The sequence below is a fragment of the Struthio camelus genome, chromosome W (genome assembly GCF_040807025.1).
Source record: "Struthio camelus isolate bStrCam1 chromosome W, bStrCam1.hap1, whole genome shotgun sequence".
NCBI classification, from domain to species: domain Eukaryota; kingdom Metazoa; phylum Chordata; class Aves; order Struthioniformes; family Struthionidae; genus Struthio; species Struthio camelus.
The window spans coordinates 30,018,898-30,163,076 of NC_090981.1; the positions used below are offsets into that span (position 1 = coordinate 30,018,898).

Here is a 144,179-nt window from a genome sequence, read left to right on the forward strand (position 1 = left end):
TTTTTTTTTACACATGGGTAAAAAATTAGAAGAGAAGTAATCTTTTTCTTATTACTAGTAATGTTTACTGGGAAAACTTTAGGTGAAGTGAAAACAGAGGGAAAACCTCAGCTTCCGGAAGAGAGGCCTGGAGAAAATATACACAAAAAGAGTTTATATTTTAGTATGCCAGAAGATTGGTTAGGGTGTTTAGAAACTGATGCTTGTCAGGTATGCAGTACAGAAGACAATTTACAGCTAGTTCCATGCCACATACATTATTGACTGAATGTTTGATGTATATTTATTTTTGATTGTGCAACAATTGTATTTTTTATTTCTTCCAGTTTTATGCACTCCTAAGGCTGAAATTTTGTGAATGGGAGTCTATATTTTGCAGTGTATTTACTATTATTTTTGTAAATTTTTGTCTCACGCATTTGCACTCACACAGCCATATGTATGTAATTTAGTTTGGAAAATGTTCATGTGCTCCTCTCTATATTGTTCTCATACTTGCTTAGCTTAGTAAAATAGGTCACATTTAGATCTTTGCCAAGAAGTAGTCAGTTCTGAAAATAAGCTGCAGAGATGCTGTACAGATGACAGCAGCGATGGGATTGATATTTCCGTCTTTTTTTTTTTTTTTCCATTTAATCTCAAAGTCTTCATTTACATAGCAGCATAGTACTTCCTTTTGGAATCTGCAATATTTCAGTTGCAAAAGAGTTTGTGATCGAAGTACCATGCACCTTATGAAGAGCCCGGGCATACGCTTGGGCTAGTGTCTTTCTTTACTCTTCATGGGTTCTGCAAAAAAAACCCAAACCGTAACTATTGAGGAGAATACCAGTACTTTCCCCAACCTTTCTGGAGGTCTATCAGTGTCTATAGCAAGGCTAGGAGATTGGGAAGACCAAGGGTCATCAGTAAGTCACTGTTAGACCGCTGACTGCATGGTGAATGCAGTGATAATGTACTGTGGGACTTCTGGAGTCTGGAACCCCACTGTCAAGGAAACACATGTTTCCAGTTTTATGTAGTTGCCTTGCCAAACTAAATAAGTAAAATATGGAATTCAAATCAAATCTATTAATAGCAAGTAATTAATTACCAGCTTGACTGAGCTGTATGAACAATTCCTTAAAAGCTTTGCCACCTAATGGTTTTGAAAGGAAATGTTTGGTTAGCTTTGTGGTCCCAAAGTAACAGGATATTATTAATCTCAAAACAAACTGATGCATTAAAATTCCAGCTGAATGGTTAATACAAGAGTATCAAGTCATTCCCAGTCTGAAGCTAATGCCGAGACTACATCTGCAATGCTAATGAAGGCTGTCTTTCTAAATGATTGGTGGCAAGGGCAGACATTTTTTCCCTCTGCAGAACTTTGCAGGAAACATTCCAGTATGATTCATGCCAATGACTTCAAGATAAAAAAGCTGATAATTGTGACCAGAAGCCAGCTTGATTCACACAGCTGCGTAAATAGGAGCTAATTAACGCACAATGCAAAATTTCCTGAAGCTTGAGAGTTAAGAGACTTCAAACTGTCTGTTCCCTTGGGGGGCAATAAGTTGAATATTGACTGTGTGCTGTGGGACAGAAAGCACGCTATCAACAAAGCAGTGAGGTCCGGGAGTACTGTTGCCGAAGCACAGCTATGAAGAGCGTTTCTCCTGAAAATGGCAGAGGAATTGTTATCCTGGATCAGATTAGTGGTCTGTCAAGGTCAGTAGTCTCCGTAAGAGACTGCATAATTCTGCAAGAGGTCGAGTATCCACTCTGTAAGAGAAAATCATTAGTAAGTGATTATGAATTTATTTATACCAGGGGAGAATATTTCCACTTGAGAAAATAGCTTATGCCTCAAGCTGAGTGTTTATGTCTCTTCCTTAATCCTGATTTATTCTTAATCTATAGTGTTGTAATTAAAGGATATTGAGGCTGTGGATCTGGTTCTAGGATGAGGATAATCATATTTGCACAGTTTCACTGCAAGCCCTAATTGTTAAGTTAGTTTCACTAGTAGCTGGATATTTTAAAACAAATTGAATTCGTATCTTTTAAAACTTTTAAACTGGAAAAATAATGTGTGGTCTAGGTATTTTTTATGATAGATTACTTTGAATAATGGTATTTAATCCAGATTGAATCAAAAGAAAAGCTCTACCCATGTAAAGAAAATGAAGTCAGGTAGTAATCACTTTGCATTACGATACGCAAAATAACGTTTTAAATGCAATACTTCTATTCCTAATTTGTAGTCAGAGTCTTAGGAAAGTGCCTTGAAAACACTTTGGGACTGATGTCAAATGATATTACTTGTGAAAGTTATTTTGAAATGAATGTGCATATGAAAGTTCAAATCACTTGAGCATTTCTTTCTGACACATAGAGGACTTTCTTAAGCATTTGTCTGTCTTTGAGCTACCTATTTATGAAAGGACTGAACCCACTGAATTTTACTGAAACATTTTACTTTTCTATAGGAGGCTTTAGATCAGATTGTATCTCTTCAGAATAAAATCTGCAAATTCTAAAAAAAGCACATGATATAATTGTATGGATTTTGTATTTTTTCTTTTTAGTTGATAAAAGAATTATGAATGAAAATCCCAAAGGTGGAATTCTTCAGCAAAAATTTGGCTGTTCATATTTACACTAGGAACAATCTTCCAAAAACAGGTAATGAAACAAATAAAAGCTTGAAGTCTTGCAAAATAATACATATTTCATATCACACTGGTAACTGCTACTTTCTATTAGTGACTTTACCGTAGGATCAGTGACTTTTCTGTCCTCTATTGAGTTTCTAATGCCATGAGAAAGGTACTAATGTGATAAAAGTCATATAGTGTTAGTGACTTTCTATCATGTCGGTGAAGTGAATTTTTATTGTATTAACAAAAAAAGAATTCCAAATTACCATAGCAACTGACCAAAATGATAAAAAGCACTTATAAAATCAATTGAGAACTCTATATGGTTAGTCAGTTCTGTGTGTGTGACTCTGCTCTCCTCTGCCTACATTTTTTTCTGAAGCACACATTCCTACCTTGTGTTGCAGAAGTAGGGCTGTCAGTGCCCTCTGGAATAATATCTGTGTGATTTTTTTTTTGTCAGTAGAATATATATCTTAAAGGAGTATTAGTCACGGACAAGTACGTTAATGAAGAACCCAAAAATGTGGTAAAAGTCACTGCTAGTTTAAAAAAAACCCAGCAAAAATATAAAGTAGAGTGAGTGACTCAGCTATAAAAGATTATCAGTTGTCTTTCTAGATACTTTCTCTGTTTCTGTTCTTGCATGGATGGAAAGTTTTTAGTTGTGGAAAGCACAGCTGCCAGATATTACATGAAGTTTTGTTTAGTGTGTAAACAGCATATTGGTTATTTATGTGAGAAATAAGAAAAAATTTGCTTTGTAACAATTTTGAAGGTAATACACCAAATGTCATCTGTGTTCTTTGTAGAATAATTAATCAGCATCTATTGATGCATAACATTGCCAGTCGTATTGGGATCCCACTATCCAAAAAATGCAGCTGTCCAACAGAGGAAAGTTTGGTCCAAGATTTCTTCCTGCTCCAGCAACTCTTAGTGTGCAGTAAGAGTGTGATGGAAATGTTCCGAATTGCCCACCCGTTCTGTTGTTCTGTATATCGAACTCCATTTTGAAATGAAGAATAACTGGTGATGGTGGGTATGCTCAGTGTTGGTTAACCTATCCAACAGCATTCTTTCTATTTTTATTACACAATCTCACCTTTGTTTGCCTAGCTTAAGTCAATATAGAGTGCGTGCGTGTGTCTGTATGGACCTTTGTATGTATATAGATATACAGGCAAACATATGGGTAATACATGCTGTACTAATATACATTCCTCCAAACTTTGGCTTCTAACTATTCTTCCTGTTCTGGCTGAGAACCGATTTCTATGAACTACCAGCTGGAACCCTTCTGTTGTGAAGAAAATTCCAAATTCCTGCTTCTATTCCCATGAAACAGTTTGGAAGTGTTAGGAAAAAACACCTCCTGGGTTTTCAGAAATGAATTTCCACTTGAGTAGTAAGAACCTTGCAAAGTTTGAGAGTGAGCAGTGAAATGGTGTTTTCTGATACATTCTGATATCACAGCATTTTTCTGAAAAACTGAAGTTTGCTGTGTTGAAAAAGAAATATGTTCCAGCTCATTGGATAACATTTATGAATGGGATTTTATGAATGAAAAGGAGAAGCTTGTCAAAATAATGAGCTCAGACGTCTTAATTCTCTTGGTTCTAAAGGGCTCTCCCAAGGTCGGCTCTGGAGCTCTCTGCTGGGACGCTCGCTGCTCCCTTCCAAGGACATGCTGATCCCACTTTCAGAAGTCATTCCTTTGATTGCCAGCTCCTCGTTTGTTCCGAGGCTGAAGCTTTCCCCCCAAGTGCTCTTTTTCCAGTTTATTAACAGTCTGTCTCTCACATGCGTGTTCGCACATACGTATTCCCCTCTCCGCCAGTCTCCTTTACTAACTTCTTGCTTTGCATCCCACTTCTTGAACTTTCAATCCTTTATACATTTTGTCAGATACTTCCAGTCTCTCCAGACTCTTACAGCTTTTGCTAGCCTAACAGCGTTTATAGGTTGCCTTGCATTCTCCAGCCATGCTGGCATGGCCCGTTTCTTTAGCTGGTTGCATGGTGGGTGTTGGATTTCTGAGTGAATGAGCTGTGACTACAGTTTCTTTAAGCTGTGTTCCTTTGCACTCACACTCATACACCAAGTAGTTCCGTGAGAAGTTAGAAATGTATTGCTGTAATGCATGCAAGGTATATTAAATTCTAAAATACAATTTTTCGGTGTCTTGAGACAGCCTGAATAGAATCTCATCCTATATACGACAGGTATTATGTGGTAAGTTATATTTACTAGGATGAAAGGAATAATGCCACCCAAAGCAATGGCGATGTAGTTTACAGAGATATTCAGAGGTACAGAATAGAAACAGAAATTAATACAATTCAGAATACTTTCACAGCCCAAATATATTTTCAATATATTGAAAATTACTAGTAAAGACCAATATGAGAATTTCTTTCCACACTGCATTTTAGCAACATCTCCAGCAGGTAACTGCCTTACACACAGTTAAAAAGCTAAAATGCTCAGAAGATAAAAAATGATTTTGAAGCTGAATACGGAAACTGTTTATTTAAACATGTAGTGATGTGATGGTTGACAGGCCAAAGGTATATAGCCTATGTCAGAAAGCAAGCAAGCCTAAGACATGGAGGAGTCCTTTATTATATTAGAACATTATAGTTATATTTAAGAACCAAAAGTGAGTTTTAATGGGTTCAGAAATCTTGATATTTTCTGAGGCCAGAAACTTGAAGACAGGTATTACTTGGATCTTCAGTGTGCTGCTTACTTGCTGATAGCAAAGTGTTGATTTGTTATTTTAATGACAATGTGTACTGCAAGAGAAATGCGTAGAAGGGCGATACAGGATTTTGGAGTGAATTATGAAGGTAATCTTTATTGTGTACAAGGTGCAACGTATTTTCTCACTGTGCCTCAGTAATGATGGTGCCATGAATTTGTAAACAAGTCCGTGATATAAACTCTTTAAAGAAGCTGATTAAGAGATAAAGGCATTTATGCAGCAATTTACCTCTTGATCTGCAAAAATCCGTTACTACTTTCAACAGAATGGAAAATGCAGAAGAAAGGTTTCTGAACAAAGAGAAGGTGGTGAACAAGACATAAAATACTTCTTTCCTGAATTTTTGAGAGCAGTTGCTCAGCAACAGAACACAATTTGATCTGTTTGTGATACATTCTCTTGTAATGTGTATGTGCCTTATAATGTCTTATTTCTTACAGTTTTTGTAAAAATAGATATTGAACCCTGTCTTAAATGCATAGAGGAGACAGATCTCTGAAGGAAAAGAAGAGCGTGCTGCAATTGCTGTATCAATCTGGAAAGCAATATATTGCTATCTCATGGGAAGGCACCCAGGTGGGGGTAAAACCTTCCATGTCTTGGACCAGATGAAGCATTTCACAAGCATGAATTTTTTGGTCACAAAGCAAGTCATCAGTACTTTCCCATTACTGATATCTTGTGGTCCTGTCCTGAAAATGTACTGATACTGGGCAGGAACTGCCAGCATTGGCTTTGTAATTTTTTACTGGCTCCCTGAAGTCAGAGTCAATTCTGGGTTTTTTTGCTTTTGCCCACAAACTTTGCCTTTTCCTTTTGCCTGAGTGTGAGGGTAGGATTTGCTATGTATGTAGGAGTTTTGATGTTTTTAAACTGATAACCCACATATACTTTCTGGAACAGGTATCTTGTGAGTAGTTGCATAATTTTGTTGAGAAAAAGTGAAGAAAAATTTTAAAACACGTCATACCAAAAGTCCATTGACTTCCCAAATCTTCCCATATATTTTCTGACACATTTTTCCTTATATAAAGGGTCTGACTTGATCCAGTAATGGGTTAGGTTTAATTTGTGGCAATACTTTCATCTCTGTGGCGATATCCCAGCTATTTTCAGTTGTCAACCAAGTCAAAAAGGCATTGAGTCATTTTTTTCGTTGGGGGATTGGCTGCCTCACTGGGGAGCAGAGTGTTAGTATGGGCAGTACAAAAGGTCATTTGCCCTGGAGGTCTTCACGAGAAGGGTGACAAATGAGAGGCAAAAGCAGAAAGTTGTGTATCTGTGCGGAGCAGCACTGTGCAGGCTCCTCTGCAAAGATGGTGCTGGAGATGCCTGAAAGAGGGCTCAGCTCTAGAGATCTCCCACTCCAGTGATGACTGCTACTGGCTGGGACATGAATGAGCTTATTCAGGGAAAGGGAAAACAATACATTTGCAGCAAGTGGCTTAGTGTTACAGGACTACCCCTCTACCCTCTACAGGACTACCCCTCTTTTGTAGGAGGTGGATTTCCCGAATACGTAGAGGACATTCCAAAGTTCAACACCCTACCCGAGCAGATGAACGTCAGACTCCAAACTCTGCAGACAATCCTCTGTGTCTTTCTGAATACTGGAGAAGTTAATACCATGCTCTTGCAAGTCCCTTTCTGGGAAAAAAAGGTGGGGGCGGGGAAGAATTTTTGAAAAACAAATCCAGGTATGAAAATAAAATCCAATACTTAACTACATTTATTTTAGCTTCAAGGCTGTACAGCAGTTTGAGACATTTAAGATGAGTTTGTACAATTTGCAATACTTCCTAAAGTATATAGCTTTCACCTTAAAACATGCCTTTTTATTATATAAATCGGCACTTGGAGGATGTGAATGCAAATGTGCTTACGAGAGGACTGTACTCAAAGGACACTGACAGGGCTACAGTCTGTGTCTACTATATGTAAACTAGGTGTAATAAAGCTGCTACAAATCATACTATGCATCATATGCACCAAAACTGTCATGCTGTGAGCTCCTGTAATGATAGAGAGGCGTAAGCAGAGCAACCGTCATAGTCAAATTGCTCTAACAAGAGAGACTGAGGAATCTATAGCCACTTTGCATTGTCTTCCTGAAGCTATCACTATCCCAAGCAACATAAAATGCACACAGTGACAAAATGCAGAAGACACCATTACTTTTAAAGGATGGTTTATACTCTGATTCATCATTCCCAAGGAGATGCAATTTGCCATTTAACTTAGAAACTAAATGGGAGTATTAAGGTACCTCTCTGTTAGTAGGCTCTCAAATCTCCATGCTTCAAGTGTTTGAATTTGAACTTAAAGAGTTAAGGGCTACATTGGATACAACCTTTTCAAAATACTTGGCTGTCTTGCTTTGGTAGTGAGGGGGGCTGTTTCCGCTCTCTCTTCTGCCATTTTCTCCGCTGATCTTGCCCTACCAGGTCTTCTGATGAGGATAGTGCTAAATTCATGAACTTACTTCTTTCCCAAAGGATTTTAAACTTTGCACAGTAGTTGAACAGTAGCTTTGTTGACATAGGTAACTGAATAATCAAATAAGCCATGAATAAACTGCAATCTCATTTTAAGAACCAAAACTGTAGGGCAAAATGTGTGCATCCGACAGGCTCCCAGAACTACTGAGATGGATTGAAAAGGTGGCCTGTAGCCCCTGCTTCCTGGGCCACCTGCAGTCTCTCAGATTGCCTGATACAGTATAGAGTAACCTGAAGGATGATACAGAATTGTATCAGCTGCCAGTATTTTTAACCTGTCATTATCATGGGCATGTGCAAGGTTCAGGCAAGACTAACTAGTACGTCGTCTTTTCTGACCAGCTTTCCACAGATACACCTCCACAGATACACCTTCTGGTTTGCTTCCACATATTAGGTAGTACATAGAAATAATTTTGACAGAATTATGTCCCTCAAGGCATACTCTACCCTTAGGTAATTTCCTTTTAATAACGTTTTTAAGAATAGGCTGCTTTATGCATGGCATAAAAGCAGCAGTAGCTGCTAACAGTACAAGCTGAGCTTTTTTAAAAATAACATAGTAAATTTGATATTGTTAATGAATAATGAGATTGATTAATGTTAATGAATAAATGTTATTAATTAACAAGCAGATACAGCAGGGTTAGTTGGATGTTTTCATAGAAAAGTCATAGTAGGAAATACTTTTATAGGAGATGATAGAAAATATTTTAATAGAAAATATGAGGATTTGCCATTGAGGTAACCCTGGGGACAGTGCTGTAGCTGAACTCTGCTTCCTGTAATGCATCATACCTGGTTCAGTATAAATGGTTTGTGAATGTGGAAGATGCTACTTGTCTAGGAATCTGATCCATGAAAGAAATGATGGAAGAAACAATTCTTGCCAAGTGCCACAGGACCATTGCTAAGTCAACATCATTATGTTCCAGTTTATATATCTTTTTGTTTTCTTTACTTTTAATAATAGTTTAATATTTTCTGAGGAAAATAATTTTTCTGAAAACTGATAAAATGCATCCTTCACTAAACATCAAATAGGTTCTTCTGGTAATATTTTGCCCACAGTGAAGATGCGTGAAAATGGTAAATTGAGAATGGGACAAAATTCAAAAGAAAAAAATTCTACTTCTCAGAACTAAGTTGAGTTGCTGAACTAATGCAGGAAAGAAATGGGATGAATACATTGGAATCAGTTTAGCAAGCAGAGATTCCTGAATATACACAGGGAATGAAACTGCATACTGACTCAAAAGGTACTATATTCATGGGCCATGAACATGGTGTAAGTCTGTGCTCTTTTCACAGTGGAGCTGCAATTCAATAGCCTAAAGTTAATATTAAACTTAAAGGAAAACTTTGTTACTAAGTTATTACTGAGAGAAAATAAAAATCATCTGGTCTATGGGAACTGTGGCTTTTTTGAGAGAGTTGAAGATAAGCTTTTAATTTGTCGTCATGTTTTTTCCCCAAGAAATTTAAGAATTCAGCCATGATATTGCTGTTAAACGCTTGAAGCCTAGTTATTTGTTCAAGGTGGATACCTACCAACTTCTGTCTGTAAACAGCAAGGAGAAAATGAAAGATGTTCTCTTTAGATTGTATTATACTTAAGCCAGCTGATTTCTTTGCACTAAAGCATGGCCTACCCAAACATTAGTAGTCTTCACCCAGCCTTCTGTCAATGACACATAGTTCAGCGAGGAAGTCAAGTTTAATTGGATTTTGATTTTCATTTATGTTAAAAACATTTAAATCCCCTTGCTGCCAAATCAATAACTGTCAATTGTTGATTTCACTTTCCTTGCAAAAGTCTCAAACTAAAATTCCGTGTGTAATAGACAACACGTTAAGTAAACAGTGTTAACCAGTTCACAGATCCATTATGTTAATATATTGCTCATCCTGCTTTATCAGACAGAATGAAGTGAACTGAGAAGTTTTTCGTATATTAACTGTAAATTACACTTAGCTCAGCTAATAAAATTTTATTGTCACATAACTGTTTTCCACTTCACATGCATTTCGGAGATGGAAATGTAAATTCTTGTAAGCTACCTCGGTCTCGTTATACATGTCTGAGCAAATGAAATTTACATGATTGAAAAATACGACGTAAGTATTCTGTGGGGCTGCCCACAGCTATCACTTTTCCCACCATAATCGTGGAATTTCAAAAGCAGGAAAAGCTAGAGAAAAGCAGCTCTTATTCTGCTGAGGGGGTTGTACAATTCTATTTCTATTCAAGGTTTCTCAGGAATAAAGAGTTTTGTTTCCCTGTTGGTTAGGGAAGCTAACCAACAAGCTGTAGCTTTATTTAATTTATTTTATTTTTATTTTTATTTTCTGTCTCAATATTATGAACTTCTTTAAAGTCATAACAATGTTTGCAGAGCAGCTAAAAGAGAAGTTGATACTACTACTCTGTAAAATGGTTAATGTGTAATGGATACTATTGCATCTGCTTTTTCTCATTTTTAGTCTAGGCATGATGCAGGTAAGGAAATACAAGCCTATATCAATGTGAGTTTTAAAAAGGAGTGGAGATTGTTTTGCAGAACACACTTCAGAAATAGTGCCACACGCTTTACTATATGTGCGGTAACAGTACAGAAATTATGGTAGTGAACATCACTAAGGTCTCTTGACAAATAGAAGTCATTAAGGCTAATGGCAAGGAATGGAAAATATACTTTAAAAACAATAAAAAAAAGGGCCCAGTGTAATGAATGAATCTTTCTTAATTATAAAGATTTTTGTTAGGCTATTCATGGCTGCGAGTTATCTACTGTACCTGGGCTCCCATCTCTGTCAACACTGTTTCTTCCTGTCCTGTATTTTAGAGTACTCTTTTCAAATGCAAAGTGATTAGAGCAATTCTTCCAGGGATACAATTGTAATGAGGATACTGCGCAATGTCAATCTATTTCTTACATGTAACTTGGCTGGCTTTTCTAATAACATCAGGACTCAGCCAATTGGCAACAATTCTTGTAAACATCCTCTTATGATAAAGAAAAATACTTAGGCTTTGCAACTCTGAATGCCACAGCTTCCAGGATTTAGGCACCCCAACCCAGGTTTGGTGCAATCCTGAACCCTGGGACAAGCTCATAGACTATGCAGAGCACTTGGAGAACAAGGCATCTTAAAATAACACCAGAAAGAAGCAATTCATTGAATGAAGACTTATCAGACATTTGTTCAGGATAAAGCTGGCTATAGCAAACCGATAAGGAAATGCTGAAGATGCAAGGATATGTCGAACTCATTTCTAGCATTGGATCAAAATTTGCAAGGCTAGAACCCACCTGTGGAACAGCTCCATGTTTTCTTTCAAAAATAGAGGTGAGCTGGTGGTGCCTACTTCTTAAAAAAAAATGAAATAAAAAACTAGCCTAAGATTTGTAGAAAACAGGCTCTAAATCCTCATCTTCTAGAAGGAAGCATCACTTGCTTTGAATTTGATGTATTTATCCAGCTGGAAAGGAAAAAGCTTAACAGAAGTCTGACTCAGTGAGCTGATGATCCAAACAATCATCCAGCACGGAGCACACCTGAATTTGGTTCTTGCTTACGCATTTTATCCAAAGGAAAATTTATACAACACACAGAAATGCTAAAGTGGAAAGTGATCTTGCAACACTGAGCTATTGGAATAGCTCACAGTCTCAGTGGAAAATAATATCTGTAGGGGAGAGAGGTTTGAACCCTAGAGGCTGAGCTTCCCAAGTCTTTCAGGTAAAACTTGCTCAGGAAATGCAAATAAAAGTACATGATCTGAGTTCTGAGGCCAGCAAAGATTATTGCCTCCCAAATAACGTTTTCTGGGTCATAGTTTTGGATTAACATGTGCCACAGCCAGGTAAGTATCAATTCAGCTGCCTTAGCCTTTTGTTTTGTCTTGTGAGAAAGATGCTGACAATGTCACCATGGGCCGTATAACACGCAGTCATTTTTTATACCAATTAAAATTCTGTCTTAGAAAATACTGTAGGAACATTCCTAGCCTATTCGTTACTGCTATTGAATAAGGGCAAGTGCTATATGATCTTTATGATTGCTCTCAAGTGTCTTTAGTGTTTGAAGTAATTCAAAGATTTCTTTATTACATCATTTTCCATTTGCAGATGACATATGGACAGTTTAAGGCAAGTGTTTGAACTTTGCATTTGTTGGTTAATTCGCCACCTGGCATTCTTCTGTCTCTTGTTTGGCTGAAGGAACCAATCTGCTCAAGGTGAACAGAAAATTGAAAAATATTGTATTTATAATGAAATGTAAAAAATGAAATTTCCCTTCCTGATATATTCACAAATGAGTTACTCCCAACAACCTATGGCTTTGCCAACTGCAAGTTTATTACTGAGGAGTAAGTACCTGAATGCAGAATCATCGGCTATGGTATTTTCAAGGCTGAATGTTAGCTGGATCGTACTGCAAATACAAGTGAGGTGATTTAAGAGTAAGCAGTTCATCTAATTAATAATCTGCTTACTGCATCATTTTTTTTTGTAAAAGGTAACTTGCAACATATACTGAAATATGATTATGGTCTTGCAATTTTCTTGGCAATGACTTTCTCAATATATAGAATGGTTTTTTTGGAATCCCAATGAAACTTTCAGCTTCTAATGACAAAATGTGGAGAAAAAGTTCAAAACTTGGTTTGACTGTATCTTCTGGGTCAGAATATAAATAGAAACAATCTGCTATTTAGTTTTTATATCATAATTGTAAGTAAATCATGGCTCTTCGAGTCCTGTCTGAGGTACTTTAAAAGTTAAGGATGGCATTACTGCATAATATAAAGCATATGACTGTCCTGCAAATTTACAGTCTATCTGAAACAAGAATCACATTGTAAAAAATCTCTTAGTTCGCAGTGGAGAATTAATTGTCTCAGAGAATCAGTGCTCTTCTTTCCTGCTATGAGGGAACAGGGTAAAGAAGCAAGTCAAATTCTGTTCATGTTGAATTCAGGCCCCTTGCTTCATATTTAGATGTAATGTCCAGAGTCACACTAACAACCTGACTGATTGCAGTGTTACAACATGCAATCAGTGATAACATTCAAATACTTGTTCCCATCTCCACATTCCACACTTTTTTTTTCTTCCTATTCTGACTTGCACTTCTTGATAAACAGAAAACTGGTGTGGTATGTTCTGTGTTTTTTAATTCATATTCGGTAGCATATTTCCCTGAATCAGCTGATTTCTTATTTAAAATGTGTTTTAGGACTAAACATAGAGCACTTTTTTCTGTAAATAGAATGTCAGAATGTTCTCTAGACTGTGTAGGAATAGTATGTCTACTTTCTTAAGAAGAAGAATACAATAGTAAGAATTTTATTAAAGGAAATTGAAGCATTATCAATATAGCATAATGCTGTATTGAAGCTATAGCATTAACTGTTCATGAAAAATGGTGCCCAGTGACAGGATAAGAGGCTGTGGGCACAAACTGAAATGCAAGAAATTCCACCTGAATGTAAGAAAAAATTTCTTTACCATGAGGGTGATTGAGCACTGGCACAGTTTGCCCACAGAGGTCGTGCAGTCTCAATCCTTAGAGGTATCAAAACCCGCCCAGACAGAGTCCTGGGCAACCCAATCTAGCTGACCCTGCTTGGGCAAGGGGGTTGGATTAGATGATCTCCAGAGGTCCCTTCCAGCCTCAGCAAATTTGTGATTCTGTGAAAAGTGATCAGCTATTTTGTAAAAGCTTACAGGATTTACTGAGATTTTTTGTATATATATAAGGATTTTGTATATATATAAGAAAGAGAGTTAGTAGAGTCTATAAGAAAGGATATATTCATTAAAATACAAAAAACAAACTTTAAAATGCATGGGAAAGCTTAACAAAATATGATAGTAAAAGTAAGTTCTTCTCTGTCTGAAAGTAAAGATAGAGTAACCTTTGACTCAGGTGCTATGAAAAATCTGTAGTTTTTGTGTATGTAGTTTTTGACCCTTAAGTTTTTGTGTATAGTAACTGTTCACACGGAAAATTATGTATCATTGCAGAGCTCAGAAAACACTTGAAGGTTATGGATTTTGTCATTTTGTTAACTTTGTGACAAAATTCAGCTGAGAATTTTAAAAGTATTTTACTTTCTTCTTCCCTCTTCTATTTTAACATTAACATTCTATGTCAGATAACTCCCTACACTGTGCCACCTTACCACCTCTAAAATCTGCCCAAATTCACTTTATGTTGTAGGAAAAATTTACACACAGTCAATAAATGAAACTACTTCTACTGGGAATTACATTTAGATCCTAGAACTGCTGAAGATACATGTTTTCATCACTCTCTCGGCTCAGCTGCTGTTGGTCTTGTAAGAGGTGGTGATTTTGCCTCTGCACTCATCTAAATTTGCCTTGTCTAGCTAGGTTTATGTTGCCAGCATTCAGAGCGAGACAAGAGCTATCCCTTCAGGGTCATATGAAGGTCCTTCCTGCCAGTGCTGAGATACGGACACAATATATATCTTTACAGAATTATTACCGTCTTTGGATTTTGTGTTAAAACATTAGTAGTTTGTTTCTGCACAGGGCAAGGAGAGATAAGATACAGTTCTGAATGTCTGCACATCAGATTGTGGGAAAGGATCATGTTGCTGGTGTCAGAAAATGTGACTATGCTTGCGTTGAAACACATGGAACCAGAGAAGAAGGAAGTTAAGACAGATCTTTTTTTTTTCCTCTGTGTGAAGTGGGAAACAGCAGAATTGTGCAAGCCCAACTCTGTAGCAGATTTTGTGATATCACTGCATGTATGAGAAGAAAGAGATTTTACTCATGTGATGTCTTTACCTGAACTCTTTGGCAAAGATATATAATCTTTGAGAAAAAAACAAGAAAATCTGCTGCCTTGTCATCATTAGGCTGTTGTCAGAAGACTAAAAAAGCTGATTCAGAGTATAAATTAGAGCTAAGAGGGCCTTTCAAAGTAAGAAAGTGCGCTTTCCACATACTGGCGTGACACAGAGCCCCGTAACAGACCTGGTCCTTTCTAGGGTGGGTTGTTAACAACCACAAAACAAAAAGATGCTCCCTCCCCTCGGATTGAAGATCTTAAAGTCTATTTATGTGGTCAGTGGACAAGGTGTTCTCATTCAGCCTATAGGAGAAACTCCCCAAACACCCTCTTCGTTGTCGTGGGTGCTCTGTCTCGATATAATTTGCTCCTTTAAAAGATCCAAGTGGCCTGTGGTGGGCACAAGGGGGAGTGCCAGTAGCACATAGGCCTTACTGTTGGCTCACTGACCAAACCTCATTTGTTTTTTTAAGATACTGAGATTGTAAGCCTGAATTTCCACCACATTATACTTGGTAAAATCACTTGTCCGTAGCAAAGTGAACTCAACATAGATGCTGAATGCTTTCAGAGCAGACTGGTGACATATTTGCTCCACATTTGCTCCACATGCATTCACTTCACACAGCTTTAAATGGCATAAATATGAGGTCAAAAATAACAAACCATTAGACTTTATGCTTTTGCATTGAGCAACGCTCACATAGAGGTCTGTAGGGTGGGATGAATACTTGTTCTGTGTGAGTTAGAAGGTTGCCAAAGCCTTAAGCCTACACACCATAGGAACCTTTCCAAATACTTTTTGATCCTAGACCTGAATAGGGTTGTGTTGGAGCTGAACAAGGGAAGCCTTCCCCCCCCCGCCCACAACCCCAGTAGACCCTGTGATCATATCACATAAATCAATTATGTAGTCTGAATAAAATATAAATTGGGCATCATTGGCACAAAAACCACTCAACAATTCACTTCAGAAAATGTTTAACTCAACAGCTACTCTAAGCTCTGGCTAAGAGGCAACTTGAACAGATGCAACAATTAGGAAAAAAGGCCTTCTTTTAAGGTAGTTTAAACTTTTAACTTCTGAGAGCTTCTGTAAGATATGGTTGATGAATTGTATCTTTCAGAGTCTGATGAATGCGGACATTGAAAGCGTAGTGGTTTCCCTATCTTATTATTTGCATGAATATGTTTCTGTATGTGGGAATTCTACTTCTGTGATGCTCCACAGCCATTGAAGCCTTTGAACATTCTAAGTGAATGAAGGTTCTTCTTTGTTGCACATTTTAAAGGGCGTTTATTAGATGCACTACAAAAATCATCACTTACTGATATACAGATTTTAGTGCTTATGTTCAAAGCATTTATTCCATTTGATTTTTACTAAATCCTTTTCAAGACAGGTCCTGTACAGTTCACATTAGCAAAGTCTTCTGAACAGTGGATCCGCTCTTGAACAGCCTGTTGAGGAATGGATACTGATGACCCCTGTGACTTTACAGAAACCTCAGGATCAAGGCCATATAACTACATGCAGCTCATAGTTCCAATACTGCATTTTTTTATTCTGAAAATAGAAAAATGTTGCTCAGAATAAAATGATACATGAAAAATACATGATTTCTTTCCTTGATTCTTTTTTTGCTCAGTCTAAGGTAAGTTTTCAACAAGTTATAATCACTTACAAGATTTCTTTGCATGTATCTATAAGGTCTTTATCGCTTTAGAATGAACTGTTTGCCTAAAATAGTTTAATCAACTGTCCACAAAATGCAGCTTTCTTAGCAGGAGGTAGTGTGCAAAAATGCATGAAAAATTTTGTACGTATATAATTTAACTGGAGCTGGGAATGACTCGCTAGCTACCTCTTGATGCCTTTACATACTCTGACACTGAAACTCATTTACAGTTATGGAAAGAAATGCCATAGCTCACAACTTAGGACTTGAATTTGCAGAACTAGCTGCATGTATTTTTGACTTAAAATACTTGAGTAGCATTACCAGTGCAATGCCTTTGCAACACATGTGATGCTTTGGTACAATAGCTTCTTGATAGCTAATTAATCCGTGTTTTACAAGATAGAATGTGTAGTTCCTAAGAGGATAACACAGGCACAAATTTATAATTTATTTTCACCCACTTTGACCTCTTGTTTATACCTTGTCTGCTTCAGGATTTCTCACCTTAATGTTCAGTGTCATGAGAGAGATGTTAATAATGTTAACAGAGCTCAGCTACACGTTTCTTCAATGTGCAACAGCTGTTGCGGAGTCTGCAGTGCGTGGTAGACAACTAATGAAGAACAATTCAGTATCCCTTTGGTCTTTCCTCCTGGAGGCAAGCATCATCACCCAGAGAAGTGAGTAAAGTGCTTGTCTCGTCTAAGTGCTCTGCAATCACATGTGGCTCCAGCAATATGTCACTTAGGACATGAACACAAGGTAAAAGTTATAGCCAGGGGCCGGCAAGACATCTGGGTCTGACTCTTGATAATGTGAAAGTCTGGAGAAGAGGACAATCTCTCTTTTCTCTCCTCTCTTCTTCCTGACCTTTTTGTTTTTCCACTGGAGTTAATACTTACTCTGTGTCAGTAGAGCCCCTTGGGAAGCTTCCTTTGCAGTCACATTAGAAAAACAAACAAACAAACAAAATGCCTTGTCACTCGCACTTTTGGGTTGTCTCCTGATTTATCAAGTGGCATTATTCCTTACAGAGGGCTGTGTCACTACAAGATTTGTCTGTTTCCTGGAAAGCACAGAAGTACACCTTACCCATACATTTCCCAACAGAGCCTCAAGGCGATAGTGGTGATGAGAGGTTTGACTAGGGAAAAGAAACAACCCCACAATTCTCCTGTCCCCTCCTACTGGGAAGTGCCCTGCTGCTGCTGTGACACAGCTGCCTTGGACAGCAGGATGCAGGATATATTTTTTTCCTCCAGGTGCAGAGCATCCTGTCCATCAGACTTGCTAGCACAGGAGTGGTGCATGCGTGATGCAGCGTCCAGTCTTCCTGAGCGCGTGGTCAAGAGTCCTGAGCCCGGCTGAAAGGTGCGTGAAACAGGCACTTGCTATGCGAAGCCCTTGAGTGAGGAACGTGCATCTTTTTAGGAAATGCTTCACCAATTACTGACGGTATTTCAGAAAGCTGTGACATACATAGCTACATGTGATAAGAAATGAAGGTATAGGAAAAATATATCAATGCTATAGAAAGATCCTGGAAGCAAACCCTTCTTGGTTTGGGGTGACTTTTTGTTTCTTAATAAGCTGAGAGAAATATGCTTTTCTGGAATTGTAAGCTTCCTCTGAGAACATTTTATTGAAATCTCGTCAGAAAATCAAGTCCTATAAATCTTTTAATTCAGTTTTGTAAGTGCACTATTTTCTGATAGGTTGGACAACCATTTTAGAATGTTTTTTGGAAATTGACATAACCTAAGGTAAAAGCCTACGTTATTATTCTTCCTTTGATGGCAATGTCCAGAGAAGTGGGACCTGGTTCCTGGCTCCTATGAGTAAACCCATGTCTTGTACGCACAGTGACTCCTTACATAGAGAGCACACCTTGCTTTCCATGGGAGAGAAATCTGGATACAGAAAGGAGCTGTTTTATACAACAGCCAGATGTCTGATACGGAAAATTAAAAAGCAGGGCCGGAGCTGTGCTGGTAATGTAGCATGTGAAGCTGCAGAGCTTCGAGGTAGCCTTTGATAGAAGGTAGGACCAGGACAGGCACCAGTAATTGGAAGTGTTTGGTACCAGGCACAGCGGCCCGGCTGGGTAGCAAGGATAACAGCCCACACCCCTCAGAGAGCGAAACCCTCACCTCACACTTCAGTAGCTGAACTCTATTATACTGGGGAACAGGAATTTTAAAAAGTTCATGTGAGAGAGCTTGGACTGACAGTTCTTTTATCTGTAGCTCTATCCTGTATGTAGCAGAGTAAGGGTTACTACAGAATGAATATTCCTGTTTAACAAGATAAATGCAGTCATTTTAATGAACTCTTCTACAGAGACAAACTAAGATATGAGTGAACTCCTGTTTGTTCATTATGTTAATTAAAAAGGAGCACCTCTGGCCCTGTGAAAACAAAACTGATTAAAGCAAATGCAGTAAGTCAACTTGGAGTTGTAAAGTACAAATCATGCAGAGCACACAATGGACATTAAGTCAAAACTGAACAGTCTTTTTAGCAAATGGTGAATTTGGCTTTGGGCTTGCCTGTGACTTTTCCTGACTCTTTCGTATTAAATACATATGGGATATGGAAATTCAAGAACCGGGAATTCACTGAACAAGCAGAAAAAAAAATCTATGTTTAATTAAAACTAAGCAAAGTAGAAAACCTTGCTGCACAAAAACCTATTTTAACTGGTTTATTCTATTAGCAGGTATTTATACTAGAGAATAAAGTTTAAGTATCATGAATATTACTCCCTTTTGGATAGGAGAAGAGAAAATATTAAGTTTCGCTCAAGCTTTTAGGAATAATTTTATCCTTAGAGTTTTATCCTCTCTTCTTGGGAGTTTTTTCTTTTTCTTTTATTCACTCTTTACATCACTTCTGAAGATGCAGGCTTACTTGTGAAGGAAACTGAAAATTGAGTTTCGGAAAAGAAAAATTAGAACGGATTTTATTGGCCTTCTGATAAGGAAATTCAAATACAGTTAAGAGAGAAGTGATGTATAGTGAACATCAGGGTTAATGGATCAAGTCGTCTACAACAGGAATTGCTTCACCTGCCTCCCAGTTTTACGTTCTACACTGATACATGCTTCTGAAATACTGGCTTTTGATTTGATCACGCGTAATGTACCTGCATAATGTACCTGCAGTAAAACATGTGCACTTGTGTGTGTGTGTGTATTTGTGCAGTTAAGACGAATTAAAGAGCCATTTTTGTCATTTTATGACTTATGAGAAAAACATGGAAAGATATGACCTAACACAGAGTGGCAGACCTAATTGACTCAGGTGGGAGTATAAACCCATGCGTTAGACAATTGAATTGTGGCTATAATTGTGGGGTCAATATTAACCGTCGAATAGCGATTTTGATTACAGCCAAGCAGTGCTGCAGTAAGTCTGTTTACATCCTGATTTAGTTTTGGGGTAGACCTTAGCACAAGAAAATAGTGTTATTCTTTATATCCCCATCTGGCAGTGGATGCGATTAAGGGAACCACGCAGATTTTGTTAGCTTTGCCAGCAGCCTTTGATTCTAGCACCCATAAAGTTTTGTTGATTTTCGTACAGTGCCTTGCAGGGGTTGAGTAAATTCACTTCTTCCTTTCTGAAATCTTTAAGGCTGTCAATTAAGTTCCCAGGAGCATTTCTATGCAACAGTTTGCTGGTAAGTCATTTCAGTGTGTTATTCCTTCTGTTCATGATTCCCTATATATATAGATGCATTACAGGTTATAAAGATCACATACTATCTTCAACCTTTTCATGGACTTAGGTCAAACAACCTAGCCCCGCAGTGAGGCCATCCTTCTCTGTGCCAAGCTATATGTCAGTTAAAAGATGCTACCTTTAATAGCACTACATGCGTACCTCCACTACATATACCTCCACTTTTAGATTGCCAGTTTCAGGAAAAATTTTTGGACATACTAAACAGTCCATTATCACACTTTTCCATTAGTTATTCCCTAACTTTGAAGTTTTATAGGCAGCTTTATCTTTGTTCAGGAAACAAAAACTACAGTTTCATGTAAACAGTGACTCAGTATCTCATTACTCTGCCTTTGCTGGATGATCACATCTGCAACTACGGTGTGGAAAAATGATTAAAAAAAAAAACCTAAATTTGATTCAGCATGTAGAAAACCCCAAGAAAGAGAAGCAGATAAGGGATTGATCTAATAGACTGCTCAGTTAACAGAGAAGTAACAGTAAGTAAACCACATTTCTTAAGCCCTTATTCTTTGTATACTACATAGTCCTTATAATATTTATTTTTATATTTCCTTAAAATCACTTAAAAACAACGAGGAGGATTAACACAGGGGATAGCAAAAGAGATCCCATCAGTTTCCTTTCTCTAAACGTAAGATAGACCAGAAAGAGCTGTTTAAAGGATGATTAGTCTGAGTCAAATGTAATGACTTTGATGACTTCTGGTGAAATCGTCTCCATATTTTGATTTCTCCAGCAGTCCTGATTTGACTTGCAGACATTCATCAGTTATAAGAATTTATAGTGGGTTTCTCCCAATATGCAGAGCTGTTACAAGGTCAAAATGTTCAAGAACACTTCTGACACTGTGTAAAAAGCAGAGGCTCAATATGTTTAGCCCTGCTGGAAAGTGAAGGTTGATTAGATATGTACACAAATCCCAGAAACTGTTTGAGAACAATGTTTTCTTGATTCTTTGACCTTCCTAATGTAAATGACATTTGGAAAGAGCAACAAGTCGATGAAGATGGAAAGAAACCTCCCAGTACAGTTCAAGATAAAGCCATGTCATACACTTTATCAGTGTTTCCTGTATAAGAAAGATGGTGGAAATGCCATATAGGACTATGAGACAGAGTTTTTTTTCCAAACATTGAAAAGTATAAAGTACATTTAAAATACAGTACTTGGAATAAAATCTTAACTTCAGGTCTAGAGAGCAGTCCAGAATTTTCTTTTGAAATATCTGTGTTTTAAATTATTGAGTATTAGTTCTCTTCCAAAAATATGTTTTTTTTGTATTTAATTCCATATTGGAAAGCAGGATAGAAAACAAAGAGGAAGTGTAGGCTTGCATGCATAAAAAAGTGATAGAAAAGAAGGAATTAATGCATAAATTTATATAAATATTTCTGGGACAATCACTGACTGCCTCGTCATGACCCAAGGGGTCTGTAGAGAGGGATATGCTTTATTTGGAGGTATGGAGAGGTTTAATGCCTTTAATTTCCCAAATTGCTGAAACAAAGACAGTGACTCTTTTTAGGGGAAGACATGTCTCTCTTTAGTCAATAAGATACAATACATTTCTTTGCAACTACCACTCCAGTTCTCAGTAATGACCATATTTTAGTGCCTTATATTTTCTTTAGGGCTTTTTCTTGGTAACATAGTAAATGGTGAATGGTATAACGTTTTTTTGTAGAAAAAAATCTTCCTAAGCGCTCATGAAATATGAAGGTCAGTAGCATAGCTCTGAGTAAGACATTTTATACATCCAAACCCTGTAAAAGGTTTGTTGCATTCCAAAATGTCAGTGTACCTCACTTTGATCAAAACAAAAAAAAAGCATTTCTAACGTCTGTTCTGAAAAGCATGTGCTCCACATTGCCAATCTGTCAACAGTATGCAGTTTGTACAGATAATAATTGTTGTTTTTCCATTTTACTGTGGAGTAGATCTGTGAAAAATCTGACAAACAGTAAATTTGATTTAAAAAAAAAGAGTTTCTTGGGAAGTTAAAGCAAGAAAGATTTGCAAATAATTTGGGGAAAATAAACAAAAGACCATTTCAAATATTGCATCATTTAATTTGAACATTTTAAATAAAAATTTCCTTTTTGGAAATGCTGAAATATTTCCTCTTGACATTTAGAAACAAAACTTTCAGTTTTGCACCTCAGTGTTACATTTCATTACATATAAAACTGATGTAAATTAAAGGAAATAGTGTTAAATACTCGGAATGATGTATGGATCAAAAGAAGCACATCAAGATGATCTGAAAAAATATATTTTTATTTTTAATTTAAACTCAGACATGGGGAAGATTCAGTTTCAGTTCATGCTGAACTCATTTCTGCCCTGTTCCTTTTATGTGAAAAGGAAAATCCTTATCTGCTTTGCAGTTCTAATCATGGACAAACTCATGCAATTGTAGAAACAGAACAAAAAACAATGTTTCTGTCCATACACAAGGTAAAAAGGAAAGAGAGGAATGTAAACAAATGTTATTGCTGCTGTTGAATAACTATTGTTAAAGTGGTGAACTTTTAAAATTTCTCACATGTATTGTGAATGCATAACTAGAAATATATTCTATTGGAATATGAATTATGATTAAATTGTTATTTATAAGAAGCTGTCGTCAAAAGGTTTAGCAGAACTTTAAGATCCTACGGGGATCCAGCAACATCTAAAATAGAAGGTGGAGGGAAGCTAAAGCTCTTGGTAACCTGTACTAACCAGAAGTTTCAATTATCGTCAGATAAAAAAAGAATGTAGTATCGCTTCTTTCTTTGTAGTTGTTTAGCAGGAGGGGAAATGAGATTACAATGCAGAAATAGCTGCAGCTGTAGCCCTGATCAAAAAGTGCCTTGATGTGAAAATGTGCAGGTGGCAACGTGACACTGGTCGCAGGAGTTTGTGAGCAATGCATGTGCATTTTGCAGACAGACCAGGGCTAGTTACAGATGCTTAGTGCAGGGGGACAGAGCCAACTCGATCAGAAAACAAAACAAACAAACAAAAAACCTAACTTACTGGAGACAAAGGGCTGAGATTAGAGTTCAGGCATGAAGCCTTGGACTGCGCCAGCAAGTTACTGGCTGCACAGCTATGAAAAGCAGCACAGGAGCCTGACGTCACCAAAAAATAAGCTAGGGAAAGAATACACTGCTAGCACTGAACAGGAATAGCAACTCAGAAAAAGTATACAGTTATTTTTCCTTCTCTCTTTTCAAATTGTGAACGTGTGGCACTTTCTTCATGTGATGTTCATGAAAGCAGTGACAGAGCAGTGCAAAAAAAAAAAAAAGAAGTCAAAAGAAAGAACAAAGAAAGTTTCCATTGATAATGAATATTTTTTATAAAAAGTAAATGTACTGCTTTGAGTTTCTCTGGGTCCAGTTTGAAAAAATATTGACTCACCACATGAAAAATATCCTTCAGTGTGTGGAATTTGCACTCTGCTCACTATTAGTGGTACCGCATCCAGCTGAGAGCCAGAGACTCCTAGCCACAACTATTTGGCTTGCTTTATTCAGGGGCATAGACAAGTATGCACAGATGGAAGATCGGAGATTTTTTTATTTTCCTTTTTTTTTTTTCATTTTGGCTGAAATTTTTGAAGAGGACTAAGGAGGGAGGAGTCCGATCCCACAGAGTTTCTCCTTAAACTTAACTGAAAGTCTTCATACTTCAGGAAGTCATATACAGGGACCTGTCAGGCTACTAAGTTTAAGTTTAACAAGGTTTGCTACTGATGGATCTAGGTCCACAGAGAAGGCTTGGATATATTTTTGTAGTGTTCATTATATATGCAGATTATTCTGAATTTCACCTTTCTTTTTTTGTAAAAACAAGTAGATGTCAAGCCCTCATGGCTGTGAAACAGGCCAAATGTGAACTAAATGTAAACTTAGGCAGGAATTTGCAAATGGACTTATTTGATATGAGATATGAACAGCCTCACTCCCATATGGAGTGTCAATTGTGAAGCTAGATGATGTTTTTGAATGTCCTGTTCCATTTCCTGGAGAAGCTGAAGGGACGAAAACATTAGAGGGCACAGAGCAGCACATACACAAACAATGGAAGAGGGTGGGAGAAACAGGAACATGACCAAGACTAACAGTAGCCCAAAGAGACTTTCCCTTTGAGGAATGCTGCATGTAATGATAATGGATTATTAACGTTAAGAAAATTTTAAGTTGTTATTATTATTATTAAAGTTATTTATTACATAAAGTATTTATTTTCTCTCTTATATATGTAGCTAGCATCCAGTGAGGTCAGTGTGAACTCTGCTCAAGACTAAGCTATGCAGTCTTGAACATATACCCAAGCTAATAGTCTGTAATTGCAGGTGGGATTCAGCCCTCTCCACAAATTGTGTCTGATGCCTCTGGGACATAACCACATTACTGGAACCTCAGAAAACTCCAGGAGGCTCCTTCAGCTGCCCTGGTTTCAGCAGGTTTATGCTGGCCTCTTTTGGACTCTCTACAACAGTAATCCCAAGAGCCCGGGGGCCAACTGGAAATGGTAAAAGTATTTTCATTTGGACTTGCTGCAGTTTTTCTAAATGCAGGGCTGAAGTTTGTCCTCTCCCCTAGTCTTTGCAGGCCCTGTGAGTGCTGCCGCCCCTTCTGAGAGGGCAATGCAGCCCAGCTGCCCAGCTGCCACCACGGCTCCGAATTTCTTTCCTTTCTGATGCCAGCACAGCAAAGGCAAAAGATTACTCTGCATCACTCTCCTTTGCTTTAGTAGAGAGTTTATGCTCCGTTTTACCGATGACAGTAACGTCAGTATTTCTGCTGCTTTTTTGCTGAAAGCCATCACAGCTGTTATACTTTTGCACGTTAAGACATGTGCTATATCATTGTAGGTGAAAGAAACTGGAGGAAAGGCTTGACCTCTGCCTCCGTCATCTGTATGCGGTAATTGGTAGTGGAGATTCTTTTCATCTAAGGAGAATGTTAATTTACGTAAATTCTGTTAGCAGCACGTGCACCCAGAGAGTATGAAAAGTCTCAGCCTCCAAAATGCTTCCCACGATACTTCTGCTCCTGTGCCTGTCACGGCACTGTTAATTTCATTACTTCATCATGCTTTATAATTAGGGGCTGTTATATATGCGGTTTCCCCAAATATAAATGTAGTGTTTTTTTCAGATAGGCTCTTCTCTAAGTAAAAATAATACGTATTATCTGTACTCCAGCAGAGAAGGTGGAATGGAAATCTGCAGACACTGAGAAAGAAAGTAACAAGCACAACAGAGGAGACAAAATTGCTAAAAAGGCGAAGAGAGAAGATGCAAGAGGTGTCATGTAGAAAGCGAGTAGCAGAAAGCATCAAAAAGCATGAAGAAGGTTAGTGTAAAAATTGCCTTTTTGTCACTTAACAGTGTCACTGACACGAAAACTGTGGAGGTCTCTTTTGCTTTTTGACATCCTCAATATTCCACTACCTGACTATTCAGTAAGACTGTGTTTGTCGGTCTTTTACAGTTCGTGTGTTTATAAAGAGAGTGAAAATTGCACCAATTTTCATTGCAACCTTAACTTGGATTTTCAATCAGAAAATCAGCTGTGGAAAGTCGTGCTTTTCTAATCCCCTTTGCTGAATGATTGTAGCTATATATCCATATATACAGCTATCCAAATATACAGAAAATGGCAATCCTATCAACAGCTGTAATTTTAAACAATTATGTTGGTTTGAAGAATAAATGCAGTACTTGTAATAGAATTTGTTTTCCTTTTTCTTCTCCAGATTTAACATTTTCAGTCCTAGTCTTAACCATCTTTTTTTCCTTGGGCTGCTAGAAAAGCTATCATTTTTGAGATGTGAAAAATGATGTATTGTAGTACCTACTTTGAAATATTTCTCATGGGGCACTATTTTTAGACCCAAATCTGGCACAGTAAAGGAAACTTTTGTGGAGTTAGGGTTTTGGATCATTTTATTAGGGAGATGTTGATAACCAGGAATACAAAAACATCCCTTGAAAATACCTCTTTAAAGTTCTGTTCCTGGTGCATAAAATGGCTATCTGTTAATAATATTTTTAATTAATGTTAAAAAGCTTTTGCTTAAGCTTTGTAGTTAGGGAAGATCCTGGGCCCCACACATATGGTAAGCAATATGTTTCGCCTTCCTTATTCAGGAAAGAAGGGAAAGCCTGTCTGTGAGGTAGTATCGACTTGTGAGGCAGCTCAATATGAAATGGTGCTGTTAACAAAAGCTGTTAAAACTGGAAAGACTTTCAGACCCCTTGCTAAGCTTTCATTGTTTCATTTGCTCTGGTGCATATGAGAACCTCCAAAATGCCAAAAATTCTCCAAAAATACCTCCAAAATTCTGCGAATTTGGTTTGATCCTAGCCCCATCATGCAGGAGCTTTTGCTTTGCTTGCAAGACAAGATATTGCTGTATTACAGTGAGATGACCAGCTTCGTATTCACACAGTTTAGGATATATCTGAGCGACTTTAACATACTGTAGAAACAACTCAGCTTCTTTTTATTGATACACTTTGAATGCACCATCTCTGTCAGAATTCAGTGTTTCTTATGCGTTTCAGATTACGATCATTAGGACCGTATCCTAATGTCAGTGAGTTCCTGCAAAATTCACATGGGGTTCAAATACACTTCAAAAATTGGACTTACAATAGATTGTCTTGAAACACCATTGATTAAGCTTCCAAATGTATTTTTGTCGTCTTTTGGAAATATATGTCCTCTATTTTTAGTGATATATCTGAAGGCAAAAGGACATCCTAAGGAGATAGATAACTTTTCTTATTTGTCTGATTGCCTGCTAAGAAAAACTTAAAGAATGAACAAATACACTTGTATTTAATTGATTGTTATCAAAATGGCAATTGAAATAATGATATGTTATGGAATACAAGGAAGTAGTTATTACCAAAATAATGTAAATCTTAACTCAGGTTCCAAATTCTGCTTTTTTTACGGGACATACGTTAAAATAAAGTTTTCTGAAATACACCTATCTATTAACATCTATAGTGGGACTTTAATAAAACAATAGAAAAAAATCACAATTATTTGAGTAACTTACACTTTCCTATGAATTTCAATTGTGTTTCCTGCCTAATTGCTTACACAAACCAAACAAGAGAAAGAGATGATTATTCAGGAGATTCTGCTTTAAAATGCCATTGCAGGTCACAAGACAGTAAGAATGAACTGCAATCAGGTTGAAATTGTTAATGTTCTTCAAACAATTGACTCTCTCATGAGCAAATCGCACTTCGAGAGAGATGAACTGCAGAGAACCTTGAAACACTCTCTGTTGAAAGAGCCACAAACTGGTGAGTATTTCTGACAGTTAGCTAGATTTATCTAGAGATTAAAGGTCTGTTAAACTGCTGTATGACCACTAAGAAACTGAAAACTTCGGTGGTACCTCTGTTCTCTGCTCTGCTTCAGCATCGTTGAGGTTTGGTTAGTTCTCTTTGGAGAACTAACTGGTGAGTACACAATTCACAAATGTAAATAAACAAGTGGAATGAAGCATAAAAACAAAAAGCAGATTTTGAGGTGTTTAAGGTGTTTACTCATGAACCATTTAGCTTACAAGTAGTTCCGATGACCGCATCAGCAGTCCCACTGAGCTATAGCTACGTGTTTTATTGCAGCTGGCCTTAGTAATATATGAAAAACACCTGGCAAACTGACTTACACAGGAGAATACAGTGCGAATGATGCAAAAGCTCACCAGAGCACATAGAGCACCTGCTCTCCCAGGTCTTGAACTAGACTCTCATATGTGCCATTATGGTACCTAGCACAGACAAACTGTGGTCCCTGAGACAACGTTTGAGCACAGTTAGAATAAAAAGTTGTGAACAAGAAATAATAGCACCAGGCAGTTTGTCTGTTTTTACTTCCATTGTGTTAATTAGTATCATCCACTAACGTTTAAAACCATGTTATTAGTTTCAGAGGCGGACTAGAAAGAAAATGCAATTTACTATGTCCTACCTAGATTTAATTCTGAGTGAAAGCCCTCCTGCAAGATGCACACTAAAGCCTCTTAAGAAGTTCTGCATTTCATTTAAAGTAAATCATTCCCCCCACATAATGAGTATATTTGATAACAATTTATATACTTCTACAAAGAATGAAGCAGTCAGTATAAAAGCCCCTGAGTGCTCCTCCGGGTGTATTGGGTCAGTGTTGCTGTCAGAACAGAAGACCTCAAGGGAACTCAAGGGAATTAAATTGAGTCTTTGTGGGAAGAAATAGAAAACTGAAGGATACACCCCTTACTGCGCGCATTTTCTCAACATTTCCTCAAAAATATGTGGCCTCCGAGGTAATAGTCAAAGTGGATTCGGAAGCCAGCTTACAGGGCTTTGAGAGTAGATATCTGAAGGGTTATGACCCATAACCTTCAGTGGCTTCTATTCAAATCTCAGACACACTTGGTGAGAATTCTTAAGAGGCATCTTGTAGATTGCAACATGTTTGCTATGCGATTTAAAAAAACTATATACATGTATTCTGTATTTCAGATTGCATTAAATTACAAATCTGTCTCTTGTAGATAATTGGACATCCAGTTCCACTTGCCTTGAAAGTATGGACTTATTAAGATTATGCGTGATTATGCAAATTTAAAAGATAATAATGCAGAACCCTGAAAATGTACAGCCAATCGCAGCTGTTGTTATTGTATGTATGTAGCCAATCAGAGCTGTAATTAGAAACACAGACAATGAGGAACAAACGCTTCATGAGACAAAGTTACAGTAAGTGATCTTTGTTTCTTTTTAATTTTTGTAACAGAGAATTACTGGCACCAAATAAATGAGTCAGAAAGTTATGCAAACACAGCATCGACTGATTTCTATATTATTTGTTTCATTAAAAAAAAGGACAAAAACAATTCATCATCATATTCAACACTATCATGCATTGATGAATTTACCCATGAAAGTAAAGGAGCTGAAAAAATATCCAGAGGTGAGCGAATATTCTGATAATACAAATCATTTTTGTTTTCACTGAACTCAGTCTTGTGTACCAGTACCCAGAGGACTATACATACGTCAGACGTTTGCTTCTATTAACACTCAACTAATATGTTCAGTGTCTGGCTCTATTGATGTTAGTTAATGTTTTAATTGCTCACAAGGACGGGGGCTTTATATAGAATGGTAACTCCTTCCAGATTTTTCCTTGACCTCACCACAGCTAAGTTAGATTCAACTCTTTGCTCTTCCTTTCCTTCATGCGATAAAAACCTTTTCTTTCAAAATAATTTGAGACGTTGCGCAACAAATCGGTATAACAAAAATAAAAAGAAAAAAGAAAAAGAAAAAGAAAAAGGAAGGGAAAAGGATAAGCCAAGTGCATAAACCAATAATGTGCACAGACTGACGGTCTGAATCAGGTTAATTCTTGAACTAGAACTCTTATTCAGCCTAGTTAGTATTACTTGGGCAATTTCCTTTGGGCTCTCTGGAGTAACGGTTTCAAGGAACAAATAGTAGTAGCCTCATAGATCAGCTAGTAGAAGGAATTCTGTGGGTAAATTGCACAGAGAAAAACAGAAATATTTGTGGCGCAAACTGGCAAATTGGGTTACAGGTTGATGTTAATGGAAGAGTAGAGATGACAAGGATGATTTTCTAAGTGCCACAGGAGTATAATTACAATATGAAAAACCTGAAATACAGAGGCATGAAGTTTTAACTGCTACTTTTGAAAAGATGGTGGAGGAAACTGTCTGATCTGGTCAGTGGAACGGGCAAGGTAGACAGTCTTGACAACTGCTAAATAAATATGCATGTCACTTAAAAAAGAAAGGAGTTGATATGAATAAAGTTCCCATGAAAGATACGAGAGAAAAAGAATCTGCAGGGCTAGTTAGTGAACTTAAAAAATAAAAATAAAAAAAAAAGAGAGAGAGAGCAAGAGAGAGAGAAGAAATTGCTCAGGCCTGAGTATAAGTTTTAAGAGGAAAATGCAAGTAGTTTTGAATGTATAATTTTAGAATGCATATCAATTCCATTATCATCCATAAAATGTCACACACTAAATGGAGGATATTTAAAACTGTTTTTATGTATTATAATTTATGTATTTGTTATCATACAACTCACATACTTATTACAGAACATATGTTCCTTTATTACAGTTCAACACTCTCCCCTCTCAAATGCTGAAACGCAAATGATGTATATACTGCCAGCACCATTTAATATACAGAATAAGCATAGTTTAAACATTTGTGCAATTGAATTTACATACTTAAAAGATTATGGAGATATTAATTTGTACTTAGTTTGCTTTTTTTGGTGTTCCATAAGTTTATCTTCTCCTTGCTGTCATATGTCAGGGTGCAACACCCACTGAAGTCAATGGACCTGATCCTAAGCTAATGGTTTAATACTCATTTAACCAGTGGAATCTGTTTAGAGTCAAATGGGAGCATAATTCAGATTTCTGACATGTGGGCTTTAATTATCTCAAGAATACTCAATTTTAACTCATGTAACCTCTCCTTGCCCTCGGGGTGTGTTTTAATGCATTTAGAAGCATTGCACCACCACTTCTTAATTCAGGAACAGTTCTTCTAATTCAGGAGGAAAGTTCTCAGCACCTGTTCAAATTTCTCCCTGGAAATGAAGACATTAACTCTTGCAGACTGATGCTACTCCTTGGCCTTAGGCAGAAATGCTAGGAGAAAGTCAGCTGGATTTAGAGGAAAAATTGGAGCAGCAGAAAGCAGAGGGAGGTCCTTGCAGTTACTGCCCAGCTGGCCAGCAGCAGGTACAGATTTTCATGAATGAGAGGGCATTTGTAGCCATTCATTCATGTTCCACCCGCTGCCCAGTGTGTGTCCTTCTCATCTGGCCGGGATGAGCAGGAAGAACAAAGCAGGCCAGCAAAGTATCTTCAGGTTTCTGGAAAGAGAGAGATTTGGCTCCCCACCTATAACTAGCAAGAGTTAATAACTGTCTTGCAGATGACAGTTACTAAGTGAGAACTGAGGAAGACTGATGTGTAAGATGAAACAACTTAAAAGGCATATGAGTGGGGCAAGCCTCTGCTTTACATTCCCATCAGTTTCAGAAGAGAAGGTACCTTCTGATTCATGCAAGCATGTGGGAATTTTCTCCTTTTCCATGGAGGAGTAGAGCAGTGGGTCAGCAGCTACACTAATTTTCCTCCCACGCTCTTCCTATGCAGTTGAGAGCTTGCTGGGGGCAGAGCTGTTGCCAGCTGATGAGGACATTTAAGCTTCGGAGGGCTGCTGACAGGACCTGTAAATCTTATTCTGTTTAGTGAGGTTGAATACAAGAGTTTCCACCAAACGATTAATGGGTGTGCATTTTTCGCTGTTTTTTCTGATTCAGTTTAACACAAGTCTGACATACGATGCTGGCGTTCCCAGTGTTCAGAGGAACTCATGTACGTCTCACATTAATAAGGGGCCTTGGTGATGATGTCAGTTGGCCACTCCGCTGCTGGGCGTTGTGGTGAGTATGGCCTCAAACTGGTGAGCAAGCCAATGCATAAGTTTGTAATCTCTGCCAGACATCTGTGAATGCACTGAAGAAGTCCTCAGGGTAGAAATGCTGGCGTTATTCCACTTGGAATGACTTTTTAAATAAAAGCAGCACGTATGAGAGAGAGGAGGTTATTCTGCTCTCCTTGTAATTGGTATGGGCTCAGGGCTGGAATGCTTGCAGTGCATAAAGTGACTGAGAAGCTGTTTGTCTTCAAGGGAGGATAACCACAGTCCACAATGCAGCATTATTGAATAGTTAGGAAACACATTTTAGCCTTAACCATAGGAATAATCTATTCACTCTATAATAGGACTTTGTGCAAAGCAGCGCAGTAGCATGCCTCCAGCTTGTCTGCTGTATCCCCCACATCTATACCATAAGCATATACTGATTTCTTTGCTTTCCTGTCATTTTAGGATCATTAAAACTACTGTAAAAATAAATTGGCAATGGCAGTCACTTCAGTTACTCAGTGAAAGATTTAAACTATAACTAGTTGAAGGGGAGAAACAAATATTTTAAGCAAAAACAAGCAGAAAGGCAATAAAGAACTTACTGTTATGCATCATGTAAGATATCAAATGTACTATTGGGCTGTGAAGAATGGAAAGGATGAATTATATGTATATTAGCATTATGTTTGTGTGCATTTTTACTGGACTGTTTTGATTTAAGTTACACAAAGTTAGGAGGAGTAAATCAGTCATGGAACAAATCAGCTTGATAACAGCACTCTCTAACCAGAAGTTGTTGCTGTAGTATCTTACAAGTCCCTGGTAGGGAAGGAATGTTGCTGCAGTTGAATCCCCTGGTGAACTTGGAGGGAAGAACTTTTCTAAAAGGAGGTCTGTAAGAAAGAGATAGAAGACCCAAAGGATAGGTCTATTAGTGAGTCTTAGAGAAAAAAAGATCAGGTGTAGTCTGAGAGATGTCTGTAAGTATGAAAGATACAGGAGCCCAAGGTAACATCACCAGAGAGAGGTTTCAAACTGGTTTTAGTTCTAGTGGAGACAGAAAGACATGCAAAGTCCAGGAGAATACCTCAGTTACTCTGCTTTGCACCATGATTTGGAAGAACCAGTTTCAAGTCCCTTCATCAGCTCAGAAATTTCAATGTCCCTCCTCTTCCAGCAAGCAGGTTCCATCTGACTGGTCCAGGATCTTGTTCTCTTCTTTGTCTGGAAATTTCATCACTGAAGTTTTCATCAAAACCAGCATATGCATATAGGCATGAAAAAGTCATCTGGCTGTTGATTTTAGTTCTCATTTGTGCAATATTGAAGATATTTTCCTGAATAATCATATGTATATTTCTGCAGTTCTGCTGATTAAGCTTTGGAAAGTGTTCTTGGGTTCAGACTGTTCTTCTGCTTGACTTAACAGTGCTTTTAAAGGGAAAAAAGAGAAAAGTCGTGATGTTCAGTTATCTGAAGGAAACACAAAAGTACAAAATGTTTAGAGATTCACATTGATATGTGTTCATATGTTTATATGTCAATTTGTTTTCCCCATGGAAATAAGAGTTTCACCATGAAGTATGACAGTATTTACATAGCCCTGAATCCAGAATCTAAATCCAGGGACCAGAACTTGATGTGAAGGAAATAGTTTGTAAAGAGCTTTCGATCTCAATTCTGCTATTTATACAGCATGTACAGAGTAGATATGTCAAGCATCATTGCCTGCAGAACTCACTTAAAAAGATTACAGAAGATCAGCTATTAATTAAATAACATCTTAATTCATTCTCTTTCTTTGTGTCTTTCATTTTTCTGCAAGTCTATTGTCTGGAGAAGAGACAATAGAATAGTCTTCTCACACAGCACAGGCCCAAACTGAGCCCTGAAAAAAAAACAAACAAAAACAAACAAAACCATGAACTAAATTCAGAATAATCACTCTCATTTGTGTTTAAATAGCTTTTCTGGTTACTAGAGAGTACGGGTTTTCTGGTTGCAAAGGGAATAAATTGTACATGTAAAGCTACTACTGACAGCAGACTTTATTGTGGTCTACTTAAGCAAGAATCTGCATGACTGTAGTACTGGAAGTAGATAGCGAAGAAGCCTGAAAGCTCTGCATAAACTTCTCTTTCCTGTAATTTTGCCCAATCTCTTATAGACCCTTGGAAACCTACTTTAAATGTAGGATTTGTGTCATCCAAGGGAAGTGAACTTTCAGAAATCTTTCCTTAGTCTGAGCAGCTGAATTGCACTTTTAATGCTATCCAGTGAAAATAAGTCAGTATTTCCTCATCTGCAAGACAATTAAAAATTTAGGTATAGGACAAAACGTAAGTAAGAAATGTGTGAAGCTGTAGGTCAGTGTAAAGACTTTCACCATGTTCTTACTAATATTTTAAAAAGATTCATTTTAGAAAATTTATTTTCTAACACTTTTCTAACATCTTGTCATACTTTCTTCTAGTTAGAGTTCCAGAACGCCGTTAAAAGCAAGAAAAAGCAGGCCCATTTTCAGGTAATTATTCTGGTTTTGCAGGATGCTGTAATGGATTTTGCTGGTATCTTTTTCAGACATGTTAATTGATGTTTTCCTGATACTGAAATGTGGTATTCAATGTGATATCTTAGACTCTTTAAAGTGATAGAGCTGGTATACGTTTGAAAAACAAAACTCAGGAAACTCAGTCCTTAGGCGTAACATAAGCAAAGATGTCAAAATGTAAATTGAACACAATTTTTTACTTGATAAGAAACACAGTCAAAATATTGTTAAAAGATCTAGCTAATTTTCCTTGAGTAAGTAGGTTTTGGATCATGTCTCCTACTTAAAAATAAATAAATAAATAAATAAATAAATAGGGATTAACCTGAAAGGAGAATTCCAAATTTACAAAACCCTTAGTTTTCAAGTTTACGACTTGTGCTCTCCTCCCATTAGGGGTTAAAAAAAATTATTTCTGGCCACCCCTGAGCACTGGAGAAATTGAGAACAGCTGGATCTAAAGTGAACAAATGGGCTATCTCAACCTTTTAGGTAAGTAACATGGTTTACATCTAATCATAGATGTTCAACTGACAACGTAGGAATGAGGAGGCGATAACTTTCTGGTTTTCCACGTTACCGTCTATTCCAGCACTGGCCTCTGCACAGAGCCCTGTTCCTTCCCTTCTGAATCCTCTGGCTCCTTGAAGCCAATGGAGTAGTCGTGTGAAAAAGATGAGCATCTCGTTGCTGTGCTGATTATGCCACTGGTGGCTGGTGGCTGATAAATACTGCATGATGTACTACCCTGATTTATAAAGGGACCAAAGAAAATGCACTCGCCAGGGTACCAAGCCTTATGAGACTCATACAGACAGCTAGCTACTACGGTAATGTAATGAACTTCCCAATCTCAGGAAAAATAAAAAAAAGATTGCAATGTCAGCAGGGAAGCAGACACCAGTTTTACAGGCCTGTGTGGAACCAATTACTTGAAATTGGTTCCTGACAAACTTTGTGTCCTCCAGAATTTGTCGGTTTGCTTCAATGCATTAGCTACAATTTCAAATCTTTGCTTATATGTGTTCATTGTTTGTTTCTGTGGCTCATTAGCCATTAGTAGAACAGAGCTCTTTCCAGTTTATGGGTGTCAATAATCATCTGAGAGATTAATCAACATGAATTGTAATGAATTTAGCTAATTTTTATATATATATATATACACACACATATATATATATATGAAAAGAATTTAGTTAATGAAATTTAGCTATTATTTTTAAAATCACTATGTTAAGTTAAATAGATAATATATTACATAAAAACTGTAATATAGGTAGCTAGTCCAAGTCTCAATGAAATATCATCTCACATCGAAATAGCAAAATGGATTTGGAGCAACAATGAAATGTATAATTTTTGTACTAGACGTGAATTCAAATTAAATGAAGAGGTTTCAAGCAAACTTCACAGGAGAAAAGGAAAACACGCTATGCAAGCTGGCTAGCTTGACTGCAGCTTTATAAGTGAATCTGGTTGTTCCTACTTGTCTTAGATGTTCATACTCCTCCTCTGCCTTACCACTCTATTACTGAGTGTCATAATTGAGTGTGGTAACGTGTTCAGCTTTACAAAACTTTGTGAGACAATAACTTCACATTTTGCATGGAGGAGCCTATGGACAATAACCTTCGCTTAACTTCACATCGAAGAGGAAGTAGACCTTGGAAAAGTCACTTAGAAGGGTGCACTTTCTTGGTCTCAGAGTGGCCGGTTCTCAGGTTGTCCTATGCTCCTTGCCCGTCGCTGGAGACAGGAAGGCTCCTGCAGGTGGGTCAGACTCCCTTTGGTAGTCTGGCTTATGTTTGCTCACAGTTTCTGCTGTTCCTTCTTTTTCTGGAGGAAAAGATTTCAGAAGTTGGTGTAAATTCTCTTCTTTTGGGAATTTAGTCACCATCCTTTACTTTCAAAAATGTTGCATAGGTTAGGGTCAGAAAGTTGTGTCTGCCCAGACCCAAAGAAAAGTGTGTTGTAGACATCCTTATATACAGTTAGATTTACACCTCATACAGTTGAGTCAGCTATTGTGTTTCAGTGCTGAGTTTCTGAAAGGATGGGTGTGCCCATTGATACATTTACATTTTGGAAGAATATTGTACGACGTTATTTGCTAAAGCAGTGAGATTCTCATGAGTGTAAACAGCACAGTATCAAGTTTTTGTGAGGCATAAACTTGTCATTTCTGCTAGTTAAATTGCCTTTAAAGGTTTTATAAGTGTATAAGATCCCTTCTAAGACTTGAGAAGAAGTTTTTACAGAAGCTGATTCCCCTGTGGAAAACGTATCTTAATTTTGTGGGTTAATTGTGCTTCTATTAGAATTCATTGCACTGTTATGTAAGAATATGCATATTATCTCTCATTCCCAATTAGATTTCACTTTGGCAGCATACTTTATGCTTTGTTAAGCTCTAGAAGTGCTACTTTACATTTTCTGTATGTTCTGATTTACAGGTGGATGCATGTCAGTGGGTGGTAAGAGTGAACTGTATAGTACACTATATCATTAGTAAAGTACTCCAGGGTCCCTTGGTCCTCTAGTAAGCACGGTATAAGGGTAATAATACAATGAATAATAGTAATAATGTGAAGGCCAGCCAACACAGAGTCCCCACACCTCATATATTAAACATTCCCTTATTTCTCTTGGATAGTGTAAAAGCGAAATATATAAAACTGAGGAAAAAAAATCTGACAGCCATATATGAACATGAGAAAGAATTTACATAATGAGATAAAATAAATAGCAATCAGGTGAATTGCATGATAACTACAATGGCCCCAAAATTCTGTCTCAAAAATGTTGGAAGAACTTCTTTGTCCACAATAAGAAATGGTGGAGTGGATGTGAGCTTGGATCTACCTCATTTAACTTTAGACATGTAATTCAGGTATATAAGTTAGCGGTATAATAACCCTAACTCCTTTCTACAATTACTTGAAACGACTAGGCTCTTCCACAGGGAAATGGGGGTTTTCAGTGTCCTGTATTCTCAGTGGACAAGTGGGTTGACAATCTTTATTCAAACGGTACCTAAACCTAGGTGGAAGGAAATCTAGATTCTCAGCTGTGAAAAATCTGTACAATTGTCCGCAAATCTATTATTTTATTTTCCTATGTCAAGAGATTGCTACAACAATCAGAGCTGAAAAAATACTATTTACCAAATTTAAACACAGAGCGCTACTGAGGTCAGGAAAACTTAGGTCCATGACAAATGTCATCTTGACCACATGCGGCTTTGGAGTGGAAGAGAAGCTATCAGACTATTCAATAGGAAGAAAAAAAGATAAATTTTAGGAAATGATCAAATTATAAAAGAAATAAAAGTAGGGAGATTGTTTCAAAATGTAAAGAAGTCGAGTGAAGAGAAATATACTAATGAAAAATATACTAATGAAGAAATACGTTAAATATTGCATATATATTATATTTATTTTAACAGCATAGCTACATGTGTCAGCCTTGTTTTTAGAAATATTTCAGCCCTAATTGAGAAGAGTGTCTTTTCCTTATCTTGAAAGAACACGTTGTTGTTTTACAATTTTTAGTGTCTTTGAAATTATAAGAATTTAAATTACAGGAAATGAAACTTTGAGAACTCACACTAGATTGAATCCCCAAATAATTTGAGAATTGAAAAACCTTACACTCCCATCTGTACAGTTCACCTATCTTGATAACCTTAAGTAAGACGCAGTAGTAAAGCAATTTTGATTTGCAGAAAAGGAACAGCAAATTTTATTTCTAGATTACTGTCTATAAATGGAATGCGGCAGCTGTTAATTGGAGAGTTATAGGTTTGGGAATATGAGTATATCTGGATAAAACACAAGTAATTACTTGCTTCTGCCACGGAATCAGGTAAACATTTTCAAATGTGACTTGAAATATCTTTTTCCCTGATTTTAGAAAAGTTAAAAAATACACTGAAGATTTAAGTACCATATGCACTTATCTGTCAAACTAAGTTTTACTTATAACGAGCATATAAACTAAATGAGGCACATGAAGTGAATATACAGAGATTAGATAGACTGATGTGTAATTGGTATTTGCTAGAATGTATATTAAGTCTGATAAACAAATCTATTTTTAGAGTACTCATAACGTAATAGTTGAAAGTATCCAATATATATATGCCCCTCTCTGTGACTGGACTGAACGAGCATAAATGTGGGAAACATAATGCCTTAAAAATAGACCCAAAGGGAAAATCTACTGTGGTCTGAACCGCAGCTTTTTGCCTCATTTGAGGAACAAATGACACATACATTATGAGATGTTATTCTGAACTCTTATATTGTACATATTCATTACTCGGTCATTTTCTCTGTTTTAAACTGGTGCTAGCTAGCCCTTATTTTACTCACTCTGAAATTGTTGTCTATCTTTCTCAGGTGTCTTTGTAAACGAACAAGAGGTTGCAGTGCATTGCTGAAAATTGATGTGTTGTGTGATTAATGTGTTGAAAGCACATACAAGTGAACTACCTCCACCTTTTTTTTGTATACAGGGCAGAATATGATAGTTATTTATATGAAAACACTTCTGCCTCAAAATACTACTGTAAGACCCCAGAAAGCTATTCGTATGAGAAATTCATAGGAAGGCAGTCAGCTGGGACTTTTTCAATTAAATAATCATGATGTAGCACTTTTGACAGGAAAGCATTTTCAAAATAAAATTATTGGAAGAATCCAAGTGAGAGAAACCTACCTCAAAATAGGCAATAGCCTCCACAAGAGAAGTGGAAGAACAGGGACTTGGTCGTGGCTCAGGATCCTAGCTAGTAGCTAGAGAAGCATCTCTCTCTCTCCGTTATAATTTTGTTTTTAATCTAATACTATCTATTTAATCATATAGTAAGAGGAACAGCTCCAAAACAAAAAATTAGATGAAATTCTGTCATGTGTTCATGTGGGTAATGTATCTACTAGAGATGATACTGTGCCAAAATAAAGTCTCTGAACTGAACCAAGGAGCAAATATGTGAACTCCTAGAGCACTAGCAATTCTGATTTAATGTGATATCATCTATGAAAGCTTCAAAAAGGATTTTTGATTTTTTCATGAAGAATGAGGAGACTTTTGAATTTTCTGCAAGTTTTATGGGGCTTTTTGTTTTCTACCAAGCCCTAGATAGAAACATATGATATTTTATACATTCCCTGGGAACAACCATGAAATCTAATAAGGTCCCTTTTGAACACGTTAAAACCCACCGGGTGAGGTTCTCAGTCAGAACGTACACATGTGGTGTCTGGGCTGATAAATATAGCAAAACAGATTCATTTTTTTGGCTGCCATTCCTGGTCTCAAATTTTGCTTCAAGCAGTTGTATCAAGATGTGGAAAATGGAGGGCAGGGAAGAAAGGTGCCTGAAAGGAGTTTGCATTCCCGCGCCAGGCTCCGAGCTCAGATGGGCACCACACAGTGCTCCTGGCTGTGGGAGCATGCTACCAATAGGAGATATGCACAAACACATGCAAGGAGTTAGTGCTCAAGGCTTTGCAAGCTTGTAGTGCAGGACCGATAAAGTTACTTCTTACCGTGCTCTGCAAATGTCTTCTGATGTGCAGCTCTTGACACTTCCACCGTGCTTCAGTGGGTGCTACCAGGTGCCCCGACCTAAATGGAAAAATCTGTATTGCTGCCCCACTACAAATAGAAACAGGCGTCCTTAAAATTATAGAAGTTTCCAGTGCAGTTTGTGGTATGTGTAGATACATATACACGTACATATATATATATATATATATATATTTGTATATGCATACATACATTCATGCACATACACACAGGAAAATCAAATTTCTATTAACTAATCATGCAGCCTCTGCTGACAAAATAGTTTTCTTCTTTTGCTCTTGTCTGGAGGAGGTGGGGGCTGTTCAGGAGACAGATCTTCATCCTTCACAAAGTGCAGGTGCTTAGGTTTAAGCATGAAATAGTACCGCTGAGTCAAGAGGCTTCTTGTACTTATGCAAGTGGTTTGCTGAACAAAGATTTAAAAAAAAGCCAAGTTTCTTCTCTTGTGAGATGTTGCTAAACTGCATTCTGCGAGGATATTATAGGAGCCCAGAAATAGCTCAGACAACACATGGGTGATTCACTGCATGTTAAATCCTTGTCTCATTGGCAATGGGAAATAAGGAACTCTAGAAAAGTGATCCTCACCCACAGTGGAGAACAGTGGTAGAGGAAGAGCTCTGCAGCGGTTTGGGGATTAGCAGTGGCAACACAGCTTGTGGGCATGTTGGGCAGAGTCCCAGAGTCCTTGCTGGGGGTGGATTAAGAGATCCCAGGTGTATATATGTTTAGTAAGACCAAAAATGCTTTTTGTGTTAAAATTATTCTTAATTGGCTGCATTCCTGCAATGTTTAATTGCAATGGGAGAAGAGCAAGTGCTTTTGGGGGAAACGATCATTTTCATACAAGAAGAGTTTTCAGCACTTGCTTTAATTTGTTAGTGAAATGATTTTTGAGAAGAGTTGCAGTGTAGATTCTAGGCACTATGCTTATGCAGGATGTGCTCAGTTTGGCTCAGTGGGAGTTTTGCCATTGAGTTAAATGAGTGCAAGATCAAGTGCGGTATCTGTTTTAAGCATAAAGTTTTGGTTTTGCAAATGGCTTCCTGCAAAAGATTATGTGCATACTTTTGAAAATTTGCTTTTAAGGAAAGCAGTTTCTCTTTGCTGTACCTGCTTTACAAACAGTATTAGGAACACTCAGGATGATTACATATTGCATGTTGATTTATCAGTAGTGTAGGCAGTAATAATGTTTTGCACAGCAATAAATTATAACTTTTTAACATCCCTCAGGTGCCATCCATATAGCATCTACTCAGACACAAACATTCTTAGTTGAAACCTCCCCTATGAAAACACTACTTTTTTGTATTTGTTTTACAATGCTCTCTATCTTGTTTAAAATGTTTAAATATAAAAGGAAGAAGTAAAATATTACATTGGAAGGACATAACCAGCTTGAAAATTTAATGATTTGGAATTACTGTGCACGCTTGAAAGGATAATAGTCCTTAAACGAGTTTGCCTAATCTTTCTTGCCAAACCATTAAAGATGGAAATCATTGGTTTACATATTCAAGTGATTATGACAGAGATCAAAACTCAGGCATATTCCCTGATGGAAAACACTAAGTTAAAATCCTTTTGGCCAAAGTCCCATCTTGATCTCAGTGGAAGGCCTTGAAAACAAAAGCAATTTTAAGGAACAGGAACAACTTAGAGTGACAATCTACAGTCTTCTCTGTTGAGAAACATTAAATTGGGCAATTTTCATTGTATTCATTGTTATTTATATTAACGTTAAATGATAATGCAAAAAAAAAAAAAGATTACAATAGCAGCTGAGTTCTTTAAAAAAGCAGTTAGTGAGTCTTTTTATTACTGCCTGTTTTACATAATCTAATAGTGGATTAGAAAAAGTAAATCTTTTAGTGATGATAATGTAGAAAAATTTGGAGAAGGAAATACAGAATAAAGCAAGGGCCTGTGTCTGTTTTTTTCCATTGCAGAGATCATGAGTCAGAAAAGTACCAGAGAATCTATTAACTTTAATTGGGCTAATCATGTGTCTAATATTGAGAATGAGCTTATTATGTACTTTACTGAATCAAGGCTGGAGAGTATTTTTGTTTATAGTCTATACCTTAGAATAAAAACATTGTTTGCCATTATCACTTTATTGTAGCAATAAAAGTGGTATGCAAAGATGCTATAGATAGAGTAGAGAGACTCAACCTAGGTTTGTTTTTTTTTCCCCCTCTCTTTCTTTCAAAAGCCATTTATTTACTGTACTATTGGAGAAAAGCTGCAAATATGAGAGCTGAGAAATGGTTTGGTTTAACTGCAGATATTATAAGCCTCCAAATCTGAAACAGCTGGTTTAAACAAGTTGGCGTGCATTTTAGTTTAGAAGACATAAGAGAAAACAGAGAAGGAGGTGCAAAAGAGCAGCTCAGGGTGTGACTATCGCTCTGTCATTCAGGGGCCCTTCCCAGACTGAAATCTGCTACTTTGAGATGATCCATCTGGTTTCATCTAAATGCTCTCGTAAAAAAGTTTACCCCAGTCTCAGTGACAGTCCTGTGCCTCCCCGTCCCTGAGCTTTGTGGTCTCCGTTATTCCAGAAGCGTAAGGATTCGTGTCTCGGTGGGAGCTGAGGCGCCAGACACGTCTGAAAACGTTACAAGCGCTTCGCTGTCAGCCTTTCTGAACTTCCGAGTACCCTCAAAACTTGGCCCTTCACCCTGCAAAAGTCTGAGTGATGGAACAAATGCGTCTTCTGCGCAAGCTTTGCTCAACAGCGCTAGCTTCGCTACAGTGTGGATTGATTACTTGGTGTGCGTACAGGCAGAGCTTTCCGTGAGGCTGCGGTGCAGTTAGGGTAGAGAGGGGGAAGCCCAAAGAACAGGGTTGTTTTAGCTTCACCACCACCCCACCTACACTGCTCCACCTAATTAGAAGAGGGGAAACAAAAGATAAGAGTAAGATACTTGGGCAAAAGTGCCTTGCTGAGTTCCTTCCCACTTCAAGACTCTTTTCAAATGGCTAAAGGCGACTATTCTCATCTGTGCTGACATGACCTTGTTAAATTTAACGAGGTTGCACCGATGTAAATAAGAGCCAAATTTGAGCCCATATTGTAAGTTTAGTTAAAAAAAAAAAAAAGACTCGAAGAACATATTATTTTTATGCTGTGCCTGCTTGCATGTGCTTGCTTGGAAAAGAAATTCAGCTTCTGATATGCATTAGGTAGACTGAGGCATTTTTATCTATGTCCCACAGTGAATGCTAATGAGGCATTCTGCACACATAGGGCCTGATTTTTATTTGTGCATCATCCCTGTTAATAACAGCATCTAATTAAGACATCCATTAAAAGTCCATAATGTTAATTTAATGGAAAAATTCCAATACAACTCCATTAGGCTCTCCCTGTTAGCTTAACATTACACAACTTTAACAAATGCCTTAATTAGATGTTGTTACTGAAAAGAATACTATACAATTAAAATTGGCCATTATTTAAAATGGAGAGTAGTGTTCCCGAGTGCGAGTGCTTCAATTGTCATGAATTATAGATGTCTGGGATATTTGTAAAGTTTCTGTGATTGGTTGTCGTGTATGTTCATTGGCAAACAGGATTCATTTCTGGATGAGGAGAAATACAGGAATTGTTAGAAGAGTGTACTGAACATGTATGAGAGTATATTTACTTCAAGAAATTAGCATTTAATTCTCTGGGAAACATGAGATTTATATATTAATAAAAGCATGTACATCTAATGTTATGTTTACACAGCTTTTAAATTACAGTACAGTTTTGAACTGCCAAAAAAGCTTTTGTATACTTAGAGTATTAAGGCATTGTTTATTCTGCTATTGAGGCTAGGCATTTGAAAAATATGAGTGTGATTCAAACTGGTCAGGTATGCTGATGGGAGTGGTATAGTGAAAGTTTTTCTTCTTCTGTTTGTTTAGAATTTTCTTAAACAATTACTGAGTATAGCCTTATGTTGTGTAATTGCGTAGAGAGCACCATGTTACCAAATAAGTAGGAATGCAGATGGATAACATAGGAAGAAAATTTTTTAAGAAAGAGAAATATTGCAAAAGAGTGGTAGCACCATAATATAAATGAAGAATAAACAGGAGGAAGGCAAGGGAAGGGAAGGGAAGGGAAGAGAGCAGTAGCAGTGGGAGTGAGTGAAATTAGAGACGTGGGAAAAGAAAAAAGCCTTTTAAAAGATACACATCCCTACCTGGAAGACCCCTACGGTCAGCAGAAACTATTTTTAATGTATTTTATATACACATTAAGGAATAAAGAAATGCAGATATTGTTATTTGTTTTTATAATTTCTGCCCGGACACATGGGGTACTTATTTTATTTTAGTGCTACACTGGCAGCTGAACTGACACAATAGATCACTTCTCTGCTTACTGCTAAATAAAGTAAATGGAGACCTACAGCAGCATATTCTGTGGGTTTTGTTCCCATTTTAGTGAAACCATCGTTGAAATATTCTAGCAAATCAGTCATGCTTAAATAGTTTACTTAAACTACTTCACTCATGTTTTTTTTCTTTACTCTCACTTCTTTTGTTGTTTATTATTGTTTTTTTTTCACTTCTTTCTTGCATTTTTAGAAAGACCTTACCTCCAGCAGACTGCTTCGAGAGGTTCAATGGCAAGCTAAATGGCACTCAACATCACAAAATACAATAAAATAAAAATCCTTCACAAATATTCTGTGGACACAGATGCAAACCCCATCATATGTTAGAGAGCGTGATTGATGGTATGGATTTGTGAGATGAATGAGTGCAAAATGGCCATTGTAGACCCTGCTTCTCTTAAGTACAAGTTTAGGGTTAAATTAGTAAGCCATTGTGTTCCTTCAACACATAAAGGAAGATAGACAAACTGTAAAAATTTGGCTTAATTATGCTACTACTCTGCAAGTTTTATACTGAGCAGGCCTTAGTAATTTCCACACAGCATGAGGTCATTGTTGGTCCACCACCAGTCATCCCGGCCTCCTGACAGGTGCCTTAGTCCCCCAGACCATATATAAGCTTTTTGTGAAGTGATTTATTTCCTTGTTTCTCACAAACTGAGAAAGGCTGCCTTCCCCAAACTTATTCAGTTTGGTTCAGGCAACGAAAAGCCAGCTGCGCTTCAGTCTCTCCTTGCTGGTTTTGTGCCTGGCCATTTTGAAGCTCTGGTGCTATTCTCATTTGCTGGCAACTCTGCTTTTCCCCTCAAAATTCCTGAAGTTTCTACAGTGCTCTGCTTATTTTCAAGTACCAAATTCCTTTTTTCCTCTGTTCTTGCTTAAACATTTGGTAAACACCATGATTTGTTGTAGACAGAGGAGGCAGAAGAAGTGAAAGACATATGGTCGTTTTAATGCCCTGTGTGAATCACTGGCTATTAAAATTCCACTTGGACTTCAACAGTATGCCACCTTGAGAAGTTAAGTAGCATTTCCTAATCTCTTCAGGCATACAAAGAGAAATTTCTAAATTATTTGCAGGCAATGCCGTTCGAGTTCGATAGCTGGTGCTGTTCTGACATTCCTCTTCTCAATCCCAAAAATGTTACAGGTATATGAATTTTCTTAAATGAATCAAAAAGACATATGGCCAGCAATTTAAGCCATTCTCCAAAAATCAGTCACAGGAAGCAGATTGCTCTCAGGATGCTGCTATTCAAATAATAGAAGTATTCAGAGATCCTCTTTACGGAAAGTTAAAAAAAGAAGATATGAAGTCTTGGTGCTTTCAGGTTTCTTTCCTGACTAGTCTCTAGTTTAAAGGTCCCTACAGCTACCACATCCGGCTAGAAGAGAGCTCACGAGGATTCTCCAAAGAACTGATAAAATAAAATTCTATCCCATCCTGTATGTCTGAACAAGAGGGAAGGTTTTCAAAGGGCACTGGCAGGTTGTATGAACTGGAGCACAGACAGTGCTCATGTTAACGTCTAACCCAAGATGTTACCTGAATACGATCACTCTGAACTGTGCAATGTATTCCTTTGATACTGCTCAGGAGCTGCACAGTATACATATTTTAAACATAAAGTCTCAGCGACTTTTCATCTGCTGTAGCCAGTGATTTTTTTCTTTCCCAGTTCAGCTTAGTCAGGCTACGGTCTTAAGCGCTAACTTTCTGATCAGTCCAGCCATGATGCTGTGCACATATGTTAAGTGCCCTACATGTATACTCCAAGAATTCTAAATTTAGGAAAGTTTGTATAGGATGTTGAATGTTTTTCCTCTTTTCTCACAATCTTTTCTTTTTCCCTAGTGAATAAAAGCTTCTGAAATGATGACTCATTGCTATACTACTGCAGTACTAGCAGTTTTGATTAATTACTGAATGGTACATCTTTGTTCTAACTTACGTCGTTTTTCTACTTTCAAACTTTTTAATTCATTTTTCTATAAAATTATCTTTTGCCTCTTAAAATGGCCTCAAGATCTGCTTGTTTTATTGTATATGTCCTTCATTTCAGCTGTTTTATTCTCAGTGAACTTTCCTTCAAATCAAGGGTGGCTAGCCTGTGAGTATGACACAAGCTCTTGAAAGTGCCAAGAGCAGACAAGATGCGAGTGTGCTCTCTGTTTGTGAGCTCTCCTGGAGAACGGCTGCAGTTGCAGCTGGCACCACTCAGTAAGAACAAGACGAGATTGACTAAAGGCAACGACTGAGTAGAGATGAGAAATGGGAAGACAACTGGAAAACATGCCGAGAAGCATCATAGAAGCAACAGTGACAAAAGGAATGCCGCTTCAAAGCAGTATCTAACTACTGAAACTGACTGCTCTGCACCAAGGAGGCCAGAGAGAAGTGGTGATTGGAAGTCTTGCTAGAAGGATGTGGAGGTAGTGCTAGTAGAAAAATTGTTTGCTTTCAAACCATACAGCTTAAGTATAAGCTTAAGCATGCATTTTGAGCTTTTCTAAGCGTGAGGAAGAAGAGCTAGAAGGAGTTCTTTTCCCGGAAGAGCTAGAAGCTCTTGATCTCTTCAATATTTGTTTCTTTTATTTTTCATACATCTTTCCTTTAACCTGCATATATTTTTCATATTATTTCCTTATGAAGGAAAGGAACATTAAGTGAACTTTCCATGAAAATGCTCTGAACAAACATTCTTTATTTAGTTAAGAACAGAGGCCCTGCAATTCATGCCCAAAGTTTACTTTGAGGTTATAAAGTCCCAGAATGTCCCAAAGCCTTATCCTTCTTCCTGGTATGTCTAGCTGTTCTTGCTAGTAACCCTGGCATTTGTATATGTGAAAATTTTTTGGAATACCATACATGAGCTGAAATATTTTGAGCAAGGTGGACAGACAAATGAAGAACAGGTACATGGGAAAGTTCTTTAAGCGTTAGGCTGAACTGTTACTCATTTCAGCACAAGGAGGGACACACCTCTTCTCTTCACCTTCTTGTACCAGGTACTTAAGTGCTTCCAACAAATAGCAATGTCACCTCATTTTCTGGGGATCTCATTGACACACTGCTGGCCTTTTCTCATCTTCTCACAGTTGTATAGAGGATGCAAGGTTTTATATAAGTTCATCCTGAGGAAGGGCTTATTATATTTCTGCAAAGGTTCCCTCCATCTCCCCTCTGTTCCCCCCCCCCCTCATCTTTTAAGTACAAGTTCACCACTGAAGCCCTGGGTGTCATTCATGTCTGTGAATAATCTTTTCCAGTCTTTTTTCTCTAACACCTACAGCCACTGTTTTTTCTGTTTCTTTTACTTCTCGCAGGTAAACTTTGAAGTTCTACTGCTGTTAACCAAGCTCTGCCTCCTTGGGCAACCAGTCAATCAAACAAGCAACAAAAAGCACCATCTGCTCTGACTCTGTAGGATAAAAATCCTTCTTGAGCACTAGGAGGTGACTGGTCACAACCACATCACCCCAGAAAATACAGCTCCTTCATTAAAGCAGCTTTCATAGAGCTAAGGGGAGCTTAGAGAGAAGGGAAGGGGGTGTGGAAGAGAAAGACACAACTCCAGAAGCTTGTCGAAGCTGTTCATCCGGCCCGATCCATGTCCCCTTCCCTTCTCTAGGCAAGAGGCATGAAGACAGAAAAAGATGGTAGTGCAGCCCTTTACTTAGGTCCACCTCATCCCTCAGTGCTCTTTTGCACTCACTGTCAGATGTGAGGCTTGTTACTACACAATCAAAATTCCCATCCAGTTTCTCCTCATGTTTAACCAGAAATACTTATCCCCCTTTTCTTAACTAAATATCTGCCTGAAACATGAATATTGCCAGTGACTCTTATATTTAGCAATATGTTTAGCAACGCAGGAGCTGTTTCAGTGCACAGAATATCTTCACCTATTTCCAGTGTGCAGAGCTCTCTTAAAAAGCTTTACAGCCTAGGCCAAGAAAGCACTTCCTCACTGTGGAAACTGTATCTTTTTTATTAAGCAGGACAGTCAGCGGTAGGTATTACGTACATTTTTTTCTAGTGCAACGAACTGTTCACAAAAATGCAATGAACTAGCATTTGTTCACAACTGCTTGGCTCATGTTCCATTGCTGTCTTTCAGCTGAGTCCTGTGATCCCGAAGAAGGTGCATGTATGACGATGATAACACAAAATAATAACAGAAAACATAATTTACATTAGAATTGATCTCCCTGAAACTTTTATTTTCCGCAGTTAATGAAGCGTTTGCTGCTGTGAGAGCTGATAAATCAGATGGCATACTCCAATTTCATGGGATTACTGCTTAAATGGATTTCAGGGAGGTAGCACTATACCTCCTTCATTATTTTTTATCCCCTTTTTCTCCCCAGAAGAATTAATATGATTCTCTATGAAAGCTTCAATTTGGCACAGCGTGGTTTAAAGGTTCTTTTTTTTCCCTTAGCTTCAAACATGGCTGAAAGGGCCACACTTTTCTCATTGTTCTGTACAGTTTGGTGCACACAAAGCACCCGTTCTGTAAGCAAGAAGCCAGAGCACTTCTGCTGGTGCATCAGGGAAAAGAATGAAAAGCATACAGAATGTTTGAATTTAAGGACTCATTATGATTAACATCATGACCGTAACCTTTATGTTACGCATGTGCAGAGTAATTCATCGACTGAGTAACAGTAAAGGGAATCGTGTGAAGGACTCTTAATTTCGAAGTCATCTGTATTCCCAGACTTAGCTATATATATTAGGACATTGGTTTGCTTGGTGGTCTATGACCAGAGTCACACAAAGAGACTGTCTCCAAGAAGTGCACACCCTGAAAACTATTCCATAATTTCCTTTGTTTTTCATCAGCTATTTTTATTTATTCAGACAACCTGAACGGGTTGAAAAATAACTGTTCATCTCTGAGTAATTGAATAGTTCATGATTTTGGATTCTTCTTTCTTTCTTTGTTGGATTTTTCTTTCTTTTTTCTTTTTTATTGAAAAATTAAAGAGCTTTTTCCACAGTTTTATGTAATTGTTCAAATTTGAAAACTGGGGGCATTTTTGAAAAAGTTGCACGCTGTAATTTATTGTCAAACTCTAAATAGAATAAAAGAGTTTGGGTTCAAGATATCGATACGTAGCTGCTATCCTCTAGTATAGCTTCTTAATAATTAAGATCTACCTGAGTCCACTGATCTTTTGGAGAAAACACAGCAGCCTAAATGGATTTCAAGCCTTTTTCAAATAATCAGCTGGGGAATTGACCGATATGATGGAATTTTCCTTGCCATTTGCTGGTGAACTGGTTTTTAGCTTCACGCACAAATGAGGGGAGACTTTATATTCTTCTACACTAGGCTACAGGTTTTACTTTACTTATGAAAGGAAACAGAAAAGCAATTTTAAGACGCTTACTATGCCTTTTTGATATCCATTTGGGTTTAGTTTATTTTGTTCTCAGTGCATTGTACTTGTTTTTTAGCAAGTGGTGTGGTTTCACGAAAGCAGAAATCTTGAAAATAATAAATTGTGAGGAAAATGTTAAGGTTTCAGTTCTTTCTCTTGCCTCTTGGTTCTTTCCTGCATGTTAGGATTAAAACTGTGGAAAATGCAGATTTTTCTGTTCCCTATCTCATGTTTTCAGGGCAGATACATTTATTTTTCACTATGATTATATAAAAGTCTACTTACTTTCTCCTTGAGTTCAGTTTGTCTCCTGCTATTTTTAGCACTTGTGGATCTTACTTGTCCTGAAGGCACAGCACTATTTTCCTTTTGCTCGAATTTAAAGCCAGGTAAGTGCACTGTGCTGAAACCGAATGTTCCCTGTAATAATAGACTCACCCTCATCCAAAGACAAAATGATAAAAGCCTGTGTTCTGAACAAGTGGTCATTATTGTTCTCACAAAGGTTGCAGTCCCGAGATTGAGTGAAGAATATAAAGTAAAACTCTCAACAGATGGTTTGATTTCTCTGTTATGTCAATTGTCCCTTCTCAGCTTTGATGAGTCAATCACTTTAAACTGTGACCTGTCAGTGCAGTAAGAAGTCTTGTCCAATAATAGCTTAATGTTGGTGTGCAAGGAAGTCTGAAGCAAGGGTGTGGAGACTCTGACATGATACTAATCTCATGGTGCAGCTCTATACTTCCCTGTTGTGGTACGGATTTCAGTCAGCACATCTTTTAGAATGATTCCTTTGAGAAAGCTGAGACAATTGACATCCCATAAAAGAAAGATTCACAAAAGTGCTTCACCTTTACCTGTATATCGTTTCAAATTTGTTTTCAAGATCAGGCTCTACATCCTTCAATCAGTGGTTGGCTTATTACACATGTATAGATCCTGAGATTATTAGTGCCTAACAGAGTAGACATTATGAAAGCAGAGTTTTATGACAATGGTGAGTATACTAAGGAGTAGCCAGGAAAGCAACTTGTAACATGGAAATAATTATGTGATATTATGCTTTTTCCTTGAGTAGTTTGATTTTGCTGTACTAATGAACTAGATATTTCTCAGGCTTTACAGCTCATAGCTAACAATTAGAAGAAAATGAAGGTAACATTGTGATGACAAATTACAGTTTTATTTTTTCTAGTTTTTTGGCACAAAATAACTGTACTGTGATGAATAAGAAAAAGAGCCTGGAATGAGTCCTGAGAGGTAATCCAGTTAGTTAACTTTAAATGTGATCCAAAGAAATGAAAGAAACTCAGAAAGCAAATGGAATGAACAGAAGTCTGCCTTAATGTTTTAGTTTTGCTTCTAAAACCTTCTCTGAATTCGTATTTTAAGTCGCTGCAGGCCTAACTAGGAGTTTGAGTTCTGCTGAGCTACACTATGGACTTTCTCTACTGATAGCCATCTGTTGAGGTTAGTCAAAACCAGAAAGAGTGTTTCACACACACATGCAGAGCACTGTACTGATTTACCATTTGACTTTGAAGTAATTCCTAGTTAATGCAGCTAGGCGTTAACTAAGTAGCCTAGAAGTCCCTGATCTTCCATCCTGACTTTGAGCCTTGACTATGTTTCTCTCTGTCTCCCAGGATAAACTCCCGTACATTTACAGCATCCCTTGTGGTCACGCACATGCCTATGTGCACAAGCGTATGGCCTGTTTTTTGCCTAAAGAGAAATGTCCCCTGACATTTTATTGAGACAAAAGACTCCCGGTTTGTGGGGTCAGCTCAATGCAGAGATGAACTCAGTGTGCTAATAAGTTCCCTTCCATACTGTTGAGTCGGCCTATCTTCATAGATGGTGCTATAACCATGGGAAACGGCTTGCATGTGTATATTGGCATCTGTAATAATTTTTGAAATTGGTGTAAGTAATATTACTGTCTGTTTTACATGTTAAATCCCAGGATTAGATGCACAGTAGAGAGTTTTTCACAGCTCATTTTACTAAAAACAAGCTTTCTTGTTCTTGAGTAATACAGTTTTTCAGTCTATATAACTGGTACACATCTGAAATGTATTCATTTCAGACACAAGCCTTCATTTAAAGTTCATTCAGGAACTGATCTCAATCCTAAAATTTTTACTTAAACATTGAAAAAAATCTATTTTTGCTGACCTCTTATTTTTTCTTACTGGCTGGGGCTAAAAGTGGTAGGATTAAATTACTATATAAAGCAAACAAAAAAAAATGGTTTGCGAATATTGAATTTCTGGCTGAAAAGGAAGAAAAGTGTTTGAAAAATCATGAGAGAATCTGATCTCATGCTATTTCCAGTATAATTTTGCAGTCTCTATTGGTCGTGCTTAAGCATGTTGATTCAGGAAACAGTAAATTCCATTTCCATGTGCCAGCCAAGCCCTTCTACCCAAGAAGGCTCCTGAAGGAAAGCAGAAAGCTGAGAGTCATGGGCAAAAAGCCTATGAAGGCAAACACAACCCATCTGATGTGTGAGCCTCCGTTTCCTTCCCCTGCTAGTTATTTTGAGGAGTGATGCTCAGTTGCAGGCTAGAGTGGGTCTCTCATCAGAAGAGTGTGTGCAGCTGGTTTCCACTCTTGTAACATTTTCTCCAGACAGAAGGGTCTTTGCTTAGCAACGTAAAGTTGAGTCAACAGGCAGTGGTGGGCAATCATATATTTGAAATAGGCATATTTGTGGTTAAGACTTAGGCAATCTAATATTTCTGACTTGATTTTCTGCCTATTTCTCTGATCACGATATTTAGAAACTATCACAAAGTTGTTTTCAGTTTGTGAGCTCATCTCAAAGACAACTACCAGTCTTGAGTTTGGCAATAAGAATTTCAAAAAAATCAAAAATTTAAAAGCAGGTCAGTCAGACTCCAAAGGTTTTGTTCTTAAGTCGTCATTGAATTTATTTGTAAAGTGCTTTCTAAATGAGATTAGTGAGTTAGTTACTGAGAGACATTTGGACCAGTAATGGATCTGTAATAGAACTTGATAAATATTTATCTGTTGCAAGTCTTATACATATAAAAGCAATGTACAGCTACCATAATGTAATGGGAATCAGGCTATATACAGATTAGTGGCTTGTGATAAGGGACTAATTTTTCAACATGAAATGAATAAAATAAGTCTTAAATGTACTACCTAAAAAACTCAACAGCATTATTAATATAGAAGGCTCTTGAAACAAATGAGATTTGAAACAGCAGGGAAATAGAGGAGCATTTGTCAAATGTGGGAAAGCTCATAATAACACATACACAATCGTTGTTGTTCTTCTATTCATAGGACTGTAGGGCTTTAAAATTATACACAGAGATATGACAACAAGCGCCTTAATAGCCGCTTTCAACCATATCTAGGATTGCCCCTGAAAAGATTACTCAATATAAAATGAGTAATTCAACTCACAACAGGACTCTGCATAAAAATTTCAATAAATCTCCCATCTCAGTGGGTCAGTTTGACATCTGCAATAAAGAAGTTTTGGTTGGCAGCCTATATGAATGGCATATTGGTACCCAGCCATAGTCATGGTCCTAACATTTGAATAAATTCCTAGTCTTTCTAATAACAACATAGAGTCTTTGCCCAGTGGCAGTAGATCCTAAACCAGTAGTAACTCTTTCTAGTTGTCAAGGGTATATATATCACATACTCTGCTCCTAACTTCTACAGCAGTTGCCTCTGGTGTACGACAGCGTTGTCAGAGGTCTGTCCATCAGTTGGCTTGACCACCCTTTGGCACATAGGTTTTGAGTTCTGAAATACAATTATTATACTTAAAACTACTCTTCTAGCAAAATGGTAGGATGTAATAATACCACTGCCTGAAAAGCTTTTATCAAGCATATTATTCGATTTATAGAAATAGTCATAGTTATCTGACAAATAAAATATTAATGATAATAAATGACTTAAAGTCCTGTTAATGTTAACTCTCAATTTAAAATGTCTGTATTGAGCAAAGTATTGACCTGCAACCTGATAAACATATATCACCTCAGAAAACTAGAATGGCATGAAAAAAGCATGTGAATAGATATTATTAGAAAATAAACAGTTTCTTTTGGAGCTGGAAGTTAGCTATCATCAACCTTACTTTTTACATGTGTTTGTAGAAAGCTACCCACAGTGTACGTATTGTTAAACTGAAAGGAAATAGTATATAATTCTAAATTCTCGTCTGCCTGGTATACCATCTGCAAGAGTTTATTTCAATATACTCTTAGCTGGCAGTTATTCAGACTAAAAATCCATGTCTGGAACACTGAACTGGCCAAGCTAGCCTCTTTGGATTTTTAAGTGTGATTCTCAAAATGAACTTAGATTCTTTTTCCTGCAGTTTAGCAATTAAACAAGGACTGCTTTAATCTAATGGTGTAAAAGCAGCGGAAATCATGTGTATAATCTTTTTCCAGGCAGCTGCTTAAAAGTGCAATATATTTCTAGAAATTCTGTAGAATGGGAATGAGTTAAACAATTGTTCTTTTTAGGTCTTAATTTTCAGTGTACAGTACTTATTTTTTGCTTCCCTATTTTAAGAAGACTACTATTTACATTTAATATATTTGTTTAAGCTGTTTTATTTGAGCATTTTGAATGTTTTAATAAATTTAACTTACTCTCAGATTCCTTTTAAGGGCCAAGAAATGATTACTTTACACTGAGACACAGACTTTTAAAATGCCGTTGTCACTCATAAATACCTCTATTTCTTCTTTAAGTAGTGTGTATAATTACCTGAAAATGAATGTGAAACAATGCCAGAATAAAACTTGAACTTGCATGGCAAAAATCTGTTCATTCTCAGGGCATTTCTGTGTATTTTTCCTCCTCTGCTCTACTCACACTTTTTCTACAAAGAGAGCTCTATTAATTCATCAAATTAAAAAAGAAAAAATCTCAGTCTGCCACTATGAAGGAACCAATTTTAGTAAGACTGAGAAATTAATGAAAGGCATCAGTGCAGTAATTAAAACTTCATTCTTTCTAATTAGTTTTGGATTTGATCAGCCTGTCAGACATGGAAGTAGACTACCACAGAAGGGTTAAAATATCCTGGCAGGATTTAGTAATTATAGATATTGATTACTTTTAGACACCATTGAGCTGACAGGATAAGAAAAGCCCACTTGCCTCACTGTTTGGTCCTTTTATTTCTCACAAGATTGATGAGTTAATAAACAGGGAGCAAGCATTCACATAAATTCAGCATCTGTAATATTTGTCACCTTCGGAATTACTTGGATGAGAGGAACATCTTTTATGTGAATTCACAGGAGAGGAGCCAGCAGACCTGATCTGGAATCTGTACTCTTTCCTGTGATTAATACAGTGTTGATGTTTAAAGAGGCAGCATCATTAGGCGAAAGCTCCGTGAAAGGCAACTACATTCCTTCAGCAGGGCCTCATTGCCACGTTTGGTGTGCTTTTCCCTCGTTCTAGAAATGCATCTTCTTCATTTGCTATGAGTTCACCCCTCATTTTCAACATCCACCCTGTCTAATCTAAAAACCCCGTGTTTTCCAGTGTAGCATATTCTGTTTCTCATATATTTTATTCCATTTGTTTAGGTATGAGACTAATAAAGAAACCAAAAATGGGACAGTGCAATAGGAAATATTATACATAATGTATTAGTTTAGTAGTATGCTGTTGAAAAGTTTGCCTGAAGTTCTCCTGTAACTAAAAAAAGCACCTGCGCATATCTGATTTTTCTACCAAGAAGTGCTTACAGACAAAACCTGCCTTAAAGTGAAAGAAAAGGTAAGTATGTATGATTAATTTATGTTGTATTTCAGTTACAGGAATGTTGCGGTTAAGTTAGCATGGAAATAAATTCTATAAAAGATAGAAATTTTCATTATAAGCACTTTTAAATGCTGTATAGTAACGATATATAAAAAACATGCATTGCTAAGAGCGTTTTGTGTTTGTGGCCCTAAGGCAGATTACACTGCAGCGCTTACAGATTCTTTAATTTTTTCTTCTTTCCATATCATTGCAGAATGGTAGTCCCGTCATCCAATGCCAAATCAAATTGTGTGAACCCCTGAAGAGATATACTCTTTGTGCCTTACTTCCTTCCTACATTTCCTTGAGTCCATACTTTTTCTACTCTTCCTCTCAGTTAGTAGATAAGATGTAAAATACAATTTTCCAAAACAGAAGACTGTGAGTAGAGGTTATTTTTTGGCACTATTTTTAATTTTTTTTTTGTCCATTGGTAGAGATTGAGCCTTCAGATTTTCTCTATTAGAGGCACCGGGTAAAAAAATTGTCTTTTCTCAGAATGGCCATCGTTCACAAGGTGAGGTCAGATTTGCCCTTTGTTAAAATGCCATTTTTAAAATGGCCTTTGCCTTTGAAATGTCACAATGACAACGAAACCAAGCTGCACTCAAAGAAAAATGTTGGCCCCTTATTTCTTCATGAAGCTGAGAGAAGGCATAGAGACATAGAGAGACGGCAGTCAGAGACTTCAGTCCAATAGAGAAGAATGGAAGATATACGACCCTCTCAGGTTGCCATTTTTTCTAATGACAGTCTGTAGCCTTAATCCCATTGACCTCAAAGGGATATACAGATGTTTTGAAAGATGGCAGTTCTTTACTAAATTATATTTGACTGTCACTGGTTGACACATTTTCACTTAAGAAAACTAATGCAAAAAATGATTAAGAATTTTAAATATAATTAGAGCTGATTAAGGTTATTTAAACCTTTCTTTCTTGCAGTGTGAAAGCTGTTCAGTGCATTTCCTGTTTGAAATTTCCTTTCCCTTTCGGTCTGAGAATACATATAAATCTTCCCTGAAATTTGTAATAGCATAAAAGAGTCTATACCATTCTACTGTTACAAACATTAGTGACCAGATGTGTATTTAATATATATATCAAGCTCAAGAAACTTACTTTAAAGGCTACTTCATTTTTAAATTTAATTTTAACTGCAGAAACAATTAATCAATTTAATATGATTTTCTGAAGTTTCATTCATATTCATTCAAATGAAGCTTTATTTAGAGGCATGTCTTACAGCTTTTAGGACATGCAAAGCATTATTTTATACATAATGAAAATAGGAGACGGAACTGATAATATTTCCCTTTATGATTTGTCTTCTGTTTTAAATAATGATCTGGAAATTCCTAGATTTGTATGCTCAGATAATCTTTCAGGACGTGGCACATTTTCTTACGTCTCAGGATACTAACATGTTACTCTTACAAATAAGGCTCTATTGGTCAGAAGCGTACAAAGACTTATCGTCAGAAGCGTACAAAGACTTATCACAGTTTTCTCTAATTAAAGTATCAGAGTACCCAGTTTTCCCATTATTAAATTAGTTGACAGATAGTCCCTTTTCTACTTATTAGCTCTGGAGCCACATGTTCAGTCCAACTCTGCAAATCCTAGACAGAGCAAATCCTATGGAATGGTGCTGTGCATACTGGCCTCCAGCATTGGATTAGCTGTTGAAAGGAGTTTCCTGCCTAGAGGAGCAACATGACTCAGCCTGTATTAACGCTATACCTCTATTTTTTCTTTTCCATTCATTTGCAGATCCTGCACTGGATTTCTGCACAAACTAGTTCTCTGATCAGCTCTAGTTTATCTTTCCCATGAAGCATTACCTAGAAATTTTTCACAGAGGTGGCAGACAGGCATTGTACTGACATTCATCCTTTGGTCACTTGCAGGTTATTTGTATTGTCCTTTGATTGTCATCTCTGATCTTTAGTCTGAGAGTTGGCATTAAATTTTATGTGTTCCTTGGTATTATGCCATAAAATCTTGTCATAAAAATGACAGAATTTAAAGAGTATTCTTTATAGCAAAACAAACTGTACACAAGGAAGCATCAATTCTGATTAATCCTCAATTCCACTAACAATATTCAAGGACTAGAGGGAGGATAGAAATCCTGATGTTTTGACATTGTTTAAGTAAGATGCCAGCAAAGGAAAGAAAGACTAAAACAGTGGGTTTATACCATGCTGCTACAGTAATCCCAGTACTGCTGGTATCAGCAGGAACTTAATATATTCTGAGCTCCTATAAATACATTTCTGATGCAATATAGTTAGAAACTTTTCTTGTAACCTCAAATATACTTATTAGGCTATATATCTTCATTATAGTCTAGTGAAGAAAAAATAATCAATTTATAGATCAAGAAAAAATAAACAAAAGAAAATGTAGAAAACAAAGATCAGCTTATATTTCATGATTTCAGACCCCCAGAGATACATCACTGAATTTCCTTTGCTCTCCATTTATCCCTGTGACTAGTCCTATGAAACGTTGAGATGACTGGTGTTATGTTGACTCAGTTGATTTTCTGGATACAGGACTGTGAAAGGTGGATAAAGCTGTTAACAGGAACGTGACAAAGCCATCATTCGTTCGTGTGTGTTATCAGCAGAATTTCAAGGTGGGAAGCCCAATATTTCAAGATGTTTGTTTGCAACTGTGTATGAAAAACATCCAACTATTTGATTCCAGGCCTTCTTCGCTCTACTGACTTTGCTGTGTATGATATATGCCTGGGTGGTCTTCTTATACTTTGGAGCTTATACTTGGATACTTTTTCCAAAAGGATTTATCTGAACCTATTTAAATGAAACATATTCTGGTTTTATTAGCAGGTATTGAGCTCAACCTATTTAGCTTATTCTAGTGGCGATGAAGGGATGACTTGATCATTAAGTACCTGCCTAGGGAGGGAACTGGAGGGGGCCTCTTTCATCTAGCAGGCAAAAGCATAATATGATCCAAGGGCGGGGAGCAAATGTTAACCTAGAAATGAAACACACATTTTTGACAATGAGAGAGAGGAACTAATCATTATAATAACGCATCTGGGGACCTGGGACATTTTAGACATCTCTCAACCCAGATTGTCTATCATTATAAAGAATATATTTTTATGCAATCACAAGGCCGATGTAGGAACTGTCGTCTGGCGCATTGTGTGACCGGTGTCCTAGAGCTAGTCAGACGACTGGAGAAAGAGTTTTGAATTTGTACTTTTATTGTAAGCCCATGAAGAAAAAGAAGAGAGTGATAGGTTGCAAAGAAGATATTCTCTATCATTTATAAGTATGTTCAGTTAGTGAAGTAGCAGCCATTTTTTGATATCAATTTCATACCCAGATCTTTAGTTTCCCATGTATCCTGATAAAAAAAGTATTAGTCATGCTAAATTATTTCCTGGATGTTTCTTTAAAATGCAGTTAAGCTTTAAAACTGCTTGTTAACTACATCTGCAGCCAATACAACTCAATAACTCTTACCACCTCTATCAGCCACCTTTTCAATAACACGTTCATGCTGCTCAGTTTCTGCAAAAAGGACTCTGAAATGTGGCAAAAGGTATTCAGAGTACAAAGAAATGTTATACAACTGTGATGGAAACCTGTCTGTCATCTGGGTAATATGCTCGGCTATTTATATCTGCCACTGATACCTGTTATATGTAAATAGAGTTTGTTTAAGATCCTATTAAAGCAGCAACAGTAGGAAAGTAATAATCATGCTGAAAGGGAAAAAGGAAGAGCCATTTTTAAGATATTCATATATTCCTTTTCGCCCAAGGTTAATCATTGTTTGGAATTCTTTAACCCAAGAAATATAAGCTGACTCAGACTCACTGTGATGAATCTGCTCGTATGTATTCAGGGAGCCGTTTCTGTGACACAGCAATATTGCCTAAAGTCATGCACGGACAGTGCAACCTGCATTTTGGAAGTTCCTCCTGCATCAACAATTTAGTGTAACGGTCGACTCACAGTCCTTTCCGAGATCGACTTTCCTGACTTCAAGGAGCTTTCATCAGTGCTTGTCAGTAGAGGATCAGGCCCTATGTTAATATAATTAATATAATATAATATAATGCAATATAATATATTCCATTTCCCTCTAATCATGTAATTTCCCTTAAAATTAAGTCTGATGCAGGAGGGGCGGAGGGTTGGAGAAAGTGGGACTGAGGAGGGACTGCTCTTGGGACTGCCCTCATTTTAGAGTAACTGCCCTCATTTCGACCTGCCCTGTGGACGTCAGTCACTGTCCAGAAATCATCTCTTTTAAGCATAGGTTTGAGAGGCCTCAGTGCATGTACAGTTATCCTTGTGGCCACAATCGAAGTGTTTCTGTCTGCCAAACGTTGATGCCTGGGATGAGGATGCAGCGATGAGGCGGCTCTCTTTCCCCGCAGCTACTCTCCACAGTGTTTCTTGTTGGGGAGCTACTCCGGGAGGTTGAGCACATGGTCCCTGGACTTCTTCTGGGCCTGTGCCTTGGCTTTTCCTGGGAAAATTGTTTCTGAAATATATGGACTGCTTGACCCTTTTGGAGCTTATATACAGTAGCTTATATACGAAAGCCTCCATACTTTTATAAGAGCGCTCTAATTTAGCTTTTGTGTATTTCTTATTGAACACATTCAGCTTTAAAGCATGGGTACTATTTATCTGCCTGCTGATGGATAATGAAAATGATGTGAAATTACTTTTGGAAGACTTGCTTAAGAACTGGCACTGTTTTTCAGCATTGTTAATTGCTAGAAGGGATGTGTAATTTTCCCCTTTTCATTTTTAGAGTAGCAGTTCTTAAGGACCCTGCTGACTCAGAGATGACAGTTTGTTTTTTTATTAAATTACAAATTAGCATAAACACATTTGGAAACTATACTTTAGAAAAGATTCAAGATATTCCTGTCATTTTATGAATTCCAAGCAAATTTTAATTCAATCTGGGAAGCAGAAAGCCAGTCATAAAGGGTGAAGAAAGCTGAAAAGCTCAGTCTCTCTGAATGCCAACTTGGCCAGGATTCCTATGGTAATTAAAGATTTAAATTAAGAATGTTGCTGCTTCTTCAGAATTATTGTTTTGAAATTCTATTAGACTATTATTTTTAAGGGCTGGACCACAAAAATAATTTGGATAATGAAAGACTTGCCTGCAGCTCACAGCATCTACAAAAGCAGAACTCTAGACACGTAGGCTACATCTATACTCGTTAATTAAATGTTTCTGGGGCCATTCTTTGGCCAGCTGGCATGGCTAATTGGCATGGAATGGCCCATGTCCCTGCTATTAAATTTTCTTAGCCTCCAAAAAGAGGGTAGCTGCATGCAAACCGCCTGTTAGGAATGGTCCCTGGCCCCTGCTAACGCCTAAAAAAGGTTTTGAAACTGGGAAAGTGCTCGTTTGTCAGATACAAAACTTGCCAAGAACTTTCCTAGTGACTGAGCGCTGTCATGGATCCAGCTGCAGCACCTGTGGGCATCCCCTGCCACTGCGTTGCTCCCAAGGCTGGAGCCTTAGGGAACTGCCAAACCGAAAATGGAGCAAAACCAGGGCATCCAGGTGCCTTTGTGGCACGCAAAACGAAGGACTGGAGGCAAAAATCCTCCCTTGAGCCCAAGTGGAAGCCCAGTCTTCCTGCCTCCCTCTCTTCCTGAAGAGTACTCTACTCATACTGATGTCTTGTATTGATGTCTTGTCTTTTTGGTGAGGTGATTCACTTCTTTTTGCCACTAAAAGAGTGTAGAGGAATCTGTGAGAGTCAGACCTGACCCCTATATTCTTACCTCCAAAATGCGAATACAGTAATTGCTGCAGAAAAGTATTTAATTCTAAAGAGATTGTGTCTGCTCCTTCTGCAAAGCAAATGGGAAATGAGTGGGCTCAAAAGTTCATAGAAGTAGGTCTTTACTTTCACCACCTAAGGAGATATTATATTAACTATATATAACTTTGTTGAGTTAAATCAAAATAAGTGCTCATCCTTGAAATAATTATTATATACATTAGACGAACATTTTAAAAGTAAGATATTAAAATGAAAAGTATTAAATATTAACAGGTTTTTCACATCAGAAGGCACTCACTCAAGGGTTTTGAATTGTCTGCCAGACAATGAGGATTGGAGCTAATTAAGCAGAAAATTAGTTTAAAGGTATTGAAGTAGACAGCTATAATCATTAAAAAAAAAAAGGCCCCAGATTTTCATGGATCATGAAGTTAAAGAGGGTGGTGGGTGAGAAGCACTGGCTCTCCCTTACATAAGATACTGAAATGCTCTTGTAGGACAAATGCACCGTGCATAGGCCTGTCACTTTTTGTACAAGTTAGCTGGATGTTCATAACAGATACACATTAGCCTTATCCCCTCCTTAGATTTTCTTGGGATGAGCTCAATCCATCAAAATCAGCAGTACTTAGGGCCCTTATGTCTTATTCCTTGTTGTAAACTGTTGGAATACAGCAGAATGTGCTCATTTCTAAAGAAACACACTGGTGCATCTTCTGTTCACTGTTTACACATGTACTGTTTATACATCTTCTGTTGTTCTTGCTTCTGGGTACAGCTAATCCAAGTCACAGCTCCTGGCACAATCTGAGAAACTTCCTCCTGCTGCTTATTAAGGAACACATGCAAAATGTTCTCAAGCATGTAAAATGTTCTCATGTCTGCTGTGGGGTTTTCATCAGGAAGGTAGTATGAGAAAATGTTACTTTCAATTTATGCTATGGCTTGATGCCGGATAGCAGGAATCAGGTAATTTCATTGCATTTTGGCATATATCTAGATGAAAGCACTAAGAAAATGCAATGATTTTAGATACATATATAACAAATAAATAGAAAAAAATATTGCATTTAAATTTCTGTAATAAATGTTCACAGATTTGGGGCATTGTATTTTCTAGTTTGTTTTTGAGGAAATAATTTTTAAAGTATTTTGTAGAGTTTGAAATATATATTTAAGCTTAAAAGAATCATCTCAAATGTGTGTATTTCATCAAAAAAGCAACCGAAAAAACAGGAGTCAACTGATTTTGCTTATATTATTCCCTTTAAAACTTAAAGTTTTTTTTTAACCCTCAGAAGAAGCAGCCACAGTCACTTAAGCTCGTATTAGAAACTGTAAAGTATGGTTGTCAGTTGAATTTATGGTTTTACTTTCATATAATGTGAAATATAACTGTATATTTGCTGTTTTTTCTTTCTCATACATACTGTCACACAGCCACATCATACTTGCCGGATAGATACAATTAATACAGAAGTTTTAATTCCATTATTGGTATTTCTATGGTATTCATTACCATAACATCTGAGCACTTCACAGACATTAGTTACTTTGCTCCCCTGCCTCTAAGATGCAGATGAGTATTATTACTACTATTCTACAGGTAGTATTATTGGAACTGATTTCTACTGTCTGATAGTAGAAGCAGTTAAATTACATGTTGATATGGGATTTCACAGCTGCCTGTTTTCAAACACATTTTGATGATAATGTCTAATAAGTGTTGGGTCTCATGACACAAATGCAGATCAGCTGTGTGATGCCTGTGGGACAACATGACAAATCTGAACACTGGCAATAATATATGTCTCCTCATGAACTGCACAGTGTTCATTGACTGTGTGACAAATGCCTTAAGTTAGTCCTTTTTTCCGAACAAGGTACTCTAATGCACGCAGGTTTCTAATTCTTGAGGTATGGTTGAAGGTCAATGCAAAGCACTGATGCTGTTTGCACTCTTTAGTTGTACTTTCTTACTGCAAAAATCCACTGTAGCTAGTAACTTTCGATGGGTTTTCAAAATTAGGCCCCATTTATTTCAGAGGAACGTAAGTAGTGGTATAACAGTAATTTTTAATTGGAATAGCTTCGTTTGATACAGAATCTGATTCTTTCCCTCATTGGTGTCAATCTTGTGCTCTTAATGAGGCAAAGTTTCCAATGGAAATGCAATGTGCAATTATCTCAAGCATTTATGCTAATTCAGTGGCCTCCACGATTTTTGTAGTTCAGTCTCAATTCAGAAAAAAGGCGATGTTCCTGGTGTCACCAGTCAAGGAAATAGCACTTTAGTTTTCTTTGATCTGTATGCACTCTTAGTGCTTTCACCCAAATTATTAGCAAATACGATGAATAGAATAAGTGGTAAAATCTTTCAAATCTTCCTCTTCTGTGGAGGCTCTCTGAAATGTAGCACTCTATCTATCAGACATTACCAGGAGCATTAACACATAAACCTTGTAACACCCATACAAAAACTAGGTATTTCTAAGTATGAAATACAGCACATAAGGGAAGTGAGTTACTGACATCGTGACCCATTCATAGTCCATCCATATAGGCTGTATTATCTGGTTTGCGTATGCGCAGACAATCTGATCCTTTCAGGCTGCGTTGCTGTTATTAAGCACATCCATATCATTTGTGCAGTGCATAAAGCTGCATTCTGGCTCTTCCCAGAGGCATCAGATTTGACTGCATTGAGGAAAAGCAACTATTTTGTGCTTCAAAGCAAAGTGTTGCAGGGATGCTTAGTTAACATCTAGACCACCTGCCAAGCAAAAGAGAGATGGACCAGTTCCTGTCCCAGGCTGTGCTCCAGATGTGGCTGTTGGAGCTGATATTGCTACTTCTGGAAAACGATTTTCCATTTCAGGTTCCTAGTAGAGAATACATTATCTCTTTCTCAAGCACAAACTCTTCGGAAAAGATTAGAGAGCAGCAGCTAAAATGATTGTGTTCATATGCCAGCTGCTTCGTGGGGAGAGAATAAAAGGGTAGGGGCTCCTCAGTTTGGAGAGGAAAAGACTGAGGCAGAACATGACAGAGGGCACTGAAGGGAAGTAAGGAGATGAGATGAGCTTTCTGATATCTCTAATATGTAGATATGAGGGGAATGGATGAGCAGAATGGTCCAGAAAGTGGCCAGGCTTCTGACCCATCTTAGTGGCATCTCTTACTGCCACCATTGCAAACAGGCCACTTGGCTAGAGGAAAGATAGATGACAGTTTACGTAACTTGCAAAATCTTACTGCACTAGGAAAAAAAGGAATTCCACAACTTCAGGGCTTGAGGAAAAACCCACAATCCAGCTTTAAACATGACAGGGACAGAGCTGCTTGGGCAACAGTCCAAAGAATCTTTCCTAATAGAGAGGCGTCCTGCTCCAATTGTTCTGAGTCTAAATACACCTACTTGTAAAACCCAAGGTGAATTCGTCTTGAAAAAATATAATCCCACTATTCAACAAGCTAAGTGTTTAGCATAAAACATCCCGAGACTTTTATTGAAAAATTTATCTGAGAAACTTCAGAACTTACAGAGTTTAAGCACAGATCAGTAGCTCGTCTGTTGTCCCTGGCTTTTATCTTGTAACTATACACAGAGGTGGAGCTGTCTCACTCTGGAATGGATGATGTATTTCCATTTAGATAAGATAATAATTTGGAGCATGATACATAAAGTATTTGTAAGATTTACTATGTGTTTTAAAAGCCTTTGTATACAATGATGTGGCAAAATTTATGCATATAGTTAATTTAATAAACCTTAATATTGCCCTGGAAAAAAGCATGAGATTCAACAGTTTCTCAATTCTCTTAAGACTACTTTGAAATGTCACAGAGAACAAAAGTTTTACTAGTAGAGATTTTGACAAGTGTGACTATTTGGTAGCAGTAGCGGTGTCAATAAAATGTATTAAATATATCCATTTAAAGCATAGAATTCCCTAGCTACTTTTCAGATTAACAAGGATATTTGAAATTAAACTAAAAATTATAACTGGATCATGTCTTCCAGAAGAATAACTGAACAAGAAGAACCAGAACATATCACAAAAAAATGGTCAAGATCCTTAATGCTGAAAAAACTGCCCCCAAATTACTTTATTTATGCTGTCGCAGATTTTTACTCGCTTATTGAATGTCTGCAAAGTTCATGTATCAGCAGTTTCAAAACATGGTTAGTGTTTAATCATCCCCTAATCTTGGGCTATTCAGCTCACAAATGAGCTTTGTGAAATATGTTATTTTGAACGTATAACACTCTTAATTTACTGGGGGCTGCCTGCAGGCACTCTGTGCAATGTCTTCCCTGAGATTTATTTTTTTACAGCAGAGAAATGTCTGCATACGTTTGGCACCATTCTTTACACTATCTGAATGTCTAAGGTATTACTCAAGCAGCTTTTCAAGTTTGAGACTGAATCTGCTAAATGAAGTTATACAGAAGTTGTATACTTCTGGTGGCATAAGCCTCCTTCATGTCCCTTGGACAGTGACCAAGTGTCTTCAAGAGAATAGCTATGTACTTGCCCTGAGCACACCCACAAAATCCCCAAGGATCATCACTTTCCAGCAACAACAAAAAAAGAGAATCACTGATATTTTTCGCCCTAGTTTAGGAATCCTGGCCGCACTGCTTCAGAGAGCAGTTTATCTGTCGATCCTTACTGAACAGTGCCAAAGTAAAGAGGCAGCTGGATGCTCTACATGGCCAACTCTGTGGGATAAGCATATTGGTTAGGTGGCTGGGTACCTACACAGAAAATCTAGAAGAAAATTATTTGGTGCTTGTTTGCTGCTAACAGCAAAGCTGTTTTACATATGTGAAGCTTTGTCATGCTGGTGGTGTTTGAAATACTAAACCTTGACCTCGAATTACAGTGTTATTGACATTGAGATGTAAAAAATAAGACAACTGTTTGCATTTATCAGTTCAGTCACTGTGAGTATTGTTAGATGATTCATGCATGCCTGAAACTTTTTGTGCACAAACACCTTTCACCATTTAGAACATGAATCATAAAGAGCTTATTCATAACATGATCTTTTATGGCTCATTACTCTTAAGGTACAAATCATTGATTTTATGTTTAAGTTAAAAACTACTCAAAATCGTAATAGTTCTGTGGAGAGGATTATGTAATGTAAGGTCCACTATAGAAAATTGCTACCTACAGGAGGATTAAATAATTCTTCTTTTCCTCTCTGCTGTTTTTTCAATTATTATTTTTTCAAATTATTTGCCATCTAACTATATAACTCGCTGCATCATATCAGAGTTATTTCCTTTGCCATACTGTATTTATCTTGACAGATGCATTCAGTGATTATTTGGCTATTGTCACAACTTTCCTTGAAAAAGTTAGATTTCAAAAACTAAATGAAAATTAGAATAGCAACTAAACGACCAATCAACAAGCTCAGTGAGCCAATTACTAAAGTATACAAATAGCAATCTGCAGAATGGAGGTTATAGCACATGACCTCAATCCCCCTGACAGATGAGAGGTACGTTTTGCCTCTCATTGGACCATCCGTCATTAACTCATCTCTAACCTCCAGCTGCTGTTTCACAGGTTTGCTTTACTCTGCAGTGATCTGTTCAGACAGTAAAGATAGGTGAGCATTGGAGGAGGTGTTCATTTTATGCCTCCTAGGAACTAAGGGAAAATTACTGTAGAAGAGATTCCAAAGTAGGTGGGTAATTATTTGTGGGTTTCAAAATGGGATACACTTGTAGAAAGGAAGTTTCCACTTTTGAGGAGAAACTGTGACAGCATGGTGACAGGAAAACTGGACTCTTAGCAAGGAAGGGAAAAGGAAAGGGTGAAAGATGAGCATCTTGCTTTTTCCTTTTCGTATTCATTTTCATTTTGGTTTTCCATTTCCATTTCTAATTTCCATTTCCATTTCATTTTCTTTCTCCTACCTGATGAGTCTGCCTATTTGTCTCCAATTGGTTTCCTACTTGAGGAAATATCAGACAATTTTTCATTCAGCAAACAACTGAGTTAATTACTGAAAACTCAAATTGCAACATGTAAAATGGAGGTTAAGGTAGACGTCTTGAATTCCCTTGCCTAATTCCATCATTATTTGTTGATGATTATGATATGAATTTTTACCCTTTGCTGAGTTTTTCAACTTTTATACGCATACTGTCCTCTTTTCTTCATATCTGTCTTTGTTTTCTTTCTCTTTGTACTTTCTTCAGTTCCTTACTTTTTACAGCTTCTTTACCCATGACTTCTTATTCTGACCTTCCATCCAGAAATTGTTCTCTCCCCTATTGGTACCATTTATACAACATTTCTAAGTAATAGCTTGAGGAGGGCTGTTCAAAAGGCCTAGTCTGTCACATTTTGGATGTAGAGGAAAGTGTGGTGGGAAGCCAGGGAACCTGTTAGGTTTCTCAGGGCTTTGCTACACAGCAAATTTGTGTGGTGTTCGGCTGTGTACCTGAAGGGGTCTAGTGCCATGGGTGATGTTCCAGGGTTTCTGAAACGTCTGTATGGGGCCAGCAATTAAAGATTTATGGGAGATTTGTGCTCTACTGGCAAGCACGACTAGATTAGGTGGCATATCGTATGCCTTCTAAGATGACACTTGGTACCTAACTCACTCCCCTAAAGCCGCATTTAGGTAAGATGAAGATAAAATGCAAATGGAAGTATTTATTGGTAGCGTCAAAAATAGAGAACACAGAAGTAGTTATTAAAGACTCAGATGAAGTAAAGAAACCACTTTAAATCACTAATATTATTTTTAAATCAGAAAGGTCATTTTTTCCCTTATCCAGATAACCTGCTGCCTTCTCTTGGCCTTCTGGGTTTCAGTCTTGGGTATATTGTAAGTCCCAGGTCATAACTACTTGAGAGAGCAAAACTCAAAGAATTCACCCATTAGCAAGAGCTTCTGTTAGGCAAGACTTTCAGGAGGAAAGATTAGTCTGTTTTTCAGCTTCTTTACTCTCATAGCTAATCCTTCCTTTGGGCTCCTCAGGAGGTCCAGATAGAACTTATCTTTCACCCTAAATCATCCTACTCCCTGCCTACCCCCTGTCCACTCCCTTACCATTAATTTAGATGAGTGGGTTTTTTTTTTCCCTTCCTCTTTGTTTTTGTTAGCCCAGGTGTCCTCTCTTGAACTTGATTTTCAGTGATGCCTGTCTGAAAAAGCGAGAAATAAAATTCTCTGCTTTCTTTTGGTTATTATATTTTTCCTGTTCGTCTTTTATGCTGGACGTTACATTCTCTATCAATCTGTACGCTAAAAAAAAAAAAAACCCACTCTGAAAGAAATACATAAATAGCATAAATTTAAGTAGCTCATTATAGGCCTTTGGTTTAGCTCAGACACAATAGTAATTAACCACCATTAAGGTGAAAATGGCCTTAGGGTAGCTGATTTGTTCTCTATGTACAGCCCAGAGAACAAATGAGATATTCTCATCATTAACAATATTTCCGTTAACAGAACTACAGAAAAATTAATCTACAGGAAGGTGGATCGTCGATAGAAATTTCGTCATCTTCTGTGGAGAGGGTGCACCTGTTCTGTTTTTCTTACTGTTTTAATCAATTAAGTAGTCCAGCTAGGTGCTAATACCAAGTCCCATCATAGTACAAGGTAATAAAATCTTTATTCCTATAAAAGTAATGTCTGGATGCTAACATGTATTTTACCCATCAAGCAAATAGCTAAGTGGATGATAAAAATAGTATTCTTCTCTTCTCAGTAAATGACTGAGAGAGAGGAGGTAGATGAAAACAGCCTATGATGGAATTTATTTAGTAGATTTATCCTACAATTAAAACTAATGATCGGGAAAGGGGATCCTTTTAGCTATGGTCTAAGAAATATGCACCTTTGTCTGATATAAAGCAAAAGTCATTATTTGGTATTACTCTTATTACATCTATCCATCCTGACTTAATGCAAAAGTCATCACATAGGCAAGACTGTCAAGTGCAGTTCAGATTTCTTTTTATTGGTTTTGATAGTTTTTAAAAGACATTTCTAATTTTGGATCTCAAAGCTAACGGTGACCTTTCATTGCAAGGATTTTTGAATGCAATGAGCACATTTATTAATATTAATCCCAGGTTAGCTCTTATGTGAATTCCTCCTGCTGACATTTACCGCAACTCAACAACTTTGAACTTATTTTAAGGTTTTTAAAGAACTCAGCTGCTTTATTAATGATAAGAATTAAAACAAAATGAAAATAAAAACATATTTTTATTTTTTATTTTATTACTGCAAATCAGTGAGTTAGGAGATGAAAAGAGTTATGCTTATTAAAATACAAATGCTGTGATGTTCTTTTATAAATGTCATCCTCAGCTACAGGGTCAAATAATGCAAAAAAATGATTCATGAATATTTTCATGAATAACATTGACAAGATCGGCTGACTTATTTCTGGGGTCACATTATTTACAGTTTATAAATGACTTCGTAGCTTGGAATTAGATAACATGCTCACAATTCCAAAATGTTTTACATACTTTGTTACAAGTATTGCTTTCACTGGATTGTATGTGTTCTTTATTTATCCTTATTTGGCATTTTTCTGCTGAAACTTAGCTGCAGTTGGTTAGTAATGAAGTAGGAACTCTAATTCATAGTCTTTCTGATGAGAATGCAAACTAGATAACAGTTGTGGGAAGTGAAGCCACTAGCTGCTTTTCTGAGTTTTCTGTCCAGACGCTGGCTAAAAGGGACCTGTCTGAGCACAGTTGGAAACATAGCATGACTTTGGGTTATGCCTCTGACTGTATCTGGAACCCCTTCATGTTGATCAAAACGGTCTTTTCTGCCATCAAGGATACTACAACCTGTGACTATGGCAATTTAAGGAAAAGCAGGGAAAACAATAGGTTACAGAAATAATATTAGGAAGAAAAAAAATCATTGTTTCATCTCTTTGAACATGGGAAACATTTGAACTGGAGGTGCAAGGTGAAAGATCTCAGACTTGGAAATAAGCAGAGCTACACTTGGTGCTCATTTTTTGCTTGCTTTCAATGTATCTTTACAGGGTTTTGGTAATCTTAGTGTATTATAAAAAGAGGCTTTGACAAAATATGATATATCTGCTTAGTCTCAGAAAGGAATGAAAATATACTTGCATAACTGATTTGTTGAACTTGGAAGATTGCATGATTGTGACCAAGACTGAATTACTAAGAGCAAAAAAGAATCAAAGATTATGAAAACATTTGTTACTATAGACTTCAGTGTACAAAAGCCAAAGTAATAAGCAGATTATAGTTTATGTCACCTTCCAATTTCTACAAAGCCAGGACTGAAATAAACCATCTCACAGGGGGAATCACCCTATTGTTCAGTAGCTGTTTTAGATACAGTGATTTCATGGCTGCTAGCTGTCCTCCCAAAAGAACTTCTAAATTCTGTTAAAAGCAGTATTATTTATTTCGTGGTTCTTGGCGGACAGGGGCACTGTGCCTCACAGGGAATTAAATACTTATTAACAGCCTAATCGAGCAGAAAGAGACTCAGCAACCGACTGCTGAGGCAGGTGAGACCCACTGCGGATGTGGTGTAGGGCAAGAGCATCTCCAGCTGGGAAGGCATCAGGCAGAGGAGACATGCAGGACAGACTCTTTCTTCCTTGGCTTAATAGGAAACAGCTATGAATGTGCAGGTTAAAAGGGGCAAAAGAAGGGCTTTTTTTCATAAATTTAGTGTAATGCAATACAGATTTTGTTGAGAATCAGAGGCTGGAGCTTTGAACACTTTGAGGACTCAAACAAACAGTTTACTGAACTGTGTGGAGGAAGTGAAACTTTTTGTCTCCAACTTAAGTGCTAGCTTCGGTGACTATTTAGGATATTTTCCTTTCATTTGTACCCAGTAATTTCTACAAACTCTTCAGCTGCATTATCTGCTTTAGGTTTTGTAAATATTTTTGTTATCAGACTAATTTTAAGAGCAGTTTTAGTGCAGTGAAATCTGAAAGCATTTCATCCTGTTTTAGGGTGGCTTTGCAAAAACAAAGGCTTCTAGATGCCTTTGAGGTGACCACCAATCCATCATATATTCTCCCCAGGTGTCTAAATGGTGATAAGGATTTATCTCACTGCCTGCACTGTTTTGCAATTTGCTGCATGGGCTTTTCTGAGAGCGGAGAACATGGGTGTCTGCAAGGAAGATGCATCTTCTAGTCTCCATTTGATAGAAAATCTCTCCATCATGTGGCAAGATAGTGGGCAACATGCCTGAAGCTTGAGGGTCCCAAGAGGCATATAACAACTCAATATAATAATTTTATTAGCCAAATTAGGGGAATGCTAAGTGATTTAGGTAACCGATCAAATATTATCAAATAATATAACAAACAACTAAAGCAGCACTCTAAACAAATTATTTCAAATAAAGCCATATCTAGACCATACTGATTGCATTATTACAAAACAAAGTCTGGGGAAAGTTTACTAAGATGAAAAATAGAAACATTGTTCCTTATGAATAGTTAGCCTTTGTGTTTATGGAACAATGAATATAATAATTTCCAGAAAGAATTTCCTTCTTGGGGCAATATTTTTCTATCATTTCGCTCCAGCTACACAGTATTTGCAATTTTTTTATACATTATTCATATGTGTACACACATCATCTGCGTGGTGGTGACGAACAGACATATGATAAATTGAACTAATTCTATGGGGATTTTGATTTAAATTCTCAACCTCAACAGACAGTATCATTTTAATACGATAAATAAAGCAAGCAAATAAATGCTTCTCTTTTCCAAATGTGGAATGAAATATTTCCGTTTCTCAGACAAATATGGAATTTCCTTCTACTTATTACAGTGGCGTAGAAGTAGAATATTCAATTTAAAAATCTAGTGGGAATAGGAAGAGTAAGGTTGTGTAACTTTTGACCAATTAGGTCTGGAAATAAACTGCATTCCTTGCTGAAAGGAATATATTTAATTTTCAAATATCCTGGCCTACTTGTGCCTATAGTAGAGACAGGTTATTCTTAGGCAATTTCAAAAACAGGGATACAAAAATAAGACTCTTCCCCATTTCGAGCTTTCTCATGCCAAACTTGTGCTGTGGTTAAAAATAAATCTGGTTTTAAAAGTGAAAAGACATTTTATCATAAAGATGTTTTAAAAATCTCTTTAAAATTAACATAATTTTTCTGTAAAATGTTTAATGTATACTAGTATGACACACAGATTTTACCACCAGCTATGATAATTTAATTTAATTTTTGTGTTGCTGTATCTCTTTGACCAACAAGAAAAGATGTACAAATGTAGAGCAATATAAGATGTTGAAATTAATAGTTGCATTATTACAAACTGTGAGAAGTAACAGAGGAGTTAGGTTTATCCACATGAGTTTGGGGTGATCACATTTTTATATAAACACATTACATTTCCAAGTGCACACGCATTTCAGCATGGTATCTTCCAGGCCCCACTTCTTCACCTGGGTTGTAAATATATATTTAGCTTTTCATCAATGAACAATTTCAGTGACTTCAAGGGAAAAAGATGCACATCTGGAAGGAAGAACATCTTTCTGAGCTTTGCAGCACAGGAGACTGCCCAGAGCCTTGCAGGATCTGGCCCGCATGGAAAATCTGATACTGGTTTATTAAGCAGCTACCAGTTATTGTGTTGGAGCTGCACACACAATTCCTTCAGCAAGAGAAAATGTGCGATATGGAGGTACTGATTTTGCAGCAATCATTTTAGCAGGACTCAAGCTTTGATGAAGTGAGACTGCTGCTGCTCGTTTGAATCTCCTGCTGCTGGCAGGAGTGCGGGTCTTCCCTACGCCGTGCTGCAGCCTTAAAGCTGCCCCAAGAGGAAGGGAAGGGGCGGAGAGGGCATTTCCTGACTCCTTAGAAGCTGGTTTTTCATTTGTTATTGTTCTTAAATGCTGCAAAAGATTCAATCACTATGACCGTAATTGCCCGCTGAGCATGAGGTTCCGGATGCCAGATTTCAAAAGATGGCTTTTCAGTTTTAAACCAGCGAGAATTAATTTTTACAGTCTCAGTGTAATTGCCAGTTTGTTTACTGCTGTCAGAGCTGTAATGGGTGAAGTATCTCTCAAAAGAGTTTAAACAAGTCTGGCCCACCCCAAAATGTTGCAGCCTCTAATTACAGTAGCTTGCACTACTCACACTAATAAAAAGTTGTACGTCCCTTTGTTGGCTGCCAGTTACCTCCAAAACATATAAATCATTTCATATTCTACTAAAAGTCACCCACTTCTGATGAGGAATGCAAGCCTGTTTTGAAAGCTATAAAATAGCTGGTGGCAAGAACTGAAGAAAAGTAGTGTAGGACAGTTTTTCCTGTCCGGCTATAATTTGTGAGATGGGCCAACAGTTCAAGGAATATTCATATTCCTCAGGAAAAGTCAGTGAATCCAAAACAAGTGATACCAAACTGCATTTTGCTTGTCCTCTGCAAATTCCTTATTCTGGCAAATATTTGGAACAACATTCATCTGAAGAGTGCTCTGGACTGCACATGAACTGTCACCAAAAAAGTCAAGATACTCCTCAGATATTTAAGAATAATGGCTGTATTTGTGTATGTTCATACTCCACTAGATTGTATTATCTTTTGGTATGACCAAGAAATTGCCATCCATGTGAAAGCATATTGAGCCCTAGAGCCCGGGAAATTCAGTGTAGGACCCTCGAAATCTTAAAACACTTCCCTCGAGTTTTCTAACTGCGTTGCTCTGCGCGTTTTGAAATCCCGGCGGAAACACGTAATAGGTAGAAGTAATTTGATATTTGGCTTCTGACCTCCACTCGCATTCCATTCCTCTTCGCATCAGGATATTTCCAGGGACTCTGTCAGCACTAAAAACTAGATATCATGCATAATCTGTTGAAGAAGTTGTGGGTGGCGCAGTGCATATCCAAACCTACTTTTATCAGAGTATTTAACAGTCTTTGATACAGCAGTGAAATGTTCTGAACGAGTAAATATATGAACAAAAACACTTTAACTGTCCAGAAATCTTGCTACCCAGAACTCTTGGGAGCAATAAATTAAACATTAAATGAATACAAGATAGGGGAGTCCATTTACCTCAGTGCTGTTCTTGACTTGTTGATACTTGGCAGGACTCCTTGAGCGTATCATACATTCTTTGAGGGGAATTTTAAACAATTAAAAAGCATTCTTTCTCAGCAGGGTTACGGTAAGTTTGTACCAGCTGCCAATCAGTGAGACTTCATGATTCAGATCTGCTGTCACTTGACATGAAATCCAGCTCTCTCCTTGACATAAAACATCAGAACACTTAACAAAGTATAGGTAACTGAGCTCAAAGGAGGTAATGTGACAAGTTTTCAAAAACAAGTAGAATATCAAAAGACCTGTTTCCAGGAGGAAAAAACAACACAAGGAAGCAGACCCACACTGATCAGATGCTGTTCCCCGTCCTGCGAATTTTGTTAGAGACAAAATTTTGGGGGTGGTGGTTTTATTTTAAAATAAATATTTCAAACACGCTCTTTAAAATATTGTAAATAGAGAATAGTTTCTTATATAGGAACCCTCACCATTTACGTCACAGAGGCTCATGCTTTGTTTTTTGATTTTTTTCCCTCTCTTTGGGCAATATTCCAAACCTAACTGGGAAGGTGGAAAAGCATGCAGGTAATGTGCTGATTAAAAATGAACTTTAAATGGAATATTAACTAGAATCAAGCAACTCCAAAGAGAAATAGTAAATCCATCACTTTTGAAAAGAAAGATCAAACAAAAGTACCACTTTTGTGTCACTATTGCAATTCATCACTCATAATGGATTCTTTAGCTGAAAACTATATAAATATTACTGCACTTGATTTAAATATTTTGATTGTTTAGTGGGCAAACTATACTCTTTTAGTTCACGTTATATTTCACATAACACAGACAAATTGTGCCTTACACAACCTATGCTTCAGTCAGCTTTGGTTTAATACTATAGTCATTTATCTGCCTATTTTGAGAACTTGACATCTTAGTATCTACGTATGAGATTCAGTAAAGCTCTTAAGCACATTTACTTTACAGTACGTTACTGAATTGGGGCTTAGATTGTTCTGGTTTTGAGTTCTGAGACCTGCTGCTGAAACTCTAATACAGCATGATCTTTCAAGAGGACAAAATCTGCAGACGTAGGGAATATTCACTATAACTATTCACTATAAATTCATGGTTCCTGCTGAGAGAGTCTTAGTGAGGAGAGTAGTAAACCCTCACAGTGTCAGTAAGGTCACAGAAGTGCTTCTTTTTGCATTTTACATCACTGCCTCTTGTTTCATGTAGAATCGAAAGGCTAGTAGCTTTGACTAAAAAAAAAAAAAAAAGAAGGATGAATAAAATTACATAGTGTTACCTCTTCTGGAAAGGTCTGAAACCTCCAGGGTGATTCTAATCCTTTCCCTGTTCCTGAACATCTCCTGGTTACCCTGTTTTTGAATTTTACCCCTTTACATAGAGTAATGAGCCTGATCTTGTCACCTATGTAGTAAAAGTACCAAATGTACTCATGCTATTTTGCTGAAACAAAGTGTAGCAAATTCCCTCCAAATTTGATCGATGCAATCCATCAGCGGCAGTGGGCTGAACACCTGGGAGATACCTCCATAATATATGCAGATACTGAGCCATAAAACTAAAGAGAATGTAGAGGATATTCAATCTTTTGTTGCATTTTTTTTTCTCCACTGAGTGGTCGACAAAGATGATTATATGTTAAGGCTTGTAATTAAGCATTTTATTTCAATCATGTTTATTTTGTATGTAATTATAACTTTGATCAGTGTGTCATTTTTAAATTTTACTAAAATATTTGTTTCCCTTTCACACGAGATGTAACTGAAATAAATGTTTCCAATTAGCGCTACTCAGAAATTCTGGAATAAAAAGGTTTTTTTCAGAAAATACTGATTAATTGAAACTGACACTTTATCTTACTCAGGGCAATTTTGACAGACCTTATAATTTAAATAAAAGGTTTGTAATTGTTTTGTTATGATATATTCAGAAAAAAACCATTTGCTTTTCAGTTTGAAATGGTATTTCATTTGAATATTCATTAATTTATATTGTTTTAGTTGAAAAGTTGAAATCAACATGAAATTATTCTTTTGTACAGAGCTGATTATTTAAATTTTTCCATATGCCAAAAATTTAAAAACTCCAGTTTTTTCAAACCTATTTGAGGCTGTAGTTCAGGTTCTGAAGATCTAAACTGCGGAAAGAAGCATAAACACGCCGCGTCCTGCACATTGCATGACAATAGTTAGGCATACCTCAGTTAAAAGTCAATGCTGCTGATCTAACAGCAGATTCAAAGGTTTTATACCTAAATATAATTTAAAATCTGTCTTAAACCTTTTTATAGAAGGAAAAAGAAAAAGGAAGGACGCTTCCCCTATTCTGAACAAAACTTTTTGAAATAGTTTAATATTCACTGAAAACTTCTCATGGGGTTCTTCTAATGAACTCTTGAAGTTTTAACACTTACAGTCAAATAATATTTTAATATTAATAGCCCAATAATTGTTGTCCATTTTATACAAATTTTCCTTCAAGTGTCTGTGTAAATAAATAAAACCTATGAACAGTTTTAATTTGAAACTATACGTTTTGTTTGTATTCAAGAGAACTTTTTCATAGCTTCACTGAGAATTGAACCTCAACACCAAAACCCTCTAAAGAAGGAGTTCTTTAACTCCTTATTGTTCTAAGGTTTTGAGTCTTTCACCAATACTTCTTTTGTCATCCATCTATTATTGAATGCCTTTTCAAGTTTACAAGATCCAGCTCCTTTACTTATGGCAAGTCACACAATTCTGACACAACAATTCACAACCATCTCTGTGGAAAACAATAAAGGAAAGAAGAATAGTTCTCCGCAGATCTCTAATATTTCCTTCAGTGAAGGTTTTAATTTGTACTTGAAGATCCAGAGTAAAAAAAATATACCAATACTGTCATTAGTCGGTTCGTTTTTCATAGAGACTTCCTCTTCCGTGGATAAACAGAGACTGTACCGAATTAGTATCAGATTTAAAGACTAATTCCTTATACAGCTGAAAAAAACCTTATGGGCAAAGCATAGACTAAAAGGAAAGAGGCTGGGATTAATTAAATAAATTATTACTTTTTCCTCTGCAAAATCTTGCAGCTGTAAAAATAGAGATATGACTAATTATCATTCTAATTGTCAGAATTCTTTATGTATATCTAGAGTTTACATAGCAAACAGGTCAGCTCTACATCTGAAACAGGAACCTAGAGCCAGGGTTGCTACAGAAAAATGCCATATTTTGATGATGAACAGTCTGTTTATGCCACACAGCTGTAGCCTAGCCAGACAAGATATATTTTTAAGAACAGAGTTTTCATGAAAAGGATAGCTGTACTGGAGTTGGTGACAGTTGTCTGCTCTTTTTTGAATGAGATCTCCACAATTCCCATTCAACTAGTCCTCTTATTTACAGTCAGACTGTTGAATGATTTAGGACTATGAGATTATGTCTAGATTTGGGGAAATATAGATCTCAAAAATCTGCAAGAACGCACAAACATCTGAAGAACATTTCTTAGCAAATCTGCTTAAAACTGAGCCAGATCCTCAGCCTGTTGAAAGTGTAGCAGATGACAGAAGCCTGTCCAGCTCGTAATGGTTTTTTAGACGAATGATGTTCCAGGGTGATGACAAGTGACCCTTAATTGGAGCTTTTTCCTATTTATTTCATGAGCACCAAGAATAAATGCGACTCTTCTGACTCTGTATTCTCTGCATGCTCTTCTCACTGCAGTCAGTTAAATTTAGGAACATTTATCCTATCCTGGGCACTTTGCTCTTTGAGCCGCTCGACATTTGCATCTAAGTTTTATAAGCTCAAGAGGTTCAACTGTATTTTGGCTGAGTTAGAGTCAAAACAAACCTTCAAGGCTTATGTTTGTCACTACAATTTTGCAGTTGAGATTTGTAAAGCAGAGAAATATGAAAAATAGTTGTGTAGCTAATTTATGCAATCCACCCTAGAGAATCACTAGTGTTATTCTCTTCTCTTGTTTTTTTTTCTCTTGTTTTTGTAATTCGTTGTCTCAGAAGCAATACTCAAGGCACTAACTCTAAGAACTCTACTCTAGCATAAACACAATGCTTTCATTTCATATTTAGTATTTATTAGTTTCAGATAATAAAGCAACACAGATTTCATTACATTGGTTAAAACCTAATGTATGAGACTATTACAGACTGTTTTTGCCTATTTGTAAAAAATGTGCATACAAGTAATATACAGGGGGAACGACATTACTTATTTTTGATTAGATACTGCAATTTTATCACATCACAATAATATCAGCAATCTGCAAATCACCTCACATCCAGTTTAGAAGGAAACACACATTGCATAAGGAGAAAAAAAAGGAAGAACATAATTCATGTACTTGGTTTCAAAGTCCAGCAATAATTAGCGAGCGATAGATTTACGCTTGAATGTGCAACCTGAGTTTTGCTCTCTTGCATACCCACCTTGTTCCCTGGTTGTGAGAGAAATCCTGTGGAATAAAAGGTACGTGATCATACATTAAAGTCTATTTTGTAAGGTACTAGGATTAAGATTGAACATGTGACTGTAACTTTTTATTTCCAGAATTCTAAGTGATTGACTCTGAAGCCTAATACTACTGTTTAAGACAGAATGTTGAAGTAATTATACATAATTACCTATAATACTGCCTGGAATTTTGTTGCTTGCTTTTGTGCGTTCCTTCGAATATGTGGCAATTATGCCCTAAGAAGAGGGACTTTAGTAGCTTGCATTTGCCTTTGGCAGCAAAAAGTGACATGAAAACTTTGCAGGTAAGTGTGAAGATTTTTCAAAATTTGCATTTTTGGAAGGTGACATGAATATAAAGTGTATCATCAGCTTGTGCAAGCGATGAAATATGAGCTATAACAGAAAAGAAAACAACTCTCTGATATGTAAGTGGTTAGTGTGAGCATTTCCTAGGTGTGTTACTAACAGTGACCAATTTTGTTTACTTTTTAATATTTTCATACCTATATTTTAGTAGGTTTCTTAACCAAAAATAATTTTAAGACTTTTCTGGTCAAAGTTAGTATTAAGTGTAAAATTAAGTATTTTGCACCACTCCTCAAATAACACCATAAAGAGGAGACAGGAAACACAGGAATACAATAGAAATGAGAAAGACTGAAACAAGTTTATTTAAGGAGCAAATAAAAGTTATATCTTACTCCAGTAACCTTGAAAGTTTTCTTTTTCTTTCATATCTGCCGTATTCAGAAAAGCATACATAAGCACATGCTTACCTTCAGTTCACAGGCTTATAGCTAAGATATGCTTAAGCAGTCTTTTAAAATAATGATGCCGTTCTGAATCTAAGTGTAAAAAGTGAAATCCTCCTCACATGAAACAAATCACCCTCACATCTGGCATCAGCCTGGAGCGTTGCCTTTTGACTTGCACTCCTTCCTTCCACCCAGAAGTTCACTGACTTACACAGTTCAGGAAATGAGGGTCCTCAGCACTTTTTAAGGATTCAGGTCTTAGGCTGCACTTCTAAAGCTATCTGTAAATAACGATGTCATGGAGAAGCGCTGAGGTCCTGGAAGCTAAGCCCTGTTTACTTTCCAAGTGAAGTCTATTACTTAAGCCATTATTTTCAGCAGCAAAGTGCAAATTTGTTGGAATTTTGGGAAATATACCGTCAACTTCTTGTGTTATTGAAGGTTGTACCCAAACTGTATTGGTGTCTCTGATTAGGAATTCCATCACAGAAGATATTATAAGCCGTCATGATTATTTCTTCTGTGAACATCAAAGTATCCTGAAAGAATCAAAGTAGTCAAAGCTGAAATCTCTACATCGCTTGCAAAATTCAGATACAAAATTTGGTTGTATTTAAGGAACCGCATCTCACTAGCCTTCTTGCTAATGAAGGCTTATAAGTAAATGTGTCATTTTGAAGTAAAATTGATTTTTAAAAAATATTATGACAAGCTTACCAAAGTATTGTTTGCTTTGAAATTGCAATTTACCTATCTATCTAGCCCTAACTAAGTATGTAATACGATAAAGGGATAATATGACGGAATACATCACTTGTTACATTTATCTGCAGGATTCTAATTATCTGCATTGCACATACCACATTTTTTATTTTATCAGCTTAGTTACATTTGTTGTCTTGTTTGATTGACTGCTTGCTGGTCAAAACATACTAGATAGCTTTTTAAAAGACCTTTTCACTAAAGTTTACTCTACCAACTCATTTGTTTGCCTACTCCTTGTTGTGTAGCTTGTAGCCGGCATAATTTAGTGATCGATCAGGTTTCATCAGATTTTATTTGCCGTTTTTCTGCCCAGTGGTAATCCATGCAACACATTATCATACCGGCTCTTCTGTTTAGCGTTTAAATTTCACATAATAATGAACTAAATTTAATCACTGAAGGTCTCATGTAATATTCTTCTCTCTATGTTCACTCAAGGAATGATATATTTGGAAAAAAAATTGTGATGCCGTAGGGAGGAGTCAGTGATGCTATGGTTTACAGCCTGTCAGCTTTTTTATTATGAACTGCTATTTTCTGGGGTCTTGTAAATCCAACAGTAGAACAAAATCCCTTTGGAATGAAGCTTGCCACAAAATATATTTCATCTGAGGAATCAATTTGTTTTTAATGCAAACGAAACAAGAGAACAAATAAATAAAACATTTGACCAATTTATATAAAAGTGCCAAAAAAAGGAGTAAGTTTCCAACAGACACTCTCTTACTGAGAGTTCATCATGTTTTCATTCTACAGTTTGATCAGAAGACTACTTGTTTCATCACATATGAACCAGTTGGTTTCTGCTATTTTTAAATGGCTCAACTTATTCATAGACCATTTTTGCATCTTAGTACATTTCCTGACCAAAAACGTGTGGGCCTGAAAACTTGGGTATAACAAAATTTACATTTTTTGCATCATGCTTTGGAGAAAACATCTAGCAAATCAAAACCATGTAATCCAGCAGAAATATTTAAAGACATTCCAATCTGTGAGAAAGCCTGCTTATTTTTAATAAGCTGTACATTTAATTTCTTTTTTCATTAATTCAAGTAATTTTCTTCTTTTTGGTTGACCACGCAGTTTTTCTAATAAGCAAGTCTATCTCTGAGAGGATGGGACCATACTGAGAACAGACATCTCATGCAGGCTATTTCCTTTTCCTTTTCTTTGGGCTTTGATGGCTTCACTTTTAGATTTAGATCAGTGTAAACTATACCAGATTCAGCAAAAGATATGCATTATGGATTTGGAAGATGAAGTGAACTTTTTAAGGGCTGGCAATGAGAACAGGAATACTTTGTGCATCAGCATAAACACCTCAAGTTAAGCACAGAACATTGGTGGAAAAGCTTTTCTCCAAAGCTTTCCTGACTTTCTGGAATCTATGAAGAGATCTTTGGCTCCTAAATATAAGCCATGTATGCTCACATCTCTAGACAGGGTCAACTCTGAGTAGGCAGCAAAGGTGCCTACAAAACCTGAGAGCTGGGCATCAGGAAATCAGTTATTAGTTTGGAGACAGGGAAGATAAATACTGTAAGAGAATCACCAAACACTGAGAAAGTAGTCAGGAAAGGAGAGGGAATACAACAGGAAAAATACCGAGAAGATTTATTTCCTAGATCTATCTGCTGTCTGTCACTATACGTGATGGAGAACAACAGAATTTAAGGTTATTCACTTGCTTCATGTGATCCACAGATACCCTCAGCCTTCTACGAAAACTGGCTGTGATTTGTATCAAGGGAAGCTCATGTCATCATCATCTTTCTCTCATAACCGTTCCCATTCCCTCGTCAGCCACGCTCCCAGCTGCACAGGAGCTAATGGACTAGCGCTCACCTAGCCAGGTCAGGGAAGAGCTGGGGCCGGTGCTTCTGCACTGCAGACAATAAAATAAAGCCTGAGAGAACCAAAGTGGGGCAGTGAAGATGGCTGGGTTTATGTGTGAAAAAAAAAAAAAAAAAACATTGCACAGATTAGAATACTCCAGCACAGAGGAAAGTAACTATAGGGGGAACTGAATGTAGTAACAAAATTACAGAACATTTAGTGATATCTAATCAATCTTTCCCTTTTGTATTCACCTCTAGCACAAAAATAAAAGGACACTTAAAGTACCGGCAATTAAATTCAGGTCTAGTAAAAAGGATATTATTTACATAGTCATTCCACAGAATTCATGGATGAAAAAGATCAAAATTAAAAATTATGGATAGAGTTTTAAACAGTTTGGTTAATACTAAAGCAGCTACAGCTGATCTTCCTGGTATGAAATATACTGAAACCTCCAAGGAAAGAGTAAGCGAATTCTTGACAGCCATGTGAACACCAATTACCATATGGGTTATGAAATAATTTTCACCTCTTGTCAGAATTGCACAATTGGCTAGTGTGTTATAGGTGGACTTGCTCTGGGTTTCTTTTACATTTACCTTATGCACTTTCCAATGAATCTGAACTGATTTAACAAATCCTGTGCTCCTGGATGATTTTCTCACACTCAGAAATTGCAGAAATATGAATTATTAATTATTTATTTGCTTATGAACATATACTTGTCAATATCCCAAACTTTTAAAACATGTGGTCTTTTTGTAGTGGAATTGCTAGATAATTTAAAAAATAATAATACTTGCTGAATCACACCCCTAGAGGCATTCAGCCCTTCCCAGAAGGATAGTTATACATTTGCTTGTGTGAATGGTAAAAAACAGAAAACTGGGGTAAGAATCGCTGATTGGTTCCCTGAAGCAAGACCAATATCAGCTATGAGTACAGCACAACGAGTACTGGATAAAAAAATGAAGAAATCCCAAGGACCCAGACTATATGATATTTAATAAAACAGAAGGTGAATAGGCTCATCCGGCCTACAGGACTTAGGCCCCTTAGACAGTCAAAAGGGAAAGTTTTACATGGAGTGAATTAGGTACCTCAGAAGAGCAATCCCAAAGTGTCATACACAAAGCAGGAAGTGAGGAGAAATATTAAGCTCTGACCTCCCGTCCTGCCAGGAACATGAGCATCTTCATCAGGGCTATCTCATAGATGCCTGTCTTCACTCGGGCATCCAAGAAAGCGAGGTACTTCCTTGAGCTACTTCCTCTCTTCTGAAATCTTTACAATTTGCTTACGTTTTTGTATGCATGTCATCTTCTTCATGCAGTTCAATTTTAGTTAATACTGGATAAAAGTTTTTGAGAGCTGTAGTTTTCACAGAAGTTTGTGCTATGAGTTTTAGTTATTTCTTTCTTTCAATTTTTGTTTTGTATGAAGAAATTCAGAAACACAGCTTTGAAAAAAAGTCCATAAAAGTGTAGATTGCACTTCAACCTTTTGATACCTGAACCCAAGTGCAATGGGTTTTATTATCTTTGCTCCTTTCCAAGTGAAGCCATGAAAACATTTCATCCTTTCTTCCAAGCCATGTAATGTTCTCACTCCAGGCCTTTACCCTTTCTACCTAACCTTTAAAAATTCTGCTCAACCTCTGATTCTGGGAAGGACAAACAACATGGTGAGATGTCTCTATTTTTATTCCTGCTGCAGCTGCCAGTGTCTCTGCACAAGTCACAGCCAACAGGTCACTCAGCTCCCTCATCTCTTAAAGGAGCATCTCCACAGTGTCTTGAATTCTCCAGGATTTCAAGGTTAAGGTCTGAGAAGACTGACCTTGCTGTCATGGAGGGAGTGCGGTGGGAGAAATCTCCCCTTCGTAGCTACTGATTTTTCCCTTTCAAAGCAGTGTCTCTCATTCTTTGATTACTCATTAGTGAAACCGCAAAGCAGCGTCTTTCACTTAACTCTTTGCATTCAAACAGAAAAGTATCATGTCAATAAATTGAAGTGCTTGTTACCTTTAAAGAATAATTCATAAAATCTTCAGAGTGAATAAGTAGATTCTTATATGATTCTTATATGAGTGAAAGTTTGGAAAGGTTTATTCTCAGCTTTACTACTACCAGCAAGTCAAATTTACCTCTAACACGTTTCGGAGTTAGGTAAGATAGAGGATCTTCGTTTAAACTGCTGATGTTGAAAAAAGAGACTTCACTATCCGATCTTAAAAAGTTAAAATGTGTATTACAGAGGGTAAAAGTGATCAATCTGGGCATTCATGACATTTGAATCATTCACCACTCAGCTGGCTGGATACTAAGGGAGCTATCACAGGGCTGCATTTCCCTCTTGGCTCATTGGAGAGAGTATTTAGTGTATTAGCCCAGTTAAGAAGTATATCACAGAACTTTCAAGATGTTATTTTTCTCATATTTCTCCTTTCTGTTTTCTTTTTTTGGTTTATGACCCTCAAAAACTAAAGAAAAGATTTTGATTAATGTCAGAAGATTTTGTTTCAAGCTATCACACAGCGTCAGTGATCCTCCGTTGTCTTGTAGCTTGTGCAGTCTGTGCAATCTGAAGCCAAGACCTGGCTATTAATATCTTTCCTCTTCTTGGCACAAAAAGAGGTAGTGCAGAGTGGAATCTAAGATGGAACTTTTTCCTCTAGTTATAATGATTTATCACAATAAATAACATGTTTCTATAAATATAAATGTAACTTTTTTTACTATTGACTATAATGAACTGATAAATATTTTTAAATTACTGTTGGATAAATTCTCTGAACACTGAATTTTACAGTTAAAGAAAACTGATGCAAGAACAGAATTTTCCCTTAACATTCCTGCTGACATGATTGATTGATTTAGAGAGGTACATGGTGGGTACTGGGGAAACAGCTTTTTCTCTACATCTGATTAAACACATGGTAATATTGCTTAATGATGATTCCTGCCAATGGTGAAAAAATCTCTCCAGAAACAGGAGCACCTTCCTATTGTATTCAAGTTCCTTAGGCATACAAAAACCTAACTTTTATTACTTCATTTACAAAAAATACTCAGAAAAAGTAACTTATTTGTAACTTGTGTACAAAGCAATATTTGTTTCTTTTTAAACTAGCATTTTAAAATTACTTTCAGACGAATGTCTAAGAAAAATCCTTAACCAGCGTTAAAAGACTGCATTGTGTTTGTATCTAAAATTCAAGCTGATATACTTGAATGGATATGTGAATTATTCAGTACTCCTTCCATCTGCCAAATGCAAGAACAGAACTCTTTAACTCATTCAGTTCATGGCATTCAACATTGTTACAGTTGCCCAGGACTTGTCTGAAATTATATTGCATAAAAAATTACACTATTTGTAAGCCTAGGAGAGGGTTGATGCCATGAAATCTGTTTTTCTACTCCCACCTCTTAAGCTGTGAGAACAACCAAACTAGTTTGTGACAGGAAAATAACCGAGGTTCATGGTCATTTTGACTTTCTGACAACTCTCTATAGCCATGAGGGACCTTTCTTATAATAGAGAAGTGTTACAGTATACTGATATGATATACTAAACATTCTATTTTCTTCTGAATTATAACACTTGTGGTGGAAAATATGTTTGGTATCAGCCCTAGAAATCCAGAAAACCTTTGTTTGCTTTACATTTTCCAGTAAGGTACTCCAGAGGACAGAATACAGCCCATTGTAATGGCAAGCATTTTTTTAATCAGAAAACTAACTTTTCACACAGTGTGAAGAAAACAAAAACACACAAAAAAGCAAGAACAGAGGAACTTAGGAGGAGCAGCTTCAAATAAGTTTTTACAAACCAGTCTCCTAGTTAATGAAACAAGCATCAGAAATATGCTGATTTTGTAATTTTTGTTTTCCAGAGCAGCTATTGAAATTCACACCAGCAGCACTAATTCTAGAAACACTCAGAATATGTATAACTAAAAATACCATTACAGGCTAAATATATTCTTTCAAATGCTATTAGATTTATATTAACATTCCTACTTGCTATTACACGTCCCAGATTATTGATTACAAAGCAGTGTCTTGAATTGGACTTCTGCAGAGTGAATCTAACTAGCATGTTTGTTTTATCATTAATCTTGTTGGTCATTATAACATTTACTGTTCATTATAGCTAGAGATAAATTGCAGAAATGCTTAATATTGTTAGTTCAGCTTGACTGCGTCCTTTAGTGACACTAATTCTACTGAGCAGTTGGGCAAAATCAATGTCTGATGCGCGATTTGTATTAAATTATGCTTGTTATATGATTGAATCAACACTACACAGAGTTTTCTCAAGTTAATTGATCAACTCCTACAAAACAAATTAATATGATACATCAAACTTAAGCTGAACTGTAGACCAGAACAGAACAAACATGAGCACAGAACAAAAGCCAAGTTGCATCAAGGCACACAGGTCCAAGTAACCATGATCCATTCCTTGGCTCAGACAGCAGTAGGAATTCACCGTTTTCTGTTTTCAAGAAAATACTAAAATGCACATTTAAAATGGTTTCATCAGCAAAGAAACTTATGATTTATAAACTGGAAATTCCCTCAAGTTTTTTTTTTTCAAACTGTCACCCAAAATTTTATTTAGATCCCAGTTTAGTAGAGAAATTCAGCCAGCATGTAACTCAGCCAGCAATTCCATTCATTGCATGTAATTCATGTAACTCATTAAGCATGCATTCATTGTTCTTTTATTCATATGTGTTTAAGTGGGATTTGCTCATGCTTCCTCTTCTGAATGCAGTGGTTTACACACACTTTCCTTATCACTTCCTACCTTTGATTTCTTGCATGATCTGCAAGGTCTGTTGCTTGTCTAAACCCTTCCTTCTTTGACTGTCTAAGTGGTTCAGGTTAGTTTAAACAGTGGTTTGTGAGCAGGTTAGCTGGGGTAAGAATGGGAGGGCAGTCCTTGAACGCATGCTGGTCACTCATAGGAGTGAAGGGGAAACTTGGGAGGGAACAGATAAAAGATTTTATTTTAAGCAAGGATAAGGGGAGGGAAAAGATTTAACTGCCCACCCAGCAGTTAACCTACCCTTTTACTGTAACACTGGTTGTGGCTCGTGTTCTGTTGTACCGAGACTGGAGCTAAGCAGAGGAGTGCATATTCTTCCCACTGACAGATAATCTTTCCAAGCAACCATGATTAATCTCTCCCAGGCTTCTTTCTGATTATTGGTCTCTCGGTCTCAATTTATAGCAGGACTATGAAGCCTCCCACCACGTGAAGAGGCATTCATCTCACCTACCTTTAGACACCTACTATGCAACCTTCTGCACTGAGCATCAGATTTATTTACCTTGTGGTCCCTTTCTAATACACAGGGAGAAATTACGAACTTCTGGGGCACAGCTCTTTTGGCCTGTATTAGACATTTACATCAGGATGTGATGAATTGCGTCCTAAAAATACTTGCTTCTATTCTTGGATTAATTGGGGGAGCACTAGCTGAATAGCTCAGAGGCTATTTTACAGATGTGGACATCTGCAAACATCTGTACTTGGTCGGATATCTTCCACTCTAGATGCCTATCATCTCATCTCAGGCCTCTCAGTCTTGAAGTACTGAATCTTAGATCAGAATATGGGGATATGTGTGCTGGGATCCACTGGAGGCAGACTTTTGTTCTTCTAGCCACTTGCATGTAAGTTCCCCTCATGCCAAACCCAAAGAAGTATAGGGGTCACTAAATCCAGAAATGTTTTTTCTATCTGAATCAGGCAGAAAAGCTTAAAAGACAACCTCAATATGTTTTCCGAATTACAGTAAGGACTTTCAAATCCTTAAATCTTTCATGTCATTATAAGATAAATATACATGTAGTGGATTGATGGTATCTTTTTCTTCCTGTATTTTAGTTATCTAACCAGGTAAATTATAAATGTATCCAACCATTTGTAATCATAAAGCATGATGACAGTAAACAACTGTTAGACGTTTTCAGTTGTAAGTCAATCATGTGACTAGATTTTTAGATGTTATTATTTGCTGTCCAGTTATTTGGGTGATTGATATTTAAGTCTGCAACTACAGATGCAATAGCAACACTGTGATGTGTTATAACGTCTTAATTATCACCTTAAGTAATGAGATAGCATTACTTGGGCAGGCAATATGGATATAAATTTCAGAAAGGAGATGCTCTCAAATGAAATATTAGAAGTTACTTTGTAAAACTTGGCCAAATAAAAGAAATCTGCTCTAGGTGACCCTACCTGTTCTTGGGAAGTTGGACTACATGGTTGCCTGAGGTCCCTCCCAACCTCAACTCTTCCGTGATTTGGTGATCTAACATGTAGTTAGAGCTGTGAGGTCAGACAATACCCATTCGGATGCGTAATAACACAAAGTTGGGATGTTTTAAATGTTTGAAATGGCAAATTGATCTTATATGTATTGCTTCATTTCATATGGTCTTACTGTATTTGATCTGGTAACAGGAGCCAGATAATAAATCACATTTAATGCATTGCCAACCTATGATCCTAATCTAGCAGTACTGGGAGAAGGACCATTATTGACCCCCTAAAATCTGCTTGATCTCTGACCTTCACAATATTAATTAGCCAATATACATTAATTAGAAAATATTGACTATTTTATAGAAAGATCTTCAAACTGAAGTGATTTAAAAGGCATTGATAAAAAGATTGAACAATTAAGATTACTAAATAAGCCAGAGAACAAGACAATATGCTAATAACTGTTGCATATACTAATTTAATAACAGTTATTTATTTTATTGTTGTGGTCTTCAGTTCTCCACTGAAAGCAGAGGTGTTTTCACACTGCTGCAATTTCTCATGCTTCATGTGAATTTCTAATTAGTTCTTTCAGGTTTTTTTAAGCTGTCCTCAGTCAGGAGAGTGAGAAAGTCAGTCCTCAGTGCAGATCATGGCAGCCTGAAACTAACCTGCAACTTGTTAAGTGGTCACTCCAGTCCCTGACTTGCCCCTTCCACATCAGCATCTCTGCGCACGGAGGACGAAGGCCACCTATGCTAAATACAGCCCGTAGTGTTGCAACTGTAGCTTACTACAGCAACTTCCCTGCCCATATAGAGCTGAAATGGTTATGCTATTATAATGTGATGTGAAGGTTTTTGTCATACAAGAAGGAAGATATGAATTTTTCCAGCCAATTTTTCTTATATTCCTGCTATTCATAGTAGGAAAAGCCATCACCTTAGCATTTTGTTCTTGAAGTCACATTTTTCATCCTTTGAAGCTTTTATTATAAACTCACTGCTTAATATTAAACTACCAGCAAACTGAATCTATAGACTTAGGATGTCGTCTTTCCTGGATTTACAACTGAAAAATCTAAGCAATATTGTGCTATCAATTTTTTAAATATAATGGATGAGAGAAGGAAATGGAAGGAACTGTTTTAAAACTGTTGTCATTATGAAGTCAATGAAGAGAAAGAGAAAAGACAAATTCAAGTCGATTACACATATTCCATATTCACTAGAGTTGAGGAGTCAGCTGCTTAACTTGAAGCTTGAACACTACTAATAGGTTGGACTAGATGATCTCCAGAGGTCCCTTCCAACCTAAACCGTTCTGTGATTCTGTGATAATTCAACACTGTAAACTGTTTCTTCATTTTATGTGCCAATTTTTTTTTAAATTATTTTCCCTGTGAATGTTTTTAAAAGTAGCAATAATTGAGCAGTATTGCTGCAAACTTTCTCGGTGCACTGAAAATCCATATAAATGTTCAGAGTGCAGTGTATGGCTAATTTCAGTTCACTAAATCAGATAACTCTAGCATTAAAGAGTGGATTCAGTGTCAAAAAACATGCTACAAATCATTGTAGATCTATTGCCTTTAATATAATTATGTCAGTTCAACCCTGGTGAAGATCTGGTCCAACGTTTTTGCATGCTGTACAGCCATCTTTCAGCCTCACAAGTAACAGGTTTAAAGTATCAGTGGTTAGAGTAGGCTAAAGTTTGAAAAATAATTAGTGTTTTTCCCCTTTTAATAGTCAATTGCTTCCATATATTTAAACTAGACCTACTAGAAAAAACTGAGAGTTGCAAATTCATTGCTATTTGCTGCTTTGGCTCAAGAGTGGAACTTAGTTATTTTATATGAGAGTGATAAAACAAGAAAGGAAAATGTTTCAAGAGCAGATCCAGACTGAAAAAAAAAAATTATTCTCCACAAGGAAGCATTTTTAAAAGCTTTCTACAAATACAGACCTTGTTTTCCTAGGCATTTCCAAAAACTGCCAAAGTATAGCGATCATGAGCCTCACAGACTTATGTTGTTGTCAGGAAAAATAACACAAAAGACATTGTATTTACTGAAGTGATGACCCACACATTTGGTTGCCACAATATTTTTTAAAGTATTTACTGCTAGGCTAGTAAAATGTCCTTTTTTTTTTTTTTTTTAAAAAAACAATATTTCGGTGGTCTAGAAGATTAGGTATTTGTTGTCTCCCCGACATACCTACAAATGCCTTATAGCACCAAGAGCCTCTTCTCAGCACTGACAGATTTCTTTTGCACCTGGTTTTATAGCTAATGTCAGACAGCCCACAGCTCTTGCTTTCGGGGCTTAGAAGACAGAGAGTTTAAGTAGTTATATATATATTTTTTGAAACATCCCTACTGAATTTAATCTTTTATCTAGCATGTAAGCAAGCAACGGAAGAAGTTAGAGTAACAGTTGGTTAATGTTTAGATAATAGACTTTCAGCTTTTAAGATGCTGGGTCATGTCTTTATTAGTTTTTAAATGAAAATGAGTTGAGTGGTATTGGACTAGTCCCCAGTGAGTGTTTGTCTGCATCACAAAAGTACAATCTATTTGTAGTTTGTGAATGTTTGCTTTTGAAATGCTTAGCAGGGATGCTACAAATTGACACTCAGAGCACTGGTAAGTCTACAGTTTGCTGATGATCTAACAGGCACAGGCATCCTGGCTCTTTTCTAAACCCATTAAAAAAAAAAAAAAAGAAGAAATCGATTAACATAAACCTTAGCTTCTGACTCATGAGAAATATTCTAAATATTGTATACAAGTTCTACAATAACATATTTCAACTTTCCAAAAGAAATGTAATTGAATAATTAACAAATAAAAGTGAGGAAATTTCTGACAAACTATTTCCCTTATGTTTGAGATCTTTCTTAAGTTTTTGTCTTTTGCTATATATTTCTGTATCTGGATGATGTACTTCAGCCAGAAGCAAATTATCTATGGAAATCATAGCATTTACTTCTCTGTGGTATTACCGAGGTGTCAAAATCCAGATTCTTTCTTCTCCTACCTAGTACTTTGCATTTTTAAAGGTTTCTAGGATTACTGTTCTGTTGCAAATATTATCCTGACACTGTGGCTTTGTTTTAGTGATTAGATGCTTTAAGTGTATTTGAGCATTATTTCACAGTTTGTGTTTTGTGATTCATGATAATCCTTACACTGAAATTATATGATTTCTATAAGGTTAACATACCAGTAGATTGTTGAATAATAAAGTAGGATTTCCTCTACCTAAAAGCTTATTAGATGAAAGATAAACAGACTTAACACCACTTCTTGAGCTAATTTTTGTGTTAATCCATGCATTGTTCAAAATATACACAAGCAATATGCAGTAAAATGAATATTATTTCTCATTAATTCAGCTTCTTAAGTGAAATGCTAGGCAAACCATTCTCAGCTATTGTCTCTAGATATATTGGGTATTTTTTTAAGAGTCATTTGCCTACACACATTAGACTTTATTAGCATGTTTCAACCATACATTATCCTTAATTATCTGAAGAATATCACATTTACTTTTTCAATTTGTGTATTCATAAGAAAAGCAAGTTATAGAAGAAACATTCTCCTAATTTGCATGTGCTAATTAGCAGAATATTAATTCTAATTTTTAAACAAGTAATTTAATATTTTGGTGGAGATATGACAGTATTTTCAATTACTTACATTAAATCATTTTCAAATGACAAAGGTTTACTAATATTTCTTCTAGATCTGTTGAGAAAAGTTTAACTATAATGAATATCTTTGTATATTGTTGATTGACCTCTGCTACATCAACATATGCTCAGTTTGTTCTTCACTTCCCTCCCTCAGACACAGGACTTAGTGATTAATATCTCTTGTTGTCTTACCTCGGCTGTTAATGAAAAACATTGGGTGTTCCTTTCACTAAGCAGAGTGCAAACTCATACCAAAAAAAAAAAAAAAAAATCACAGGTGAACTCCTTATGAACACTTCTAATTACTTAGGAACAGTGTTTGAAAATCTCAAGTAATTTGCCATTATAATAATGAATAGCATAAACTGTAATTTTTCATAGTAATTAACTTGTGTCAGCACCATTATTTTTCATTAATTATAAATGAAAAAGAATGAAAGATCACCCACAGGAACAGATGTGTGAAATTGTCTCCGAGGTTCTGCTCTAGCATTTTTTTTTTCTTCTTCCCTCCAAGAAATTGTACTGAGAATGGGATCCAGCTATGCAAGAATGCAGATGGCAGAGACTGTCCAGGAGAGACTAGGAAAAAGGGCATTTAATAGAGTTGTTGTCTGTGAAGTCTAATATTTTAATGAAAAGATGCAATTATTACTGCCAAAAGAGACAAACAAAAAAAAAAAGAAGCGTTTTGTAGCTTGGAGCTGTAAGAAGTTAGAAAAACCAATCTGACACTCTAACAGTAAAATTCAGTGTTTTTTGAAGTGTCTCATCATGTCTCATCAATATTCATCAGAATATTTTTGCTACTAATGAACTGGCTACTTTACTAACATGTTTAGTAATCTCTTGTAAACAAAACAATGTCTTTGTAAGATAAATATTAATATATTGTAGGTGGCTATGTGCTGTTTTATACAATTTATAAAACTTTTATTAAAAAGAAAACCATTTTACAATACCTATTTATCCAAAATACACGGCCTACAGATTGAGTCGCTATATAGCTTATTTAAACAATGCTGTAAGTTTTTAGGCTGATAAATCATCACATAAATGTGAATGAATGTGTATGTACACATTCACGCATGTCTCTATGTGTTTGTATACAACGCCTGTGTATTGCATCCATAGTCATTCATCTAAGAACAACAAAGTTACAGAGTAAGCCAGCCGAAGGTACTTGTTGCCTGCTGTCTTCTTTCTGAGAGCGGTCAGTGGTGGATGCTTAGGCAAACGTGAAACTAACCTCTATGGAGTTGTCTTCCCATCATATTCTCTCTGCTTTTGACGATTTGGCACAATGACTTTCTGAGCCAGCAGCTCTTAAATCTCTTTCAAAAGACTTTCAGTCTTACAGCTTTAAAATTTATATATGAAATAGATTAAAAGTCACAAGTTAAAAACAAACAAACAAACAAAATAGATAGATAACTGATTTTGTAATGCAGAAAACATTTTCTATTTTCCATCTACTGTAGCACAAACTATCAGTCCTCAGGGAGGATATGTTTATTAGTTAAGCATTTTACAAAATTATTCCACATATAATCCTTTTTTATACAACATTATATTTACCTTCTTTTGCTTCAAGAGTACTGAATAAAAAAAAGGCAAAGAATGTTATTAACTGGAATGCATGAACAATTCCTGAATATGTGTTTGAAAATGGAGACAAGACATGTCAGGGGATTTTCAATAAAACTGTGTGCAATATTCAACATAAATTAATAACTCTCACAGTTTGTCCTTCTCAACGTCATTGCCCTTTTTTGAAGGGCTGTGAATCTCATGAAACTTTTTATGTAAGGAAAAAATTTTAAGTGGGAACTGAGACTGTTTCAAATATTTTTATAGAAGAAAAATAATTGCTTTTTAAAACATTGGAATAAGAAATATTTATGAAGTAATTTACTAGTTGAGGTTAAAAGAAAAAGGTTATAGGGTTAAAAGGTAACATTAACCTGTCATTATTAATTTTTCCTGTGTGGTATAATTAGTGTCTCTGATCACTTTAGCTCCCAACTCAACTAGTTAACATTTCCTTCCCTAAAAACAGCCAAAGTGTATACTCACTCTGCCTTCGGAGATGTGCCTCGTGCCCCTCAGGCAATTGCAACTATCAGATGCCTTCTGATAGGTAATACAAATTCTCTCTCTCTCTCCCAAATCTCTATCAGCTAGAGACCAAACGGCAAACCCACACCACCCTACTGTGACTCTTAGAGTTATGGACGAGGAGCAGAGCAGTGATGTGGAAGCTCTGGCCAGGCAGGGAGCCGAAGAGGAAGAAGCCAGTGGCCACCAGGAGTTCTCCTGGCTTCACAGACATTTCCTGTTACAATTATCATGGTTATCACCTGTCCTGCTGAGAAGCTAAGTAACAGCAGCCGACCTCTGAGTAGCCAAACTTCACTCAGTTTGGAATGACTGTGTTAAAAATGTTTGCAATGGAACAATTCAGTATTAATTCATGCTTCCTATTCACTATGAAAACAGAAAACTTTTTGTCCCTCCAAATCCTTCTGCTCCGTAGAAAGAGGCTAGTGTTCTTCTTAACCTTTGGCTATAAACATTTGCATTCTATTTTAAGAGTTTGTGAACGTAAATTTCCATATGGTAAGATGCAAAATAGAAAAACAACCTTTTCCATTTACCTGTAAAGAGATTTTTAATGATGAAAGCTAGGAAAGGAAACTTTTGCATCCTAAAAATGAATTGTCTTACTTGTAACAAAATGATTAATTCAGAAGTTTGGATGAACTGAAAAGAAATATGGTTGTAAATATAATTAAGTTAAATGTTTGCTTTCTATGGCAGATCACTTGCAGAGAGGAACTGGAGCAGAATAGCTTGCTGCTCCTTTTAAGGTACAAACATACAAGAGCTCTTGAGAACGGGAGTGAAAATATCAAACGTAGAAGGAACAGCTCATCATTTTCAGTATTTTGCGTCCATATGGCTCATGTAATGCTTTCCAGGTCAGTAAGAAATCCATAATCACACCAACAATACTGACTCATATTTTAAGAGTTCATCTTTTGTAATCCAACAAAAAAACTGAGAAACCAGAGATTCCTTGATCCGTTCGATCATATATGCCACAAAGTTTCCCGGTGTTTTCTAGTTCACCTACAATGTCCTTCACTACCCATTATTCCAGTCAATCTTCAGAACTTCTGCAGTAAAGAAACTCTGTATTTTTCTCTGTGTACTTTTTTCTTATTGTTGGGCTGGAGAAAACAAGTGTTTTTGAAGGTAGGAGGAAAAGGTGTGGCTACATTGGTCATTATTAAATACAAACAATTTTCTTCTCTCTCTCTCTCTCTTTTTTTTTTTTAGAATACTGACGTGACTTTCACCTTAAGGAAACAGTTTTGCTGCATACATCTCCAGTATTCTGCCAGATCATATTTTGTTTGAGAATAAGCAACATCAATGTAAAAACACGTATGCTTTAAATAAATTTGCTACAAAGAAACCAGGATGGCATAGGGCATGTATGTCTATAATTGCTCAAACCCCAAATGCAGCTGAGAGCTATATGTGGTCAAAAAAAACTTACATAAATTGTACTGTGAAGGAATTAGATGAATCAGCACTTAGATCATGAGGGAATACATTGAAATTACAACATTATCATATGCTAAATAAGACTGAGTCTCAGCAAACTGCAAAACCCAAAATCTCTCTACAGATACTGTCACAGAGCTATATAGTTTTCAGCAGCATTTTACAATTTTCCAGCTTTTGGTAGTTTAAATACAGCTGCTCATCTGTAGCTATAGTGGCTTATTTCTGCTGAGAACCTGGATTCTCAATAAATGTATTTCCTTATTAAGTCAGGAACTCATTGGAAAGAGGACTAATGATGCTTTCTTATTTACAGTCAAGTTTTAATTTTCCTAACTGGTTAGGGGGAAGGTAGTTCTAGTATCATCTATGCATTCCATGAAGATAAGATCTAAACTTCCTCCCAGCTTTGAACAAGACATTTAAAGAGGCTTTATAATCCTCTTATTGATTATATTCCAATTCCCTTGTTGCAATTTATTTCATCAAAGTCTTATAAATATTTTACAATAAAAGAAACACAGCAATTTGGAAAAGAGAGGAATTCACTTATGTTATTGTGAGACATCATCTGTTTTTGAAATAGGAGCCTAATGATCTTTTTTCCATTAGAATTTGTGCCAAAACCTTTTTAATATGACCAAAGCAGACCAATAATATAACTTACTGTCAACAGAGAATCCTTCTACTCCTAAGGAGGAATGCAAATTATAGCCACATGTATCAACTGTGGTTGTGAAGCACGGAAACATTGGATTCTGCATCCTGAGATTTGAATTATTCTTATGTGAATAACTTTGGCCCTATTCAGATGTTGTTAACTGCTAAATATAATTTGGTGGTTTACAGTGCTGGGGAAGGTTTGAAACCAGATAGAAATATAACAATGACTAGTTTTTCTTCACATAGTTTTGCATCCTTTTTTGGACAAATGACACCCGTAACTATTCTTCATTTATAAAGCCCCAAAGGAATCATTACATTGTATTATCGGCAGCACAAACTATAGTCTCATCAACATGATTTGCTGATCAAGCCCACACTACTGTTTTAGCTACAACTCTCTAGTGTCCAGTGTTTAGTAAAAGATAGCTAATAAGGGAGAACTATTTCCTAGAAACTGCATGTCGGAAGAACTTATTATGTTCCCATATGCTTGGTAGACTCACCTAGTAGGAAATCTAAACTAAACGAGTCAAAAATAAATTCTAGACAAAAACACATTTCTATAGGTCTAAATTTTGGAGCTTAGAAATAAGTGTAATGCCTTTATCTGAATAAACAGGCTTGACATAGAGAAATTGTTAGACTACAGCAAAATGACATGTTTGAAACTTTCGAAAATGAGAGGAACCTATAAAGCTATCATGTGTACATTTGAAGCTGGCACATTTCAGGATGATTTAAAACAGATTTATTAACATTACACGAAAATGGGAGTAAGTTTATTGCATCTGTTTACGTTATCAGAAACACGTACCATAGAAAGAGTCAGAAAATAAGTCTCAATACCCCAGAAAACTCCAGAGTTATCAGTCATCTCGTAGAACAAATGGTGAAAGAAAAGATGGATTTTATGAAATACTTTCAGCCTCAAAATTGTCCTAAGGAACTGTAACGCCAAAGAAAGCATTTTCAAAGATCCTGTAATATTGCATGTTGAGATGCGGCTCTGGGAAAATAGAATCCATCTTTGATAAATTTTTTATGATAGTAAAACTATAAGCAGAGAATGAAATATCTGACACCAATGTGAGATTTTGAAAAGGAGATGCTTTTTCTACATAGCTTGTTAGTGGGGCTATGAAAGAAAAAGATGCCTGCAAAACAATCTGAAATGAAGGCAATTTTGATCTCTTTATCAATGATTTTGAATATGCTGATAATCTGAAGGCAGACAGAAGGTCCAGAAGAGATTTGTGGACTTGAAGGGACTAACAAGAAAAAATTAAATGTAAGATCAATGGAGATATAACCTGATGCAGGCAATTACAGACAATTATAGCCTATTCAGCAGATTGCTGGCAATTTAGTACCCTTAAAAACTCAATATTAACATTTCTGTACCAGTAAGGGAAAATGAGATGTGAAGAGAACCGCAACAAGTCTGTTAAGAAGAAGCAGTAAATGTAGTGAAAAACCTAGTGACCTCACTAGGCAGGCCTATGGTTATTGCACTGAAAAAAATTAAGAATTATCTATATCTCTGTGAAGGCAGTTATTACAGTCTTTGACCACATCTTCTTTCAAAGACTAATTTCAAGCAATCCTAAAAAATCCCAGTTCAAAACAACTACAGACTTAGCAATAGGAACCTCTAAACAAGCAAGAAAACAAATATTAATGAAGGAAAACTATGGAGAAAATTTGACAATAGTTGAAGACTGCAGAGCCAGTAAGAAGGAAGGCGGTCAAAACTCAATTCCAGCCACTCTATACCTTTATTCAATATTCCTCTGCACTGCCTATCTTATACCCGTGGTTGATATTCCTCTGCACATCCACTTACATTTAACTTTTAAGCAATTCACTGAGCTCTAGTGTTCATTTTGTCATACATCATTATCCCTCAACTTATTTTCAGTATTTTAGATTCTTTTTCTCAATTCTTTCTTAATTCTTAATGTGAGGATGAGCAGAATGTAAGCCCATCTGCTTTGTGAGGGCAGCCGGTTAAAGGCTATTCAGCACAAAAGACTCAGAAAAGATATGGGAAAAGTAATGAATTAAACCCACAGACACACAAACCCTAAGGAACGGAAGATAAGGGAAACCGTAACAGAGACCAGAGCTCTCTGGCCACTGATCAACGGGCCATCGCAGGAGTTGCTCAACAGCCGCCATGAAGGGGGGATTCAGCCAGGACTTTGTACCTGGCAAGAAGAGGGAAAAGGAGACTATCAAGGGTCTTGTGGGAAAGAGTACACTGATTGCGAGGTGTCTGAGGGGGCTCGTGGGGCTGTGCAAAACTTATTAGGGGAGGTTTTATGGGGAGTGTGGGAATGTGCAAAACTTCTGATGGGATGTTTAGGGGAAGGGCAAAGGGGCGAGGGAGGAATCAAGGTTGGTTGGGAGGAACTAGCTCAGGGAAATGGAGAGGAGGGGGCTAGAAGGGGCTGGTTGCGTGTAAACGCACGACTGGCCAAGCCCTTACCTGAGCTGCAGTCTAGTCTGACTTACTACAACCCCCGTTCCTCGATGGTTTTTGTGTGACTGCACTTGGCTCTGTGTGTGCAGGTGTGAGCCTCTCCCAAGCCCCAGGCTGGGCTAGTTGGTGAGGAACAGGAGATCTGAGCCTGGAAACACCCTGGCTCCGAGTCAGTGAGTGGGAAAGGGGCCTCTCACTCGGGCATGGTATGAAGCGGAAATAGAGTCATTCTCCAGGGGCTGCGACTGTCCACGTGCTGGTGAAGGTGTGTGCCTGTTGCGCTGGGGAACTCCAGGTCGTCAGCGGGATGGGGAGAATAGGACCGAACCGTTGATGTGTGCCGAGAGCTGTTTGTGGGTATGCAAGTGCTGGTAAAGGCACTGATCTCTGTCTGTGTGGCTGGCCACGCGTGTGCATGCACGTGTGTGTGTGTGTGTGTGTGTGCATGCGCATGTGTGTGCATATGTGTGTAGTGGTGATCTTGGGACACCGGCTCAGACTCGCCACTGCACACCAGAACAGATTCCACAAGAAAAATCCCCATTTGTTGAATTCCTATTAACAATTACTGTTTTTGAGATCAATTAAACACATTTTAATTCCTACTAATGCTCCTTCTCCAACTCTCTAAACACTCTTGGTAGAAATTACTGAGTTCTGTTTACTTTAAATTATTCTGTTTTAAGTGGTACTGTTTGAGAATCTCTCCAAGTTCTGATGTAGTAGTGACTGCCTGCTTGTCACAAAAACACCTGATTATCTATCTCTGTTTTTGTAAATAAAGAATGGAAATGCTTTTCACTATCCCATTTTCCACTGCACTCTGGCTAATATTTGTATTATCCTTGAGTTATACTGCAGTTACATCATTTTAAATATTTTGTTTTGGGCCTGAAATACTTCCTTTGATTTTCTTGATTCTGACTGATTCACAGTACTGTCTTCAATAGTTCTAAGTTTTAATTTCAGTTGCCTTCATTTCAAAATTAACTATTTGTACTAACTGCTGTCATTACACATACCGTAAGCAAAAATGGACAAGTATTTGCTCATGCGAGTTCAGTGTTCCCAAGCCTTTCTGTTGGAAGAGTAACAATAAGAAAAACTTTCTGTCTCTATCCATCAGCTTTTAAAATGCTCAGATTTTGTACTTTACGGCTCAATGGAAGACCTGACGGACAGCCCTGAGTTGAGTTCCACCGTCTTTTTCCACAGTCGTCGTTTTGTGCATACAAATTACTGACCATCTGTGAAAATGAGGAAAGAATTAAAAATATGTCGGAATCACACCTAGGAAGAAAGACCTTTTTAAAAGGACTTTAAAGACAATTAGTATAATAAAACTCATATGGAATAAAAGGGATCTTTATATTACATGCATTCAATGCTTAGATTTGTGTTCTATGCCCTTTCTTAGACAGTTATCAGTTTTACCATCAAAGGTGCCATTTTACCCTCTGGTGAACTGGTCTTTCCATGATTAGAGACATCAAAATCTGTGCTGAACTCTTTAGCACATCTCTAAATTATATGCAATTTATTTAGCTGTTACTGTGCAATTAGTGTATCTTAATTTGAGCTATTGAGTTCCACATGTAGGATTTATAATTGCAAGATCAATTTGCAGCTAGCTAATTTCACTAGCATGATTTCTTCTTGTGGAATATTAAAACACTATTTTTAAATGACCATGGTAAAGAGAACTGTGTTAGTCCCTTTTAAAATTAAAGTAAGCACCTCAGCTTTCATCCTGAGGGAGTATTCATAAGACACTAGGGACAGAAGAATGAACAAGACCATGCTCTAAACCAGCAAAACTAATTCAGGAGACTCATTTCAGTTTGTGTGTGTGCATGCACATGCTTGTGCATGTGTGCATCTGTATGTGATTTTTCATTAAATAAGTCGGTTATTTCCTAAGAAAGAAATTCTTTTTTCTAAAGAATGGATTTCCATTTCAGCAACATATGGAAATGACGACAACAACGCCAGCAACAAAATCACTTTTAATAAAGCTTGGAAAACCTTGGGAAGCTCAGCCTTTTGTTGAGAAGTTTTCTGCTTTTATACAGATCTATAGGAATGTTTAAAGAATTTACTTTTTCAGCCTTTGCAGCCTCCACAAGCTTTTGTATGGTGGAAACAAGATGTATTTTAATGAACTGGTCTTCAAAGCAGATAATGGGCTTTCAAGAGAACACTAATCAATCTGTGCATTTTGACTGTATCTGTTGCCAATGAAGTCTTTGCAACTGCAGCCCTGTCCCTGTTAGAAAAAAAGACTGGAATGTGAAATCAGAGTAGCCAGTGTAGCTTCATTAGCTCGTATTGTGACTTTCCCTTCCAGGGTAGGGAACCAATTTATTTTACCAAAGTTAAAGTCTGAAGTTTGATACCTACATGAACTAAACAATTGATAGAAGCAATTAGAGGGAAAGTTGTCCAGGCCACAACAGTCTAAGAACCAGAGAACAGAGAAAGGAATTGGGGAGAAGGAAAAAAGAAAAGAAAAGGCACAAAATGAGCAAAATAACGAGCCCATGAAGAAGGCAAGGAAGAGAAGGCAGCCCTAGAGAGAGAAACATTTCTGTGGAGACAAAAGGACAGCCTCCATTATCAGCTGACTATAGCTGAACGTACAGAAACATATGGACCACACCTCAGAACGCCCTTCTGGCGCGTCTGCTGCAGATGGCCCACTCAGTGGCCTCTCAGTAGGTTTTTGCAAAGGAGCCAAGATCAGGGCAGAAAATTTCCAACATGCAGTCAGTTCCCCACTGCCAATGAAGCCATGCATCTATTCCAGGTGCACATGGCATCCAGAATTAGGTTTTTGTGCTGCAAATATTATTTAAATATGCTTTCGTATTAACATTTTTGAACAATTCCATTGCTAATAAAGAGAAACTATTTTAGCATTAATTTCTCCCAGTTGGATTTTGAGTGAAGCCATTAGTTTGATTTATGGGCCCACATTGAATTTTCCTCCTCCTCAGGGTGAGGGAAACAAATGCAATTTTACTTGGTGCCTTTTTGGAAAAAAATAACTACAAATAAGTCATTTTTTGAGTCATTTAGAATAAAAAAAAGAATGGAAAATTCAGTAAAAGCTGTTCAACACCAGCCTTAATTGTTAATTCATCATCAAAGTTTATTTGGAGCATGAAGCCACAAAATGGACTAAATATAAAAATGCCTGTGTCTTAGTTCACAGAGGTAAGTATTATTAAGTACTGGAGAGATCTAGAGACATGATGTTTAGTGGCTGAATGAGGCTGGATTTTTCCTTAGAGAGGCTTAAAAGGAGCCTTTCTCTCACTTCATCTAGTTCTCAAACTGCATGGGAAAATGCTAATTCTATTATCCTTCAGAAAGTAGGCAAAATTCCCCAAACAAAAGAAAAGATGGCAAAAAGCTAGCGGAAGAAAGAGGCATAAAGAAGTTATACGGATTGTAGATGAGTATATTAAAAAAAAAAAAAAAACAAGAAAAAGTTAATAGCAGGCACCACTGCTTCTTTAGAACTTGAATCACAATAGTTTTTTTATAGTTAAACTTGTGTAAATCAAGATGCACTTCCACTGTATAAACTAGCACTGTGCCAGATTCACACCAGAGGAGCTTTAGGTTTTCTAGTTATCAAACCATACTAGTATTTTGCAACTACAGAGCAGTGCCGCAATGCAAAGGCACACCGAGGGGTAGGTAAATTGTACTTCTGCAAATGCTCTGACACACAAAAGTAACTGTTTCTTTCCTGTCAGCATGTTGTCAGTTTTGAAATACCAGAGTCCACGGTTATTTCAGTGCCATTCATTTTCACCAGGCATAACGTACTTCATGCTCGTTCTCGAGCAATCCCTGGTAGCTACCCAAGGAACAGAAGTCCACCTCTGTCTGTTTGCTATCTATCTAACCTTCAGATTCGCCTCAGAAAACTACTTTGCCACTTTGGATAATCAATATGTAATTCAACAGAAATATAAAGATAGGGAAAGCACAAGGTTTAATTGAATTAAGTAAACGCAAGGGCACAGCCTCCATTCTCAAACCCCTATTTTTAGTTGCAACAGAAAGTCCAGTAAGTTACAGTGGAGTGCTTCAGGCTTCAAGCCTCCTGAACAGAATTCAGGTCAACTTCGTCACCGCAGAAAACTTGGGGGCTTTGATTATAACAGGCATTGACTACAATACAAATAAGTCTCTTATACGCTCATGACTAGCATTTGTGTGGAGGAAAAATGTTAAGTGGTGTTTGCATCCTTGACACAATATGAAGTGAGATTAAGATAAGCTTCTCTGTGTGCGAGTATAACAAGAACATTAAAATTAAACAGCATTGTTTACAACTGGAGAGGCAATAAGCTACCTGCAGGTTAAAGACTGCTATCAGTTTAACTTAAGAGAAAAGAAAATGCATTCATTCCATAGTTCTATTATGGTAAACCCATTTAAAAGTCCTTCTCGTCTCTCTCTCTCTCTGCTGTCTCTAAGGCACCTGTCACCTTGGAATCTAATCCCCTAATTTAGGGAAATGGCATTTAGGTAAACACTCGTCTCGTGGTTACCAGGTACACTACTGCCCTCTGCCAGTTAGTGTAAAACAGTAGTGCTGCAGTCCAGATACACAGAAAAAAAAACAACTCCATTCAAACCAGTAAGAATACACAATGTACCAGTAAGAACGCAATAGAATACACAAAACATAACGACTTTGTCTCCTTTTTTCTGCGTAAAAGGGCTGTGGTGCCCTAAGGGCTCTCTTGCACACCTGTGGGTGGACAGGAGCATGCTGAAGCACATGCTCCTGAGGAAAACCATTGCGCCCCAGCACGACGTATGGTCGGAGCAGAAGACCAGGGTGCACTGCAGCATGACGATAAGACTAAGCTTGCTGAAATTACATCTGAAGCTGCTCTTTTCCTGAACTATTGAAGTCTGGAGGCACAGATTGCAAGTCTTGCCTGTTCCAAGGAGGAAGGGGATGGACTACTGGATTATGAGCTCTGCCCTGCACCTCTTATAAAAATATGCTGGATGATTTTCTGCAGGAGCTCTCTGGCGTCTAAGCGACCACTGTCAGGGCCATGAGCACACTCCCCTGCTTCCAGTTTAGCTGGCTGCTTTCAAGCCCAGCTGAAAAGAGCAGCTGGGAGGAAAGAGCTGAAAAAGACACAGCCAAGGCCTGCACCTCCTTCCCTTAGGAGCTGCTCTTCAGTAGAGGCTCTCGGCCTTGGTGCCCACCTGAACTACCCTGCAGGGGCATTGCTCCAGCTGCCCCCAGTATTCTTCTCCCTCATGGATGGAGGGATGGGCCTGGGCTGCCAGGCCCAGCCCTGCCCCACGGGGAGCCCCTGTCGGGACTGGCCCCGGGAGCTGCTGGCCACACAGCACCCTGACAGCCATAAGTCAGAATGATTCCATTGACTGATTAGGCAGTAAAAAGGAAAAAGGGATAATGTACAATATTATCCCAATGGTGAAAAGGTAACATTTCACTATGCTCTAAAGAAGAAATTATCTTTTAAAATAATGATAAAAAAGTGACTTTCATGTGGATGGAACATGGAGATTTAGCAATCTTTATTCCTTCTTTGGTAGAAGCAAGATCTTAAGAGAGTCTCTCCTTCTTCGTTTTGTGCCAGAAACAAATTAAAACATCTGTGGAAACGTGTATCTCTTAGCCACCATCTAAGGCAGGCATCTAAATGAATGCAGCCCAGAAATCTCTCTCTTCTTCTAACCTTGCAACCCTACAGCTGAGCATGGCGCTCATATTGCTATTGTTGCCATGTTTTACTGCAGTCTGCTACAGCTTCTCATAGCTTTGATTTAAGAGATGAGGTATAATTACTCTTCAACAGGTTTCTCAAAGAACAGCTATTAAAAGATTTCATTTTTTCTTCATGGCTCTCTTCTCAGCAAGATATCTTCGCAGAGAATAAGCTTCCTCCCTTACTTCTGACTATATAATGTCCTGTGACATACTCAGAAATCTCTTACAGGAAAAACGTGACTAGAGAAGTAATGACTATTTATCTTTTGTCATAATTTTTCCTTTGAAAATGAAAATGATGACACAGACGACTGTGACCTGTGGGCATTAAATCCATTGTCTGTAGACTTTAGGAAGGCCACATATTATTGTCTTTCAACTATTATATCTTCCAACTGAGGGCACAGGTGGCCATTACATATGACATGCACACAAAGCCAAACCAAATGTGGAATAAGCAGTAGCTGGGCAAACATATATATATAAGCAAATTTAAGATACAAACAGGAATTTCAGATTTTGGTTGTAATATTGAATTAATGTCATTGAAGCTAATATCACTAGTTTCCAGAACTCGATTAAAGAGTCTTCTAACTATAGTTTTTATTCAACTAAAGGCTATAACGATTCACAATAGTTTGACTGTAACATTCAGGTTGCCTTGCGAGTGTTCAGCAGGGAAAACATAACACTGTGATAACATAGAGATGTCATATTTTCTTTAACTTTTGTTACAGAAGCAGCCAATCAAACCATTAGTGCTATATTCAAATATGCATGTTATTAATTAGACTCTCTTTTGTGAATTATTGACCCTCAGACTCTGTATTTATTTGGTTATGTACTCAGTTTCCTTGTTTAATTTTCAGGATGATGAGTACCACAAACTTAAATTTTAGTTCTTAGTTTCTTACATTACTTAATATTTGTTTTGCCTAGTGCATACTCAGTATTACAAATGCCAAGATGATGATAAGCAACTATTTTCATAACAGCACAAGGTATAAGCTATGAAATATTTTGTGTAGGATTGTACCGAAAATTGCACTATAAAATATACTAGCCAAGTTTTAATTGGAAGCAAAACTCAGTCATGTGTAGAATGGAAGTGGGAATTTACCGAGAAACTTGACATGTGAAGAGGACAAGTAATTTAATACTTCATGTCTCAATTTTTAGATGCTTCATCTTCACCAGCCTTCATACACCTAAGGAAATATACTCCATTTCGCCTAAGCCAAAACAAAAATAAGTTCCAGACATGAAACTTTGCTTTTCCAAAATACAGTCTCTGATGTTTCTAAAAAAGCATCAGCTGAGGTTTTGAAAAAACTACAGAACAGATTTTGTATCTAATGTGCTTGCAGTCCAGATGTACAACAATGTTTTCTGTGTCCCTGTGTCCAGATATCATTTTTATCAGAGGGCTCATTGACAAGCAAAAGTGAGGGCCAATGCTGAGCCACACAGAACATTAACTGCATCTGTGGAGGAATTAAAGAAGGAATCATTAGAAGACTGAGCACATAATACGGAACAGAAAACAGAAAGCGCATGGTACTGCATGTGCACAACTGGTGAAGTACTTAGTTGTGGTTAATGGATTTTTAAAGCCATGAGCATTTCCTTCTTTTATAAACTTACCAGAACGTTTTGATTAGTGGAAAATCCATTACTTGTATGACAAGGGAACAACTGACTTTCCAATACAGCTGCTGCAGCCATGCTACATCTATTTGTATACCATAAGTACACTGGCAATATTATAAATCTTCATAATAATCTTCTCCAAAACTTTCCACTCTGCAGTTATCCGCGGAGCATTAAGCTAAACACCACGCGATTTACAGCCTAGGCTGGCTAGCCAGTTTCAATAAACTGGTCACTAGGTGCTGTTAATAGCCAACATCTGAAGAATTTCTGCTTAAAACAAAGAATCAGTGGCTAAAGCAAGAGTTGTTAAAAGCTCATGTGAGACTACATAAAAAAAAAAAAAAGGGAAGTTAAATCCACAAAAAAAGAGCTAATGGCCATCAGGCTAAAGACATCCCAATAAATTTAACCGGGTTTCATATGAAAAATTTGGCAGAGTTATTGAAGGAAGATGAGGGTAATAGGTAATCAATACGGTTACTTACATTGCATGGAAGACAGATGGAATATCAATTCCAATGAGAACAACTCTGCAATAGTCTAAGAGCAGTGTCAATACAGTAAGGAATTATAAATCCATTTGGTGACAATAGGATCATTCAGTGCATACACACTGCTCAAGAAAGGTGAGAGCTGCTACTCCTTAGTCACTATCACCAGAGGAGAGTAAGAAATGCTGGTGGTACATACTATCAACTCTATGCTGTCTTCCATTTCAGAGCTAATCATATGCATATTTTGAAGACATTCAGACAACACTGTGCATATACAGCTCCTATTCAAGTCGATGGGTAAAATTCTCTGCTGGCATAGCCTGTTTGTTTTAGTGGAATCGCTTTAATGGAAAAGGAACAGGCGTATCTGGGAGCAAAATGGGGTTCTACCAGCACACAGATACCATTATTTTTCTTGATGATTGGATTCACTTCAGTTACAGAGGCATCAAAAATCCTTCATGCAGATACATCTACAACATAGTTTTAAAGTTTTAGCAAAAGCAAAACAAAACCCATGATTTTGCAAACTTCCAGAAGTAATTACTTACACTTAGTTTGATTCAGTTGCTTAAACATAAGTGGTTAATGCCATTTTAGATCCCTAAAGGTATCCTAGCTGCATTCTAGCAGCCACTCCAGAAGAACATGGGACTCAACGTGATTTTTTTTTTGCCATATATGCAAAAAAGTAGAACCACATGCATCTGCATCCACATCCAGGATCAAGATGCTTATGTAACAGCAACTGATGACCACCCAAAATGGTTCAAGGGGACAATTTACAAGTACAAAATTGTGCATTTGCAGAAATGGTGCACTCTGAGTCAACAGAGACGGACAGGCCTACAAAGATGGTTTGAAAGGAAGAAGAGGCCCTGAATGGTATAGTAGCATTATCCTTAAATGCCTAGGACCGAAACTAGATTTAGCTACATAAAACTAGTTAGCTCTTGCACAAAAAGAATTGCACACCATTTTCTTTTTTAACTTTTCAAAGCCCCCTTAAAGATGAAATAGAGGAATAGCCTAGACTAGAAACTTGTAACCTATGATTTTAATCCAAGGGCTTCGGTTTACTCTCCTGGCTAAACATAAGCCACTTTTAAGAACCAGTTGCTAGGTATCTGTTAAAAATGTTCAGATTTCTTGACATTCTGAGAGCTGCTGCTACTTGAAGAAAGAATACATTTTCAAATAAAAGAGTAATTGCAAAGCACTTGCTCAACTATAGCCACAGTAGGAACACTTGCTCAACTATAGCCACAGTAAGATCATGATTGAGGTTTGGCCCAAGTTTTATTTCATCCCAAACTGATTCATTTATCTCGACTCAAATATTAGTAGTTATCTTCTTTCCGCAGTAGTAAGATAACAATTTTTACAAGGAATGGTTTATAGGCCATATAGATCCAACTACCAGTAATTCTTAGCTGAGAGAATACCACTATTTGACTGTCATGTAGATATATATTAGGACTTGAAAAATTGATTCTTAGACTTTATTCCTGCCAACCACATGACTAGGTAATTTCCGTTACCTCCTGCACTGGAAACAGTGCAGGCATTTTTAGAGTGTGGTTGCCAGGATACTTAGTCAAGCATCTCCTGATCAAAGTACAAATAAGCAGCTTGATCTGTGACCAAAATGTAGAGTTCCTAAGCAAAAATGACTGGATTATTGACAGCTCAACTTGCTTTTTCTATACATTTACAAAACAAAAGCAACTATAAATCAACAACACTATTAGGTGAATCCACACAGGAAGAAAACATAGATATCATCAAGTGACCTGTGTGCCCTAGATACTGGAAATACAACAGCAGCATTTGGGGGCAAATAAAATACTGGTGGCTTAGAGCTCGCTGAGGAATATTCTTTTCTTTGTGGCTTTCTCATATAGTATTAAAAAGCTATACTGCAGGCAATATAGACCTCAAGCTCAATATGCTTTTACAAAGGTAATATCCTCATACCCAGGATGGTCTAATTCTTGAAATTTAAAATATGACATTATTTAAATGATACCATATATTATATATTTAACCATTTATATGAAATAGAGGTTTTAAAGATACCTCACTTTACTAATCTTTTTGCATTGTTTTAAAGTTATGGATTTATGATTGTTTAATAAGATGCCTGGAAGGTGGATCTTACTTTGCTAAGAGGCAAACAATTCATTGTTAACCTAAGAATTTTTAGGCGGATATAGGTGGATAATAATTTCCTGATAAATGTAGTATAATCTGAAATCTGGGGAGATGATTCTAAAATTCCTGGTAATTTTCAGACAATTTTTATCCTAGTGGATAATGCATGTCACAATGGTTGCTAGTGGAGAAAATTGATGTACCACTCACATAAATGCTAATGTGCTAATGTCTGCATAAAATTTAGCCATTCAGATAAAAACGCTATATTTTTCCACTAGATTTTTCTTAAGATAAAAAAGGTTTTATGTGCCACTTTTCACATAGTCTTAAATGTCATTCATGTGCAGCCGCTAAGACATAAGCATGTACCTATAGAGTCTACATATAAAAAACTACTTAAGAAGGAGTTGCTTTGCCACAGCAGCTTCAAAGATGATGTAGCTGTCTTTATAATACAGTGACTTACAAATTGTTCTATTTAATCTTATACTTTGGAAAAAAAAAAGCATGATCTGATTAAATTCTAATTACATTTAATCGTAATATTAATGCATTTCTGAAGCCAGCACACAATGCATGGCCCTACCTGAAAGAACCACATCTTCCCTGTGAGAACTCCCTCCCATATCAGAAGAAATTTTAAACTTTGACGTTTGGGCCCCTAGATTACAGAATTAACTTCCTTCAACTTAGTCTGAACATGCTATTATAGTTGAATGGAATAGTTATTTCTGTTCCTTCCTACGGCATTGTTTATAAGGCATTATTAGATAAAACGGCACTGTTTGAAGGTATCAGGTTTAACTTCAAACAGTACCTCTTGTACTTGCACACAACTAACACACGGCTCCATGCCATACTCAAACAGCTGTATGCTGTATCACGTTACAGAAATAAGTATTTGGAACAATTCGGAAGGTAAGGGAAATACAATCTTTGAACTGAAGTTCTTTCTTTTCAAGATCTTCAAGACACAAGACAATCTTAGTTTTTCATTCAAAACAGCAAGGGAATCAAAATGAAAATAGTATGATTAAATTTCTCTGCATATTCTTGTCCTTTAGAGGCTGGGTCAAAATAGTCATCCTCCTTCAATATCAAGCCATATTCAGACTTGAACTATTTAAGGTAATTGTTTCAGCCATCTAAGACAGTTTGAATAAGTCTTTTATTGTCAGCTGTAGTTATTCAGCTTATATTTAAACCTATTATCTCATTTCAGCTTATTAAAACTTTCAGGTTATTAGGAAACCATTCTACAGCTCTAACATCTACCTCAGAAAACTATTTCAATGAGGCAAATTCTCTTTCAGAAGGTGGAACATGCACAGAATAATCCTACCAAAACAGTGCTATTACGGAATGACTCAGCCTCAAGAACGTAGGAAGTAGGAACTTATAGACTTGTCTCAGCTTAAAAAGAAGCTAAACTTTCTCTTTTAAATATGACAATTTTTTTTCCTCTGAAAAACATTATTTGTACAAGACCCTGAAAATTCCAGTCTTTTCATCATTTCTTAGTGCAGAGCATCTTAACCATTTTTCAGTTCCCACATGCAGATATGTACAGTCAAGCACTGAAAATTAATATTTAAGCATATAATAAATATCTTCTGGTTTGTGAGAGTCTTCATTACCCACAGTTCCACGTTTCAAATCTACCCAAGCCTATTTAAACAGTGGCTTCAGAAGAGAGATTAAAAATAGGATTAAGAACCCAGCTGATAATTATTCAGAAAAATCTGACCATAATTGCAACTGTATCTGTATTTTAACCTTTCTTTTCTTGCTTTATATTGCTATTTTCAGACATTCCTCTCTCATATCTGTAACAGACACTGCACATCCTTCATTTTCACCCTTCTCCTCCTATTTCCCTTACATTAGACCTAAAAATTTAGTTCCATCTATTCTTTTATGAAAAAAAAGGCATGTGGATTTTTTTTTTTTTAGGCAAAACAAAACACTGGATTGCCTATGATTTATTAAGCTTCTACATTTTCTGATCTTTCAGTGCATTTCTTTCCAATTGGTCTTTAAAGGCCATAAACAGTTTAAAAGCATTCTAATCCTAGATGTCTCCCATTACTTTCCCTGACTTCCCCACAGCTCTTTCTATTTAGCTCTTCCTGCCAGAAGTATACAAAACACGACAAGTGAACAATTATGATTACACTGCCATACTAAACAGAATGAAAATCTTGAGCAGATTAGGAAACTAGATGGCTATTGGAGACAGAAAATTATACAAGCAGTTTGTGATAGAGAATTGACTGAAGTGATAGTACATGGATTAACATTAGGACTGATTCTGTTCACTTTGTAGGTCAGCAGCTTGGAAAAGACAACATTCAGTGCTTCGGTGGAGTTTACAACCTATTAAAAAAAGGAGGCCAGTCAGCACAAAGGCGGAGGACAGCAAAGTTCAGAAAGACTCAGAAAAGAAGAAGCTTGAGCTGATAAGGAGCTTTACTGAAGAGCAATGTACAGTGATAAGATTGCTGACAGATAATCCAAGAAAGAAATATACACTGAGGTCTACATTGTGAATGGGGGAAAGAGTTGAATAAAACTTTAAATGTGCAGTACAGTAACCTTTTAGAGTAGTAGAAAATATCAACTGAAAAATTTAATAGAATCACCATAATTTTAAGAGATGCACTTTAGAGGAATAGCTATGTTAGCTTTACTGTATATAAGGGATGGCACTGTGGTAATCGTCTCTTAAAATTTGCTCTTTTTCTGCTAGACAACATCTGATAATCTCATATGTCTGCTCTTTCAGCTACACAAGAGCAGCACATTAGGAAAATAAAGCATGTAAGTAAATAGACAACCTTCTAAGTTATTAGGTTGAAGACTGTTCTTTTATTCTAGAGTTCACAAGGGGAGATATCAAGAGACAAAGAACTCAAAAGAAAACAAAAACAAAAAATTAAATTGTGATAAAACCTACAAAGAAAGATTTATAGCTCCACTGTTATCTTTACGTACCATTAATCGTGAAGGTGGTTTCATTGCCCTCTGCCAAAATAACGAGATGTGAGCACAAATTTTTGACAGCAGTGGCAGAGGAACATACAGTTTTGATCTTAACGGTGGTGCTTCTATGCCTTCACAGAGGCATAGCTGCGCAAATTTGGGGATTGCAGCTAATCAGTTTCTCTCCTTGAAGAGAAATGTCATCCATTCTCCATGACGTCAAGAGCTACCAAGAAAAGCGGAAGTGTGGGACCATCAGGAAACAAGCTATAGCTCCTTAATTCTCTGCCTGGCCATCCACTGTGATGGCTTTTGCTCAAGTTAGTAGAGCCTGAGGAAAACAGGGATCCTCAAAGGACTGGCCAGTACTGGGAACAAGCAATTACAGTAAGTACAGTCTGACCATGCCTCTAGCAGGTCTCTAGGACTTTCTCGGACTTTGTACTCCACAGTAGGACATCTAGGACTTTGGAGAACAATTTCACATGTACACCTTAACTTTATAGGCAATGAATATCATTTATTAAACAAACAAAAATTTAGCCATTTAAGATATACAACAAAAATGACAATGGTAACAAAAACTCTAAAAACTTAATTTGTGTTTGGTTCGACATAATTATTTTTCTTTTCGAAATGGTGTTGTAAAGGAAGTTGTTGATTAGCATTTTAACCACAGTGGAAAGAAATTAAGAGTATAACATAAAAAAAAGAGCAATAGCCTCATTAAAAAGTATTTTGCACAGGCTGTATGCAACAAAAGAGCAGAAAGTAGCAACAATTAGTATTGTAAACTGGCAATGAGTCTTGATGCTGTTAACTCACATGTCAGTGGATAATTTGTGAGGTGCAGAATTACCTGCTCTCAAAGTGGCTTTAGGATGCAGTTAACAAAGAGGGCAACACATAACAATGGCAGTGCGATGACTTTCTTGGATTTTACAGTTATAGATTCTCTAAGAAAACAAAATGTCTATTTAATAAGTTGGTCTTTTCTTGTTGTATATTCCTTTTAAGATTAAAGATTACGGTATGAGATAAGTCTAAGATTAAAGTGTAAGTAAGTCAAGTAAAACTTAAAAAGCAATAGAAAACAAAAACAAAAGTCAATAAAAAATAAGAAGTCTGATAAAAAATGCTACTTATCTATCTGTGTAAAGACCAGTTAACAGAATATTGGTAGTCGGCACAGAAACCTGCTACGGATTTGGAAAATGTTACACTATTAAAAAAAAAGGGACCTGTGGATAATGAAAGTATTCTGTTGCATCATTGTAACAGCATTACTCTGAGTCTATTACTCTAAAGAAAAGTTTGACCGTTTGAGTACTGGACCATTAGGATGGGTACTGAGACTATTATACATTATCCATGTTTAACAAGTATTTTCACAGTTTTCTTTTGGTAATTCTGTTTTTTCAGTATTTATTTACATCCAAGAAGAGCTTTCTTCCTGGTCCAGATCCAAACAGTGAGTAACTGGTAAACATATGTATTGTAACCTGCGTGACACTTAAATGAAGATATGTGATAAGAGGAGAAAAAAATGAATATAAAAACTTCAAAATATTTTAAAATACTGCTGTGTCTATTCAATATGCATTTTTCTTTCTGCTGCCTCTACTTTTAGCTACGTATTGAGCAGAAAATATTTCAGTATAACCAATTCCAAGTATAAAATCCTTCAGGAATTCTTTGTAGAGCATCAAAAGATGGCAGAAACATTAAGCTTACTTTTTAAAAAAAATTTTCTTTTTATTTGTCAAGGCTATACATTTATTCTTTACTTCTTAGTGATTATTTTTATGTATGTAAATCTGCAATTTTTTGTGGATAAATAGGTGAGGGCATCAAAAGTTGAACATAAACATAAGACTTGCTCTACTACATAAAAATCCAGCTCTGAGAAGGATGAGTAGTATCATTTAGTGACGAGGCCAAGATTAGTTTCCTAAGACTTTAGTGGATGAGCAGAACCCCAAAAGGCTTTTCCAAAAGAGTCTTTTCAAATCTTTACAGGAAACCCCTGAAATTCCTGCCTTTTTTTGTTTATTTTTTCTCTTTGAAAATAATAAGAAAAAAAAAAAAGGAAAGCTCGTGTAAACAAGGAGCAAATGTTATTGCTTAGAGCTGCCATTCAATCTTCTTCCACACAGCCCTATGAATACATTGCAGTTCTGATCTGGCACTTCTTTACCATTGCTGTGAAATCAGTACTTAAATATGCACAAAAACTTACCATCTTTAGGGTGATTTTGCTAGGTAGATGGATTTTCAGCAGGTTTTTAAAGCCAGACTATTACATAATTTTTCCCTTTCAACCAAAGACAGGATCTGAATCTAGTTCACTGAAGGTAAAAGCCCTTAGGAACAGTAAATCATCAGAGATATTAATCCCACTGGTTTCTGGATTTTCAGATTTTTTTTGCAACAGTAGGCTAGCGTTTCCTATGAAAAACTATAATCACTTATATAGTGCGCACAAAAATGAATGAGTAGAATGTCATCAGTAAAGGATTCATCGGGCAGGAGGGGAAACCTGTCATTCATCCCTATTGATGCTTATGAGCTTTGCCTTTCATCTTGCAATCTCAAAAATATTTAGTTTGCGCTTCAACATTTTGTCTTGTCTGAGTAGTATTGAGGTTTCTGCAAACATAAATTCTAGTGTTTATCACCACAAATGTTTTCGAAGTTTTAAAGTTTGTCTTTCTCAGAGCAAATAAATCAGGCAAGGAAATGCTGTAATGAGGGCTGGCCTGGCAGAGAGATTCATTCTTTCTTAAAATCTTCCAAAGCATTTCCATCTATTAATTCGCAGACCTCAAACTAGATATATTTTTTCTAACCATTGCCACATGTCCAAGAACTTCTGAATCAATATTACTATCAAATCTTGAAATTATATGATAAAATTAAAATTCATTTTTTTTCCTCTCAAAGTTGTTTCTGCTGTTCCTCAGTGGCCAGAAAATCCTAAGGATCCTGAGGAAGTAAAATTTTTCTCTTTCTGTATGATACATGAATTTTCAAAGGTCCTTCACACAGAAGGTCTACCTAGTACTAAGTTATTTCTTTCCAGTCAATATTTAAAAAAAAATAATATTAACATAAACAGCTACAGATTCCATATAAAAAAATAACATTCCAGATCAAATATTTCTAGGTGGTCACAGTATTTCAATATGTTTAATTCATTTTGGAATTCTTCCAGAATTTCTTTGCATTTATTTTAGGAAATCTGTTCCTCTATCTGTCCATTTAAGTTTTATCTTACAACCATTCAGCACTTTTAGATCCTCCCCTGTACATCTTTTGGAATAAGTTTAAGTTTTCTATTTGATGTGTAACATTAATGAAGGATTATGATCAAGACAAACTAAAGAAATCTGAAATTATTTCTTCTACAGACCATGCTGTGTAGTGATCAAGAGGATCCAGACAGTTTTGCTGATGATAGAGAAAAAAATCATTCTGGAATGAATTGGAGAGGAGGAACATCTAATTCTGCTCTTGTTACTATTTGGATGTGAAGGCACTTTACAGAGGCAGCGCTCATCCAGTTCTTATCTCATCCTTACTTCTTTGATTAAAAATAAATAAATAAATAAGGTTGCCTGGAGCCTTCCAAATGCTCTTCTGCTTGCATTGATTGCATGAGATATGCTGACTTCTAAGGGGAAAAAGAGAAAAAAAGTATGAACTATAAAACTTGGTCAAGAAACCAAAGAAAAGTCCTTTCTCAGCTCCAGATCTTTTAATCTAATTTCTTTTGGTAAACGAGCAAAGTTGTTCTATCAATAATTAAGCCTCCTGCCTTACTTATAGCCTGAAGCTACTGTCATTCTTCCTGCATTTTTTGTAATTAAAGACACTCTCTCCTCATGTATCCCTTGAAAGGATGATATTCCCTATTGTTTCACAATAAGCTCAAGCAATGATTGCAACCTACTGTACTTTCTCCTCTACTGTAACTATCATTCCTGAAAAGATGCCCTAAGTAGCAGGAAAGCGCCTCTGTTGAGCCTCTGAAGATTGATTTATACCACCTCTCCATTTCTAATTCAGTATCTGATTGGCCAATGATTCTGGTTGATTTGAAGATAATATGCAATTACCTAACTGCCTTCTGCAGTTCAGGGCCCTGCAGAGCTCCTGCTTGCCTTCATAGGACAGAACTGTGGGAGTAAACAAATCATGTTAAGTCTTATACCAACATAGAAACAACTTGGTTATAGAAAAACAGAAAGATTTTCCTGAAGACGAGAATTTCTAAATTTCTGAAAGCAGTAATTAAGGTTAAAATAAAGTTATGTCTTAGGTACTACATGGAGCTACCTTCTGCCTGATAAAAGTCTCTCTCCACTGCGTGAGGGGAGCGTGACCTGAGATGGCCCGACTCATGTCCAGACTTCAGGATCCTATAACTTAAGGTTATGGCTCCCCACTTTGAAAGTGTTCTCTGTCTTATTTATGAACATTTACAATAAGAAATATTGTTAGGAACATGTGAAGTTTTTCCTAGGGCAAAGTAATCAATCCAATTTGCTGCTTAAAAAGATGAGAAACATTTTGAAAAATCACATGTGACCTTGTATAGGCAAGTTTTGGAGAAATTAAAGAGCCAAAACTTACAGTGCTGACTTACGGGTCTATTTTCAAAGTCCTAAGTGTTAACTTCTTGGGTTTTTATTCTGGCGTCCTTATTTGCATCTGAAGAAACTTATTGGCTTGTCTGAAGAAAGAATAAAGGACTGAGGCTTAAACAAACTGTTCTTTCATTGGTTACACACACGAACGCCCAAACATGATAGCACTGTTTATGTGTGATGGTTTCTATACATAAGCTATGAAACAATAAAAGGGCAATCCATTTAAGCGCAATACTGTTTTAATTCATATGCTCTTATGTTCACGTTAGTACCATTTCATCTCCATCTCATTGATCTTTATGTTTTAATATTTTATTAGAAGATTCACTTTGCTAGGCTTCTGTAACGGTCTGTGTTCTCACAGTCTCCATTAACAGGCTGTGAGTTTAAGGGAGTTTGTATCGAGACTGAGACATTCCCCTCCATTAAATTCTATTCTGCTCTGACACCTGTGCTAGTCAGTTCAATGATTGATCATGTTTACATTATGATCATTATTCCGCATACAAAATTATAAATGAGAAGTGACCCAGGGGCCCAGGACACCACTGTTTCTACCAGGCTAATAAAAACATTATTAGTATCTGGCCCAGCTGCAAAAAAGCAAAACTCATTTGCTTAAGCAATACCACCAGAAAACACATCCAAAAAATTAGCTTAATATAGTCACTTTCACAGCACGAACAAGGATCTGGCAGCATCTTTCTCAGGATTTTCTGTAGCACCATCAAAAAATTACCAGCAGCCAACTGATGGCATGGAGATAAATGCAGCAGCAGCAGCTACAAAGGTTTTAACACTTGCACACTGTCTTTTTGTAGTCACATCAAGTACTCATCTCTAGTCAGGTTCAAATGGTAATCATTTTGGAATTATAGAATTAAATTGAAACAGATAGGGGGCTCTAAGCTTGCCTTATGAAATCATCTGCAGCATCGATTGGCTCCTGCTTAATAAAAATGACATTTGAGGAAAAGGTTAAAAAGCCACTCACTTTAGACTGCTCATATGGTACAAAGAGCCTAGAGGGACAGTTATTTTTATTATTTATTAATTTATAGTCCACTGTTATGTATCATAGTGCTTTACAGTAGTAGAATGAGACATACTACTGTAAGAACAATAAAAAAAACCTCATGCACTCCACACTGAAATAACAAAGAACAGTTAATGTGGCAGTAATGCACTTTTTATTTGATACAGAGCATATTCCTGACAAGATGAACATCTTAAAGCATGTTCTTCACGCGCCCAAGAAGTCTAATATTTCTCAGAAGAGTAGAGCATACAGAGACAAAACTTAGAGTTTTAAAAAAGAGGAATTCTTTCCTAGAAGTGCTTGAAGAGAATTTGCTTATTATTCTTACATATTGATGGATAAAACAAGGAAAAGAAAAAGAATAATATAAAATTTCCAGCAAAAGTATATCTTGAGTCAGACAGAAAGTGAAACCTTAACCTGTTTAAAAGCCTTGGAAGAGTTGCCCTTCACTTTAGCAGGGCTAGAAATTCATCTTAAGGATTAAGAGAGTTAAAAGAACTCGGCAGTATCTGGGCTCCAAAAGAATACAGAGTGCAAAAACACATTTTTGAGCAAGATATATGAGCAAGGTTTTCCTTTAAAAGCTAGAACAGTTCATTCTTCTTAATAGTATCTTACACTAAAAATGTTTCCATAGTTTCAACTCAACTGTGGTCTAGGAATTGCTCTACCAGAGCAATTCTGTCTCAATTCATCATTAAAGTAAGACTAATATTTCTGCAAAAGAAAAATCTGTTGTCAAAATTTACTAGGTTGGGATGAAGAACTGAGGAATAACTTTGTGTTTGTAGTCATAATTTTAATTGTATATACCCATCTATTAGTTTAGAACTTTTGTCCTTTGTGTGACATAAGTTCCTGAATGGCTATTTGTATTGTCATGATGTTATCTTTATTATCACACCCTCCAAGAATTCAGTGCACTGGTTAAAATACAAATAAAGCAAAAAAGCAGAGAGCAGGGAGAATCATCTTCATAGCAAATAAAACAGCCTAGAAAGTTTACAAAACAGGAAGTGCAGGGCTATAATGACAGTTGAGAAGGGTTCTAGGAGCAAAGCAGAGAGCAATGAGATTCTGGGTACTGGTGTACTAATTTAAAGCAAAATGTGAAATAAAACTAGTTGAATATGTCCTGCCTTGGTAGTAGTATTTGCTTATCTATGTTTTTTTGCTTTGCTTTACTGAGCTGAAGATTGTGATGGATTTAATAAGCACCCCTTTGAAATAGTGAGTTGAGCTTTGAAAAACAACTTAGAAGTAACCAGAAAATGTTTTAAATCATGTCAATACTTTAAGAGATGTCAGCAATTTTTCTTTTTGGTGACTTTAGGCTTAATGTTTTGTCATAGAGATTTTGGCATGAATGAAGCTCATGATATTGTCAAAGAGGAACAGAATTTACTTATTTGGACCAAAATGTCAGATTGGTTGCATAACTGTCCTACTTGTGTGAATTTAGCAACTGCACCGCTCTTTCTAGTAAGTCAGCCATTTACATAGTGATGTAATAGTTTGATGCTTTCAGACAGCTATATAGACATTTTATAAAATGTCTCGGATGCACAGTTTGAGATGCAACATGTATATCCGCAATTTCAAACTCGGGGGAATGTGGGAAGATAGGGCGTTTGTGATACTACTAGACATGCTGTGGACCTGAAGGGCCCTGAAGGGAAGTATATGGAAATGTATACTTTAAGACCAAAAACAGCAGTGTCTTGAGCCGAAACAAATACAGAAACAAAAAATGTAATGGAAGTTCATCAGCATAAAATAAAAGGATTATACTGTTAAATATATAGTATATAAGTTTTACAAGGTCAACCTGATAAGAGATAAAGTAAAAATGCACTTTACTTACATGGCAGATAAACCGTGGCTCAAAAGTGTTCTAGATGGGTAATGAACTACTCTTATTTACAGAATGGTAGCATGGAAAGATGATATTTGCTATATTAGATGACTTCTAAAAAAGAAATAAAAATAGAAGATGGCAGTAACATGGGAGGATTCATAGAGGAAAAGGGTGTGCACCAAAGGTCATCACATGGTCTTTCAACCTTAATGCTGTGCTGGTGCACACAGTGGAGGCAAAAAGCATAGAAAACTTTCCACTTTATTCTCCTACTAAGAACAGTATCACTTGTACACCACGATGGAGAATTAAGGGAGTTGAGAATCTACTAACAAATTTCTATACAAATTTTTGGAACTTGTTGCCACAGGCAGTTTTGAAGGCAGACGATATCAGTAGGTTCAAAAGTGGCAGGTTCTAATTCACAGATTAGGCCAATTCATAGACAGCAGATCTGTGAAAGGGCTAGGCAAGGACATACCCTCTCACATTGCTAAACTGGTGCTTGTGAGTGTTTGACAGTTTCAGGTGGTGGTCAGCCTCTCATGCTCTTGCTAACTAATTTATCTTACTGCCACTGCTGGAGACACTCATTGGTTTGACCCGCAATGGCTTTTCTTACAGTCTTATGCTCTAAACATTGTAACACAAAGCACTTGATTTCTGATATGTTATCTCGTGATATTAGTGAGTTGTGTTGCTTGGCCTCTGAGAGTCTAGACCAAGATTTATTGTGCTTTGGACTCGCTCCCCCCAACAAAGGCTGTAGCCAGTTGTGTTTCAGCTCACATTCCCAAGGAGCACTGGGCAATCCTGGTTTACTCAATGACACAGTAAACACCTCTGCAAACTTGCACTCTGTCAGCTCTACACAGCATTTTACAATGCTATGTAATGCTTCACTATGTGTGTGACTCATAATTAATATTGTTCTTTACACATACTTTCAGTTAGGTAATCTAGCTCCCATAATATTTACTTTAGCCCTGATAGTTAATGAAAAGGTTAAGATAATCACACACATAATAATCAGAGAGTGGCAACCAGGAAATAATATCTATCTGCAAAGTTAGCTCCAATTTAGTGAGAAGAAGGCACTATAAAGAGGGCAATTTTAATCTGATGCAGCTTAACCCTTTCAAAATAACACCTGGCATCACCCTCAGGCAGATAGTTTCACCTCAGGAAATCAGAATTCTCCCAGCTAAGTTCTTTAAAGCCAGCATAGTCTGAGACTTTGCAGTGTGATCCATCACCTTCACCCTGAAGACATTTTGTTAGCAAAAGCGTCACAGGTTGCTACAGTGGGAAATCCGTTTTGCAGTGCAAAAAAAGAAGATACATGAGTAATTCCAGAAAATGCCATCCTAATGTTAATGCTGCCCTGAAATTATCATTGTCTGTAACTACATAATAAATGGAATACAGCCCATTAATACACTTCTCAGATTGTAGCTATGAACAAATCCTAAAGTGCATAGATAGGAACAATAAATACCTACTGTTGTGTATTGTGTGAAAAATGGAAGGACACCTCAGCACAGGTAGAGCATAGATGAGTCTGGTCGTGTAGCTTGACAAATGCGATGCCCAGGAATGTTTTAAGTGGTAATACAGCACCCTCCTAAAGTACAGAGGTTCTCTCAAGGTTTTTCCTTTTTTCTGTAAGTGCACATGGCATGGTAAGGACATAATGGAGCAGGTGATATGCTGACCAAGATTACATAGTTTTCTCTAGGGTTGTTTCAAGTTAAGGTTTCTTGTTATTGTTTAGTTTCAGATTCCCAGCAGAGGCTTGGTTGTGTACATTTATGAATAATCTCATTGTCTCCAGAGACAACTTACAAGCTGGGTCAACCTGACTCTATAAAATGATTAACAAGGAGGTAATAATTTTCTTATTCACTGTTCCTCATTATCACATTGTGTTCCACAACAGATTGTAACATACCAAAGTGATGACACTGCTTTCTTATACCAACAGTGCAAAGTTTAAAACATATAGAATATCTGTGCCTTGGGAATGCGAGTGTGAAGAACAGAGTGATGGCTGGGGTCCAGTTTGAGTGCTGAAGTGTTATGATAAATGGGTTAACAAATCTGAACTAATGAGGTAAGCCTGTCTCCTGGCTAGCATTAATGAAAGGCTTGTTTTACAGCGTAGTTAGTAGCTGTAAGGTGAACTACATATAGAAACCATATATAGCTTGGCAACGACTATTATTTCATCAGTACAATGCTGAGACATTACTTACTTTAGATCTCCGTTTTTATTCATTTTTCTGTATAAGGTATATATGACAACACAGAGTGTTTAATGGAACACAAACAAAAAGCAGTTGTGAATTACAAGGCTCTGCACAGAAACTGCATTTCTGTAACTTCCGATAGGATCATAATCAGCGACATAGTGCAGCCTGAGTGCTTCATGATGCTAGCAGAATTGCAAGTTAAATGCAAAGCTTTGTTCACACATTTTCTAATACATGCTATATTATAGACACACAGTACAATATTTTTTAATTTGTATGCTTAAGAAGGCCATACTGCCCATTTCAGGCACTGTCCATACTAGGAGCACTTTTCTTGTACACCTATGCTGATAATGTTCCTATTGTGAATACAGCTGGAACAGTCAAAACTAATTGTCTTTTGATTCAACACTCATCAACACACAGTGATGATCAAATGAAGTTTTAGGGGTTTTCTAAATCTACGTTCTGGGTTTCTGCTGACACAGCCATATGGGTCAGGAGTCAATCTCTGGTTAGAGCAAAGCACGAAGATAGCTTTGCCAGGCAGGCATTTGTCTGGTTGGAGTATTTTTTCCTTCTGTCTCAATTTTTTTAGCTAATTTTTGGTACACTACGTAAAATAACATTAACTTTTTTTTATGTTGACTTTTGGATCATATTTTCTGCATTTTGACGCAACCAAACTCTTCAGGCAACTGCTTACTTTCTGCAAGTCTATTTGTCTGACTGTGTTGTTTGCATGATAGATTCTCAGCTAGAAAGCACTGGTCTACTTCCAGTTTTGCTGGTGCTATTGATTTGGTACTAAATCTTCTATGCTAAAGAAAAGAGTTACAATTTAAGTTTAAAAAAAAAAAAAAAGTTCACCTGAAAGATTAAGCCCACTGATTCCAGCTTCTTGTCTGCTTCCAATCTAATTTTCAGATTTCCATTTCTATATGCATTTTCTTTTTAAATCACCTTTTCTCTCCCATGCCAATGCTTACTTCAGCTGGAAAGAGTACCTCTGCACATGACAGTCTTAGTACTTTTTGCTTTAGTGTTGCAACTTTCCTGGCGCTGGAATAAAAGTAAGTGTAAAAGAGCGAGTTCTGAGTACACACCTGCTGCAGTCACCTCTTCTTTTTGCAGAAATGTAGATCCCTCTGGTAGTCATTCCTTCAGATTTAGTTCTGTTTCCAGCACAGTTTTGAATCAGGAGAATCTGTTACAATACAGAATCCTTTTACTTTCACTGTAACTCTACAATAATACTACTGTATACATATCACAGATTGCAAGATCTTTTCTAATTAATAATAATTACACTAATAACAGCAAAAACTTAAAGCCATATTTCTTTTCCTCAATATCTTTTATGTTTTCTAGAGATGAAATTTTTGATTTCATAATTACATTTGCTAGCCCTTATTGTCTTTTTGGCTCAAACTGAAACAAGTAAACCATTATTTCTAGGGACTGCACACATCCTTTGTTAGCAAGTTCTTTTCTTTCCTTAATGGGCTTACAGTCTTCTGCAATTTCTGTTTCTGATGAGCCTGTAAAATCTCATATTACATATCCTCTTGTCTTGCACAGTCTTCCTTTCATTTTCAATCTACTTACCAATTTTTCAATCATTTAAAAGTTGAGGTTAACCTACTGGCTATAGTAGCAGTAATCTTCTTGATTTATATACCTCATATGCCTTTTCTTTTTTCTGGATTTCTCTTTGTGCTTTTATATAATGATTCTAAGGTTCAGATTTATTAAGTACCCAGTAATTTACCTTTGTCTACTATTCATTTTCCTCTGCCATTTATATGAGAACCTCTGATATCTCAGTTAGTTTCTCAGTCTGGACCTCCTTGACCCAGTTTATTAACCAGTAAAGTCCAACTCAAGACAATTTCCCTGTGGGAGAGAGTATCAGAGCTATCCCTACTGATCAACACATGTAGTGAGTAAATACAGCTGAAAGCTTATCTTTCTCAGCAGAGACAGCTGAGCAAGCCTTCAGGAGGGATTCAGATGATCTGAATAAGTCTCTGAGCAGCTGATTGCCTAGAGCCAGGTACCTGGAAAAGCTGAAATGTGGACAGGACGGTGTCCTACATGACTGTCAGATTTGGGAACAGACTTGGGCTTCTAAGGATTTGGCTCTCCTGCAGGACATTGACTTTGTGGTCCTGCAGCACTTATTCCAAAAGTTTGTTCTTCAGATGGGTTCTGAACTAATGTCACACAGAAGAATATCCAGTAGGTTATTTAACTATAAGTTGTTGACCATAAAATACAGTTTGAAAACCTTTGCAACTGAAAAAAAAAAAACATACTTCATCCCATTAGCATGTAATATGGAGTGGGGTTCAACAGAATATTTGGCCTTATAAAAAGACAAATATTCTAACTATTACCTTTTCTATGTGTTACAGGAAAAGAATGGTAGGGTGTAGTTGAGCCATCTAAAGGACTTGGCTCCAATTTCTTCACAGAAGTTCACCTTTATGTGTGACAAAACTATGTATGCATATATTTATTTATTTGTGCTGGGACTATATTCAGGCACAAACCAGGTTCCTACTGTGCCAGTTACATACTAACAGAACAGCAGTACCAGGAAAAAAAAAGTGCTTGTCTTAAAGTACTTACAAATGAAGTAGATGACAGGTTTTATACATAGATGTGAAGAATGAAGATGGAAAACAGGCAAAAGTAGGAAGGTTGGAAGGAAGCAGGAACAACTTAGATGAGGTATACCAGATCTAATACCTAACTAGTTATTTTCATTGTTAAGTTTTACTACTTGGGCAGGCTCTGGTGCTGTTTTGGTGCATGGCATTGTGAGCCTAATGGATTTTCTGTGGTCTGTAAGACAGTTCAGAAATTCTAATTGATTATTGCAAATATTCAAACTAATTGCCTACTCACATTTTTAACTGGTTGCTCCTGGCTATGACATCACCTCTATAAATCACTCACAAAGTGTGACTTTGGGTTTATGCATCACAGGCCTGCAGTAACAGCACATGTAAATTCAGAATCTGGCAGGAAAGGATCCATAAAACATGAGAATGCCCTTAGGAAGAATAAATAATTCAAAGATTTGGCACTACATCAATGAATTACAGCTTTCTTTAGATATAAAATGTTTACTCATTACCAGAAAAAATAAACATGCAAAAAGTAAAGAACCTAGTGCAGCAGAAGATTATTGAAGTTAGCATTGGGTAAGATAGGGCGAATGGAAAGTAACACTTGGTAACTAGCAAAAGTCTGCGAGGGATAAAGGAATTCTTATATAGAGTCACCAGAGAAAAGCAGTTTGAGTTTTCTTTCAATAGAAGACAAAATAGGCAAAACAAAACAAACTACAGCATAGTAGAAGCATCTCCTCTTTCTACAGATCTTGCCAGCAGAGGAAATAGAGTGATAAGAAAAAGCTCTTAAATATGTTTCACTCCTTCTAATTCACTGTTATGTGTCTTGTGCTCTCTACTGTTTCTACTACTCTCTGTTTTCATTTTGAAGAAGGTTTTCTGTCTGGGTTGGTAATACTTTCCTGAGAATAAGTTATGTTTACAGTATATCAGATTTAAGATTATATGGTTTCAGATAGGAGCTTTAAAACTTTGGAGTGTCCCAGTTTGCAGAAAAGTATATAACAGCTTCCAGCATTGTAAGCAATATGTTTTTAAACTTGTTGAAATCATTACACCTCTCTTAGATACCCTTTAGCATAAGTAATTCAATTCAGTTTAAAGAAGCTTCAAAGTACTTACTTGGCAAAAAGTGTACTTCAAGTATCAGAACTTCATCCCACACTAAACTGTGTAACCCTTCTTCAAATGAAAAGAAAATTGCTTTCAGTTTTCCAATGGAACGTGGTTAAGCTGGAAAATTCAGACTCTGACTATTAGATAGTTACCAAGAGCTTTCTAAGAAAATCAATGGACTGCAATGCCAGTAAAGTAAAGCTGTTATTTTACTTTGGTTCTTTAAAGTCATTTTAAGGTTTTAACTCAAAACCTTTGAAACAATCATGATTGTCGGATCAAATGTTTGATCTCTAAGGACACAGACACACCATAAAACAATTGATTTTGCCACCTGTGAACAAACAGCTTTGTGATGCATGTGGCTCAAAAGGAGGTTTCCTTAGTCTATCAATCATCTTTAAAATAAAGTTTCATTTATTGGGACTTTCATTTCGAATTCTTTCAGAAACTGCAATGAAGTGAATATCACAGCACATTCTCTGTGTTTCAAAAACACTCCAGTGGCTGATTTGCACTTGTACCCTCTGAGCCATTTCATGGCCTTGGCCTGTTCCCACTTCAGTCTTCCTACCATTTTAGCTGAAGATCCAAGAGAACAGCACGACAGCTCTGAGTGTCTCTGTCCTAGATGACCAGTACCTGACAGGACGTATGTCCAGCTCTACCTGCGCTCTGTTCCCTAGGCAGATCTCCTGAGAAATTTTTGGGAGGAGAAGAACATGGAAGGCAAAGGACTGAATTACTCATCCCCTAAATGCAGCAAGCTGTAGCATCTATAAGGAAGGACAAAGAAGGAAGAGTTCCTTTCCTTTTTTCCCCAGTGAACATGGCTTACAGCTGGTCCAGAAGTAGGTGATAAGGATAAAGTGCTGGTTTAGAGATTAATCTAAAATTAAATAATTGGTAAACTCCACAAAATGATTTTGTTTAAGTGGAAAGACTTACAAGATCAAGGATGAATACGGTTTAGAAGGAAGAAAATAAATCATGTTTTATTAGGAGGAGAAATAAAATGAGGAAAGTAAGAGATAAAGGAGAAGAGTGAAGGAGAGAATGAGAACACATAGAAGATAAATAAATGAGCTGGGATACTACTGCTGAGACAGGCGATCAGATAGCAAACTTCTGTACCTGTGAGAAAGAGAAGTACAGTAACACCTCTCTGCTCTCCTCTCATGATTTTTGCTTTGGTATCTTTTCTTCTCCTCTCTCCACTGGCTCTTTATCACCATGAATCTTTGTCTAGCCTTTCACCAACAATTGCTATACTAACTCTCCCTTCCAGTGATCAGAAATAGCTCTTGACAGATGTGTATAAAATCATAAATATTATGAAGACATTGACTTGCAAACTATTCTCCACTGCGTTTCGTCATACGAGAACTAGCAGCCATTGCAGAAAATCATCAGAAGGCATTTTCAAAATAAGCCAAAAGAAGTACTTTTTCATATGGTGGAAAGAACCGGTGGAACTTGTCACCACAGGTTGTTACACATGACAAAAGCTTACACTGTTTCAGAAACTAATTAGACAAATTGATGAAAGAATATCCTTCAGGGCAATTAAGCACAAAGACACAACAATAAGTAGCATATTCACAAGATCTGGAAGTTGTAACTTTTTCAAAATTAAAAAAAAAATCCACTTTCAGAAGCTGTAGTATAACATGATTTGTGTGAACACAGGTTTTTCTCCCTGTAAGAAAGGGAATGGAATCTGCAGGTATGTGTTCATTTTCACACTTTTACATATATATACTTATATATTCCTCCCAAATAAGAATAGGATAACAGATTCAAAACCAATTCAAGTGTCTCATGACACTTTCTGGGTATCTATGTTTTTTGGGGGTTTTTTTTGAGAGTGAAATTTGATCTGTAGTTAAGAAAGCTTTTCACTTAAGTACAATTTGCAAATTATTTCCTCAAATGCCATTACTATCTTTTGTAATTTATCTAATGTTGTGAAATGTTGTTTTAGATGTAAGAAGGATGAATGAAAAAAATCTGCATTTCATTTCAAAAGCAAAGTTATAGTCGAATAAAATAGATTTATAAAAATGAAGAAGGCCCTTCTCTTTCTCCATTCCTTATGAGATAAATATAACAGAGCCCACCGGGCAAGAACTCAATCAATAATTGCTACTTACGTTTCAGTAAATGAATATAATGTGCATGTGGGCAAATGTATGAGATGTGCAAACATACTTATGTTTTTTCCAGTTTCATGAACTTAATCCTCACATTTTCCATTGCAAACTGAACCTGTTTAAATTTTTTACTACAGATTTTTTATCAGTATGTCCATCAAGTTAAACAGCTATCCTTTAAGAAAACAATTTGTTTTGCTGGTTTCTAAAAAATATGAGAGAAAGAGTAATATCCAGACAGTTAATGTAGGGTCAGAGCGCTTGAGGAAATAAACCTGAAAGAGCTCAGTTCTGAAAAACTGCAGGAAGTAGGAGGAAATAATGCAATATTATCTTGGCATAGCCACACTAGAACACATTTAAATGATATAGGATGACATAAACCAGGATATTACACAGTGGCCAAAAGATGTGGAATATCGATAGATTAAAACAAAGTGAACCAGAATGCTCTGGAAGCTACCAGCAACTTCTGAGTTAGAAATCTAGATTATTTCATATTAAATGATATATCTTTCCCAATGAATTAACACAGTCATGTTCATATGTATTGGCTGGAGGGCAACAGTGCCTTTAACACATATAGCAACATGTCTTCAGGCTGGAAAGACAGACAAGAAATAATGTCCAGAGAGGAGAGATGATTAGCCCTATTTACAGCTCAATAGGCATAACAGCAGAAGTTATTCTGGAGCTGAGAGGGAATTAAATATGTAAACACTAACCAAAAAAGAGCAAGGGAAAAGAATAAACATTGCTTTAGATGGACCGGAAATGTTTGAGTTTGTTTTTTTCCCTGTCGTTATAGTTGTAGCTACAATTCTGTTATAGCAGTTGTAGCTACAGTTCTGGGGAAAATGGCAGTAACGCAATAAAAAACAGGGTAATGAATAATGATTAATAGTAATTTTGAAAGCACACAAACATGAGGTAGTCACTGGAAGACGTCTACGAGGAAGTAACTCCTGAATACACATGTAATATTCCAGCAATAACAGAATGTAGATTCCACCATACAATTCAGTTTTAGAATGTGCTTTGGAAGTCGGCAAGTTACATAAAAACCTCGCTTTAAATCTCATCCTAATTAGAGAGGTATGCAGAGGTCGTTTGAAAATACAAGTTCTGATAATGCCGCCACTTATAAAAAAGTAGTGTATGAGGAACATATCTTCCATTTCGTTAATATCATATAGTGGATAGGGAACATCATGCAAGCTTGACAGTAAAATAATAAAACAACACAGAAGACACCTGTAAGTATGCTTGCCGCATATGGGATTCTAAATTCTAAAAATTCTGCTTTTGGTAAGTTAATTCTAATTACAAATCAATTTTTGACGGATAGACTCATCATTGTAATAGTGTATCATACTCAAAAGCTAGAAATGAGTAGTTACAATATATTCTTAAGCACTGAAATGCAGATTGCCACTAACATTGCTTCGTATTCTCCAAATCTTTCATTTTAAGTGTAGATTTAAACAATTACATTTTCATATTTTTATTTCAGAATTTAGAGAATCTATTTCTCACAAACCATTCTTCAGAATAAATAGAGTCAACTTATAACGCTTTGATTACTTCCTCTGCTTTAACAGGAAGGGATGCTGCGTGCATGCCTATAGATGGACAAAATTCTGCCATATAATTCTGGAACTCCACTGGAGTGGAGTGCTGTCAGATAACTCTTTAAATATTTTAGACATAGCTCCAGTATATTTTAACAAAATGTTAGCCTTCAGACATTTAGCTAGACAGGTGGTAACAATAATCAGTTTAAAATATATACATTTGGATTTGGAAATACTTATTTTTATAGGTATGTACATATGAACACATATGTACACAGAAAATCCCTGAGAAGAAAATTGTTTAAAAATAATATTGCAGTAGTCAGGGAAGCGACAGATTTCACATTTGAGTGGCTGAATTTCCAGTAAGGGAACGAATACTTAGGTAGTGAGCAGATTGGGAAATTGCCCAATGAGTAAATTCCCCTTAGAAAAAGATTAGTCAGTTTATAACTTTTGATTGTGTGCTTAATTAATTAAGTAATTAAAGGCAATAGTGACTTTAACAATCACATACTTTTTAAACAGAAGTTATCCTTTGGGACCTAGACTATTCTCTGTCACTTTTAATATCTTTTCCATCTCTCTGATGCTCAAACCTCATTTCCTCTGGGGGGTTAGTGGCTCAGTGCAGCAATTTTCACTTACACTTTATCAAATATCCCCAACAGGCAACCATCAGTTATCTCACGAGCTTGAAGGAGGTGTGTTTGCCAGAGCCTGATTATCCATCAAATGTTTCCCCAAAGCTCCAGAAATAACCTACATTTTACAACTCATTCCTGAGAAAAATTGATGCCCAATGAAATGTGGAAAGGAGATGTATTTTAACGTTTCTTGAGAGCAGTGGGTATCTGGCAGGTTTACTTTCATAATTGGTTATTTCAAGGACTGAAATATTTTGAGTTTCACAAGAAGGAATACAGCCCATTTGCATTTAAAAACTTGGGCATTACATACTGTCATTTATGTTTGTTCAGTTTGAATGTAGGGTGATAAACGTGCCACGGTCACCAAAAAGTGGCTTCACTTCCTTGTTCTTTTAGAAGTGGATAACCTTTATCTTGCACCATAGAGTATAGACTGAGATTACTTACATTTTAGCTGCATCTGTTACACAATTTTTAGAAAAAATACCTCCCAGCCTTTATAATGCGTACCAGTGAGAGAGGATTTAAGGAGTTTTGAATATAAGCATGCATGATACACATTTGCGTCCCTCCTTATTTTAAGTTTCAACGTAACTTGCTCCATCTTTGTTAAGACATAATATGATAGGACACTTAAGGGCTCTTTCCTACAAAAGTATTTGGCCTAAGTACTGCAGATTGCTTACTGTAGCATTTTCTGCTTTTCCAGGGGACCCTATGGAGAAGATACAGACTAGTTACTCTCCATGGCTGGAATTGCTTCTTTGTAGCCTCAGTTATGGTCTAGAGGTTAAAGTGGGGTCTATTACCCTTCGCAGAACTGGAAAGCTCAAACATTGTTTAAATTCTCTCTCATCCGTGGACCTTAGAAATACTGGTTTCATTTATCAGTTAGTTTTCTAGTTGTGTGCTCTAATGTTCTGAAGGACATGTTCTTTGCTGTTGTATCTTCTTCTAAGAATCTCCTAAGAATGAAATAGTCAACTTGTCTGTCACTTTTCAGCAAATTTCTGCAGCGTTCTGTACGTGGCATGTTTTCTCAGATCCATGTGAAAGCTGAGGCCAAAGTAGAATACAACAGCCAACCTGCTAAGTGCAGTTTCTTGCCATGAGTACATGATGCTAATTCTTCATGATTTTCATTGCTGTCTGTTGGCTTCCACCGGGAACATAAGGTGTTGTTCTGAAGTAAAGAAAATTACTTAGCCTGAGAGCTGGCTATTTAAGTGAACACTGTTCTTTCCTACTACAAAGATACTCAAGAGACACTTTCCATTCAAAGGGATGGAGAAGGACTGCTGGCTCTCTGTCCTCCAGGAAAGAAGACCCTTTCATAATTCCAAAATAATATGAATTTATTTACTTTTGGTACAGAGATTTTCATAAAGAGGAGGTGGAGCTGAGACAGAGGGAAAGGGAATTCAATGTTTATAGCATTTTGCCAAAGGTCTACGTTGTGTCAGGTTTGCTTCTGATTTATTGTTTTCATTAGTGTAACATATACCATATTTCAAAAATTACCTGAGGCAACTTACAGTCTAGGACCAGGGTCTTTCTTTTCTTTTCCCTCCCTCTTTTTCTGCATGTGAAATCAAAATAAATAAATAAAATCTGTGTGCGGTTCCATGTGGTTCCATTCCCGGCTGTATGGGCTTTTGACATATACCTTCAAGGCACAGAACGTGCAAGTCTGAGTGGGAGGAGGATCATTTCATTTCATTTTATTTCGTTTCATTTTGTGCTATAGCTTTTATCTCTGTATGTATACAGGCTAAACTTCCTTTCCTTCGGTCACACTTTTGTTTTCCTCTGGTGTTTGATTTTGCTATATCTGCATTATTTGATAACCTGTGGCTTAAACATGTTTTCCTATCTGGTAGAGGTTTCGCTGATTTCTGCCATATGTTGGCTCATATCAGATTCTTTCTTTTTTGCCAAAACATTGTTTTTAGCTTCTCAGTTTCCATATTGGAGTTGTTAAATCTTTTCTTTTTTCTTTCTTACCTTTCAGCAAACATCTTTTCCCTTTTTTTTTAACCCTTGTCTTTCTGTAATGCCAACTGCGAACACAATTCAGCATAGGTGATACTTCATTGCAATCAATATGCTTGAATTACAATTAATGTGACCAAATTAACAGTCTATGTCATTTGAAGTGACAGCAAAAACACTTACATAGTTTGACATGAATGCCCTGATGAATCTTGACTGATACAGAAACTTTTCCTGGTCTTTATGAGTGATCATAAGCCAACAAATTTATTCTTTTTTTGTTTAAATTTGCAAGTAATTAATTAATTAGATCAATGTTTAAAATGGCATACTAAAATAGATGATATAAAATTCACATTTTTTTTCACAAAAGGTTGCTATTTTATGTATGCTTATGTGTTTAACTACATATGCTGTTCTATCTAAGTAGAACTACTTTTTCATTACTTTTTCACACAAAATTTTTGTTGGATTCCTTTTCTTCAAATGTGAGCACTTGGTTAGCACCTTAGTTATAGATACTTCACCTCTTCTAGTAGGCCATTAAGGATGTCTACGCTGATCCACAATACCTATAACACAGCTGAGGTGCATTGTCAGTGTTTGCAGGAATTGTCTGTACTGGCTTAATCTACTGCCTGTCAATAATACTGAGGGTGAAGCAGCTTGGGCTTGAGCAAGGGATCCCCATGGCTGCTTGACATGCTGGTTAATGCTAGGATAATTAATTCTGAGAGATCTGTGTTACTCGAAATATACTGCTATATATACTGCTATACCTGAGTTGTCTGCTTGTGTATTCATTGTTTCCCTCTTTTTCCTCATAGTGTGTTTAGCCCTTCCCCTCCCATGTTGCTGCTGTTGATATATTAAAGAAAATCTAGTTTTACGTTCCATGAACACTGTCCATTGCCCCTAAATTCCAAAAACTTAAAAATACCCTTACTCTGAACTTTTAAAGTTTGGAGATACTTTGCATTTTGTGAATAATATTTGCAGAGACATGAGAATCTAGAGCAAATACATAGCCTATGTGAGTTTAGAACCCACTTTTTATTGTAACGCATACAACAAAAGTGAGGCGGAATGCAGTTAAAATGCCTAAATACACTTGCCTACAAAAATGTTATAAATCATAGCTTAATAAAAATAATAAATTATATAGTATAAATAATTTGGAAAACTTTATTTTTTGCTGTATTCTTATAAGATCATGCCCATAAAGATTTTTTCTGTAATTTATTACATTTGCAGAACTAATTACTTTGTTTGCTGTAACCACAGAATTTGCATAATTTCATCAGCCTACTGAAATATCAATAGAATTCTGTTAACTTCCATGACTAAAGTGTTTTTTTGACCTAAATCTATATAGCAAGAGGGATCTTTGCAATAGGGAAGAACTTCTAGCATAAATTGCTTCACCTGCGGGCTTGTTTGGAAACCCTCATTTTTATAGAACGGTTCTCTCAAATGATAACATAAATGGCTTTTTTGTTTTTCTTTCTTTTTTTTTTTTGGCACTTGGTTTCACGGAAGTCACTCTAATGCCCTTACATTTCCCCCACAAGTGTGCTATAAATACCCTGTGTTTTCATTTCTTAAGCTCAGTTCTTGGAACATGATTTTGTTTGCTGTTAAATATGAACTTACAAATATCTGCCCTTAAATTTATAAAGAATCTAAACTAAAATCTTTAACTTATCTATTTTTCCATTTTTTTGTGTATCTTTTGTCTCAATACTTTTCAGACATACCTAAGAAAGGGCCACAACATCAGAAGAAAGGATATATGGTACTTTTTTGAGAATGGAATTTAGAATCCAGAGAAATCCTGTTGCCACAAGGCCCTGATTCCATTGTTAAGCATACAACATATTCTGAATAAAAATCCAGTCCTTGGCATACCAGGGTTATATGGATGGGGAGAGATCACCTGAGTGAAGATAAGAAGACTGCATCACTCCAGTTTTTTCTTTTTTAACGGAGATTATGATGACCAGCACAGTATGTCTGGCAGAGCTCTCTCTCCTCAAGAAAATTAAATAAGAAATTATCTGAAGAAATCAAATAATAGCAAAGCCTTATGTCTAGGTTCTTACTTCGGATAACATAGTATTTGTGAATGTTTATATGCACAAGTTTAAAAATGAATTTACATCTTTTCTCCCTTGCTAATGGTACATTTCAGATCTTCAGTAGAAAACTGTTCCGGTTCACTCCTCATTCACGATGCTACTCCTTATCTGAGTGAACAATGTGAAAACTTGTTGCCAGCAAACCCAGCTACATACTCTAAGAGACTCACTGCATTTTGTGCTGATTTTATTATTATTTTTTTGCCTGTCTCACAGTCTTGAGGACTCAAGCGCTTTGCGACTTCCTTAGATGATGCATGCGTTTTAATATGTTGAACCCCTGCCCTTGGCAAGTGCAAGATGAGTGCACATTACCACCGTAACTCCCTCAGATTATGGGTATGGAGAACTGGAAGATAGATGGGGTTGGCCTTGCCCAGTTACACTCTGATCTGAAGAGCTCGATAAGGACAAAGCTGGTGGAATATCGGTTTACTACTGGTTTGAAAGCATTATACCTATTTCAAACAGTCTCATTCCTTGTGCAAGCAACAACCCACTATTCCCTAGACTTGCTAGGTACAGATACGTACAATTATAATGTTTAGAAGATTCTGGGAAAGCAAAGAAACATTTCTTACTGTACAAGGAACACTCGTTAAAATGAAACATTCTATCACTTCTTATGTGTTTTTATTTTAGAAGTGTTTTGTTGGTTGGAAATTATTCCATGTGTTAATTCCAGATACTAACCTTATAGTGAAGATCATACAGAGTAGACTTTATATAGAAAGCATGTGCCATTTTTTTTAACATCTGATATGAAAATATTTATGAACTATATGGAGTTAATTTGCTGATAATTTTCTTCATTTCCCAATGTATTTAATCACATAGCATTACAAGCACAGGTACACTGCAAGCACACATCACAAGCATAAATACACTTTCTTGAAAGTAAATTCTCACTTTTTTTGTTTACATATTAACATGCTATGTCAGTCTTTAAAATAGTTTTTCATTTCATAAATAATAGACTTTTAACTTATTTTTTACTATTTATCTTTAGAAAATAAACTACTATACTTTTTATATTCCCAGAATTGAGAAAAGGGTCATAAAGTGATCCAATTTCTACCAGTTTTGCTGTTTAATAATTGAGCCACCTAAGAAAAATAACTGGTTTTGGTTGCTACTTGGGAATGCTGTGTTGTTAACATAACCCTTCCAAAATAATTCGGTCTGATTTTATAAGTGAGAAATATTATTTATTACAGTATTTAAAATATAAGTGGAAGAAAATGCTGGATGTTTTCATGTTCTAGGGTCATTCACTTCTTTCCTTTGTTTTTTATTTAAGAACTACTTTAGTTACTAACCTGCCTTACGAAATTATTTGAACATGAAGCCGTTATCTGGAGGAAAAGTGGAATATAAAAATTATTTTCTTCATTTCTGTTATACATTTACTCCCATTCATTCCACAAATATGAGATGATTTCTACCAGTTTGTGCAATCCTCAAGAAACGGAAATTGTACATTGCAGGGACTGATGCTCTGTACTTGAATACTGATTTGGAAAGTGAGTGACTCTTCTGGCTATTGAAATAGAGGCCTATGAAAATTGATACTTTCACATCTAAGCCTTTATACAAGCATTTAATAGTGACTAACACCAGAGCTGTATACCTGTTGCGAGGGGAATACCTAATACTGTTTTAAGGCACTTATGGTACATAATTGTGTCTGCCAGGTACAATGGAATAACTGGAAAAAAGCACCATATACTACTGAGACTTTTTGAAATTAATCTTTAGTGCAACATGCCATTTTGAGTTGTGACTTGGGAGTGCAAGGAGACGTGAGAAAACTGACATTCATTACTTTTAATCAACATGTACCATCGATCACATTTGCTTGCCTATGTTGAATAGCTTTCAATAACTTTCCATGTTTCAAAAATTTGGTTTTGAGATGACTGTAGCTTGAATGGAGTGCTGCAAGAGAGTTGCCTTAAACGTTTCCCCATGAATGAGTAGGCATTTGGGTGGTATTTGAAATATTCAGGGTTTGTGATTCTCAAGAAGTTGACATTGGATGAGAAAAGGGCCAGGGCCAAAGGATCCTCGTTTCTTCTGCCACTGTCCATTCTCAGACTATGTGGTATGAAGGTAACTCAGGTTTTCTGAACAGCTCTTGCATGGATAGTCAAAGCTTAAAGAGATCTCCAGGAAGGCACATAGTGGGTAGTAGATAGAGTAGACAGAGGACAACTATGGAGGGTGAAACCAGCTGGAAATTGTTCCATTTGCTTTGAAGTTATTTGATTTCTCTAGAGTGTCATGTGTCAATAAATTGCTTGCAAATTGTCTTATGTATATATATGGTACTTTTTTATTTATGAACTTATCTTTGGAATAGTAAAAGTCTGTTACATTTTTACAGTATTTAATACTCGGATTATCCTAAATTCTAATTTCTAAATTAGACATGAACTAATTCTAATTCTTTGCTTTACCTTTATACCATAATCTACCAAATACTCATGTTGTTTCTTTTATTAGAAGTTCCTATATATTAATGGAATTTCAGATCTGATATTCTAAATATTTTTGCTAGTGTAATGGTTCTGAACATGCTTCTCTGTCGTCTTTCCCTGCCTACATGTACTGCTCATCATAGCCTACTCCTCATAGGAGCCTACTATACCATATTTGGGATGGAATTTCACAATTCTCTTGTCTTAGATAGAGTGCAGTATAACAAGTCTAGGTCAAACATTTACAACCATACAGACTGGAGTCTTCACCTGTGTCTCTTCCTTTGGCAAACTATGAAATACAATATTGATCAATTATTTATTTGTTTTGCTACTAAATGGTCCAAAACATTTAAAACTTTCCAAGTAATATTCATTGTATTTGAATATTTAATCCCACCTACTCTCGGGGAAAGAATTCTCTTCTCATTGCACCTAAGCCAATCTAGCAGCTAACCGTCACCAAAAGGAACAGCCCTGTTTGTGCTTTCTCCTTTTTCTCAGCACCTCCCATAACCTGCCTTGGGCTGGTTCTGGGACTCATCTGACCCTGCAGTGAGCTGATTCTTGCTAAGAACTGGGGGGTGCTGGGGTGGGGGTGGGGGTTATTGTGCTTTGCTTTATTTTGGTTTTGGCTGAGGCAGCTGAACCAGATCATCACCAGGCAGTGAGGTCAACACTTTTATTGGATTATTATTTCCTAAGGTTGACTGACCTGTATAAAAGAACATCACTAGGAGTTGGGGAAGATCCCATTCTTCTCTCCTTCCTTTGTTTTTCTCCCCTACTGCAATGAAATCATATCCTGGACCCCCATTTCCCCAAGGAGCTGGTCCAATCTTTTTTTCAATAACGAACTAACCAGCTGCCTTGTCCTGTTTTATGGAATTGTCTCCTGACCTTTAGGAAAAAGACCGAACTAATGCATACTTTTACAGGAAGTCACGCTTTCTTGGGACCCAAGCTGTTCTCACTTTTATTCTGAGGATAAGTGACCCCAATTAGCTTCTTTGCTTTCACAGAAGAGTCTTAAAGAACAAGCTGTCGCAGCACTCGGATATAGAGTCTTCCTTTTCTTTCAGGTTATTGCTTTACTTTTTATTTTACTTTGTATGCTTTTGCTTTGTTTGTTTTTTCCAGTTGAGTAGTCAAATCATTTAAAATAATTTTTCCATTTCAGTTACTTCATTTAGAACTATACAGCCATAATGGTTTGCAGTTACAAATCGTGTGCCTGTGGCAGAACACCACACATACTACTTCATTACTACTGAGTCAGCACAACTGTGATGGTGGTGCATTCCTGCATGGTGCAAAAAGGAGAGAGGCAACTCCTGAAGTCTCATCACGAAACATTTCTCATGAATCCTCCGGATTCATGAGTCTAAAGCCTAGGGTTGCAAAGCCTAGACTACACTGTGGAAGAGAGCAATGTTAGCAGTCAGTAAGAGTCATTTTAAGTACTTTATTAAGGTGGCTCGAGCTGAGAATAATTTAGCTAAAGTGTCTGAGGATTTTCACTTCATCCTCAGATATTGAAAGAAGCATTGATCATTGTTTTCAGAACAAAATAGGACAAATTTTTTATCTCAGTCCTTGCCTAATCCTATCTAATTACAATTTAGGGACATACTCTAGTATGTCTCCCAGATGTAGCTAGTAGGTCTCTCAGATGTAGCTAACAACTTTCTAGCTATTAAAATATAAATACAGCTAGGCATGTAAACTTCATGTGGAAAGTTGAACACTGTAGTCCTAAATACATTTCTTGCAGTCAACTGAAGTCCTATGTTTTAAGAGCTTTTATACGCAAGATGCAAGAAAATGGAGAGTGTAAAATTCAGCTTCTCTTAACAATTAAAATATTTTCTATGTTTTCCTCTATGCTTTTGGGAATGAATAAAATTCAAATGAGGTAAAAATATTCAAAGGTAATAAAATTCAAATGGTAATAGGTTTGAAAACAAGGAATTTTAAAATCATGAATCTATTAAGCTGAGAATTTATAAAGTGAATTCCAGTGACGTATTTTTAGTTCAGGTAACTCCAATATTGATTCAAATAGGAGTGCTTCCTTACAAAATTGATTAGGACCTTATTATATTAGATTTCTTCTTCAAAGGGTCTCCACCATAGGATGACTGAATGATACTTAGGAAGCATAGTTCCTCTTGTCACAAAGAATCTTCTCTTCTATTTTAACAATGTCTTAAAATAATTTGAATTTAACCTTGATCAGTACTGTGGTCTTTAGCTCCTTAAAAATATATATACTATTGGGAAAGATTACCACTCAATAGTGAATCCTGTCTCCTCATAATAAGGGTGGACTTTGTTTTTTCCAGTAGCCTTACATTCTTCTATAACATATTCCAGCTGCTTTATACAAGGATAAGGTAGATCTCAAGATAATAATTTGAGATCTTAAACTAGGCTCCTGAGGAAGAACTATTGTATATGTGTTTATTTACATAGATACTGTTCACATGTTTTTGTTGTTTTTTTTCCTATGGGCTTATAATTCTTCCACTTTTCCTTACAAAGGAGGTATGAGGACCTTGACATTTTTCACCTTTCCTCTAGTGATGGCTCTCTCTTGGTTAGAGAATAGTGCTTGCTGTAGTGAGACTCTCAGAGGTAACATTAAGGAACAGAATAATGGATATCATAGCATCCAGATTTGGTTTTCTGTTGCATAGCTAGATAAGAGAAGAGTGAATTTAAAATTCATGGTCACTATTAAAAAGAAAAGAAAAGAAAAGAAAAGAAAAGAAAAGAAAAGAAAAGAAAAGAAAAGAAAAGAAAAGAAAAGAAAAGAAAAGAAAAGAAAAGAAAAGAAAAGAAAAGAAAAGAAAAGAGGAGTTGTTTCATTGACTTCAGAAGTATTTAACTGAGGCCTAAACTACATAATGGAAAAAGAAAACTTCCCACCACCCAACTCATAGCATGACTGCTTGCTTTTAAAGTGATTGGAAAATGTTTTTTTGACAGGGTTTACAGATAAAAAGAAAAAATAAAGTCACAACCATTTAAAAATCTAACATAATTTTATTCCCTTTTATAGAAATAGGATAAAAAGGGCTGGATGACTTTGAGTTCACATTATCCTTGTGATATAAGCACATGCTTTTTAGAGCACACAGATGGACCGTTGTAAGATTTCTAGTCTGTCTGTTTTTCTTTTTTTGTTATTGTTGCCCTATACACAATTACAGAGTAATGCTTCCCTTATATAGTTTCTTATTCACCTCGATTTTGCTATCTGTGAATGAAGTACTGTAGATGAAAAAAATAAATCTACTTGGTTTTACGCTACAGAGCATCAACATATTTTTAATTATTTGCATATTGTGGCGTAATCTAAATTAGTCATTCCATTTGTTAACAGTTTGACTTTTCCATTAAAAAGGCTCTTATTGTGAAGAAGGAGGTAAGAAAAATAACTATACTGAATTATGCCATGAACTTTAGTAGAAAACAGAGAGTTATTAGCTGGGAGTCTTTGAAACAAAATCTTGAGAGTTTAATGTTTGATATAATACTCTCCAGGCTGCAGTACTAAACTAAATTAATTCACCTCAGAATGCTGATATGGGGTATTCCATTAGTGAAAATATTTTAAGTACTAATATGCCTCTTTCCTTTAAGGCCAGATCATGTTTATTCAGTTTTAAAAATAGATTTTCCACAGTCTTACAGTGAAATGTAGTCAGTTGTTGGTGTGAGGTTTATTTATAATGGTGACTCTATAAAGTTTCCACATCTTTCATCATTACCAGCTTTGATTTTATGATAAACAGTTTGGTTTACCAAAAAATAGCACCTTGGTTTATTCAAACACTAGCAGGGCTAATAAAATAGAAGTATATCGTGTCTCCTTCATTTAATACTATAATACTCTACATATCGTCTTCATCTGGATTTCACTTTGTGAACACTTGAACACATGCTTAACCTTACCCATGTGACGACTTGCGTTGAACTCTAATACGCAGTACGAAGGGAAAGAACTTAACAGGAGATCTCAGCTTGTACGTGGTAGCCTGTGTCTAAATGAACAGGAGGTCTTATATAATACTAATGTTATATAATGATTCCTGCAGTTGAAAACTTAGAGCAAATCCTATCAATCAGTTACATCACTGAAAACAGAACGCTAAAGATTCAGTAGCAAACACTTCTGTGTGCTTGCATTCTGCATTCATACGTTATACCATATGCTAAGAGGCTTTAAGACAATTTCCTGGGTGACAACATTACAGTGTCTATGTTACTTGCTGGGTTTACTATCAATTTTGTATGGGCTTGATTTAGTTTAGTTCTGGTCTACCTAACCTCCTGAGTTAGCAGTACAATTGTATATCGGGGGAAGACCCTTGTAGTCACTCAGCCATGATGTAATTTAGTCCTCCTAAGAACCACAGCAATGTTAAAATAAAATCCCTGTGATGGTCAAGCCATCTGTCCAGAGGGTAAAAATACTACTTATCCAGTTCACTGATAAAAGGTCAGAGATATCATCTGCTTCTATATATTCTTAATGGAAAAACGTGCCTCAAAGGGTAGACAGCTACCATCCAAAAGTTTTATCAAACTAGGCACGTTATTCATACAGCGTCACCTACACAATCCCTTATGGCTCTGCTAGCATCTGCAGCACTTAGTTAAATAATATCAGCACCCTGCAGTATTGCATACTACTATACTTTTTTCTGATTATTAAACTGTGTGGAAAAACATTTTTTTCTGAAAATTGTTTCACTGTTTGTGCTTATCTTAATAACTCAATAAGAACTCTGCTAAAGGAGGAAAAGGTGGATTTAAGTAAATACAAAACAAATAGGGTATTAGTACGCAGGGAGAAAATAAGATTGATGATCTGACAAAACATTAATTAAAAAGAAGAACATTGCCAAGATTAACGTTTATAATTCAGTTGCATGCAATTCAAAGGCAAAATTAATTTATTGTTTCTTACTTGACAACAAAACAGCAACTTTCTATTGATTAGTCTATTTTATCAGTGCATACAAGACATATTTAAACCCTCCAATTGGAAACCGTGTTATTGAAATGGTGCTATTTAACCTCTGTGCCTTGAAATTAAATTTCAAGAACCCCACAGAGATAGCAGAAAATCGACTTTCCAATAAAACAATTTCACAGTTGTTTTTGTAGGTCTGTGCTGGTTTGCAAATATTGAATCCCAATTGCTTTATTAATTAAAGGAAATAACAAAACATTTGGCACAGTTCTGTTTTGAGCAATTGCCAGTATGCTAAGCCTAACATATGCTGAATATTTCATTTGAAAGTGATTTATTGCAAAATTTACCAATAACGGTTGACAATATTTTGCTTAAGTGTATTTTCTAAATGTCAGCAGTATTAAAGATTAAATATTATTATGCACTGAGATGCCAAGAACACGTATATATTTAAGCTCTACAAACTCCTTAATAATTATATTATATAGGGCTGTCAGTTCATAAAATTTGTTCCAAATGTATCTATTATTTTTCTGCAAATATGTTAGTCATTCATTTTGGAAATGGTAACTAGAATAAGAACTTAACCTTTATTTATCTTTTCTTTGCTAGATAAAAAAATATCTTCTTTATCCCTGCCTTCAAGGCAATGCATGTTCAAATAGGAAATGTTAATACATATTTGGATTTTTAAAGGATAAATCTGCTCAATAGGCAAACAGCTGAAAATGAAACCATTGTACTGAAAATATGTGAGGGTTACTCAAGAATTCACATTTTCTGCCTCATGCTGAGGAACATATATTGATATTCTTACTATCTTGAAAGCAAAAGAAAACTTAAAGCTTTTTGCCTTACTGGGAATTACTTTCAGAGGTAAGGCACTAATACTGGGCCAATGATTAGGAATTGCATTTCCACCTCACTAATTGAAACCATAAAGATACAAAAAACCTGAAAGCTGTTTTTCTCCCTTATTATTTTACATTCACTTAATAAATTTAACAAAATTGAATTTCCTTCCCTTTGCCCAGTAACTGAAGCTGTAGTTGTAAACTACCTCCAAGTAAACTCTTTTCTTTCTTTCATACCATGACTTTTAGACTTGTCTTCGCTGTAACTGTGAGCTCAAGTTGCACTTAAGAGCCCTATATAAAGCACCCTGGGTCAAGTGAGAATGACCACACTGCAAAACAATGCTCAGGATGCACAGAACGATTCGATAAGCAACACATGTGAATAGCTGTAAGTCTGACCAATGTGTTCTCCAACACTGAACGCAAGCAAGGCTGAAACTTTACTATGAGCCTGATCGTTTGCTCTTAAAGAACCATTTAATGAAAGCATTCAACCTCAGTTTGTATAAGAAGCAACATTATGCAAGAATTAAATTTTAATTTGAGCAAGAAACGTGATGAAGACTGATAGACTTCTGTTAATGTCTCTCACTAAAGGCTTGCACTTTCTCAGCTTTATGTTTAGACTCTAGCATTGTATGTCTTCCATTGATTTCAGGCTTATTTACAGACTCTGAGTAGACCTGAGTTTCTTAGGTCAGTTCTTCAGCAAACCTAGCAAACTGGGATGATAGTATGATTTTGTCTGTAGTGATCAAGTTTAAAAATATGGCTGTTTTCTCTCTGCTACGTGAGAGAAGAGTCCAGCAGTTTGCCAAATTTCCCTTCCATTAATTTGAAACAGAGAATGACAAATATATGTTGAATACATCAAATATAGGGAGTACCTAACAGCATCTGCAGTGGGTGAAGAAATAGCGAGATGAGGAGATTTTTTATTTTTCAGAAGGTGCTGAGGATACATTGACTTTTATTAGATAATCTGTTGCAGGTATGGCCAGTCTAGTTCCTTATTCTGTTAAACCGTGTCAACCACTGCTCCCTAGCTGCTTCTTTCCCATTAAAAAAAAAAAAAGTCAGAACTTGTTAATACTCCTCATTGAACCTCTCTGAACAAAAAAAAAAAAAAGAAAACATCAAAGGGGGCAGACAGCAGGTGACTAATGACTGAGGAAAGTTGCTGACCATGCGCACACTTCAAAGCGCTAGCATTTCTCAAACCTTGGCCTGTCTTCTGCTTTTATCAGGCCTTTTCTGATTCCCAATAGACTTTAAAATTGAGCACTAATGTAAAATTAAAATCAGGAGGCATTCTTGTAGAAATATTTCTAATCTGACTTCCGAATTTAGACATAAATTCATAAAAATGAAAGTCAACATAATGTTTGGAGGTCAACACCAATATTACATTTCTAAGATTTCTGAGATAAGATGGAGATATGGCAGATTTGAAAACAGGAAAACTTTCATGACAAAGTTAGCAGAAAGCACTAATTGAGTATTTGCTGAGGTCCAAGACAAATGGATTCAAAATCTTTCATATTCGCATTCATGGGGATCCTTAGGCACTATCTCTTTTTCATAAAAGGAACGGGATATTTCAGAAGCGTGGGAAGGAAAGGTGCACTCAGTGCGACTGAATAAATTGGCTCTGATTCATTGAGGCAAAAAGATAATCTTCTATCAGCTTTGGCCCATGTTGGCCAAATCTTTCACACATTTCATCATCTTTCTTACTGTCTAAATGCTATAATATCACAAGGCCAAGAAATTGTTTTCCACAGAAATGTAGAAATATTTTATAATCTGTAAAAATCTTTCTATGTCAAAGA

General features: G+C 36.6%; 1 long non-coding RNA gene across 1 annotated transcript; it reads left to right on the top strand.

The window, feature by feature from the left end:
• Positions 1–31,591: 31,591 nt before the first annotated feature.
• Positions 31,592–34,651, top strand: LOC138064252 (uncharacterized). Its single transcript, XR_011137527.1, has 3 exons — positions 31,592–31,670; positions 34,131–34,181; positions 34,605–34,651. It is a non-coding gene; the product is annotated as an uncharacterized lncRNA (long non-coding RNA).
• Positions 34,652–144,179: the final 109,528 nt, after the last annotated feature.